Here is a 127,951-nt window from a genome sequence, read left to right as displayed (position 1 = left end):
GGCTCGCATGGGGGGGGCACCACCCGGACCCCCTCGCGCTGGTGGAAGAGCAGCTGCACTCGAAGCATCTGAGGCACAGCGGTGCCCTGCAGGGCGGCCCTCGGCCAGCTGGGCAGATACCCGGCCGCCCCTCTGTCCGACCGGCCGCCCCCAGGTGCGGGCTAGACGATTCCCAGGTCCCCCGCCTGGGGCTGGACCCACGGCGGCGACCGGACCCCCCCCTCGGCCAGCAGCGGCCCTGAACCCCAGGAGAACGGCCTGCACCCGGCTTCCGGCTCACGCTCTGTGTTCTGGGCACGGGGACGGGGCCATGACCTCCTCCCCGCGCTCCGGCTTCACCTGGAAAGAGGGCTGAGACAGCAGGTGGCATAATGTCCTCAGGAGGTCGGGGACCAGCCCGGCAGGGCCCCAGGCCCAGCACGGGGGGCGCTCAGGGCGGGACACGCGTGGGCTGAGAGAGGCCAAAAGGCTGCATGACACTCGTGACTTGTGGCTTCCCGGCCTGTCATTACTTGTTGACTGTTGGTAAAATTTGTGTTGACTTGCTGGTTCTTACTTGTTGATTCTAGGCTTGCACAACCACGGGTATTCACGCAGCTCAACCCTCACTCCCTGCTGTGTCCTGGCTGATTCAGGCAGAGCCCGGAATGTTCTGCGGGCACGCTCAGCGCCTCGCTGCGGCTGTCGCGGGATAATGGACAGGGAGGGGGCCCTGCTCCCACCTGCTCTGGGAAGACGAGCGAAGGAGTCTCCAGGCAGGCAGCGCGTGCAGACAGACAGCGGCTCCAGCCAGACTGGACGTTCGGAAAACAGAAGCACCGTGATGGGGGCCCTCTCCACACAGGCGCCGCCCCAGGCTTTGGGCACAGGTGGTGATGGGCCTCCCAGGGGGTGGTCCTCCTCCCCTGGGGTGAGTGCCTGCAAGGCGTCGCCTGAGCCGCCTCGGTGAGCGGCGAGATGCGGAGGCACCCGCTCGGGACGGGACGGCAGCCCCCACACAGGCTCCCCGTGTCTGCCTGCGGCGTGTGGCCGGCTCACGCATGCACGGGGCCTTCTTTGTGGCACTGGTTCTGGAGTTAGGAACTGTCGCCGGGGCAGCCCCTGAGAGGGGCCTGGGCCCAGACACATGGCCCCAGAGAGACACCGAGGACCCGGGCAGCTGGGGATGCGAGGCTGGTGTCCACAGCAGGAGGAGGGTTCTGCAGAAAACCTCAGATTCTCCTCCGGGCCTTGCAGGGACACGGGGCGGCCCGGGTGGCCCTGATGCCCCCGAGGAAGGGAGGTGTCTGGGGCCAAGAGGCCAGCCCACAGTGTTTACGGGGTCTTGGCGCTGCCGGCACTGAAACTCGTCGAAGCCTTGCCCCCTGAACCCACCTGCCCGGCTGCCCGGCAGGTGGTGCGGCAGGAATATGCCAGCACAGAGGGCTCCGCCTCGTGGGGGGACGAGGGGACCTGAGACCCGAGACCTGAGCTGCAGGGGGATGAGGACGGGTTGTGTCTGGCCGTCCGCTGGGACCCCTGTCCTCGCTGCGGGCAGGGAAGCCGGCCCCGTACAACACGGAACAGGAGGAGGCCCTGCAGTGCCCGCCCTCTGAGCCAGAGCCGGGGTCCTGCTCTCCGCCCAGGCTGGGACCTTGCGGGGTGCAGCCTCCTCACTGCCGGGCCCGGCTCAGGGGGTCAGCCGAGGACTGGGCTGACGCTTCCCGGGCGGGGGCTGGGGGGAGGCGGACGTGGCCCAGTCCCCACGAATGGGTGCGTGTGGGTGTGGGCGTTTGGGAAGGACATGTTCACAGGCTAAAAGTGTTCGGTCCCCGAAATACAGCGGCTGGGGCGCCAGACGTCTGGAGTGGGGGGCTGGGCCCGCAGGCTTTCGTGTCGAGCTCATGCGTCCAAAATATCGCGCCTCCTGAGGAGTCGCGGCTCGGCCAGAAGGCGCACGGGTTGTGCGTCCGGCTCCTTGTATTGGTCGTGGGAGCAGCTGGCCCCTGGGCGCGGCCCCGAGCACCGCCAAGTCCGCACCTGGGACTGCGTGCCGGTGGGCGGCGCGCCGTGGCCACAGAGGTGCGGATCTGGGGGCGGAGCACCCCACGTGCCCCGGAGCAGCGGGCGAGTCCAAGGGCTGACTCGGGGTGTGGAGCGTGACCTCGGCCAGCCCTGTCCCCAAGGCTGCTGTTGGCTCTCCAGACGCAAACACCCGCTGGGCCCCGCTGTGGGGCCACGCGCACCAGGCACGCGGCCTGGCCAGCCAGGAGCTCCTTGCACTCCACGGCCCACAGGCGGCGTCCCCACGCTCGGCCAGCAGACGTGGACACTCCGGGGGCACTGGAGCCTGGGGGGTGTGGAGATGCACACAGGATGGGCAGTGCAGCCAGGGGGACGGGAGGCTTGGGAGAGGCACAGTGCCCGCCTCGGGATCCCCACCGTGAATGCCCTGCTGCCCTCGCTCTGGCGCCCTGACAGCCTGGCACAGCCAGCCCCAGGGAGACTGTTGTCCCCCGGCCCCACGGGCCTCTCTGCACAGGCTCCGCAGCACTGCCCCGCCCTTCCCGCACTCAGCCGCCCCCCCGCCCGCCAGCCTGGTACCCGGGCTTTGGTGCTGCCCTGAAGCACCTGTTTGGGGCAGGGGGTGGAGCCATGGCCACGGGGCCCCTCTTCTCAGGGACCCTGCGGCTCCAGATCTCTGCCACCGTCCACCTGGTACCTCCCGGCGCCAGAAGCCGCGGCTGGCAGGAAGGAGCCGCCAGCCGGGGCCTGCGGTGCGTGCTCCTGGGACCCCTGGGCGCCCCTCCCTGTCCTGCCCGGGTCTGCCCCTGGCCACCCCTGCGGCCCCAGGCCCCGGGCAGGCACGGCAGGGGCTGGCCCTGGGCAGTCTAGTCTCTGGGGCTTCTGCCACCTCAGAACCTCCCGAGGAGCCGCCCTCGGCCCACCCTCAGGACGTGCTTCCGTGGGATGCCCCCCGAGACAGGTCTCACCCCGAGCCCCGCTCTCCATGCTGGGTCCGGCCTCCCGGGAGGGGCCGGGGAGGGAGAGTGCCTGAAGCAGCCCGAGCCGCCTGCCCCTGCGCAGCCTCCACTGCTGGGGCCGCCGCTGCTCCCTCCTGAACCAGGCCACGGGGGTCCCGGGGACACGCCCAGCACAGCGGCCTGCTGGAGGGGCACAGAGTGGAGGGGCAGCTGGAGTGTCACTGGTGGTCCTCCTCCTCCTCCTGGTCCCCGATCGGCCAGCAGCACAGCTGACACCCCTCGGGGGGTGGGCGGTGGACTGAGACCCGGGGGGGCAAAGCTTTGCTCTCCGACAGCTCCCGGCCAAGCTGGAGGGCACAGGGACCCCCTTCCCTGTGCCTGCCCCCAGGGTCCCCCAACATGGCTGCTTGGGAACTGTGCACCCCAGCTGCCGGGAGGCCCGGGGCACAGGGACGGCCCTGAGGTCACTGGGCTGGTCTCCCCACTCCCCTACGTGCACATGGGCCCTCGACACCCCCAGTCACTTCTGGTGGTCTCTGGAACACAGGGTCTCCGTGGGTTCACCCCGGCCGGGTGGTCCCAAGGGCCCGTGCTCACGGCGCAGGCCTTACTCCGCCTCCCCGGGGCCACACCGGACTGCGCGCCAGCCCCGGGGAGGGGTGGGCACAGCGTGTCCTGTGCCGACACCTTGCTCGGCCGAGGGCCGCCCCCGACCGGACACAGGCACGGGAGAGGAAGCTCGGCGACACCGATCGCCACCGAGATGCAGACGGAAACGTCATGAGGCGTCCCCTCACACCCGCCAGGATGGACGGACGTCAAGAAACCAACCCAGCGCTGGCCGGGACGGGGAGAGAGGGGGCCCTCGTGCACGGTGGGTGCGCGTGCAGACTGGTGCGGCCACTGTGGGAGGCAGTGTGAAGTTTCCTCAAAAATCACAGAGGGGTCTGCCCTTTGACCCAGCGATCCCACGTCTGGGCTCTTAGCCAGAGAAACTCAAAGCTCTAATTTGAAAAGATGTATATTTACCCCACGTTCACTCAAGCATTCTTGACGATGTCCACGATGTGGAAGCGCCCACGCGCCCACCGGTGGACTAGCCGGTTGAGGGGCCACGGTCCCTGTGTGCAATGGCCTGTCCCTCGGCCACAAAGAGGGACGAAATCTCGCCGTTCCTGGCGGGGTGGGTGGGCCGAGAGGGCGTGGGCTGTCGTGCTCCCTGAAGCAAGTCCGAGGAAGACAAACACCACAGGGCCTGACTTAAACGCGGAATTTATTTTTATTTTATTTTTTAAAAAATTTTTGAAGATTTTATTTATTTTTAGAGAGAGAGCGGGGTGGGGGGAGAGAGAAACATCAATGTGCGGTTGCTGGGGGCCATGGCCTGCAACCCAGGCATGTGCCCTGACTGGGAATCGAACCTGCGATGCTTTGGTTCGCAGCCCGCACTCCATCCACTGAGCTACTCCAGCCAGGGCGGAATTTATTTGTAAACGACAAAAGAAACAAACAAACAAACAGATGCAGATGCAAACAATAAGCCAAGGATCGTCAGCCCTGGCCAGGCGGCTGTCAGTTGGCGCGTGGTGGGTTCAGTCCCTGTGGTGGGTTCAGTCCCCAGTCGGGGCGCACGTGGGAAGCACCTGATTGGGTTGATTGATCTCTCTCTCTGTCAAGTCCATGAACGTGTCCTCAGGTCAGGGTTAACCCCAGGGGTTTCCGGAGGGGAGCAGGGCTGGGGGCCTGAGTGGAACGGACTGAGGAGGACGCGCCGGCAGCTGCAGAACAGCCACGCGGTCACGTGGAGCACGGCACAGGGGACAGGGGCGCTGCACCGTGCTGGAGCAGCCACGGCTGGTGTCGCCTGGACACGGGAAACAGCGCAGGGGCCGGTTTGTGAACCAAGCACGGCTGGACGCCAGGAAACACACACACACACACACACACACACACACACACACACACACAGCCACGCCTCTGCGTTGCCAGGACGAGCCAGCCTCGGACCGGCCTCGGAAGCCCCCCAGCCTGGGGCCCGCACGCCCACTGCCGCGCCACCACCCGCTCCCCCGCCCCCGCGCCCCGGGGCGCCGCCCAGTCACCCCCCACACTCCTGACGGCGAGGGGCTGCGAGGGCACGCGCTCTCCACCTTTGCGTGTGGGGAAAAGCTCCGTGTTTTGCCGTCCTTCGGAAGCTCTGCCGGAGAGAGTGCTCGTTGGGCGGCTTCCGACCTCAGCCCCCCCCACGGCGCCCCGCCCCCGCTGTCCCAGGGAAGCTGCTCGGGGGGCTGGGGGGCCGGGGGGGGGGGGCCCTCGGTGCGGGCCTCGCTCCGTGGGGCTCCGCTCTCCCGTTTGCCTTCCCTGGGACGTGGGTTTCACGCTGCTCCAGGAGCACTGACGTTCTCGGATCTGGGACCAAAATTCCCCCAAATGCGCGGTAGTTTCTGCCACTGGGTCTTCACTTGTGCTTCGGGTCCCTTCCTCCATTTCGTCCCCTGCCCGAGGCCGGCCGGCGGACCACGTGCGACTAGCGCCAGAGGCGGCCGGGACACCCCTGTGCACAGGTGTCCCTCCGCCCCGTCTGCAGGAAGGGGGCCTGGCCCGTGCTCCCCCCGGCCCTTGACCGGGGCCCACGCCCCACCTCCTCCCCTCCCCACGGCCTCGGGCACGGCCTGGCCTCCTCAGCGGGCCCCTCCTCCCTCTCCCCCTGCTGCACGCCCGCCCCCCCCTCCCGCTGCCCTCCCCCTCCGCCCACCTCCTGGCAGGACAGCCCTGGGCTGCGGCCCCCACACGTGCTCCCTCTTGTCTACGCCCGAGTCACGTCCCTCAATGACACGGGGGCGACAGCATGTCCCCCCCTCCTCGCAGGCCCTCTGGCAGCCCTGGGCACGCCCTGGGGTGCTCCGCGAGGTCAGTGGGAGCACCCGTCCCACCACCAGCAGGCCGACACACCACGCGACCACATGCAGAGAGGGACCCGGGCGCCACGTGGAAGGGCCGTCTGGGGTAACTCGGGACCGGACGGCCAGGGTTCCCGGGGGGGGGGGGGTCGCCCAACCAAGCCCCCGTCCCAGCTGAAGCAGGGGAAGATGCAGAGACGGGCTAGAGGTCGAAGAGGCGCGGGGAGGACAGCCGCGTCCACTCTCAGCTGACCGGGGGAGGCACAGCGGTGGCGGGCCAGCCCCTCTCTGCACAGCCGCGGTCGGAGGCCGGAGCCGGGCCCCGAGCCGAGAGGAGGCCGCAGCGCCGCCGGCCGGCCGGCACGCCACCCCGCAATCGTCGTCGGCTCGGCTCCCCTTCCCGGCCAGACCGCCAGGGACCACCGAGAGGGGTGGGGCCCGGGCGCTGAAGGCGTCCGGGGCCAGACAGGAGGCTCCCGACCGGGCGACCCCCGTCGGGGCAGTTCCGGGGAACCTACGCCCCCCCGCCCCCCCACCCTAGGGCCCGGCCGAGGCCAGAAAGCACCCACTCCGTGCTGGGCGGGGCCGTGCTCGGACAGAGAGAGGGGGTGCAGGAAACTGTTTTGTTTCGTATTTTATTACATCAATGGCTTGAAAATTTTTATTTAACTTCAGCAAATATTGGAAATAGAAAAATGAATTCTGCAGAATTTCACAAATAAATTTTCCAATCTCCACTAACAAATGTCATTACCCAGTGGCTAAGCAATTATAATGCTATGAACATTCACCATAATGAATGTACTGAGATAGAAAACAGGCAAAAAGAGACATTAAAATATTACTTACACAGCATTATTACAACATCTTCTCTTTAAAATCCCAGTGTGGATTTTACCACTCCAAAAGATATACAGCATTTCCATTATATTTGCAAACTTAACCTTATACATCTTTTAAAATCTTGAAAAAGTTTTAAGCAATCTAAAAAGCACTTAGCAAAGTTGATAAGTCTACATAATGGAACTCTCCGCTCCGGGACAGACCGCGGTTTCCAAGGTGACTGTAAACACTCGTTGCCAGGCGACATGCGCAGGCCGGGCCGCGTCCTCCGGACTGTCCCGCGGCCACGGCTGCGCTCCGCTCCGCGAGGGTTAGCGGCGGAGGCCCGGCCGCAGAGGGCGCCTGCGCGGAGCACGGCGCGAGGCCGCCCACGTGAGCGAACGTCCTGGAGTCAGTGGAGGCAAAGTCTCACCTGACGGTGAGAGCTCGAACCCTGGGTGGGCAGGTTTGGAAACGGGCTAGCAAGAGACAGCGAGGGTCCCGACTGGGTGGGCTCCGCCTTTCCTGTGCTCACGTAAGCAGGGGTCCAGTTAGTGTAATGCACTGTTCGGCTTGTTTTTGGTGTGCAGTTATACCAATGGTACATCTGATATTCAGACAAAAACAGGGACAGCTGAAATTTAAAGTGACAATGAGCACACTTACGATGGTGTGTGGCATTTGAGGAAACTTTATATACACAGAAAACAACTGCTTAATTAGTCCACCATAGTTAAGTTGCAGAACAACTAGTTTTTCATATTCATTTTTCGATAGGAGGTTTGCGACCATCAAAGGGTCTTACAGGTTAAAAACTGTCAAGAACCATTTCACGGAACTGGTGTCTTGGTCACGCACCCACGGAGACGGCGCCGTGGGGGTGCCGCACTGACCTCTGGCCCCCCACGCCGCTCATCTGTCGGCGCAGCGCGGGCAGGGCCGCTCTCTGGGTAGAAGAGCTACGTCGTGGGGTTGATCGCTGTTTCAAACCAGCCAACACAATATTCAAGTAACAAGGTATCTCGATGGATAAGTGAAAAAAATTTACCTAACACTTTACACATCTACATAAAATTAAATAAGACAAACTTTTAATGCATATGCAATACAATTTATATCTTTTAGGATTTCTAAACTAAAACTATCATTTGTTTCAATGGTACTATATTTTCCACAATAACTTATACTCAGGAGAAATTTTCCACAAAAATATATATATAATTATGACATTCACATTGATAATTCTTAAGAAGACAAAGCTTAAGTGAGCGTTGCATCCGAGGCAGTTGTCACCGTGGACCCTGACACATCCAAGCACGACCTGCTGACGCACCCAAGTCTTGATATGTTTAAAAGGGTCTTCGCACAAATAAGACCAGATCGCTTCACTTTTAAAGCAAAGTGATTTCTTGCATTTCCAACATCATTGCAAAGACAGCGTAATGGAACGGTGGAAAACACAGTGCTACCGTGTGCGTGAGACCACAGCGAAGGCGGGCGGGCAAGGACGGCCGTCTCTCCTCCTCCTGGCGCAGGGAAACGACGCGCCCCTCTCCCCCGAAGAGCGCCCGGGCAGCTGCCGCGCCGGCGAGAAGACCAGCCCAGGGCGTCTCCGGGACCCAAGGGCGTGTGGTGCCAGGAAGCAAGGGCGGGTGGTGCAGAGCAGACAGGCCTGGCGCTGCGGCGTGCCCACCACGCGGCAGGAGGACCAGGACAAGCTCCCCAGCGCTGCCAGAAGGGATCGGCGGTTCTTAAGGAAAACAGCCTGGGCGGGAGGAGAGGAACAGACCGACCGGCGGAGGGAGAACCCCTGCAGGAGACAGCCTCCTGCTTCTGCGAAGAGGAAGGCGGCCACGAGGAGGAGGAAGGAACGACTCAAGTTTCTTCTGTTCACGCCTAGGGTCCCCTAGCAGCGATGTGCAAAACGCAGGCCCGCTCCTGCCCGTGTGCTCCGCCGCCTGCGACCACGCCACGGGCTCACGCCGCCAGGAACGCCGAGGCTCGGCGCGCCCTAGTGTTCTTCTGCCCCCGCCCACGCGGGACCGTGAGCCGTGACTGCCCTCTGCCCGCCTCCCCCTCTTGCCTGGCCCCCAGACACCCGGAGCAGGGACGAGACGCCGCCAGCGGGGAAGTCCCCTCTTCCTCCCTTCTTCTGAATGACCTTTGTCTCCATTCCCAACAAACACATCCAATTCCCAAAAACCGGTGATTTCAGCCAACCCTCTTTCTAAAGAGAAAGTCAGCTGACTTAAAAAAAAAAAAAAAAAAAAGCAAGGTGCTTGAGAGTCAAAACACATCGAATTTTAGTTGCATATTTTAAGTTCTTAAGAATTCTGTTTATGCCGCCTTAAAGCATCTGCATCTTTTTTCTTTTTGGTATTGAAAGCAGGAGAAACATTTAAATGATGCAAAAACGAAACAAAAAGCTCCTTTAGCCTGTTTGGTGCAGGCCGAGCCAACTGTGGGCAGGGAATGGGCGACGTCAGGTCCCGGTGGCCGGTCCGACCCTGCCAGCCCTCGGCAGGCCCACGGTCTGCCGAGAGGAGAGAAGTGACTCTGGAAGTCTCCGGGTGTGGATGAGACGCTTCCCTTGTCCCCCGTCCGGCCAGAAGGCAGCACACGCCACTCTGAGGACTGTCCCTCCCCGTCTTGCCCCTCCAGAACCCGCAGAGTGCACTGCTCGGGCCTGTACTGTGCCGTGGAGAGAGAGGGCGGTGCTGCGGTCCCCCCGGGACGCGCAGGACCGAGGGGTGTGTGGAGTGACCTGTGGAAGGCCAGGCGGGACGGGGACAACGTGCACTCTGGAAAGCCCCGCCAGCTGGCCTGCTGCCCCGTGTCCAGCGAGCCTGACACCTAGCGTCTGCACGGTCGGGGTCTGCGGCGAGCCCCCCACCCCGGCCCCGGCGGCGGCGTCTTTGGCAAGCAGTGGACGGCAGAGAAGAAATGAGACACTGGAACAGAAACAGGACGGAGAACGTGGCTGCCAGAGGGAGAAGGCACCAATTCCAAATGTACAAGCACCAGGTACAGTGGTACGGACCAGATCTCTTGGAGTCGGGTGGTGGAGGTGGGGACCGGGACTCGGGGGTGGGGGGCAGGCGCCCACCCGGGGGCTGCAGCGCCGAGAGCCGAAGGCAGGAAGCGCCGAGGTCCACGTCCCGCTGGCTGCGTGTCCAGAGCGCGCTGCTGCGCACCAGCGCCTACCGACTGGGGGGGGCGAGGGGGGCTCGGCTAACCGGGTTTACGGACCACAGTCTCACCCTCCTGTCAGGGAGAGGAGGGTTGGATCAGGGTGTTTGGCACAATGAAGGTTATAATGCAGTCTGCCAGTATACTGTGATTTCCAAAAAAGCATGATCTCGCTTAGGTGGATGCCTCAGGAAAGAACAAGAGAAACTTCTAGAAGGCCAGCAGGGTCGCAGTCACTCTGGGAATGACGTTATGCACAAAGTAGGAGCCGCAGGCCATGCAGGAGCAGCGTCGTGCCTTCTGGGTGGGCCGCCTGCTCTGGGGCTGCTGACGGGAAGAGCTGCCACCGGTGGGCTCTGGCGTTCCACCCGGGGGGGCGGCCCCCAGGCTCAGGCGCGTGCGGGCCAGTGACCCCTGCCCCGGCACGCACGCAGACGGGGAGATGCACGGAGCTCTCCGGGGAGTGGCGCCGACACAGAGGAACGAGCGAAGATTTAAGGCAGATGCAGCACAGGACCGGAAGTGTATGCCTTTTTTGGTTATAGCTGCTTGTCCACAGAGATGGGATGCAGATGGCTAGGTGATGTCTGGTAATACCTGATACCCTGGGTGACACAGTCATCCATACCAAGTGCTGGAGCCACCGGAGCTTCTCAGGAGGCAGATGCGTATCTGACGTCAAGGACGGAAGCAGCCTGAAGAAGGGAGAAGACACAAGAATCAAAGGGCAGGAAACACCACAGGCCTGGTGTTCTGCAGGTGGGAGGGGGCGGGCCTGCCCCGGCAGGCCAACACGCGGCACAGCACACGGACGGGTTCTGCAGGCAGCGGGGGGAGGGGGCTGTGCTGAGACAGCGCGTGGCCTCTGCACCAGACGTGCTGGGCTCCGACCCCGGCTCTGCCGCTGCCCAGCTGTGCAGACTCGCGTAAGTCACTCTCTCTGAACTCCCCTCCCCTCTTCTGCAGAATGTGCACAACAGTGGTGTCTACTGCACAGGAGTAGATAAAGCCCCTGAAAGGGCAGCTGGCACATCCTTGGCAAACAGTCGTGCTCAGGGACACCAGCGCCGGCTGGAGGGGCTGCCATGCAACTGCCCGAGCCGACAAGCAGCGCCGGTGCGGCCGGGACACAGGGGCCCTGAGACCCCTGAGACGGCGGGATCTTCTGTAAAAGCTTCCCAGGCATGTCTTAATTTTCCACCTTCGTTTTCAAACCCAGATCCCAGACCCAAACCTAAAGGTCAGGCACGTCTCAGCTCAAACCCCTGGGCTCCGGGCTCCCTCAGGTGAACCCGGCTCGCAGAAACCGCTGCACAGCGCAGACCAGGACCCTCCTCGGCGGCGCACGGAACCGACCCCCACCTGTGACTAGTGCCCCCTCCGGCCGGTCAGCTTCTGCCTGAGCCCCCCAGCCCAGCCCCACCCCCGGCCCTGCAGGAAAGAGCAGGTCTACGTCCTTCGCCTGCAGGGAAGACGAGACGCCTGGGGACTCCCCACTCTCGCCTCTGCGATCAGCCTGTGGTGAACCGGCGCCGACTGGAGTCTTCGCAGAGCCTCTTGGGGTGTTACGTGAGGACTCCCCACAACGGGACCTCTGGCGCCCTGGGGCCCCCTCCCCATCCGTGCGGCACCAACACAGACTCTGAGGGCAAGGGGCAGGCCGGGCCCTGCACACAGCCTGCTCGGCCGCCGGACCCCCTGAAAGGAACATGAGTGTGGAACCTCGAGGACCCCACGCCCTGCGCAGGGATGGGGCCAAGAGCCGGCCGGCACTCCAGCAGCTGCGGTCGGGCACAGAGAGGCAGCCGGCCGCGCAGTCAAGCTCCTTCTGCACTTGGGGAACGGAAAACCGGGGGGTGGCGCGGGTGGGCTTGTGCTGTAAGCAGCAGGGAGAGAGATGGACTAGAAAGGGAGATCCGGGCGTGCGTGTGGACGGCGTTTTCTAAAATGCGTTCATTAGAGAGAGAGGGAGGGAGAGAGAAGGAGAGAGAGAGAGGGAGAGGGAGGGAGAGAGAAAGAGGGGGGGGAGGAGAGGGGGGGGAGAGAGGGGGGGAGCGAGTGGGGGAGAGAGAGGGGGGGAGAGAGAGAGAGGGAGAGAGGGAGAGAGAGGGAGAGGGAGAGGGAGAGGGAGAGGGAGAGGGGGGCATCAGCCTCTCAGCCCCGCTGAGCTCCGCGCCCGCGGTCGGCCCTCGTGCATGCCGCAGCCCCCGGGTGTCGCCGGGGCGGCGCTCCTTGCAGCCGAGCCACCCAGCCAGGGCCGCGCGCGCTTTAAGTGGCGAGAAAGGAGAACGGCTTCTCAGGAAGCATGAAGACTGGACACAGACGGCGCCCCTCTTCCTGGAGAGTGGACACGCGGAAGGCCGGCCTCCAAGGAGAAGCGCAGCCCCGCTGCTGGGGGTGCCGACACCAGCGGTGGCGGAGAGAGTCCTGTGGGCGCGGTGGCGGGGAACCGGCACGGGGCACGGGCCGAGCTGACCGGCACTAAGGACGGACCTTCTGGGCTGACCAGAAAGAGAGAGAAAGGAGCGGACGGATCCGAGCTGTCTGTGCGCGAACCAGAAACAAGAGGCGAAGGAAAGTCGGAGCACCAGGACGGACGCCCTGAACTGCCAGCCCGGTGGCGGCGGCGGCGGCGGCGCAGAGGGGAGGGAGCGGCGCCCTGTCCTCCCTGCTCCCAGGGCCGACGGCAGAGAGCGCTCTTTCCTGCAGGCTTCTGCTGCCCTGCCCACGGGCACCCCCCCTTCTACTGCTTCCTAAACAGCGTCCGGGACTTGGGGACGTCCGTTCGCCGCGACCGGGGCCCGAGACCAGGACTCGCGCATTCTGCCGCTGTGCCCGCGTGCCCCAGGGCTGCAGGCGGGCCCACCCACGCTGGCGATGCCACAGATGTTGCACACCTGCCACAAAGATTCTGTTCCGGCAGAAGGCTCCAGAACGTCTGATTCTAACACAGTCGGTACGTCCCAGCACTCTCTGGCCAGTGGGCGCCCCCACGCTCAGGCCGGCCGGGGTCTCCGAGGGGCGCCCGGAGCGGAGAACCAGGCACCTCAGTCACTCCCACGTGGCCGCTGGAAGGCTCAGGTGGGAAAGTGACTTCCCTCGTAAAGCTAAGTGGAGCTGTAAGTTCCCGTGTCAGTGAACAGCGCAAACACAGGGTGACAGCAATGAACTCTTCCCCGGGCCCAGCCCCCCCACTCCTCTGTACGAGCGAGGGGCGGCTGTGCAGCCGGGTGGGCCAGGCGACACGTGGGCAACGGCCCTGTCACAGGAGGCAGCGTGGTGACAGATGGAGCCCTGCAGCCTCAGCAGGCCTCCTGCCTGATCTCCACTGACTGGGCTCATGGAATCGGGGCCACCGTCCTGGGAGCTCCAGCCAACCACGTCACCAGGACTGTCCCCATCAACCTCCAAGTTCTGAACAGCACCGACGGCTGGAAGACGCAGACAGCAGAGCCAGGCCAGGAGCCCCGGCTGGCCGGCCGTGCAGACTCACCAGGAAGTTTGTCGGCCTCACCGTGAGATGACCACACACCCGACAGGACTAGCTCTGTCAACGCTCCCCAGGCGCCTCCCACGCACTGCCCCGCAGCAGAGCTGTGACCGCAGGTAAAGAAGTGCATGCATTCTGCGGCTGCAGGAACCCGGGTGAAACTGGGACTGTGTCCAGGGATTCAAAGGGGAGCCCCCCACATACATGACACACAATTAAATGAGCTCAACACACGGATCTGCAGGCAGAAGTCGAGTTCCCGACGGAGCAAAAGCGCAGAAACCGGCCCGCCGCCGCACCAGCTCACCCCCGAGGACGCCCCGGGGACGGGGGCGCCCGCCTGGCGGGGGGTGGGGAGAGCCGCACGCCCGACTCACCTCGTCGTCCTCGTCGGAGACCTTGATGGGGTGCTCCGGGCTCTTGACGGGCTTCTGGCCGCCGGGCCCGTTGCTCTCCTCCTTCCCGTGCTCCGCCTCCCACTCCTGTAAAACCTCGTCTATGTTGAAGCGACGTCGGTAATTTACAAAAAAGTTCTTCACTTGTACCACCGACTTGTTCCCGATCACATCTGAGATGGCCTGAAAATCACGGCCGTACTTCCTGATGGCTGCGGACACAGGAGAGCGTTCGTTCACTCGAGAGAAAGCCAAAGAGAAGACACGCAACCGAGCCTGACTCGCGTCCAGGGAAGGCGGGGTGCAGGCCCGCAAGAGCGGCGCGCCCTCAGTGCGCTGGACCAGAGGGGAAGGGGAGCCCGGGTACACCCTGTAGACGGCGACCGGAGTCCGGGGGACCCCGTCACCTGGAGATCGGCACCTTGTCCTCAGACGTCACGTGGAAACTGAAATCATCCAGCACTCATTCCACGGCTGTGGGCATTCTGCACCTGTCTTTTCAGGGTCCCCAGGACTAGAACACCCCCAAATCCAACACTCGGTCTGCTGTCGGGGTTGTGTACTTCCTGACGATTCAACACCCAACCCAACGCACGGCTGCTAAAGTGAATCACTCACACCTTTAAACCGGCACGCTAATTTTTACAACTCGTGAGGCCCAGGAAGGGAAAGAGCCAAGCCCACGGGTAACGCCGGAGGGCGGCTGAGTGCCGTCCGCCGTGAGAACTCAGTCCTCCCAGAATCTTCGTCGGCCGGGGGCGCCGTGCTGCGCGCGGGGGGGGACCCCCGCCTCTTGACGGCTCGGGGGGAGGACCTCACCGTACCTTGTACTGCAAGGAGCTGCTCCTCTGTGGTCCAGCGCGCGTTACTCTTCTGGGTGACCTGTGTGTCCAAATGAGCCACGTTAACACACCATACGTCCTTATTAGAGCTAACCAATCTTCCTCTCGTATCAGAGTTTTAACATCAACTAGCTTTATAAAACTCCGCTCACACTTTTCTCTCTAATAGGTGTGCCCTGGGTATTACGTGGATATTGCACTCAAACACAGAACACCGGGCTATGACTCTGAGACGATGCTAACGTGGTCATACCTCTGGAAGTCGGTGCGGCTCTATTCCACCATCGAGTTTTTCTTTGAGAGCACTGTTTGTCTGCTTAATATTCTGAATCTAAAAGAGAAAAGATTTTTATTTTACAAATGAAACAATAGCCCTGGCTGGTGTGGCTCAGTGGACTGAGTGACGGCCTGTGAACCAAAGGGTCACTGGTTCAATTCCCGGTCAGGGCACATGCCTGGGTTGTGGGCCAGGTCCCCAGTAGGGGGCGTGCGAGAGACAACCACCCATTGATGTTTCTCTCCCTCTCTTTCTCGCTCCCTTCCTGTCTAAAAATGAAATAAATAAAATCTTAAAAAACAAAGACGTCAAAAAGAAAATGAAACACTGCGAGGTGCGGCGTGGTGGGCCAGTCCGCAGGGTCGTGGGCGGCACCCCCTCCTGTGAGCGCCAGCGTGGGGCCGCCCCTCCCTGAGCTCCTCGGCGTGCTCTGTGCTGCGCGCCCGCAGGGGGAGCGGCGAGAAAGCGATCTGACTCCAGGGAAGCACCTGAGGCAAGGGTCAGTGACCCTGGAGAGAAACTGGTCGTGCCTGCTGGCTCCCAAAGCACCCACGTACTATGACAGGAAAAGTGGACCGAGTCACGGACACTAAGAAGCCTGTGCTGACCAGCAGCTCTGAAGAGAGAGGACGGTCCAGGGGACAGAAAGCGAGGGCTGGAACTTCCACCGGATGGGCGTGCAGACCGTCCGAAACGTCTTCAGTGTCAAAAACGGCTGCTGGCTCTCCTGTGATCAGACAGTCAATTTTCCCGAACCCGTGTGAACTGATCTAGGAGGACCTGACAGCGGGGAGTACTGACCGGTATCGGGAAGAGCTGGAGGCAGAAAGGAGGCCTCGGCAGAAAAGGGTGCGGCTGGAAAATACCTCTGCCTGCAGCCTGTCCCGGTCGCCTCCAGGCCGCTGCCGACGGCAGCCTGCTCGCAGAGGAGCTCAGGAAAAGCCCCCGCAGCCCCCAGAGCACGAAACCTCGCGGCGAAGCCCGGGGTAAAGGCATCTTTCTGGTCCACCAAGTCTCACAAACCACAGAGTGGTCCTGGGACAGCCAAATGTCTCTGTGTGTGACCCAGTCCACTAAGGACGCCTGCACGATCTCCCTCTGTCATCAGTACCCGTTGCTCATTGCCAGAAGGACGTTCAGCCCGAGCTTGTGAGTCCTGGTGTCGCCGTACCACCTGCCGCGCCGACAGGTGTAAGCTTGGATTTTGCCGCCTCCGCACAGCAGAGCACAGCCCCGGCTCCCGCGAGCCGGACGTCAGGCGTGCTCCCTCATGCACACTGCCCTTCGGCAGCACGGGGGCCTGCGACCACGTCCGCGGGGGGAGGGGCCTGTGAGCAGCAACCTGCGGCGGTGCCTGCAGAGTACCCAGGGCGAGGAGGTGACAGCAAGCTGCCGGAGAGAGTTCCAACGGACCACGGCGGGGTCGCCAAGGCCGTGGCGCCGGGGAGGAACAGAGACAGGAGCTGGAGTGTGGCAGCTCTGTCGTCACCGCAGATGACAGGCTGAAGCCCTGGCTGACTGCAGTTAACGAGCCCCCACCGCCCCCTCCACACCACCAACCTCCACACCCTCGAGTGTGACCCGACTGACCACACTCGCCACAGCACGTCGCCAGTGGAGGGATTCCGGGCTCTAAATGGGACACGCCACCCACAGAAAGTTCCTGGAGACGGTGAAATCCCCTGCGACCAAGAGCTGGTGCGGGGTGACGGTGCTGACCGAGAGCTGGCAAGTCCTCCGGCCAGCCGACGGGGCCCAGAGGAGGCTGGCTGAGAGAGTCAGGGAGAACCGTCCTCACCCCCTGGAAGTGACCCCCAGTGAGAGCAAGAGTCTGGCCTGGGCCCACCGCCCACCTGACTCGGGCCTCACTGAGACCTATTTTGAAATTTCCTTTTTCCAGGGCTTTTTTCCTTTCCTAAGCCCTGGAAATAAATACAGGCTCTTCTTTGGACGATTAAAGCAATGAAAAACCTTTATAAAGGTATGAGAAGAAAACAAGTAAATAAACTAAGGGAAATAAAAACACCAAGAGCAAAGATGCTCCAATCTACAGGGTACCGAGAACTGGAGGTCTCCACTGTCTCCTTTACGAGCATCTAACTGGACTCTTCTGTTGACCTGCTTAGAACCACCAGCAAGAGACAGCCCAGAAGGAGGGGGTGGTGGCAAAGAGGTTCGGTGTGCACAGCCCCCCCCCCCAATATCATGACAGCGACCCCCACACAGAACACAGGCCCCGCCCACAGAGCCCAGCGGAGCCGAGAGGCGGAGCAGGCGGGAGAGGCCCAGCTGCCCAGCAGGACCGCAAGGCGCGGTGCCCAAGGCCCGCACTGCCGTCGGGCTCCACACCGACCACACAGCGTAGATGCCCAGGGGCCTTCATGGGAGGAGAAGCAGGCGGCGTGTCTGTTCTCCACAAGCCTAATCCCGATCAGCTGCCGTGTCTTCATTTTCTCACAGATTGTCTTTCCCACACACCTGCTGTGACTCACTGCGCCTCACCGTTCAGCCCCCTGCCTGGCCCACAGACAGACGCGAGCACGCCACTGCTGCTCCCGAACCCTGCACGGCCCCTGGACAAGCGGGGCCGGGGTGGGGGGGCTCCTTCCCTGGCCCTCAGGAGCAGGGCGTCTCTGTGCCAAGCACTGGGGGCACTCGACCCTTAGCACTTTTCGTTTTTGAATGAACACGTGCATTGTCTCCCTAAAATCAATTTTAAAGGCACAAAATTAAACAAATGACTGTAAGGCAAAACATCCACACATTCTGAGCTGAAGGTCAGCTCTAACCTCACCAATCTCCCCTCTGTTTCTGACGCATTTTCCCCAGTAGAAACACCCAGTGCTCACTCATGCAAGAATGAGGGTAGTTGCCAGCTTAATACCAATTGGAAAGAAAGCCAGAGTGGCAACAAGCCAGAAAAGAAACGGGACACACGAAAATAATCGGCATTTAAAGGATTACAAAAAAGGCCGTCGAGGTGGCCGGGTGCCTCCCGTGGCCCTCCTGGTCGCACACGACCACCTCTCTCCGGCTGGGCGGTGTGTCCGGTGAGTCTTCCCTGACGTCAGACCGCCCCACTCCGCACTCAGAAAGACCCAAGGCCTCGGGCTGCCCTGGCCGGTCACCTGACGCTCCCAGCCCCTCACAGGTCCACGCGGCCGTGCTGCGAAGCCCTGGCGTGCAGAAAGTCTGGGAGTTTCTGGCGGAGCAGAAAGGGCGGGGAGGGGGCGCAGTCTGGCCTGCACCTCCTGGTCTCACGGCCCTGAATGCAGAATGAGGGCCACGAAGCGGCTCCCGCAGCTTCCGGAGTGGCAGGTGCACGAGCGAGGTGGGAGGCCGATCAGGGGAGGGTGCCGAGGGGAACCAGGGCATCAGGCCCAGGAGCACCGCCGGACAGGTACGCCAACGCCGTCCCACCGGCGGTGGGGCTCCTGGCTACGGGATAAAGACAAGCCCCGTCTGTCTGAGCTGTTACGACCCGGGTTTTCTGTCACTCCCAGGCGAACAGCCCCTCCACAACCAAACGTCACTGTGTCGCTGACTGTTACTTCAGGTCCAGACCGCAGCCGGCAGGAGCCCTGAAAGGCCGTGGGACGCGGACGACTGGCCCCCCTGGCCCAGGCGGCGGGCTCGAAGGCTCCTCTCCTCCACAGCGCGGACTTCAAGAAGCCATCTCCAAGTGAAAATCGCCTGCTCCTGGTCCGGGCTCTGGAAACCAGAGAGTCTCTCCGTAGCTATCTTACGGCACAGCCAGGAACGGCTCTGGAGGAGAAGGGTCTCTTTCTCTCTCCCGGCCCTCAAGCAGCCAGCCTCAGGGGTACACGCGGCAGAGGGCGCCGAGTCCCCTGGCAGAGGGAGAGGAGAAGGCTCCGCTCCCAGGGCTCACAGCCCTGATGGGAGCGAGCCCTCCCGGCGCAGACACAGCTCCGGCGGTGTGCTCCCGCAGCGGCCCCCACCGGTCCTGGGAGGCCAGCGGGCCAGGATTAATCCCCTCGTTTGAAAGCAGCCCCGGGAAGATTAAGCGATTCTCCCAAGATTAGAGGGCAGCTGTGCCAGCAAGCCAGGACCAGCAGCCAATGCTCGGGCTCTGCGAGGCCGCCTGGTCCCGGTCTGTGCTGTCTCCCTGCACCGGCCGGCCCGTGACCCACTCTTTCCATCGCTGAAATGACAGTTGGCCTTGTGGTTCACCTTCCAAGGGAAGCACCAAGATCCACAAGTCAAAGCAGCAAAAACTAGAAGTAAACCATCAGTCCACAGTCTGCCTTGAATTCCGGAGGGAGGGAGAGGATCCTGACACATGGAGGGACAACACTAGGGTACTCAGAATTTTCATTCTCAATGTACTATGCAAAATTAAAGAGCAAAACAAGCCATTTTTCATACTAGCCATAAACAAGCAGAAACGAATTACTTTAAAAAACAACATCCTTTACAAGGACATCAAAAAGCACCGAATACCCAGGGCTAACTCTAACGAAGGATATGCAAGACCTGTGCTTAGGAAACAAGACAGAGACAGCAAATAGCTCTGCAAGTGTGGGGGGGTGGGGGGGGTGGATCATTTCATGGGTCAGAAGACGTTAATTCTTTATTTTGAGCTATAAATTCAATACAATCCCAATCAACATTCTAGCAGAACTGTTTTTCTGGAAATTGAGGAAGTGATTCTAAATTTTACCCGGAACGACAGAGGGCCACGAAGAGCCAGACAACCGAGAAGCACTCACTGCACGAGACAGGTGTGTGGTGTTCCTACAGTGGACGTGCACACTGGGGAAGAGCTTGTCCATGCTCGGACAGACGGACCTCGGGAAATGACTGGGAACCCCGAACCTGACCATACGCGTGGACAACGGATTAAAAACAAAGGCCCCACACGTCACTAGATATCCACATAAAAAAACAATCAAACAGATAATGACCCCACATGTAACAACAGACACAGAAACACACTTCCAGGTAGACTGAAGATCAAGGTGTAAAAGGCAAAACAACATTGGGATCACGCGGCAGAGTATCTCATGACCTGAAGGAACGTCCTTAATGGAATTCAAGGGGCACTAACCACAGCCCTGGCTGGCGTGGCTCCGTGGACTGAGCGCCGGCCTGGGAACCAAGGGGTCAGTGATTCGATTCCCAGTCAGGGCCCGTGCTTGGGCCGCGGGCCAGGTTCCCAGCAAGGGGTACCCACATTGATGTTTCTCTCCCTGTCTTTCTCCCTCCCTTCCCCCTCTCTAAAAATGAATAAATAAAATCCTAAAAAAAATTTTTTTGAAGAAAAAAAAAGCACTAACCACAAGAGATAAGAATGAGAAACTGGAGTTCCTTAAAACTAAGATTTTCTATTCACCAAAGACACCATTAGCAGAGTGAAAAGACAAGCCTCCAACGGGAAGGGGGCACTCTGTGTCCCCCTTCTTCGGGGGACCTTCACAATGCCTGGGCGCCCTTCTGTTACCACGGCTGGAGGGGGCAGGGCGCTAGCAGCACCCGGCAGGTAAAGCCCAGAAATGCTGGTAAGGCTCTCACAATGCACAGGACCACTCCCCACAAAGAAGTATGAGAACCTGGCACAGTGCAACTGAACTTGGCTGGCCCGACGACGCTTTGGACACCTGGGTGGCACTGCTCTCTAAGGCGGGACACAGGCACACTCCCAATCCAGCAACTCCACTCTCGGCACAGACCCAACAAGGGCGCACGGACAGTGCACCGCGGGTCATGTGAACGTGCTCGTGTCAGTATGATTGGTGATGGCCACAAGTGGGGAGGAACCCAAATGTGCACTTGGTAGGACATGCACACAGCAGTGAGAAGGAACAAGAACTGTGGCTCTATACTGCACGGATGGATCTCACGTGCTGAGTGGAATGTGGACACGAGAGAGACCGCCCCGTGTCACTGTTATGTGACATCCCAGAACGGGCAACAGCAGCCCGCGGCTGTACAAGCCGGAGCAGCGGCCGCCACCCGGAGAGGGCAGGGGCGGTGCGTCTGCGGAGGCGGAGGCGCTGCGCTCCGAGAGCCGCCGACTGGAGGGCCGGCGCTGCCTTCCTGATGCACGAGAGGGGTCAGCGGTGCGTGTCCGCAGTGTGAAAAGCGGTGAGCGTGCACACGCACCATTTACATGCACACACTCATAACATCAACTCCCGACTGAACTGAAGGAAAATCCACGGCCAGGAATAAGACCTTCTGTCGGTTTCCTCGGAAACCAAACGCCCTCTGGAGATCAGTGGACAGACGGCAGAAACACCTCTGGAGGACTTTAGCCGGGACGGGCTGCGGGTACCTGTCGCTTGATGGACACCAACTCCATGTCCAGCTGTCTCAGCACCGTGGTGGCAGCAGTGGCGTTGGCAGACACGGCCTCCACATCTTCTTGAGAAAGAAACATCCCTTTTGGAGGTTTCCTTTTTGCTCTGTTTTTAGCTTGAGTACTATGCTTTTCTTTCTTGATCTGAGGAACTGTCTCAGTAGGGGGCACCTGCATGATACATGTATTTTGATAAATGAGATGTTAAAAGAATTAAAATGGCAAGTGAACAGTAATAAGCATGATTTCCCTAACATGGCCCCACACAATCTAAGACACACACCAGGCTACATCATAAGGACCATCACAAATCCTAACAGGTGTGTCACGGACAGAAACATCGGCTACTGAGTTTTGGCTAAGCACTCGGCAGTGGGCCGCCGCACTCCCTTCTGGCACAGACACACCCGACTGTCCCCCCCTCTCCACCTGGGACAGAGCCTGTCTCAGCTCCCAGCAGTAGCACAGGAAGGAACAACTCTGCACTCTTCTGCTGGGCTGGACATGTACGTGAATAAGGAGCTATTTCATCCTAACAGTCTCTAGTGATACAGACGGACATATGAACACAGAAGGAAGGAAAAAAAAAAGAAACAATTCAGTACATGTATAAAGATTCATTTAAATTCTTCACATATTTATCGGAGTTTTAAAAAAATGTAAATTCAGTATGACACTATATATGCTGTCATTTTAAATGCATGACTACTGCTAATTTTTTAAAGGTGCTTTTTCTAAATCTAAAGCCTCCAGAAATGAATGCAGTGAAATCTTGGCGAGGAAAGATTAACATTTTACTGGTACCCATTTTAGGAACAAGTTTAGGAAATTGTTCGTAATCTCATCTCGTTAAGAGCATTAACAAGAGTACCAGCAAATGCCGATAAAGCTGAAAGTGCGCTCAGGCTCTCTGCCTCCTGCTTCGACAGACCCGCAGACCGAGCTAAAAAGCCCGAAACCCTGAGGGCGGCAGCAAGCCCCGCCCCAGCGCTGGTGCGGGGACGGACCAGTGCCTCGGGCAGGCGGCGGGCGGGGAACGAGGCACTGTGCCAGCTGCCGGGTTCAGTCCGGACCACCTGCCGGCGATGGGCCAGGTTTAGGGACTATGGCTCAGGGTGTAAAAAAATGATAGTTTAACCATTTTTCTTCTGCAATCGGAAATTGGTGGGGGAAAGTGGTGGTGGGAAAATGGAGACAACTATACTTGAACAACAATTAAAAAAAAAACAAGAAGGCAGTTGAAAGAGTAGGGGAAAAAACAAAAGAAATTAAGCTATACAAATAAGTACAGAAACTAATATAAAATAAATCCTTTTCTTTCATCTGAAATATTCCACTGAAGAAGCTAATAGGCAAAAACAAAACAAAACAAAAAAACAATAAAAAACTACTAAAAAACCCCCCATAAATCGCAGAAAAAAAAAGAACCTAGAAGACAATACATCAAAACAAAGCTTACTAAAAATGACAAGTATAATTTAGTTTCCAAAACAATCTTAATTCAGCCAACCCTTAAAACAATCTTGGTATCTGGACTTTCTTACAAATCAGTGGCAAAAGTGCCACGAAGAAAGAACAACTAGGTTCTTATTGGTGATACATTCTGTACCTTCCAAATGTATCTAGAACGCTCTGACCCAACATTCAACTTCGAGAAATTAACTCTGGTGGAAAAAAGGAAATGCACAGATACTTAGTTACGAGATCAGCCTTCCAGCATTGTTCATGAAAGCAAAAGGCAGGGGCAGAAGACTGTAAAGACCCACAGAAGGTGAGTTCACTCAATTACAAAAGACTTGCGTGACGGAGTAACATACAGCTGTGTATGCAAGTGTATTTGTCATCAAATATGTTCGAGGTAAATTTGAAAGGTTATAAAATTTTGTATGTATATTAAGACTCCATTTCATACTGTTCTAAAAATAAGTATGTATTCAGAATCACGGACACAGACGTGTATTTTTCACAGAGGATGTGTCCTGGAAGGAGTCACCACGAAGTTCAGTGACTGTGTGTGTAAAAGGTTTCATTTTCCCCTTTTGGGTTAGCTGCACTTTGTCTATAAAAAGCGTGTAGTATTGATGTAATTTAAAGTTCATGTATGCCTACACCATTTGGTGTTCCCATGCTTAAAGTAGCTGTTCTCATGCTCTGGAACCTTTTGAGACAGAGCGCCCCGGGGATTTTACTAAAACTGCAGACTCCGCGCTTACACAACCTCTGGCACGGCCACACAGAGAAGTCGTCTCCGCAACGGAGTCGACACTCCAGCCCGGCTGAGGAGCCGCGGGTGCAGAGGCGCTCCGGAACCCTGTCCCCTGGCTCCCGCGGGGCAGCCCAGGCCTGCGGCGGGCGGTGCTGAGCTGTGCGGTTTCTGACCTGAGCCCTGGAACCCTGGGTCTCCTCGGAGGGCACTCGGGGTCTCACCTCCGCTTGACTCGATGTTGTGAACGGACACAATAATGCAAGACCGCAACTGCCTTTTCAAGAGGCTAAGATCATCCTAACACCCCACTGTTCCCTGTGGGCAGTTCACAGAGTCACCCACAACTGTGAGGATTCACAGGTGCCCTGCACCTGGACACTAAAAACCCCCAACGCCCCTGGACGACCTGCGTGGCTGTCTCTGAGTGAGCAGAGGACCTGCGCTGCGGCCCTGCCAGCCCCCTGGGGTCGCCTGCCGAGCCCGTGCGTGGGGAGCCCTGGGCCAGCGACAGCCTGGAAGGGGCCACACGGCCGAGGGGGGAGCCTCGCTCTGGCCTGGGCGCACCACCGCGGCTTCGTCACCACCTGAGCAGGCCGCTCGGGAAGGACGGCGGCGAGGACTCCGCCCCGGACAAACCGTCCCTTTTCAGTGAGGTTTTTTCCCTTAAGACTTCCTAGGACCTCAGCAGCATGAAACAGATCCAGTCAGAAACAAAGGGGACACCACCTGAAACAAACAACAATGCATAGGGAAGCAACAGTAGACAGGATGAAGCCGAGAATCAGACCAACGATTTGGAACATAAAGAAGCCGAAAAAAACAAACAAACAAACAAACAAAAAAAACAGTCAGAACAAGAAGAAAAAATAATCCCCCAAAAATGAGGACAGTGTCATGGCCGGTGTGGTTCAGGGGGACACCCTTGGATTCCCAGTCCGGGCATGTGCCTGGGCGCGGGCCAGGCTCCCAGCAGGGGGCGCCTGAGAGGCAGCCACAGGTTGATGTTCCTCTTCCTTTTCCCTCCCTTCCCCCCTCTCTAAAAAGAAGTAAATAAAATCTTAAAAAACAAAACAAAACAACGCAAACACACGAGAAGTTGTGTAAGCAGTCTCTGGGACAACTTCAAGATGTCCAACATTTGCCTCATAGGGGTGCCAGAAGGAGAGGAGAAAGCAAGAAATTGGAAATCTACTTGAAAAAATAGTGAAAGAAAAAACTTCCCTAATTTTTGGTGAAGGGAATAGACATGTAAATCCAGGAAGCACAGAGTCCCAAATAAAATGGACCCAAAGAGGCCCACATGAAGACTATCATAATTAAAATGCCAAAGGTTAAAGATAAAGAGAATCCTACAAGCAACAAGAGAAAAGAAGTTAGTTATCTGCAGGGGAATTTCCATAAGACTGTCAGCTGATTTCCCAAAAGAAACTTTGCAGGCTAGAAGGGACTGGCAAGCAATATTCGAAGTCATGAAAAGCAGGGACCTACAGCCAAGATTGCTCTACCCAGCACAGCTGCCATGCAGAACTGAAGGGCAGATAAGGAGCTTCTCAGACAAGGTGAAACTAAAGGAGCTCATCATCACCAAGCCACTATTATGTGAAATGTCCGCGGGACTTAAAAGAAGATCAAAACTATGAACGATAAAATGGAAAAATACGTATCTATTGATGGCTGAATCTAAAAAACAAACTAAGCAAACCAGAAGAACAGAGACGGAATCATGGACACAGGCAGCCTTCTGATGGGTGCCAGATGGGAGGGGGTGGAGGGGGGTGGGGGAAGAGACGGAGGGGGGCGGCGGTAAGCAGTACAAACAGGTGGTCAGAGGACAGCCAGGGGGACGTGAAGCGCAGCACAAGAAAAGGAGCAGCCGGAGAACTCACACATATGACCCGTGGACATGAACAGTGTGTGTGTGTGTGTGTGTCGGGGGGGGGGGCTACCTGAGGGAGTGGGGCTACTGGGGGAGGTGGGCAAAGGGGGAAAATGAGGACAACTCTAACAGCATAAGCAATAAAATATAATTTAAAAACAAAGACTTCCTTTACTCAGGTTTCTTGGCAAACACAATTCTAAGTCCTATAAAGCCAAGTTGTTATTGTTTAAGATGTCATACTAGGGTGCCTTACACGATTAGCACTTAACACATTAAGTGGAGCGGGAAGAGGGGAGGGTTGCTGGAGAACGAGCAGCGACCCCGTGTGCCCACGGGGAGACCGGTACCTCCTTCCTGCTCTCTTTGCTCTGGTCGGCCTCGAGGTCCACGGGGTTGCTTCCGTTCGCTTCTTCTAGTTCGTCCTCGCTGGAAGAGAAGTTACCCAATGTTTCTTTGTATTAACTTTATCTAATATATAAATATAAGCAGTAAATTGATTTAACAACAGGTTTAATGCAAAATTATTATGTTTTCAGACTGCTGAGATAAAACCATTTTTACAATTCAAATAAAATACCAATTCCGTAGTTCTTTGCGTGTAAATGACTAAGCTCAACGATTAAAACAGGCGTCTACCCCCCAGACTAGGCCCAGAGACGCACCTGAGACACTGTCCGAGAGTCAAGTCCCTGCACCGGAACCAGCTCCCTGCGAGCCAGATGCCCACCTGCCCCTCGGGACCACCCAAGTCTGGGCAGGGCAACAGCTCTGTGGGGGCAGGGACCACGGGCATTTTAAACTGGGTCTATCTCAAAAAGGACACTCACACTGACATGGTGTTTTCGCTCATATCCTTCTGGGCAGTATTTGGAATTAAAGCCAAAGACACCAGCTCTGCGGCAGGCGAGAGCGGCACGACAAGTGAGCACACGGGCCCTGCGGTCCGCCCAGCCGGCCGCAGCGGAGGCCAGCCGAGCGGCAGTGCCAGCGCTCCGTCCCGGCGTCCACGTCCCTCCCGGGCTGAGGAGCCCACCCCAGTGACCGTGCCCACTGCTCCCCGCTTCTCCCCGCCCCCCCCGCCCCCTCGAGGTGGTCCAAGTTCTGGCCGAGGAATGAGTGTGCAAGAGAAGAAACAGCCCTGCATGACGACCCCCGGCAGGGCCCTCCTGTCCTCACGGAGGGGGCAGCGACCGCCTGGGCTGCCGGGTCCCACGCGGCACAACAGACCCCACCCCCCTTCTGAATGAGCTTCTGGTTTCAGCGGAGCAGACTGCATCTGTTTGCAGGGACAAACGTCCCCCACCCCCAGTGAACAAGACCTGACGCACAGCGGAAACGCAGCATCTTAATCCAAAGTTGCTGCGACGCGAAAAACCAATCCGCTCAGCAGGTTCGCCACGTCTCTTCGGGCGCCGAGAGCACCGACCCGCCGGCACGTGTGCCGGAGACCAGACACCACGCAGCCGCGTCCGGGTGCTGCGCTCTCGTCCTACTCGGGCCCAGAGGCCTGCGCTCTGCAAGCGCGGTCCTCAGCCCTCAGTCCGCCCCGCGTTACTCTCTTCTACTTGAAATCATAAAAGTCTTCTGAGATGGGGCCAAATCGTCACCAATTTATAAAAACACCGTATTGCAGAGAGTGTGGAAAATGTGATTTTTGACAGCCACCCACACTGCACCGACCTAACACGAAGGGCTCACGTGGCGCGCCGGCCTCTTACCCACAGGTGCCCCCCACTGCGGAGCCGAGGGCCGGGCGGGGAGGGGCGCGGAGCGGAGCCTGGCCCCCGAGTGTGCGCCCAGCCTGTCCGCTGGGGCCCGAGCCTCCTTCTGGGGGTAAGCCCACAGCCGTCCCCAGGGCGTGGTGCTCAGCCCAGAGGGCTGCAGACACGGCGACAAGGATGCGTCCTTGCGCTCCGCCAGCCTGACGCCCAGCACGTCCCACGGCCCCAGGACGTGTTTCTCACGCACGTGCACGCGTGCGAGCACACACTCGCACACACTCTCTCTCTCTCTCACACACACACGCACGCGCGCGCGGTCAGCCGGCCAGAAAGGGAAGAAGGAAACCGGAACTACGGCGGCACCCTGAACACCAAACATGAAAACATGTCGAATGAACCCAGACAGGCACCCCAAGTAAATTTCAACCTAGGAAACAAGATCCCTTTTGTTTACAGACGACACCCTTGAAGGGCACGAGAGAACCTCTGGGAAAGTCCGTGCCCTCAAAACGGAAGCTCACAGACCGCAGGGAGAGCGGCGAGAAAAAGTGCGTGGGACCCGGCCCCGCGGCAGCCGCACAGCTCACTGACAGCAGGTGAAGGACGCTCGTGTGAGTCTGGCTCGAATGTCCTCCCGCCACTGCTTCTCCCTGCTGGGTGTGCACCAGCTCACAGAATTCTAGCAACTGAGCGTGTCCCCGAGCGGGGACCGCGCCCCTGGGCACCACTGACCTCTCCTCCCGCTCGCGCTTCTGCTTGCGAGCGTGGCGGTCCATCACGCTGGTCTTAGTCCTCGTCTTCTTCCAAGAGTAGTAGAATTTCACCAGACTTGCTATGGACTTGTCAGGGAGCTGAGCAAAAACATGAGCGGCTTTAGACTTAAAGCTGGCCTTCCAGAGTCAGGTGAGCTTAGATACGCTTAACTAGGGTCACTCTCGCATACTCAGGCGTGTCCGAAGTCGCCCTCCCCAGCAAGGAAAACAACTTATGAAGGGATGCTCATCCATTCTCGCCTTCGAATGGCTAAGGGTGAGTGCAGGTGAAGCTCAGCCCACGAGAGAGGGTGAAGCCAGGTGAAGAGGGGTCAGGGTTTGCACACAGCTCAAGCTTCCAACAGAACTTTGGGATTATCTTTAAAACTTCCGTATTTTTTACACTGTTACTTATGCAGCTGCTACACCGAAGACTCCATGTTCAAGGGCAGGAAAGGGCTGCAAAGTGGTTAGTTTACGCCTTTCTTGACACCACATTCACTAGTTTCCAAAAGTGAACGGGCAACACAAAGGCAACATAACAATTCCATTTTAGCACTAATGCAACTGTCAATAAGCGTTTGGGTAGGGCCCATCAAACAGCGCTCCAGAGTGTGAGAAAGAAACACACCTTTTCTGGGCAGGCAGGGCCCCATCTCATCAGATATCCACCCACGATCCTTTCCCCAGGCTAATCTTCTGGAGGGTCCCCTCCAGAGAGACAGGGTGGGGGTGGGGTCCCCGCCACCGAGCAAGGAAGTGCTAGGAAGTGCTTTACTGCTGTGACTTGCAGCTTCTCAGCCCCAGCGGCAAGCCGTGAGCCCGTTTTTCTAAAGGGAGTAGTCCTAAAAACGGGGGTGCTCGTGCTTGTGGGGCCAGCCCTGTCCCTTGGGGGTACGGCAGAGGAATGGGGTTGGGGGCGGGAATCAGCGGCCTCGTCTACTTACCATTTGTTGGATTCTATGGAAAGTCTTCCCATGAAAACTAAAGGCTTGCTCAAACAACACTTTATCCTCCACAGTCCACTCATCTGGGAAGGGGGTAAAGTTGGGCAAATCAGCCAATGACTTTTCAATATTATGTTTATGCCAAAAGAGCATCCCAAGAGCCTAGAAAAACAGTATCGGTGAAATTTTAGACCAAAGACGTGAATGAAACATGACAATGGAAATGACGGCCAGAGAGGGAAGTCATTTCGTTTCTGGCAAAAGGACAGTGTGAGTGTCTGTCTGCACACGCGGCTGTGCTGCTCAGTGGCGGTCCCAGCCAGGCTGCCTTGGGGCACTAACACGGTCACCCACAGCCCCAGGAGAGCAGGGCCTCTGTTCACACTTCTCAGGTGCCGACGCGCGGAGGCCCCGGGACAGTGAGTGGCTCGCCAGCGTGACGGTGCCAGGAAGTGGCTCTAGAACTGCACTCGGGCAGGGTCACCCCCTAATGCCTCTGCGCACGAGGGGAGGGGCCACGTGACAAAACCACGCAACGGCTTTGTTACTGCTTTGCTCCGATAACACAAATATTAAAAGTTTTTTTCCAGCTCAAAAAGAAAAACCATACAAATGCGCAAGGAACCAATTAGAAATGAGAGAGGTAACTCAGGATACTTTCCTGAGAAAATTCCTACGTTACAACTCGAAACTGAAAGTGATCCTACTTTTGAAAATCAAACTTCTTAAAAATTCATACAAGTATATTTAGCAATCAATCACCCAATAATAATTACACTTTCTAAACTGATAATTTTTCTGGGCAAGTCGATGAAGTTCATGAGCAGGGTTGGAAAAGGAGAAGCATATATTTTTTGCTTTGAAAGATTCTGGACTACTGAATATCTTATTGTAACTTTTTAAAACAGTTCTACCAGTGTAGAATAGCTACAAATAAGGCCAAGGCTGCAAGAAAGAGTCCAATTCTATATAATTTCAATTACTTGTGCCCTCAGTAATTGAAACTACCAGAATAAATGAAAAAACATTAGTAACTTATAGGTTGTAAAATCTAGATCAATGCCACGGAAAACAGGAATCCAACTCACTATGGTTACTTTTAAAAAGTATTTAGAATGAGGCTTACATAAGACAATCGCCACACTTGGGGGGAAAAATCTTGTGCATTTCCCCCGAACAGGCTCTAAACGATTGTTAAAAGAAAGCCTTAGTCAATTTTTACAACCTGAAAGTGACTCAAAACAATGTTAAAACACTACAGGTCTGAGTGTGACAGCAGGAGTCAGGAGAAACCATCTCACACCCACAAAAATGACAGGCCACACACTCCACGGGGGTGGGGGGAGGGGGGTGCTCCGCCCCAGGACCCGCACCTTGCCCGCCGAGGCCGCAGCCGCACGGAGGGTCCTCCCGCAGCCCCCTGGGGCAGTGAAGAGGGACCAGAGCCCAGTTGGATGCTGCTAGCAACCCCCAAAACTGCTGACGGGGAAACACTGCTACTCCACACACAGAATTAAAAAATGTCAGCAGGTTACCTCTAAAAACCCATTTTTAACAACAGGAAAGCAGTCATTACCTGTTCCATGTTGTACCCGTGCTTCTCCTTCGCGATGGCGATGTACTCGTCCACTGAAAAACAAGACAGGGGCCGTGAGCACACCCAGGGCGGCGCCGTCCCTGAGCACTGGTGCGCCGGCCGAGCACCCACGGCACAGGCGGCGCGGAAGAGCGCTGATACAGCCCCGCTCGGAACCCTACACATTAGTCCCACAGGGAACCGGCAGACAGCATACTCAACGATTATCAGCACTTATCACTAGATGGCAAGATGATAATTCTTTCTTTAAAAAATGTGGTTCTACTTGGTTTCTATGATAAATATTTCTGTGATATACTGAAAAGTACTTAGAAATAAAGAGAAATACTAAAATTGGGTTCATTTCTAGTCTTAGCCAAGGCTGAAAATCAAGGAACCTATTGCTTTATTTTTAAAAAAATCTAAGATAGCCCTGGCTGGTGTGGCTCAGTGGATTGAGTGCCAGCCTGTGAACCAGGAGACGGCTGGTTCAATCCCCTGCTGGGGCACATGCCTGGGTTGCAGGCCGAGTCCCCAGTGGAGGGCGCATGAAAGGCATCCACACATTGATGTTTCTCTCCCTCTCTTTCTCCCACCCTTCCCCTCTAAAAATAAATGAATAAAATCTTAAAAAAAAAAAATAACACAACCTAAGATAAATGATGTGAACCAATGTGTGGTATTTGCTCTCAAGCACTAAGGAAACAGCAGGGAATCTGTTGGGTTCTCAGAAGCAGCCACCGCCAGAGAAGAACCTAGAAAAATTAGAGACTACCAGTGGATGGCACTTCTTTATACTCACGTATGACTTCTCCATATAAATGACAAAGACAGCATGAGCTCAAAAACAGCCAGTAGCACAGAACTGTGTGCGACGAGAGTGCAGGCCCACAGCCCCGCCCCCCGCCCCCAGCCCCTGCCCACGAGGACATGGGCTCCCAGCGCTCTGCCGCCCAGCCTCAGACGGCCAGCGAGGGCAGTGGCCGCAGAGGCTCAGCGTGCCCCCCCATGAGCCCACCTCCGTCGTTCCTAGCTGTGGTGTAACGAATGACCAAGTCAGGAAAGGGAAATCAGTTCTGAAAAGTAATTCAGACCCTTCTATTAGCATGTATTGCAATGCTACGGAAAATTTTTCCATTGATGGAGGGAAAACTCAACTCAGTCACTGTCGCAACACGGAGGCATTCATTTTCCACTCTCTTCTCCAACATTCAAGTGCAGACTAACTGCTTACGTTGTTCAAAACACAGAAAAATTCCAGTGCGCCTGAGAGTCAGTGAAGGACATACCGCATGGCTTTAAAACGAAAGGGTTTTAAGGATGAGGAAGAAAATTACTCCCGAGTGTGTCCTTTGCTTCTCACTTCACAGGAGGGTGGGGGATGCCAAACACACGTGTCCCGAGGTGCTAAGAAAGGGCTCCTGTGAGCGAGGCTGCACATCTGGCCGGAGCTCTGGGGAGGGGCTGGGCACGGCGTTCACAAGGACAGGACCTGGATGCCAGCGGCAGCCTGGACGCGGGGGTGGACGCGGGGGTGGACACGGGTCAGATGGTGCGAACGAGGTAGCGGGCGGCGGCGAGTGCTCCGTGCAGAGTACGGAAGGGCAGGGGAGCAACGGCGGACAAAGAACGGAGGGTCGGCCGCAGAGGCTCTGCTTCGGGGGTCTCTCTTTGAACACCGGCGCGGTGGGCATTCGCCAACGACCGCAGCTCCCACCGTGCAGTCTCCATGCTGCGAGCGCGCCGTGCCCAGACGCGAGCACCCGCCTGAGCCGCGGGACGGACGGTGTGCGGGGTGTGCGGTCGCAGCGGGTCGCGTGCTGTCCAGCACGCGGCCACCCCGGCTGCCTGCGTGCTGCCCGCCACGCGCGGGCGGCACCTCTGCTGGGCCCACTCCGCCGCCGCAGGAACCCCACTCGCTCGTGAAGCCTGTCCCTGCCGCTGCCCACCATGACGAGCTAAAAAATCCAGCCGGAAATTCGGGGAAACAGAAGTATTCTTTGAATGTGCTCTATTTTCATCTACTTTTTTTTTGTTTGTTTGTTTGTTTTTACATAAAAATGAGCTGGCGGTAGGAGCAGTAGAACAGACTAAAACCCTGGGTCCTGACTGCTGCCGCTGGGGTCGGAAGCAGCGTCCGCCAGGTGCAGGCAGCAAGCAGCCCCCGCGGGGTGGCGCGTCAGAGCACACACCTGCTAGGTTCTCCTGAAGACCGCCCTGGGGGCTCCAGCCTGAAGTGCAGGAAGAAAGAACTCTACCACACTACTTAGCTCAGGTCCCTTGGAACGCCCACCAGGTCCTTGGTGGGGTGAGGGGGTAAGTTAATACACAGGGGGCCTGGCAACTTGAGAGAGAATCAGCATCTGATACCACCAGCAAAAACACAACTTTTCACTGCCCCCAGTGTGCAGCAAACATCAGACAAACACTTGCTGACTGAATGCTGAGGTGCTGTGTCATGCACAATGTCAGTATTTTAGGTCTTTTTCCAGCAAGTTCAAAGGCAGCAGAGATTAGGTCTGCGGTGAGACAGACCCAGGTCAAATCCTGCCTGTCTCCTGATGGACACGTTCATGGGCAGTGGTGCCTGGCACTTACTAAATAAGCACTTGCATTTAAGACCGTGTTTCCTTTAGCAGATCCTTAACCTTCCCAGGAAGCAGTTCCCACCAGGAGCCAGTGTCGAAGCGACACCCCAGCAGGAACCCCCTCCGCCTCCTCCTCCCACAGTGTTTAGGACCAGAGCAGACTCAGAGGGACTCAGGGGACACAGCTGAGGGCACCAACAACGCTCCAGACCAGCCTCCGGACAAGCCTCGTCTCGCCCCGCCTTCCTACCCTGTCTGGGCCTGAGCTCTTCCTCCCTTTGATAACCAGGGGACGGGGCTGTGCACCACCGCCTCTGGAGTCCCTGTGCCTGTCCCCCAGCTCCCTTCTCCTGTACAGAGCATGCCCGCAGCTGCTGGTGAGAAACGAGAAACACCAAAGTGTGAATTTTTCAAAACCTCCCATGTGGTTTCCTTAAGCAAAACTAAGCTTTCAACCTAAGAAAACATAGTCCACTCTCAACTGCCCTAATAAAACCAAAGGGTGCTTAGCGTGGTGGATAAAAGACAAAATGGAAAGGAACACGAGGAAGACCAGCTACCAGAAACAAACTGGTCTGAGACAAAGAAAACAAGAATCTTTGGGGGCTTGACTAGCACCTTCCTGTCTCCGGCAACAACAATCTTGATCGCGACTCTGAAAGATGGAAGGTTAACCAGAGTCCACCCCGGCCAGGGGCACGGAGACGCTGCGGGCAGAGAGCCACGGAGGAAGGTGCGGTCGGGGCGGTGAGCGAAGTCCATCTGGCCTGAGGAACCGCCGGGCCATCTCCACGGGCCTGGCCCTCCGCGCCCAGCCGCGCCCCCCAGGGCTCAGGGACAGCACCAGGGAGTCGTCCGGGGGCAGGGAGCAGACCTGCCTTGTGCAGCCTAGCGGACACCCTAGGTGTCCGTCAGAGGCAGAAGAGTCAGAGTGAAGTGCAGTCCGCTTTAAAAGCAGTCTGTCACTGCATAGTGCACTTTTCTTTTTTTTTTTTAAGATTTTATTTTTAGAGAGAGGAAGGAAGGGAGAAAGAGAGGGAGAGAAACATCAGTGTGTGGTTGCCTCCTGCGTGCCCCCTACAGGGGACCTGGCCCGCTACCCAGGCGTGTGCCCTGACTGGGAATCGAACCAGCGACCCTTTGGTTCACAGGCCGGCGCTCAATCCATTGAGCCACACCAGCTAGGGCAATGCACTATTTTTTAAAACTTGAAAATTCCTGAGGAAATCACCAAGGAAAACTCTTCCAAACTTAAATTATGATGGGCAAAGATATACATGACTCTGATTCTTTAAAAATACAGTAACTATACAAATCACTTACTTTTTTGACAAGAACTTACTATGGAAAGCACAGGTGAGTGAGTTATGTTTTCAGAGTAACATCAAATACAGGTAGAGTGTGTACAAGATTCATCAAGAAAATTTACAAAATAGCCCTGGCTGGTGTGGCTCGGTGGACTGAACACCAGCATGAGAACCAAAGGGTTGCTGGTTCGATTCCCAGTCAGGGCACATGCCTGGGTTGCAAGCCAGGTCCCCAGTTGGTGGGCATGTGAGAGGCAACCACACATTGATGCTTCTCTCCCTCTTTCTCCCTCCCTTCCCCTCTCTTTAAGGATAAATAAATAAAATCTTTTTTTAAAAAAGAAAAGAAAATTTACAATATAGTCAACAATATCGTAACTCGGTATGATGCCAGGTGGCTACTGGAAATACCAGGGAGATCACTTTGTAAAGCATATGACTGTCGAACCACTAGGCTGTACTCCAGAAACTAATATAAAATAATACCAAATGTAAACTGTAACTGAAAAATGAAATTAAAAAAGGAAAATTCACAAAATTCCTTAAAGCACAATCAAGCATTTAATGAGCTCCCCTTACTATATGAAACAGAATGCTGTTTCAGCTAGCAGGCCAAAATACAAAAGAAAGATGAATTGATTCCCTCCAGTAACTTGAAACAATACAGAGATAACAGAAGAGAATATGTAAGTCCATAAAATAACAATACAGATGTAGGAGAGTAAGAGAATACAAAATAATCAGCAAATGATGATGATGATGAATCAAGAAAAGCTCCCTAAAGATTCAACAGCTATGCTGATTAAGTAACAGCAGCAGCAAACATTTGGGAGTTCTTGTGCCAGCCCACGTTCTAAGCCCTTCACAAGGGTCATCTTTTTAAGCCTTTCCAGTAACTCTACCATACTCTTACTCACAAATGCAGCGACAGGCCCCGAGAAGGTGGCCTGGCCAGGGCCACACGGCGGGAGAGCAGCAGGAGCAGAGCCCACAGACACCTAGACCGCCGGCCGCCAGGGCCTGGGGCCCCAGGGCCCATTCACTCACCACTGCCTCTCTCCTGAGCAGAGGAAGGGGGGGGGGGGGCGCGGCGCCTCTGTAAGAACAGCGTCCGCGGCACGGAGACCCGAGCAGAGCGAATCAAGGGAGCCAGGGAGCCTGAACGGAGCGGAGGCAACGCAGCCCGCGGTGGAGGCGGAAAGCAACAGGCTGCCAGCTGCCTCGCGCCAGGCTTCGCTTGTTTCTGTGCTCGCGTTTTCATCCAACGGACTGCACGCCCTTGCGTCGTCCGTAAGAGTCTCAAACTCAACTGCAGACAAGGAAGAATGCGGGTGAACACTGCCACAGTGACCTTGACCCGCCTGTCCCTTCCCTGCGACACCGCAGAGCCGAATACCGCGTGATCCCGCAAACTCCGCTCAGAGTAGGAGGCTGATGCCCTAAGACGGGCCGAGGACAAAGCTCTAGCTTTAAGGCAGCTTTTTGGTATTTTTATTATCATAACATTCGCCATAGCATCAGTTACTGCAAAGACACACGGCACCAATTTCCCTCATAACTCAAACTGCGTGTGCCCAATTTTCTTCAATATCATAGCATCTCCTTATTAAAATAAGAAAATGTTATCGCTGTAACTCTATCAAAAGGCGGTTAAATCGCTCAGGTAAAACAATTATGCCACCTGGTGGGCACAACTATTACTACAGCTACCGTTTCAACGACCCCCTTGAATATCTTCAGGGGAAAGGGGGCATGAGGAACACCATAAGCCACAGAGACCCTGCCAGAGTGTAACATAGTGAACCAGCCCTTCCTAGTCAGTAATATAAAGCCCTTTCTTTCTGAAAACGCGGTTTTGTTCATGTTCCGCTTTACAGAAAAAGCTCTCCCCACCCCCGGCACCCAGTAGACGCCACACAATCCAGCCTGGTCCTGCGGACGGCTGGACCGAGTGGAAGGAAGAAGCACGAGGACCCCGCCAAGCCTCACTCGCTCGGTGCAGGTCTGGCACCGCGCCTGCCCTCTGCGCCTCTCTGTCGCCCTCCGCCCAGCACCAACCCGCACGACTTCGCCTGCCCTCTGCGCCTCTCTGTCGCCCTCCGCCCAGCACCAACCCGCACGACTCCGGGTGAGCGCCGCCCTGCCTCTGTGCAGGTTTCCCACTCAGTGTGAGAGCGGCCCATTACGATCTTAAAAGTGTCTTCCATGGCTAACCGTGTAATTTTTTAAATCCTCGCCCAAGGACACGCTTACTGATTTTATTTTTTTAAAGATTTTATTTCTTAAAAAAATCTTGTTTGTGTTTACTTATTTTTTTTTAAGTTTTCATTTATTTATTTTTTAGAGAGGGGAAGGGAGGGAGGAGGAGAGGGAAGAAACATCAATGTGTGGTTGCCCCCTGGGGGACCCACTGGGGACCTGGCCCGCAGCCCAGGCGTGTGCCCTGACCGGAAACCGAACTGCGACTCTGGTTCACAGGCCAGCACTCAGTCCACTGGGCTGTGGCTTACTGATTTTAGAGAGAGGGGAAGGGAGGGAGAGTGAGGGAGAGAGAAACATCCATCAGTTGCCTCTTGCATGCACCCCATGGGGGACTGACCCTGCGACCTAGATATGTGCCCTAAGCAGGTACTGAACCCCGCATTTCACGGGACAGCACTCCAACCAGCGGAGCAACACCGCGCAGAGCTGTAGGAGTAGTTTTTAAAGCTTTTGTTTTTCATCCTCATGCAAGGGTATTTTTTTTTTCATTGCTTTGAGAGGGAGAAACATCGGTTGGTTGCCTCCCATATACACCCTGGCCAGGGATCAAACCTGCAGCCTTTCGGTTTATGGGACGATGTTCCAACCAACAGAGCCACACTGGCCAGGCTTTAAAGCTTTTTAATGTTAACTCTAAATATTTTTGTGTGCTGCATTTAAAAATTTTTCTAGTGAGTCCTGGCCTGGTAGCTCAGTTGGTTAAAGCATCATCTTGCACCAAGGTTGAAGGTTCAGTTCTCAGTCAGGGCACATACAAGAATCCACCAATGAGTGCATAAATACACAGAACAACAAATCTATGTTTTTTTTTCCCTCTTCCCCTCCCTTCCTCTGAAATCAATAAACAAACAAACAAAAATCTCCAATTAAAAAAAGGATCGGAGCATTCCAACCTTTTTCTAGAACATCTATATTTGCGTATCCTCCAGAAAGGTAGATGCAGGACCTCCTGTGTTTTAAAAAGTGTCACTAAAATGACATCTACTTGTGACTAATGAAAACAGGTAACTACCCTCTTGTCAACAGTGCCCAGAGCCCACTTTCAGGAGTCAAGTTGCAAGTGACACACGATCCCTCAGATCTCTCACAGCAGGTCAACCCCCTCGATACCTCAGTCCCCCAGCAGGCAGCTGCGCACTCAAAATAACTCCATTTGCTCTCATATATGTTTTATTTTGTACCATATGAGCTAAGAAGGAAGTCATGCTCAAAACATAGTCTGCATCTCTCTTGACGAAAGGCAACCTTTCCCTGACACCAGGAGAGAGAGAGAGAGAGAGAGAGAGAGAAGCTCAGCGCTGCCCACTCAGCCCAGCCCTCACGGCCGACTACTGCGGAAGGGGCCCTGGACCCCGCATCAGCCCCGTTTCCACCATGAGCCAGCAGGCTAAAGACATCTCCTCACCTGCAGAACAAGAGGAAGATCGGATACCCTGCTCCCACCCTTCCCATCGTGGCAGAGGAACTAAAACATACATATGGAAAGTACTATCAAAACTAATTCCTTCAGCCCTGGCTGGTGTGGCTCAGCGGATTGAGTGCTGGCCTGTAAAGCAGGTCGCCAGTTCAGTGCCCAGCCAGGACATATGCCTGGGTTGTGGGCCAGGTCCCCAGTAGGGGGCGCACAAGAGGCAACCAATTGGTGTTTCTCTCCCTTCCTCTCTCTCTAAAAATAAATAAATAAAATCTAAAAAGGAATGTAATTCCTTCATAACCATTTGTGAGATTCAGCTAGAGGAAAAGGGTGCAGTTTAGGACAATAGTACTAGCTGAGGGCTCAGAGAGGCAGAGCTTGGTGGATTTCCGGAGAATAAACACACTTACATCAAGGAAAGTATCAACTGCACTCTAGATGGTTTTGGTTTGTTGTTATAATGGTTCCAAGGGATTGTGATGGGCCAGTTTTGAAGATCAATGAATGAGAGCAGAATATTAATGTGTACAGAGCGTAGGTTTGATAACTTTTCCCTTTTTAAAGTGATAAAAATCATGTCAACAAGCACATTTTAAAAGGTTTTTGTATTGAAAAGATTATGATAACATCAAAACCATACAAACAAGAAGAAATGTACTTTGAGATTTGTGAGCTGTGAATTTCAATCACACAAAAAACCTTCAGTGACTAAAGAGGGTCTTTTTAAAACTACCGATTTCTTTTTTTTTCTTTTTCCTTTTAAATCCCAGAAGAAAACATAGGCAGTAAAATCTCAGGCATCTCTAGTGGCAGTATTTTTGCCAGTATATCTCCTAGGGCAAGGGAAACAAAAGAAAAAATAAACAAATGGGACTACGTCAAATTAATAAGCTTTTGCACAGTAGAAGAAACCATCAACAAAATGAAAAGGGGACCCGCTATACGGGAGAGCATTTATGCCAATGGCACACCTGACAAGGGGTTCATTTCTGAAGTATATAAAGAACTTCTACAACTGAACACCAGGAATATAAGCTATCCCATTTTAAAAAAAGATGTTACTTATTTATTTTTAGAGAGAGGGGGAGGGAGAAAGCAATCCAATTTTTTTAAGCTTTTACTTATTATTTTCAGACAGGGAGAGAAACATCAGTGTGCGAGAGATACCTGCAACCCAGGCCTGCGCCCTGCCCTGCCAGGGACAGAACCAGCGGCCGCTGGGCTCTCAGGCCCATACTCAGTCCACTGAGTCACACGGCCAGGGTGGCAATCCAGTTTGAAAACGGGCAAGGGACTTGGACAGATGCTTCTCCAGAGAGGACACACAGATGGCCCACAGACACATGAAAAAATGCTCAATGTTGCTAATCATCAGGGAGCTGCAAATTAAAACCACAGTGAGGTATCATGTCGCACCAGCCAGAATGGCTACCATCAATACATCAGCAAACAGGTGATGCTGTTTAATAAACCAGCAAACGACAAGTGATGGCGAGACGTGGAGAAAAGGGAACCCCAGTGCACCGCTGGCGGGCGTGCAGGCTGGTGCAGCCGCTGCGGAAAACAGTACGGAGGTTCCTCAAAGGATTAAAATGGAACTGTCTTTTGACCCAGTGACCCCACTTCTGGGACTATATCCTAAGAATCTTAAAACACTAATTTGACGAGATTAGGTGCACTCAGGGTAGGATGGCCTTGTTAATTCAAAGGAATGTATGTGCCCCTATGTTGGCTGCAGCATTATTTACAATAGCAAGATCTGGAAACAGCCCAAGTGCCCATCGGCAGAAGAGCGGACAAAAAAAGCTGTGGTTCATATACATGATGGAATACTACATGGCCATAAAAAAGGAATTCTTACCCTTTGCCACAGCATGGCTGGACCTGGAGATTATTATGCTAAGCAAAATAAGCCAGCCAGAGAGACACGTACCATTTAATCTCACTCACACGTGGAATCTAACACACAAAACAAACTGATGAACAAAACAGAACCAGGCACGGACACCTGGAACAGAATGCCACCTGTCAGGAGGGAGGGAGTGGGGGGACCAGAGGAAAGAAGGCGAAGGGATTGGCTAAGGAACATACATGCACGGCCCACAGACACGGACAGCAGAGTGGTGAAGGCCGGGGAGAGGGATGGGGCTGGCTGGCGGCGGGCCAAGGGGGCGGGAATGGGGACATCTGTAACAGTGTCAACGATAAGAATTAAGTTAAACAAACAACCGACCTCAAGGCCGCCTCCTGCTGAGGGGCCCGGTGCAGGGAGAAGGGAGTGGCCGAGAAGCTGTGAAAGCCTGCGCGCCCCGGTGGCTCCTCAGAGCTGGTACCCACACCCCGCCTCACGGGGGCCTGTGTCCTCCCACCCCCCTTCCAGCCCACACCCACAAAGGCCCTGCCCTCGGTGCAGTCCATCCGCACAGAGGGGCACAGGAAACAGACGTCCTCGATGACACTCAGATGGCCAAGGGCTCGGTGACAGGAGGGGCACAGGGCTGCGACAAGGTTCTGCGTGCCACACACCTGACGCAAGTCCCTCCCCTCTGTGGGCCCGGGCTGTTTTGCTCAACTGGTGGGTGGTGCGGTGAGGGCGCAGGGTGGGGGCATGTCTGTTGGGGGGGGGGCACGTCTCCCCACTGTAAACCCTACCATTCACGGTGTTTCAGTCTCGCAGGGCGCGAGGGGTCTTCATCATCCAGTGAAGAGACCCGGGCTTTTAGAACAGGCCGCAGAAGAGCGATGCTTTATGCTTGTTTCATTTTCCCCACTGGTTCATAAGTCTTCCAGCCCTACTGTGCGCCCAGTGCGGCTTACATAGCCGTGACTACCAGCGACAGTTTCTGCCTTCACAGAACTCAAAGTCTGGCTGCTTAATTACAAAAATAACTAATTTCAATTGTCCTGAGTGTCAGAGAAAAAGAACTATGAGTGCATTTAACTGGGAAACCTGATCTGCAGAATCAAGGAAAGAACATTATAAATTCCTGCTTACTCACATGTTATTTATTGTAGGAAAAAAATGAAAAAGTATAAACTGCCAAGAATAGGAGCGTGGGGAAATAAACTAAGCTACGTGATGAGGGGACGCAGAGAAACGATGTGAGAGAGGAACACCCACCGGCTGCCTCCAGTGGGCATCCGGCTGCGGGTCGGACCCTCACCCTTTGGTGCGCGAGCCGACGCTCCAACCCTGGTCAGGTGCTGTGGCACCCGGCCGGATGCCAACCCGTGGAGCGGAGGGAAGGAGGTGTGGGAGCGGCAGTGGCCTCTGAAGAAGGCCTCCCTGTGGGCGACAGAGACACAGCGAGCAGGGGCGGCTGTGGGCAGGGGCCCTGTGGGCAGCCGGGTACAGAGCAGCCAGCCGGCACCGAACGGGCTCCAGGGAGCATGTCTGGGTGAGTCCAGGAGGGCAGAAGCCAGGCCAGACAATCCAGGGCCCCGTGGTCAACACTCATGTCCTTGGCTGTAACCTGGACTGGACTGGACAGCCACCGGGATGTTCTGAATAGAGGCTCCTGACGGTTACTGCGCACCCGTGAAAGCTCCGCACACAACAGAACCCTGGGAGTGTGTGCCGCAGAGAAACGCACTGACAGGGACAACTGCTGGGTGCGCTGCAGGTCACAGGGGGCTCTCACTCCAAAAAAGCTGAACTTACTTTAAAATCTCTAATTTGACTTCAGTTTTGGACACAATTTTGAATTCTATGTGCCTAGCATGTTACATGTGTTGTTTTTTTCTTTACAGGTGGTAGTCAGCCAGGGCTCTAACCTCTGAGCTATAGGGCTCCGCTCAGTCAACTTTCTAACACACCTTCCAGCTTGGCTGTCACTGGCACAGTTAATGCATTCACTCCTTGTCTATTTTAAAAAGTGACCAGTGCTTCTCACCAGTGTACCAGTTTCTCCTCCTTTTTAAAAAATAAAAGCAAAGTGCAATCAAATACCTAAATAATTGCAAAAGCACCGATTACATATAACCTATAAAGCACACAAAAATATGTAAATAAACGAGGAGACCCCCGGATCCCCTGAGGCTCAGCAGCCGGCAGCCGCGGTGCTGACGTGCACGCCCAGTGCAGCAGCAGCCGGGCCGAGGACACTGGCCTCCGCAGGGAAGGACAGCGGCCGTGGGCAGGGCTCACCCCGCGGCCTCCCCTCCAGCTCCGATTCACCTCGTCCAAACCTTTCCTTAGAAATAATCAAATGATAAAAAATCACCCTCAGATTACTCCATTTCCTAACCTAGTCTCTCTTCAAAAATTCTCTTCCGAGAGTTCCCCTAGGCCAGTTTTATATTAGATTTGACCACACTTGCTTTGGTAAACTCTCTTGTTTTCCTTAAAACAGTAAAATGAACCAGACTAAGAGCTGGCCTAACTCTACATACATTTCAAAGAAGGTAAGATTATCTATCTGGTGAAAAAAAAGACCACCACCTTTGAGACTGCTTGTTTTGGTGGCTTTCACCTGTTCCCCCCCCCAAGTCCAGACCGGGGGCGGGTCTCCACGGAGAGAAGACGGACCGACGCCCTCGGGGGGGCAGGGCAAAGTGGGCGTGCGGGGCGCAGACCATGCAGAATCGGATGGGAGCCCCCAAGGGAGGGTCGTCGGGCATGGGGCAGGTGGACACCCGCAGGTGGGAGGGAGAGGCGCTCATGTGCAGGGGGCACCTGCCCACATCCCAGCAGGGGCGGGGCGGGGCGGGGAGCGAGCCAGCCCCCAGAGGCGCAGCACCCAGCAGGCGCCGGTGCACATGTGTGGGTGGAGTTGAGGACGGGCCGGCTGAGGAGCCTGGACTGCAGGCTCCCTGCGCTGAAGGCGTGCTAAGGCAGGCCGGCAGGACGCCGCCTAGCCCCGCATCCTGTGACCTCTACCGCCAGTTCAGACACTCCTGATTCTGCTGCCTTGACTTCCTACACCGCCCTCAGCCTCCTGGAGGACAGGGCCTCAGACCCGACTTACTCAGGTAAGCTGCCAGTCCCAGTCTGCCCCTGCTCCAAACCATCAGGTGGTCAAGAGCTTGGTAATGCAAAATATTCCGCTTCTAGCTAAAAATCCCCCCCACAAACCCTCATCCCCCGAAGAAGTCTGCCTGCCTTTCCAGGTTCATTGCTTCCCAACTCCCCAAGGACAACGCCGGTCACGGCAGGCACCTCCTCCCCACACCTGCAGGCCTGTTCGAAGGCAATGCCAGCCTCTCTTCGTCTAGGATGCACTCACGCCCCTTGTCCAGCCAGCGAACTCCTTCACTCCTCAGTACTTCACTCAGCCGCGGCCTGTCTCCCACGCTGCAGGCAGCACTGCCTGCTGGGCCGGAAGGGGCGCAGGAGACAGCAGATGCACAGGAGAACATAGGGGACGCCTGAGGCTAGAGCGATGTAAGTAGGAAGCGCCTGCCCGCTTCCCCAAGTGAACACTGTCCAGCTGCTCTCGCCGTCCAGCCTCCAGAACGCACCACGTGATCCAACCTGCACTCACTTCGCTGCCCCCTCAATCTCATGGCGCTGTTTCAAGTAATTTTCCACCATCATTCACTACACTACTTACACCCTATTATGCTCATCTGTGCTGTTTGGATTACTTACATTTTCTCTACAGGAAATGTCTCTACAAGGCACACTTTCTAGGCACACCCAGAGGCTGCATCTCAGACACACAGCGCACAGCTGGCACAGTATCAGTGTTCAGCTGCAGTTTACTTGACGAAGCAGGACACGCTGGCAGAGGCACGTGATGACGCAGTCTGCAGACCAGAAACCAGGCCGGCACTTGGCTGCTAACAGCTGCCGGACCTCACACGCGGCTGGATCGAGCTCGGCTTTTCACGTCTGCACAGCAAGAGGTGGGCTGGCGGAAATACATGTAAATGATTTATTTACATGTTCACACCCCCCCCCGCCCCTCCACTTAGAATGTAAGTTTCCTGAATCCTTCATCCCTGGTACACTAAAGGCACACAAAGCTGCTCATAAAAATATAAATCAAACCAACTCTCACTAAATAAACTCAAATTCACTGTAACCCTAATCAAGATACACTTGGAGAAAACTTGACGCCGTGGGTCTAGGATTCACCTGGGAGAATAAACACAGGAGCTAGGAACGCTGAGAAAAATGAAATGGTGCTAAATCAGCAATTACCCGATACATCAATGAAACACAATCCAGAGTCTGGATACAGACCAAAGTACACAGGAGTTTGGTACGAGTGGAGGGCACGAGGATTCAACACGCCCGGTAAAACAGTGACGGAGACGGGAGGGGCAGAGGACAGAGACACACAGGTGCGTATGCCCGTAATGCTGAGGGGGAGGGGCTCTCACACCCCAGAAACCACAAATAAAATTAATAAATTTAACTAAGTGTAATTTTTAAAAAACAAATAAAATAGCCCTAACAGGTGAAGCTCAGCTGGTTGGGCGCCAGCCTGAAAGGCAGAAGGTCGCCAATTCAATTCTCAGTCAGGGCACACGCCTAGGCTGTGGGCCCGGTCTCTGGTAGGGGCACATACAAGAGGCAACTCATCGATGTTTCTCTTCTCTCCCTCTCTTCCCCCTCTCAAATGTATACGTACATACATACTTTAAAGATTTTATTTTTTTATTTTTAGAGAGAGGGGAAGGGAAGGATAAAGAGAGGGAGAGAAACATCAATGTGTGGTTGCCTCTCACATGCCCCCCACCCCCCACCAGGGACCTGGCCCGCAACCCAGGCGTGTGCCCTGACTGGGAATCAAACCAGCAACCCCTTGGTTTGCAGACTGGCACTCAGTCTACTAAGCCACACCAGCCAGGGCTAAATAAATAAATAAATGTTTTAAATAAAACAAAAATAAAGTTAGGTTGACTATTTATAGAATTTAATAAAAAGTCAAAATCCAAAGATGCTCAGCCTCCATAATAATTAATGAAAATCCTTTCCACCCTGGCTGGTGTGGCTCAGTGGACTGAGTGCCAGCCTGCAAACCAGAGGGTCGCTGGTTTGATTCCCAGTCAGGGCACACGCCTGGGTTGCGGGCCAGGTCCCTGGTGGGGGGTGGGGGGCACGTGAGAGGCAACCACACATTACTGTTTCTCTCCCTCTCTTTCTCTCTTCTTTCCCCTCTCTCTAAAAATAAATAGAATCTTTTTAAAAAAAGAAACTCCTTTCCTTTCAGTCATGTTTAAAAAAATTAGCATGCCGACACAATGACATACTACCTCATATCCTTTAGGATGGCCACTATCAAAAAACAAAACAAAACGAAACAGAAAATAAATACTGACAAGGATACGGAGACACTGGCAGCTTGTGCGCTGTCAGCAGGAACGCAACGAGAAGCAGCCGCTGTGGGCACTGGCATGGCGGCCACTCAGAAAGACACAGAAGCAGAATTACCAAACACGGCAGTCTCACTGGCAGGTGTGCACCCAGAAGAACTGAGAGCCGGGGCTTGAACAGGCGTCTGCGTGCCCGCGTTCACAGCAGCGCTACTCACGGTAGCCAGAAGGTGGCAGCGACTGAAGCGTCCACGGACAAAGGACCAAGCGTGGGCTGTTCCTTTGACAGAATATTATGTGCCCATAAAAATGAAGGTGAGTGTGACATATTACAATGTGAATAAACCCTGAGGGAATTATGCTAAGTGAAATAAGCCAAACAAAACCAAAAATTGTAGGACGAGGGAGGGGTCGAGCTGTTATGGGTGCAGAGTTGGTTTTACAGGATGAGCAGAGTTCTGAAAGTTGGGTACATAACAACGTGACTGTACTTAATAACAGTGAACAGTGCATTTACGGTTAAGATGGTAAATTCTATGTTGTATTTTATAATTAAAAATAATTTCAAAATATTTTAACAGAAAAGATTAATATACCCAGTGTTAAGGAGATTTTGGAAAGTAGCCACACTCATATAACTCTTTAGATGAAACATGAAAAAAATCTATAAAATTGAAGTGTGTACCGTGTGGCCCATAAAGCCCACTTTAGTGATGTGCTCGGCAGCACTGTTTAGAAGTGCCTGAACTGTGACACACCCTCACTACGTGACTATTTAAAAAAGGTATGTTCGACCTGGCTGGTGTGGCTGAGTGGATTGAGCGCCAGCCTGTGAATCAAAAGATCGGTGGTTCGATCCCCAGTCAGGGCACAGGCCTGGGTTGCAGGCTGAGTCCCCAGTTGTGTGTGCAAGAGAGGCAACCACACATTGATGTTTCTCTCCCTTCCCCTTTCTCTTAAAATAAAACAGAACTAGATAGATAGATAGATAGATAGATAGATAGATAGATAGATAGAAAAAGAAAATAAGCTACACACTTATTAGAGGGGCCAAAGTCCAAGACACTGAAGACAAACGTCAGTGAAGACGCAGAGCAACAGAAACCCTTACCCACTGCTGGAAGGAATGCAAAACGCTAAGTCACTTCAGAAGACGGCTTTGCCATTTCTTACAGAACTCAATGTACTCCTACAACACAGTCTAGCAGTCGGCTCCTAGGTATTTAACCAAAGGAGTTGAACACATGTCTGCGGAACTTAGCCCCATGTAAAAACCTGCACACAGATGTTTACGGCAACTTCTGTTCGTATCTGCCAAAACTCAGAAGCAAACCAGGTGTCCTGCAGTTTCTCTCACACATCAACGTTCCTCTCCCTCTCTTCCCCTCTCTAGAAATAAAGTCTTTTTAAAAAATTTTAAAAACGTATAAAATGTACTTACAACACACAGTGAGTCTAATGCCGACTCTAACAACTGGGTGACCGTGCCGTGTCAGTGTCAACGCGCTGCTGGCACCTGCGAGCCACTCTGGGGAGGGACATCTGCATGGGGGCGGCCGTGTGAGTGTTGGGACAGGGGGTGTATGGAAAAATCTCCGTTCTTTCTGCTCCATTTGACTGTGAACCTGAAACTGCTCTAAAAATTAAATCTATTTTTTAAAAGAATAGAAAAAATAAGCCTTGTCTGGCGTGGCTCAGTGGATTGAGCACGGGCTGCGAACCAAAGTGTCGCAGGTTCGATTCCCAGTCAGGGTACATGCCTGGATTGCAGGCCATGACCCCCAGCAACCGCACATTGATGTCTCTCTCTCTCTCTCCCTCCCTCCCTCCCTCCCTTGCCTCTCTAAAAATAAATAAAGAAAATCTTAAAAAAAAAAGAAAAAAGAAGAAATAATGTATGTGTCCTTTGTCCTAGGAACTAGGGATTTATCATAAATAAGTGGTTCACTATAGCTTTTTAAAAAAGAGTTTGAAAGAAAATGCTGAAAGATTTTAAGCATCTACCAATAGAAAGTTTTGTTTTGTTTTTTAAAAGAAAAAACAAGACTAAATTATAATACACCCATACTCGTTAAAAACTAAGTAACTGTCTAAGTGTATGAGGTCTGCCTGGCAGAAGTGCAGCCGCTGTTACTGTAACAAGAACGGTTTTCGTGACATCGATGTAACCTGGCAGCCAAGGAGAGTGGACTGGAATGCGCGTGTGTGAACAATGACATCTTCAGTGTACTAATCAGTGTGGGTCATAGATGACGTTGAATGACCATGTATACTGTGTGGCCGTCACATTCAAAATAACTGAGCTAGCAGAGCGACAAATCTGCATCCAATTTTATGTTAAGCTTGAACATTCCTTCATGGAAACCATTCCAATGATTCAGAAGGCCGCAGCTATGGGCAAGTGATGACTGGCAGCTTCATCAAGATGATACACCTGTTCATGCATCATGTCTCGTGCAGAGTTTTTTGGTGAAACATCAGATCACCCCGGTGACTCAGCCCCCATACAGCTCAGATGTGGTGCCCTGTGACTCCTGGCTTTTCCTAAAACTAAAATCACCTTTGAAAGGGAAGAGATTGCAGACCATCAATGACATTTAGGAAAATACAACAGGGCAGCTGATGGCAATTGGGAGAACTGCGTGAGGTCCCAAGGTGCCTCCTTTGAAGGGGACTGAGTGTCATTGTCCTATGCACAATGTTTCTTCTATCTTCTTCAATAAAATCTTTAAAAATAAAAATAGTACGTATAAAAACACTAGAAAAAGCATATCTATTGTAAATAGTGACTATAAGAGGGCTTTAATCATCTGTTACACATTCTGTACTGTTTGAAGTTACTGCAACAGCATTTACTTTTGTAACCATAAAATAACTTTAACCCTGAGAGGCAGAACTCTACACAGCTTCTTGAGAAGAAACACACACCCACAGGAAAGGCTAGGGACCTAGAAATGTCCTCACACATCGGAGGTATTACTCCGAAATCTACACACGCGCCCAGTCTACTTCTGTGTCGAGTCAGAACCAAAGCAGCACGTTCACATTCTTTCAGAACAAAGAAGGTGAACCGAACAGGCTTCTTTCTGGCCTGAACACCAGGGACTCGACCGACGTCGGACGACAAATCACACACCCTGGTCCGCACGCGCACTGTGCTCGCCGTTCGCGGCCTGTGGTCGGCCCACCTGTCGGGGCCCCACGCGCTGGCCCCGCCGAGGGCAAGCACACTCCCCTGACCAGGCAAGCAAGCTCCCATCAGCCCACGATTCCGTCCCTAAGGATATTTCCTAAGCAAATACTAAAACCACAATGAAACTACAACAAACAAACAAAATAGAGGACAAACCTCTGTGGTTCAGTTTGCCACTACAGCCTTCTTTTACGAAAGCAACAAATTAGGAGCAGTCTAAATTTTCAATAGAAGAATGGTTAAATACACTGATATGCCCATGTGACAGACTATCACACAGTTATTATAACATACATGAGGTTCTATCAACATGGGAAATGCTTAGGTCAATGTTCAGGAAGACAATACATAAACATATAAAAAGCAGGTCCTCAAATGACATCGTTTTGTTACAGTGTTGATGCGGGTGGCAGGGGCAGAAACTGGTTCCCAGTTGGGACCACTGTCCATGGACTGTGTCCAGTGTCCCCATGTCTGGGTGGCCTTTCGGTGCTCTGGTTTCCTCCCTCATCCCAGAGCCGTGCACGGGAGGTGAATGTAGTGTCACACGGTCCAGTGCAAGTGTGCGAGTGTGTGCGAGGGGCCCTGCGATGGGAGGGCTTCCTGTCCAGGGCGATCCCGCCCCGCACCCTGAGCAGTGGGAGAGGCTCCAGCCGCCTGTGACCCTGAACTGGAATCAGTGGGTCAGAAAATCATCTTGTTTTTATTCATCTTTCTTAGATGCCTGTATACCTCACATTTACTTCAATGTTTAATATTAGAAATGTTTTTGAGTCTTCATTTAAAAGTTAAAACTACAAACAGGCTGTAGGAACTCACCTCTTTTTTTTTTTTTTTGAGATTTTATTTATTTATTTTTAGAGAGGGAAGGGAGGGAGAAAGAGTGAGAGAGAGAAACATCAATGTACGGTTGCTGGGGGCTGTGGCCTGCAACCCAGGCATGTGCCCTGACTAGGAATTGAACCTGCGATGCTTTGGTTCACAGTCTGCGCTCAATCCACTGAGCTATGCCAGCCAGGGTAGGAACTCACCTCTTATTCACGTCAACTAGCCTAGGGTAACACTAGTTTCGTTATATTATGTTTTTTCCCTTAAAGCTGCAGTCTCCAGGAACCTATTGCCGATGTTAAGCGAGGGCTGACTGTACACACACACATACAGAAATGCCACCATCTTACTCACATAAATATGCACAAAGCAGGGGAAAACATCCCAAAATACTTAACAGTTACCTTTGTACAATGGAATAATGAGTGCACTGCTTCTTTGTGCTTTTCTGTGTCTTCTGAACTTTTGACAATATATATATAATACTTTTAGATTGATTTTTAAAGCTTTAACCATTACAGGCAGGACTTATATTAAAACTGCAAAATTACTTCAGGCAATAACATTATTTAAAAATCTATTAACTTGTCATATTCTGCTCTTTTCTTCTAGGGCTACAAAAAATAAGACAATACTAAAATTAAATTCTGACTCCAAAGATGCCAACAGGTAATACAATTGCAGGAGGCACTAATACAGTCTTGATCTGTAATAACAATCGCGGCTGAAATGTAGCGAAAATGGACACTTAATGAATTCCACCCTCTTGAGAGAGGCGTTTAGAACTCCAGCCAAGGGGAAGAGTCAGCAAACCCGGACCGGCTCCACCACTCGCTGTCTGTTAGTTCCACAGCCCTCTCTGAATAGCGGACGCCATCTATAAAGCGGGGACAAAAACCTCCTCTTGGGGTATTGTGAAGACTAAATGACACAGGAGCGCAGAAAGCACTTTGGCAAAAAGTCTCCACAAATGCTCACTATTCTCAGTATTCCCATTCTGGCCGCCGTAATTTAAAATGGGCATTGTAACCAACTGCAATGTGTCCTGCAGGGCAACGGAGATGAAGAGGGACCCCAAGCAAGCCGTCTAACGCACCCGAGGCAGGTTTAACTGGAGATGGGGACGGCAGAGGAGGGGGGGGACAACACCTCAGAGACGCAGGCGGGGCAGACCGACTCAGCAGAGTCGGGCAAGCAGCCTCCCAGGCAGGCGGACGTCCGGCTCTCCGTTAGGAAGAACAGGTTCGAACGTGGAAGGGGCTGCCTTTGTAACTCACTGCGGGTGCCCACAGCAGGAGAGGGGATACTTTGAGTGCCCCCCACAGCATAGTAAAGGCATCGGAAATTCCAGCACCCTTCCACTATTCTGTTCTCCGTTATAAACTCATCAAGCAACAATTAAGGCAAAATTAAGGCATTCTTAAAATCAGATCATACTGAGATTATTGTTGCTAAATTTAGCATTACTAAGATTAGCTGAATTTCCCATGTTCCGTGGAGGGTATTGTACCAAAACAGGATCCTTCTTGGCCAAAATTAAACATGTTTCTTTACCATATGAGCTCTTTGCATCTTAACATGCTCACGTGGACATTGAGCACACAAGAGGAGGGTGCACGGTCTCACACTCACTGGAGCGACCTGCTAACGCCCACTTCAACACGGCACAACACGATGCGGGGTCCTGGTCAAAGCCTTCCGGCCTCCACCCACAACCTAACAGTTTTCTGCTGGACATTTGCCACTGGTGGCTTTTTACTGCCACGAGCACTGATCGCTGACTTTGGGGTGGCGGCGGGGTGGTGAGGATCAAAGACCCTTTAGAAGATCCAATGTCCTTTCTCCAGAAAAATGCACATACACCAAAAAACTTTGCATGTGAGTTTCCAAGTTCACAAACCACCATTAATTCTATCCACAGAACCCTGCTAAAAAAGTTCTCAAAAGGGGATTTGATTTTACTTCTCTTTTAAGTTAGGAAGAAAATAAAAACTGAAAATGGCAAAGACTCTAGTAATATATTAGATACAAAATTATTTCAGCAGAGGAGGCACAAAGCTGAAAAAGCTAACTCTACAAACACGACTAGTACGGATAGCTTTAGAACCCCTCCCCCTCCAATCCAAGTTAGCTCAGAATATTCATCCTAGTAAGATTTTAAATACATGAAACAAATAGCCAATTCTGAAGTTTTACTTTTGGTGAGGCTAAAATCTTGTATTATAATGCACATTTGACCTTGGTAGTCTTTCGAATTAGAAATCTGTGTCTTTATAAATCTATAAATCCCTAGCTGCATTATAATCTTCCTTCCATTCTATGCCTTTCCTCCTGGTTACTTCAGTATCTGCCTGCATAGCATTTTGAAAAAAGTAGATTGTATAACCACAGATCAAAAATCTTTCAAACATCATGACAGGCCACAGTAAAGAAATACACACTTTCACATTCTTCTAATTATTTGTTTGAAAAATGTAAGAGAAATGTAATATATGTAGGGACTTTTAGCTACGAAGCTTCTTTAAAATTTTACATTAGGTATTAAAGTAAAAAATAAACGTGCTCTAAAACTTACGTTTTGCTTCTGATAGATTCTGATTAGGTGACCAGACCAGCATGCCAAGATTGTCCCGTTCTTGACTGCGTCTTGCTAATTTGGCTTGGGAGAAAAAAAAAGAAAATTCTCGTTATAACTCAGCAGACACATGAAGCAGTGAGCAGTAACACCGCACTGGTCTTTTAGCCCGAGAACACGATGCCATCACCCACCCTTGACCGAATCTGCCCCAGTGCTGCCCACTCACCCCCAGCAGGTGACGGTGGCAGTGGAAGAGGCTCTGAGGTCTCGTGAAACATCTCTACTTCTAAGCCTTTTCCCACCTGACTGTGCCTCACTTCATAAACAGGCGCGCCTGCGGTGGGCGTGATCACCACTCTCACACCACCACACTGGCAGGCCACTCGGCTCTAGGCAGGCAGTCAGGACCGCGCTCAGAACGGCCAGAGGCCCACGGTTCACGCACCGTGGATCACCACGCTCTGCGCTCAGACACGGGGGTGCCCTCCAAAAGGGGGGCCGCCTGTGGCAAGATGCTCAAAGACTCTTTCAAAATGTGAACCCTTCAGGCGTGCTCCGAATACCCTCACCCTCCCCGGCCAGGGCGACTCTTCATGACTTGACAGCAGGCGTCCAAAGGTTTTCAACAACTTTATTAAAGAACAACCATTAAAAACATTTAACTTTAAAGGAAACTTCCGAAGTGCATTCAATTTCTTAAAAATCTTTGATACAAAAGAGTAAGCCAACAGGTTTACAAGTGCCATAAAAAAGAAGGAAATGTTGCCATTTGTGAACACATGGGTAGACCTAGAGGATGTCATGTTAAATGACAGAGAAAGACAAATACCATATGACTTCACTCATACGTAGAATCTTAAAAAACAAATGAAACAGAAACAAACTCAGACACAGAGGCCATTCTGATGACTGCGACACAGACGGCGCGGGGGGCTGGGTGAGCAGGGGAGGGGTAAGAAGCACGAACTGCTAGTTGTAAGGAGTCACAGGGATGTGGAGCACCGCGCAGGGGATACAGTCCGTAATACTGTCATAACTGTGGCACCGGGAGGGCATCAGACTTACCGAGGTGATTACTTTGTAAGCTACATAAATGTCTAACAACATCGCTGTACACCTGAAGCTAATATAAGAAGTATGTACACTGTAATAAAAAAATTAAAAATTATTTTTTTAATTTTATTTTTATTTTTAGAGAGGGAAGGGAGGGAGAAAGAGAGAGAGAGAGAGAGAGAGAGAGAGAAACATCAATGTGTGGTTGCTGGGGGCCGTGGCCTGCAACCCAGGCATGTGCCCTGACTGGGAATCGAACCTGCAACACTTCGGTTCGCAGCCCGTGCTCAATCCACTGAGCTACGCCAACCAGGAAAAATTATTAAAAAATTTACATTTGGATCGCAAATTAAAACCACATGAGCTATCACAACATACCTATTACAAAAGCATAAAATAAAAGACTGACAACACCAAGGTCTGGCAGTAACGTGGAGGAACTGGAATTCTCATGCACTGCTGGTGGGGATGTAAAACAGTACTATCACTTTAGGGAGAAACTCTGGCAATTTCCTAACAAGTGGTGTGCTACATCCATTCAATGAAATAAAACTCAGCAATGAAAAGGAATGAACTATTTAAGCATACAACACGAATGAATCTCAACGCAATTATCCTGAGGGAAAGAGTTGCAAATGTGAAAGGGAGAGGCTAGAAAGAATTATTTGGTGCTGGGGAGAAATGGATGGTAACAGTATGAAGAAACAGTTCTCAGCAGAAATGGAAATACAGACGTGTGTACCTGTGCCTGCACGCACACACATGCACCTTTACTTCCCAGCTCTGCCCGCGGAGAGCGCTTGGATGCGGTGACCACTCAGCAGTGCCTGCACACATCCAGCTCCCAGGTCTTGGCTTCTGCCTGCCACGCGCCAGTGAAAGCACCGACGTGTCCCTGGAGAAACGGCCGACTGCAGGGCTTGGAGAGGAGACGTGTAAGAGGACCCTGGAGTATCTTGTTATGCCAGGAGGTAAGAAAGTGTTCAAAGAAAAACAGGATCTTTCTCCTATGGACCAGATCTGGGACAATTTGTGCGACAAAATAAATGACAGTAATAACCTAACAATCTGAGTCTGTACTGATATAGACAGACAAAAAGACAGATTGAGGAGGAAATCGAATGGGGCCCGAATAGTCAGGTCAAAAGTGGAAGCCTCACACCACTCTACTTTAAGAATTTCTACACATAAAGGTACAGCATTCAAAACGGTGTGGCACGGTGAAAGGACAGACACGCAGATCGATGGAACATAACAGTGCGGACACAGACCCACATATTCATGGTCAACCGATTCGTAGGTAACAGAGGTGCAAAGTTAATTCAATGGAGGAAAAGCAACTCTTCTCAGCAACGGGTGTTTTAACAATTGCATCGCCATATGCATAAAGGAAGTGGTCCTCGATCTATACCTCACACCTTATAAAATTAAAATAGAATCTCAGATTAAAAGTAAAACCCACAAGTGTAAAATTTTTAGAAAAAACATGAAAAAAATCTTCGTGAACTTGAGTTTAGGAAAAGATTTTTCACACAGGACATGGACAAGAAACAGTATAACAGTATAATCTATAAAAGTTAAAAAAATTGTAAATTCAGCTTAATCAAAACTCTAAAGCTCTTGCTCTGCAAAAGACACTGTTAAGAGAAAATAAAAACTGAGAAAATATTTCTAAGTCACACATCTGACAAAGAACTTGTTTCCAGAGTATACAGAGAACTTCAAAAACTCAGTAATGACAATGAGAAAACAGTGGGCTGAGACCCGAACAACCACTTCACTGAAGAAGACCCGGAGAAGGCATAGAGGCGCATGAAAAGACCCTCGCCACCACCGGCCGGCAGGGGAAAGCGAATGAAAGCCGTGATGAGCAACAACACACGGCACCCGGGAGCACATTTATAGCAGGAGAAACGGCGGCGAGCCCAAGCACTGACAAACGCCAGGACAACCGAAACGCCCCTCCCCCGGAGCGCTGGAGCAACGCAAAACGGTGACGGCCCTCGGGAAAGGCCTCGAAGTTCTACGCAGGCCTACGGAACACACGGCTGACCCAACACCCCACTCTTCAGGAGCAACCGATGGAATTAACGCACGCTTACAGCGAAGCCTGCACGATTTATTATTACAGCAGCTTTATTCACAACCACCACAATCTGGGGGAAAAACACGCCGCCCTGGATGAGCAGCGCAGGTGGTCAGAGCGTCGTCCAGACGCGCTGAGGCTGTGGGCTCAATCAGGGAGCTACAACCGTCAACCAATGAATGCCTCGATGGAAAACAAATCCATGTTTCCTTCCCTCTCTCTTTCTCCCTCCCTCCCCCTCTCGCAAATCAATTTTTAAAATCTATAAAAAAGGAAAAAAATAAATGTCCTACAAAGAGTAAAGATGAACTGTGGTGCATCTATATACTGGAATAAACACTACGCAGCAATAAAAATAAACTACCGATACACGAAACAACATAGCCTCATCTCAAAAACATAATGAAAAAATCCAGTCCAGAAAAGGTTCCATGTTGTGTGAATCCATTTATGTGACATTCTGGAACAACAGACACTCCAGGGCTACGGAACAGATCAATGTTCGGAGGGTAAAAGCAGGAGGAAGCGTCAGAATAGCATGAGGTGAGTTTCTGAGGAGATGGGACTGCTCCGTATCCCAGCTGTGCTGTGTCACCCAAAAAGCCAGTCCGTTCTGCTGTATGTAAACTGAAGAATATAGATACAATGAAAACAAAGCAATGCCATTCATTTCTGGATAGATACTGATTATTTACTGAAGGTCGTAATGCTGAGGATGCTCTCTTTGTTTAAAAATCAATTACCGCCCTGGCTGGCATAGCTCAGTGGATTGAGCATGGGCTGCGAACCAAAGCATCGCAGGTTTGATTCCCAGTCAGGGCACATGCCTGGGTTGCAGGCCACGGCCCCCAGCAACCGCACATTGATGTTTCTCTCTCTTTCTCCCTCCCTACCCTCTCTAAAAATAAATAAATAAACACTAAAAAAAAATCAATTACCAAGTGTTAAAAACCTTAACAAAATACGCACTGCTGGTGGGATTGCAAACTGCTACAGCCACTACGGAAAACAGTAGGAGAGACCTCAAAAAATTAAAAATGAAGGGAGCATTTGAGATCTTGCTCCTTGGCGTATGTCATCAGATTGACTCAAATAAACTTTTATAAAAATTCAATAGCAAAAACCCTGGCTGGTGTGGCTCAGTGGACTGAGCGCTGGCCTGTGAACCAAAGGGTCGCTGGTTCAATTCCCACCAGGGCACATACCTGGGTTGTGGGCCAGGTCCCCAGTGCGGGGGTGTGAAAGGCAACCACATGCTGATGTTTCTAACCCTGTCTTTCTCCCTCCTTCCCCTTCTCTCTAAAAATAAATAAAATCTTTTTTAAAATTTCAAGAGAATAAAGAAAAATAGAGCTACCATATGACACAGCAATCCTACGTCTGGGTATTTATCCAAAGAAATCCAATACTCTAATCTGAAAAAATACATGCATCTTTATGTCCACTGAAGCATTATTTACAACAGCCAAGATTATAGAAACAACCTAAGTATCCATCAACAGATGAATAGATAAAAAAGAGAGACATCCATATACACCATGGAATCTAACTCAGTCATAAAAAAGAGTAAAATCTTACCATTGTAATATGGATGGACCTAGAGGTATTATGCTAAGTGAAATAAGGCAGTCAGAGAAAAACAAATAACATATGGTTTCACTTAAACATGGAATCTAAAGAAAAGAAATGAACAAACAAAACAGAAACAGACTCACAGACAGAGAGAACAAACTGATGGTCGCCAGATGGGAAGGGGGTTGGGGAGATGGGTGAAGAAAGCGAAGGGATTAAGAAGTACAAATTGGCGGTTACAAAACAGTCACAGGGATGTAAGGTACACCATAAAGAATATAGTCATTAATATAATAAAAGTGGTTCCAGGTGGGTACTAGACTTTTTGGGGAGATCACTCAGGAGTTTACATAAATGTCTAACCACAATGCAGTGCACCAGAAAACAATGTCAACTGCAAAACTGGAGGAAAAAAAAAAAACCTTAAAAAATAAACCCAGACCTAGCTGGAAGTGAGTGGGATGACAAGGCAGTGGAAACGACCAACCCTCATCAGGAGAGAGACGAAGCGCCTTCACACCACCAGTGGGAACGCGCTTTCACGAGGACTCCGAGGGAAGCTGGTCGTGCGTAACACGGCCGAGTATGGGTACCCAGACCTCCGTTCCTGAAGAGAACACGCACACAACAGCCACATTTTTCAAACTCGGGTCAGACCTATTAAAATTAATTTATGGGTCCTAACCAGCAGTTTAAGAAAAAAAAAAACAATCCAGGATGTTGTTTAATTAAGTACATGTTTAAACTACTGGTGGAGATTTTTTAACGTTCAAAAGTCCCTGCCTGTAAAGACTCTATGTAAGATGCACAAGGGGAAGGATGGGAAGCCGTTTCGTGAGTCCACTTGGGTGAGTTACAGACAGTACTCTGTCATTTAATCAAACACTAACCCAGGTGTTGCTGTGCAGGTATTCAGTAGCTGTGGTTAACAACTATAATCAGCTAAATTGAAGTAAAGTATCCCCATGACATGGGTGGACCTCATCAAATCAACTGGAGGCCTCAAGAGCAAAACGCACCATTGCCCAGGAGAAACCGTGCCCGTAGACCAAAGCCTCGATTCCCCCTTGCAGAACTGCCTACAGGCTTCAGACCTGGGGGCACTCACAACATGCAAGCCAATTCCTTCTAAATATCTAGATAAACACACGCACCCCCCTATGAGTTCTGTACTCCGAGAACTACTGCCTGAGGTGGACTGCTACCACGACGCTGTTTATAGTACTGAAATCCAGGAAAACTTTAAAAGTCCATGAACAGAAACTGGCTAAACCACAGCATGTGCATTCAAAGGAATTAGATACAGAAAATTAGATTACCAGATCTATAGATAGCAACAATTTTTATTACAAAAAGGAAGTTAAAGGAAATGTATGATACCATACTATAAATATTAAAAATGTAAAAAGGAAGCTACATGTTATTGGGGTTATACATTTAAAGTATAAAACATGCACAATAAAGAATAAAGAGCCCTAGCTGGTGTGGCTCAGTTGGTTGGAGAGTCGTCCTACAAACCAAATGGTGGCAGGTTCAATCCCTGGTCAGGGCTCATGTGAGAAGACAACCAACCGATGTTTCTCTCTCACATCAATGTTTTCCTCTCTCTGTCCGTCTCAAGGAAGTAAGAAAAAAAAGTCCTCAGGTGAGGATTAAAAAAAATTTTTTTTAAAGAACAAAAGCTGCCCTGGCCGGTGTGGCTCAGTGGATTGAGCGCTGGCCTGTGAGCCAAAGGGTCATTGGTTCGATTCCCAGTCAGGGCACATGCCTGGTTTCGGTCCAGGTCCCCAGTAGGGGGCGTGCAAGAGGCAACCACACACTGCTGTTTCTCTCCCTCTTTCTCCTCCCTTCCTCTCTCTAAAAATTAATGAAATCTTTAAAAAAGAAGAAGCAGCAGCAGCAGCAGCAGCAGAAAAGCCACCCTAAGAGGGGCTATCTTACTTTGACTGTCATCTATAATGCTTCATTACCTTCCGCAAATCTGGGTAGTAAATAGGAAAATACTATTTTCTGTAGTTTCTATGTCATATAATTTCAAAACGTTTTTAATATATTTTATTGATTATGCGATTATAGTTGTCCCATTTTCCCCCTTCATTCCCCTCCACCCTGTACACCCTCTCCCGCCCACATTCCCCCCCTTTAGTTCATGTCCATGTGTCATAAGTTCTTTAGCTTCTACATTTCCCGTACTATTCTTACCTTCCCCTGTCTATTTTCTACCCACCGTCTATGCTACTTATTCTCTGTACCTTTTCCCCCTCTCTCCTCCTCTCACTCCCCTGTTGCTAACCCTCCATGTGATCTCCATTTCTGTGGGTCTGTTCCTATTCTAGCTGATTGCTTAGTTTGTTTTTGTTTTTCTTTTAGGTGTGGTTGTTAATAATTGTTAGTTTGCTGTCTTTTCACTATTTGTATTTTTTACCTTCTTTTTCTTAGGTAAGTCCCTTTAACATTTCATATAATAAGGGCTTGGTGATGATGAACTCCTTGAACTTGACCTTATCTTAGAAGCACTTTATCTGCCCTTCCATTCTAAATGAAAGCTTTGCTGGATAGAGCAATCTTGGATGTAGGTCCTGGCCTTTCATGACTTGGAATACTTCTTTCCAGCCCCTTCTTGCCTGCAAGGTCTCTTTTGAGAAATCAGCTGACAGTCTGATGGGAACTCCTTTGTAGGTTACTGTCCCCTTATCTCTTGCTGCTTCTAGGATTCCCTCCTTCATTTTAATCTTGGGTAATGTAATTATGATGTGCCTTGGTGTGTGTGTCCTTGGATCCAACTTCTTTGGGACTCTCTGAGCTTCCTGGACTTCCTGGAAGTCTATTTCCTTTGCCAGATTGGGGAAGTTCTCCTTTATTATTTGTTCAAATAACTTTTCCACTTGTTACTCTTCCTGTGCTCCTTCTTGCTCCCCTATGATTCAGATGTTGGAACATTTAAAGATGTCCTGGAGGATCCTAAGCCTCTCCTCATTTATTTTGAATTCTTATTTCTTCATTCTTTTCTCACTGGATGTTTCTTTCTTTCTTCTGGTCCACTCCATTGATTTGAGTCCAGCTTTCTTCCCATCACTATTGGTTCCCTGTACATTTTCCTTTATTTCACTTAGCATAGCCTTCATTTTTTCATCTAATTTGTGACCATACGCCATTTCTGAGCATCTTGATCACCAGTGCTTTGAACTGTGCATCTGATAGGTTGGCTATCTCTTTGCCGCTTAGTTGTATTTTTTCTGGCATTTTGATCTGTTCTTCTGTTTGAGCCAGTTTTTTTGGTCTTGACGAGCCTGTTGCGTAGTGAGGGGCAGAGCATTAGGTGTTCACCAGGGCGGGCAACCCAGTCTCTGGGTTGTGATGCTGTATGTGGGGGAGGGGTCCGAGAGGGATCAATGGCACTTGCTCCACTCTCTGCCGGACTTCAGTCACTTCCCCGGCTTCCCACAAGCAAACTGGGCTCTTCTGGTGCTCATTCCCCAGTGGGTGAGCTTGTGCATGTTCTAGGACCCTGTGGGTCTCTCCAACAAACTCTCCTGTGAGGCTGGGGGTCTCTTCCAGCTCCTCAACCCCCACAGGTGTTTTCAATCAGTGTTTTGAGGCTTTATTTCCCCGCACTGGAGGCCTGGGTTGTGCGGTCCATCCCGCTCCCCAGTTTTGCCTGGTTTACCTGCGTGCTAACGTGTGACCACCCAGTCAGCCAGCCACCTTGCACACCTCGCTGGGTCTGCCCACTGCCACCCAGCGGCCGGGGGCTGCCTGCTGCCATCCTGCGTGTCCAGGTCCGTCAGCTGCTGCCTGTGCACCCGGGATCCGCAAGCCACCACTTTTTTTTGCTGTGACCCCTCTCCTCCTACCGGTCTGGATGAATGTGTCTAATTTACCTCCTTGGTTGTCTGACTTCCGTACAGTTCAATTTTCTGTCAGTTCTGGTTGGGTTTTTCTTTGTTTCTATATTTTTGTGGTCCATATTTTGGTTGCGTGAGGAGACACAGTGTATCTACCTATACCTCTATCTTGGCCGAGTTCTCAAAACATTTTTTTAAATTAAAAAGAATACCCTCACTGTGTGATGTGATGTTACCTAATACAGTATGTGTTTTAATTTAAAAGTCTTGTCTCACAGTAAGCAAAATACTCTTCAAGTGTATTTTCTGTTCTGCCCTGAAACCATCAATTAGTTTGTTTTTAGTATTTTCTTTATTTATTTTCAGATAGAGAGGAAAGGAGGGAGAAAGAGTAGGAAAAAAAAAAGTGTGTAGTTGCCACTTGTGCGCCTCCTACTGGGGACCTGGCGCACAACCCAGGCATGTGCCATTGAACCAGCAACCATTTGGTTCACAGACCTGCACGGAATCCCCTGAGCCACACCAGCCAGGGCTGACTTAGTTATTTCTTATTCTGAATATTATATTTGTCAACTGTTTGAAACCAAAGCAACATGTTTACACTTACATTTTACATTTCCACTGACAGTATATGAGGGTTCTAATTTCTCCACATCTTCTCTGACACTTGTTATTATTTGACTTTTTTATTCTAGCCAGTGGGTGTAAAGTGGTGTCTTGCTTTGGTTTTGATTTGCATTTATCTGATGACTGATGAGGCTGAGCATATTTGATGTGCTTACCGGCCATCTGCGTACATTCTTTGGAGAAATGTCTATTTCAAATCTCTTGCTTACTTGTGAATCAGAGTATCTCACCAGAATGATGAGAATGTAAAATGGTGTCTCCACTTTGGAAAACAGCCTAGCACTTATTCCAGAGGTTAAATGCAGTTACCAAATAACCCAGCAATCCCATTCCTAGACGTGCAGAACCAAGAAAAAGCGTATGTCCACATAAAAGCCTGTACACAAATGTTTAGAGCAGCATTACGTTAACAGCCAAAAAGTGGAAATGAGCCAAGTGTCCATCGACTGATGAGTGAATATACAGCATATACAGTATAGCCGTCTGATGGAGCATTATACTGCCATAAAAAGAAATTTAGTGCTAATCCAAGCTCAGTACAGGTAAGAGCTGATAACGTTCTGCTCCATGAAAGCAGCCAGTCTCACACACACACACACACACACACACACACACACACACATTGTATGATTCCATTTATACGAAATGTCCAGAACGGGCGACTCTACAGACACAGACAGCACAGGTCAGCGGCTGCCTGAAGGTGTGGGGTGTTGTGGAGAAGTGGGGAGTGACAGCTAACAGGTATGGGGTTTCCTTTCTTTTTCAATTCTCACCTGAGGATACGGTGACTGACTTGAGAGAGAAAAAACACTGATGTGAGCAGCACTGATCAGCTGTCCCCCTGCCCCCGCCCCAGAGCAGGGACCAAACCACAGCCCAAGGCGCACGCCCTGGCCGGCCGCGCTCTGGCGAGCGGGATGACGCGTCAACCTGAGAGCCCCCGGCCGGGGCGGGCGCAGCGTTTCCTCCTGGAACGACAACGACAGTCTGGACCCGACTGTGCCGGCGGTGGCACGACTGGATGAACACACTAAAACCACTGAACTGTGCGCTTTAAACGCCTGAATTAAGTGAGGGTGGAGAGAGTAACTTGACAGCGGAGAAACCTGACAAATGCCACCTCAGCCAGGTGGTGACAGTCCCCATCAAAAGCGACTGTGCTGCATTGATAGTTTCTGCCCTCGATGTGGTGAGAGGGGCGAGTCACCTTCGCAGGGTCCCTCCCAAAACCCTCGGTCCCAACTTAAGGACACGGTACAAAACCCGACTCGTACCCCTCAGAACTGCGGAAGCCATCGAAAACAAGGTAACTCCTAAGAAGCCGTCACAGCCAAGAGCTGCCGACTGAGACACAGCAACCAAATGCGATACGTATCTTGGCATTAGATGGGATCCTCGAACAGGAAAAGCACATTAGGTGAAAACCAAGGAAGTCTGAACGAAGGATGGCGTCAGTAACAATGACGCCATCAATACTGGTTCATTAACGGTGGCAAACGTACCAGCCTGATGTAAAACAATAATAGTAGGGAAACGGTGTGGGGTGCATGGGAATTCTCTGTATTATCTTTGTAACTTCTGTAAGTCTAAAACTATTCTTAAAAAGTCTACTTTGAAAAAAAAGACCCTTGTATAGCTTCCACATTGTCTTGAAGGTAAAACTCATGGCATTCCAAGGCCCTATGCAATTGTCAAACCTCACTTAACACTTAGACCTGTGCATTTTATGTCAATTACATCCTTTTTAAAAAAGATTTTATGTATTTATTTTTAGAGAGAGGGGAAGCAAAAGAAGAAAGAGAATGAGAGAAACATCAATGTGTGGTTGCCTCTCATGCGCCCCCATACTGGGGACCCAGCCCGCAACCCAGGCATGTGCCCTGGCTGGGAATCGAACCAGTGACCCTTTGGCTCGCAGGCCGATGCTCAATCCACTGAGCCACACCAGCCAGGGCTCAATTATTTCTTCTTAAAAGACCTTTAGAGTAAAGGTTGGTATAAATTTTAAGAGCCTGAGAAAAAAATATCACCTACAAGGAACAAATTTAGAAGACACATGGACAAAAACTAGGGGGAGGGTGGTAATGGGAGGGAAGAGGGGAGGGTTGGGTGGGTGGGCTGGACTGGGAGTAAAAGGGAGAAAACTGTACTTGAACAATGATTAAAATAAAATTTTTTTAAAAAGGAAAAAAAAATCACCTACAAATAAATGACAAACTGACAGTAAAATTCCCAATAGCAACAGAAATCAAAGATCAAAGATAGTATAATACTATTTTTTCTTTTTTTAATCCTCACTCCAGGATATGTTCATTGCTGAGGGGGGGGGGGAGGGAGAGAGGGAGAGGTGGGGGGTGGGGGAGTGGGAGAGACATCCATCGGTAGCATCCCATATGCATCCCAAACCCACAACCTAGTTGTGTGCCCTGACCAGGGATCAAACCTGCAACCTTTTGGTACATGGGACACACCAACTAACTGAGCCACGTGGCCAGGGCGAGTGGAACACTATGTTTAAAGGGCTGAGAGGAAATCTTAGGATGTATCCTGCAAAACTCTCAGAAATACAGCATTTTGTCTAACCTTACGCCCGTTCTCAGGGTCCAGGTATTCCCCCGCTTGGTAATCCGATTGCTGTGCTGTGCCTTGTTCCTTTCCCACACCCCCCCCCCCCAACACTTCCTTCTCACCGCAAGGCCCACCCTCTCTCTTCCTACCGCCGCCTCCCACTCGTCTTTCCAGACAGCCCGAGAACTACCGTCTTCGGAGAGCCTGCTCCGCCTCTCTCAGACGGCGTCAGCAGCCCGCCCCCCAGACTCCCGAGCACCGCGGACACCCTCCACCGCAGCTCAGGCTCGTCGTCGGCGGTGCGCGTGGACGCACCCGCCGCTGTGGGCGGAGCGACGCCTTTGTAAGAGAGATGCAAGCATGATTGGTGGTACTGCGCCCCCCTTACTCACAGGGGGCACACGCAAGACCCCCAGTGGATGCCTGAAACTGCAGACAGTACTGGACCCTCTATATACTGTTTTTTTTTTTTTCCTATACATACATACCTATGACAAAGTTTAATTTATAAATTAGGGACAGTAACAAATTAATAACAACAACAGTAAACTAAACCGTAACAATATACTATAATAAAGTTATGGGGCCCTGGCTGGTGTAGCTCGGTGGACTGAGTGTCAGCCTATGAACCGAAGGGTCACTGGTTGGATTCCCGGTCAGGGCACATGCCCGAGTTGTGGGCCAGGTCCCCAACTGGGGCACATGCGAGAGGCAACCAATGGATGTTTCTCTCCCTCTCGTTCCCCTCTCTCTGAAAATAAATAAAATCTTAAGGAAAAAAAGGTCAGGTGAATGTGTAGTCTGTGTGTGTCTCCCCGATAACCAATCAGGTCACTAAGATGGCGACTGCGTGACTCACAGGCGGGGAGCACAGGCGACATGGACACACTGCACAGAGGGAGGAGTCACGGCCTGCGCAGGACAGAGCAGGGCTGGGCGAGACGTACTCAGAATGGTATGCGATTTAAAACTCATGAATTTCTGTAAAGAAAAATGTACAGGGAACCGACAGTGAAGGGAAGGAAACTGGGACTCAAATCAACAATTTGGACCAGAAGGAAGAAAGAAACATTCAACCAGAAAAGAATGAAGAAACAAGAATTCAAAAAAAAAAAAATTAGGAGAGACTTAGGAACCTCTGGGACATCTTTAAATGTTCCAACATCCGAATCATAGGGGTGCCAGAAGGAGAACAGGAAGAGCAACAAGTGGGAAAGTTATTTGAAAAGATGATGAAGGAGAACTTCCCCAATCTGGAGAAGGAAATAGACTCCAGGAAGTCCAAGAAGCTCAGAGAGTCCCAAAGAAGTTGGACCCAAGGAAGCACACACCAAGGCACATCCTCATTACATTACCCAAGCTTAAAGATAAGGAGAGAATCTTAAAAGAAGCAAGAGGAAAGGAGACAGTTACCTACAAAGGGTCACAAAGGAGTTCCCATCAGACCATCAGCTGATTTCTCAAGAGACCTTGCAGGCAAGAAGGGGCTAGAAAGAAGTATTCCAAATCATGAAAGGCAAGAACCTACATCTAAGATGACCCTATCCAGAAAAGCTATCATTTAGAAGGGCAGATAGATAAAGTGCTTCCCAGATAAGGTCAAGTTCAAGGAGTTCATCACCACCAAGCCCTTATTATATGAAATGTTAAAGGGACTTATCTAAGAAACAGAAGATCCAAAATACAAACAGTAAAATGGCAACAAACTCACAACTATCAGTTCAGTTTTTATGTTCAGTTGTTACTGAACATAAAAAACAAAAACAAGCCCTGACTGGTGTAGCTCAGTGGACTGAGTGCTGACCTGTGAACTGAAAAGTTACTCATTTAATTCCCAGTCAGGACACATGCCTGGGTTGCTGGCGAGGTCCCCATTTGGGGGCATATGAGAGGCAATCAATTGATGCTATCTCTCGCACACTGATGTTTCTCTCCTCTTTCTCTCTCCCTTCCCCTGCCTTTAAAAATAAATAAACGAATGAATAAAATCTAAAAAAAAAAAAGTAAAACAAAAACAAAAATTAAGCAAACAACCAGAACAGGAACAGAATTACAGAAATGGAGATCACATGGAGAGTTACAGAGGGGAGGAGGAGTGGGAAGAATGGGGGAGAAGGTACAGGGAATAAGAAGCATAAATGGTAGGCACAAAATAGACAGGAGGAGGTTAAGAATAGTATAGGAAATGCAGAAGCCTAAGAACTTATATGTGCGACCCACGGACATGAACTTGGGGGGGCGGGTAATGTTGGAGGGATGATGCAGGGCTGAGGGGGGTAAAGAGGGGGAAATGGGACAACTGTAATAGCATAATCAATAAATATACTTAAAATAAATAAAACCTGTGAATTTCTGGAATTTTTCATTTAATATTTTTGGACCGCAGTTGACCGTGGATAACTGAAGCTGTGGAGAGCAGCCCCGTGGATGGGGGGGTCTACAGTAATTACTATTAGTGGCCCCGGGATCAGTAACATCTAGCTGTAACACACAAAACCACCCTATGAGATAAGAACTGGTCTACTGTGTTTGAAAAGAGGGTTTAAGTGGCTTGTACCAGAGCAGAACATTGTCCAGGATCTGAGCTCACACATGAGACTGAACCCAGGCTGCTCTGAATCCATTCCTAGCCACTCTGTCACTGAGTGACGATGAACTCAGCTTCATCAAACCCTGCTGGAAAATGGGGAGGATAATGCCTACCGTTTGTGCACAGGTTTCTGTGATTAGAAAAGGTACATGTGAAGTACTGGGCACACACCTAATGAGTACAGCTATTATTCTCTTCCGTCTCTTGTGAGACTGAGGTTCCCGAGACCTCTGTATCTTTACTGTCTGGCACATTACAGTTGCTTCATAAAAGCTGACTAAATTAATATGCACAAACTAACAAGTTAGGCGCCCAATTAATGGAAAGTTCTAGAAGGGGAGCAGCACACTGTTCTATTCCCTCTCTTTCATCGCAGCTATCTAGACTGACACGTGTGAGACCCGGACGGGCTGGCCCGCAGCTCCTACGGCGCGGACCCTGCCACGCAGCCCCGCCCCCTTCCTGCGCCACTCTGCAGAACAGCACCCCGCCCGCCCTCTCCAGGCGCACGCAGTCCCTGGCGGGGGAGGGGGGGAGGGCACTTCAAATGCACTGTGGCTCACAAGATTCTAGGCTGACAACACTGGGCAAGTCATCTCCCTCCGAACTGGCTGCATCGCTGTCCAGCAGTCTAAGCCCAGCCAGTGCCCGACCTATGTCCCGTTCCCAGTTCCCCAAGAAGCAAGCCAGACTCTAATCCAATGCTACAAAGTAAACTCTGTCTGTGCTGGGAGCTGGAGTTGTGTGCCCAGTTTCTTTCTAACTGGAAACATCTCAGATTCAGTCTTCTCCAGACGAAACAAACACTTTTTCCTTCCATGTTATTAATTTAACCAACGCATCATTTAACACCAACGTAACATCACCACAGCGAGCCCTTAAACTACAAAGGAGGGACGAAACACTTCAGAGACCAACCAGTTTCACAGTGGGATGTTCTGTGCTCTAGACCTCCCTCTTTTCCCTAGCACTGTTCTCCCGGGAATGTCACAGAGGCACACTCATCAGACGGACCGGACCGTACAGGCAGGCCTCAGAGGTGCCGTGGGCCCGGCTCCAGACCGCTGCTACAAAACTGACGCCACGAGAAAGTGAGTCATGTGAATTTTTGTTTCCCAGTGCACATAAAAGTTATGTTCACTCTATACTGTAGTCTATTAAGTATGCAATAGCACTTTATCTAAAGCAATGTACATACCTTTATTAAACTATACATTATTGCTAAGCATCCATCTGAGCCTTCAGCAAATTGTAATTTTCTGCTGGTGGAGGGCCTTACCTTCACTGTGTAAAAGAGCAGTGTCTGCGAAGTGCAATGAAGTGAAGCTCCGTGCTACCAGGTTCTCCTGCACTGGCGTCTGTCTCACCACCAGGTGCTCCAAGAGGAAAAACCCCTCCAGCCACAGTCTAATGGTGATGCACCACCACCATAAGAAATACAGGGACAGCCCTGACCGGTGCGGCTCGGCTGGGTGGGCGTCCTCCCGAGAAGCACAAGGTCATGGTCTGATTCCTGGTGAGGGCACGTGCCTGGGTTGCATGTTCAGGCCGCTGGCGGGGTGCACTCCAGAGGCAACCGATCAATGTTTCTCTCTCTCATCAATGTTTCTCTCCCTCTCTTTCTCCCTGTCTTTCCCTCTCTCTAAAAATAAGTGAATAAAATCTTTTTTAAAAAATTAAAGGAATACAGAGGACCTGGTTCATCCTAGAATATAATATTCCCAATACCATCACCACTTCTCCACGGCCCAGTGAAACCTTCAATTACTGAACAGTTAGCTGAGAACCTATCTTTAAAATTATTGCATGTTATAAGAGCTTCCTGATAAAAGTTGAGTTAGGAAAAAGAGAATATGGAATTCTTTCCAAAAGTTTGGCAGGGCAGGTTGTTAAAAAGGGCAACAGAAAAAGTAGCCACCAAAAAGGCTGACAGTGGTGTACTGTAAGTTAGTTTAGGCTTTCTCTGAAGGGCAGTTTGGCAATGTTTACCAAAGCCTCTAGCGATTTACCCTGAAACAAAATAATCAGAGGGCTTTGCAAAGACTCACCCACAAAGCTGCTCATCAAGTGCTGCTAAAACGGCATGAAGTTGAGAACAACTCAAATGTCCAGCGAGGGACTTAAAAAGGCTGGCACCACGCTGCAGTGGAACCCACGCACACACGAGAAGAAGCCGTGCAAGTCCACTCCCTGACGTGGGAGTGGGGTCTGTGTTACGTGCGGCGGAGGCAGCTCCGACCCCGCAAGTGAGCAGGGTCTGCAACAGCCCTGCCCAGCTAGCTCCTGCAGACTCGCACCCACGGCTCCGACGATGGAGTCGACCCAGAACGTATCTGCTCCTCCGCATACGTCAGGTAAAACCGAGCAGACTGCAAACACAGCCTGCGCATTACAGAATCATCCACTGTAGCGACTCAGTAAAACTGTTTCCATCAATGTCACTGCAGAGACGGAACTAAAAGCCTGGTACCGCTGGTTTCTCACCGCCACTGCCCCCCTCAGATGCGCCCCTCCTCTCCGTGCTCCTCTACCAGGAGCACCTGCTGCCCAGTGCCTTTCCCAGAGCTTAACACTTAGTAACTAACTACATGTTTTGGAAATGCTCTCTTCCCTCTGCACTCTCACAGAGTGAGGGGATACTGAGAGTATAAAGCCACTGGCACAGTTTAATGAAAGAAAAAGGAATGAATATTCATTTTTTAAGTGGAATAAAAAGCACAATGGGTCAGATTTTTAATGTTTATTCTTTTTTTTTTTTACATTTTCTTTATTGATTTTAGAGAGAGAGAGGAAGGAAGGAAGAAGGAGAGAGAGAGAAACATCAGTGTGTTTTCCACTTATTGATGCACTCATCGGTTGATCCTTGAATGTGCCCTGACCAGGGATCACACCCGCAACCTTGGCGTGTGGGGTCGATGCTCTAACCAACTGAGCTACCCAGTCAGGGCCTACGGTTCAGATTTCTTAAACCTACATGATTGTTACTGACTTTTCTGTAACTAATCCAAATTTGTGAGGATTTTATTATTAGACCTCTACCTCCACAATCTCTCTCTCTACAAGGTGCTTTAGCCCACTGGAAAATCCCGGACACCCCTGGTCCCACAAAGAGCCTGAAAAGCCCTCTAGAAGCACGACCCACGCGGAGTGTGCAGCACTCCTTCCCGGCTGTGCGCCACGCCACCAGCCCAGTCAGACCCCCTCGCCCCGCAGAAGCACCTGGCGCCCCGAAGGCCAAATGGCTGTACTGAAAATAACCTAAGTTCCAGAAAGCGTAGAACCAAGTAAAAGTAAGAGTTTCAATTGTCATTTAAGACAGAAATCGGGGAATTCCTCTCTTTTTGATATACAGTGAAATGCAATCAGTTTGATAACAGACTTTTGGGGCATCATTTCGCTCCCGTAAGCAATGATCTTTCATTGGACCCGCAGTCTGAAGCTACAGCCGTTACTACCCTAATTCAAACAGCCTTCACTGAGAGTCACCGCGGCCTCCTGCTTCAACAGTGCTTGAACAGAGCCGGGTGCTCAGCCCCCACCCCAGCCAGCTGCCCAGATCCACCCTTCTGCCACCTCCTCACGGTGCCCGCGGACAGCCCCAAGGTCCCCGCCACTGCTCCAGCACCACCACCTCAGCCACCGTCAACCGCCAGATCAACCTGGAGCTCTACGCTTCCTACGTCTACCTGGCCATGTCTTACTGCTTTGACCGCGACGATGTGGCTCTGAAGAACCTTGCCAAGTGTGTTCTCACCCATCCCATGAAGAGAGGGGGCATGCTGAGAAACTGCTGAAGCTGCAGAAGCAACGAGGTGGCTGCATCTCCTCCAGGATATCTCGAAACCAGAAGGTGATGACTGGAAGAATGTGTTGAATTCAATGAAATGCGTATTACACTTGGGGAAAAAATGTGAACCAGTCACTACTGGACTTGCACAGACTGGCCACTGAAAAAGATGACCGTCATCTGTGTGACTTCAGTGAGACGCACTGCCTGGACGAGCAGGTGAAACGCATCAAAGAACAGGGTGAACCGTGTGACCGGCTTGCGCAGGTGGGGAGCCCCTGGGTCTGGCACGGCAGGGCATCTCTGCCGAGCACACTCTGGGAGACAGCGACGGAGCTCAGCCTCCGGCTGCCTCCCCACCGCCACGGGAGTGACTTCCCTGGCCACCGAAGCAGTGCGTGCAAGTTGGAGTTACCTTCACGTTTTCCGTACCTTGTACCGATCCACTTGTGTCCTTCATTTGTACCAGCCCTTCAAGTAAAGTAATCTGGCACCCCCCCCCCCCGAAACAAACAAACAAAACCAGCAGTGTCTATACAAAAACAAACCTCAGTATAGCCCAAAAGAGTTTGGCAATATCACAATACACAGTTTTACTGGTTGTTTTCTTTTAAAAACAAATCTGAACCAATTAATACAAGCCACCCCACACCAAGGAAACATTTACCTTTAATGTGGCACTGGAGGCTGAGAGTCGTTGCCCACCCGCCCGCTCCCTAGCGCACCCCCCATCCCATCCCACTTTACCAACGGCAGGGGCCAGACGCTGTCAGCTTCTCAGTGCCAGTCCCAGGAAGGACATGTCTCTCTTTTCTTGTCTTAGAACAGGTTGAAAAGTTTTATTATACAAGATTTAAAAAGAAACTTATTTTTGCCCCAAAAGTAACCTATATAACAGTATCTGTTCAAATTTTCATATCTTTAAGGAAATCACAAGTATCACATTGTACATCAAATAGAACTATTTCACTAAAAATCAGCAAAATGTGAACTAACATTCACCAGACACACACACCATACTAACTTTCACAGCCTCAGAGAACTCACGGGAATGAACTGGTGAAACAGGCTCAGAACTCTAAAATTAAGTTAGCATTCTGGGCCCGCCAGTCACAAAGTTTAAGACACTGGAAAAGTTCCTTAGAAGGAAGTTTGTTTTCTCATCTGCAAAAAGGTGGTTAAAAAGAATCTCCTCCTCACAGGGAAAGGATTAAATGAGATCATATGTGTGAGGTCCTTAGCTAAATGCCTGGCACCATGAACACTCTACTCACCAAACAGCTCATTCCTCTTATTAGAAATGCCCGTGTTTGGAGTAACACAAGCAAAAAACAAAACAAACAAAAACAAAAAAATAACTAAATGTAACTTCACACTTCTTGGCTATGACTCTCTTCTCCAACATTCCCACACATGATCGATCTAGGCCTTGTTCAGGCTTCAGCAACATCTTATCAAACTTTCTGCGTCTTCTCCTAGCCTCCAAATGCACATCTATTGCATCAACAGCGGCAAGAAATATCTCCCCTGTTACGTGATACTATCTCGCATTACCTTGTAAGAATTTCTCAGCCCTGGCTGGCGTAGCTCAGTAGATTGAGTGTGGGCTGCGAACCAAAGTGTCACAGGTTCAATTCCCAGTCAGGGTACATGCCTGGGTTGCAGGCCATGACCCCCAGCAACCGCACATTGATGTTTCTCTCTCTCTCTCTCTCTCCCCCGCCATTCCCTCTCTAAAAATAAATAAAATCTTAAAAAAAAGGAATTTCTCCAAAATTCATGCAAGCTCAGAAAATGACTCAGAATATCAGAGCTACAAAGAACTTCACAGATGGCATTTGCTTAAGTTACTCTGGACGCACAAAGTGTCTTGCCCCAAATGGTAAGTGCTGAGGCTAACCCTAATGCAGGCTCCTGTCCCAAGTCCTTCCTCTTAATCACACTTGATTACATTCAGCTCAAACCTTTCTTGTTTAAGAAACAAGCACAATTCCGCCCTGGCTGGTGGGGCTCAGTGGGCTGGGCATCCAGTTGGGGGTGTGTGACAGGCAACCACACACTGATGTTTTTCTCTTTCTCACTCCCTTCCCCTTTCTCTAAAAATGAATAAATAAAATCTTAAAGGAAGAAAGAAGCATAATTCCTTGTCCTGGTTATCTGTAGCACATCACAGGAATTTCCTGGTTAAGCAGGGTGATTTGTTGTTGTTCTTAATACAGTGTTACCTGTCACCAGAATAGTCAATTTAAAAACAGAAGGCTTGGGCCTTGGCTGGTGCGGCTCAGTCAATTAAGCACCAGCCTGCAAACGAAAGTCATCAGTTCGATTCCTAGTCAGGGCACATGCCTGGATTGCGGGCCAGGTCCCCGGAAGGGAGTGCATGACAGGAAACCACACATTGATGTTTCTCTCCCTTTCTTTCTCCCTCCCTTCCCGTCTCTCTAAAAATAAATAAACAAAATCGTTAAAAAAAAAAAAAAGAAGGCTTAGGGGTCCCAATGATTCTAGTACCTAGCTATTTATAAATGCTGATGAGATGAAGATACATTTCTTTTGATAGCAAAGGTCTCATAACTTTCTACCAACAAAACAAATCTATGCAAAGAGCTGAGTTCAGTAATTCATCCAAATGTTTATGGAGACTCTATGCAAAGAGCTTCTTGTTAAAATCAAATAAAAAGCCCAATAAGCTAATAAAAAATGAACAGTAAAGAAGGTACTTCCCAGACACAGTAGCTTCCCCCCAGAGTTTAAAATAATTTACGAAGATACTCTCCTCCTGGAGGCGGAGCTTAATCTTTCCCTTCCAGCTGCTCCCCACCCCACCACTTAAATGTGGGCTGAACCTTAGTAACTTGATTCCAAAGAGTACAGCATAAAAGGGGGTGGGGGAGACTTTACAGTAAGGAAACCTGGTGAACATTACCTTGGCCAGGTAATCAAGGTTAACGTCAGCAGTGCTAATCACGGTTGTAGTGTGCACAACCCCTCACTGCAATATGATAAGCTGTGAAGGGTTCTTCACCTCCATAGATTTTCCCCACACCCATAATCCTACAAGCCAAAGGTCAGATAAATTGAGGAATATTCTACAGAATACCCAACTAGAATTTCTCAAAACTCTGAAGATCGTGAATGACGAGACTGGGAAACTGGCATAAACCAGAGAAGACAAGACGAGGAGGCAGGGCAATTAAAGGCAATGTGGTACCCGGACTGGGTTCCGGAACAATAAAGCACATTAACGGGAACACTAGTGGCGTGTGTGAAGCCTGCAGCTCGGGTAGCAGCAGCGCACGGACGGCGGCTCTCGGCTCTGGCACTGGGGGGGACAGGACGCAGCGGGAAGCATGGAGCACCCGGGAAAGCCGGTGCGGGCCCGGCGGCCTGTGGCGCACTGGGGAGGAGCGCTGAGAGCCGCTGTGTCTGAGGAGCAACACTCTAAAAAATTCCAGAAGCAGAGCCATAACCCTAAGAAAAACATCACGACTCAGACTGTGGCTCATTTTTGAGTTTTTAAAAAAAATTTTACTGATTTATTTTCAGAGAAAGGGAAAGGAAGGGAGAAAGAGAGGGAGAGAAACATTGGCTGCCTCTCGCACGCCCCTAATACCCCAGCCCGGGGGAGACCTGGCCCCCAACCCAGGCCTGTGCCCTGACTGGGAATCGACCACGGTGACCTTGAGGTTTGCAAGACAACACCCAGCCGACTGAGCCACACCAGTCAGAGCAGCGGCTCACTTAAAAAAAAAAAAAAAAAAAAGATCAGGAGCATCTAAGATCTTGCTCCCTGGCATGTCGTCAGTGGCTCAAATAAACTCTTAAAAATAAATAAATGAAAGATCACTCATCAGAAAGAAGGAAAGCCCCACAGTATTTCAAGAAAGCAATGCAATGGGGAACTGCCTAGTTCAAATCTTATCCTTAATTATCGGATCTTACGAGCAAACATGTAATGTTTAAAATCCCACTAAATAAATAAACCAAAATTTCTAGTATCAAAAAGGATGGACAAGGCTGTTTTATACTCCAGACAGTTCTCCAGGGTGATGACAGAGTTTAATTATACACCAATTACGAAGTTCTTTCATCTTCAAAAGTCATTAACTAATAAACCCTCACAGCATCTCTGCATTATAGCAATCTTCTTCTGAAGTGAAGACGACCTTACCAGAAAGGTTAACATAGATCAGCTCTAAGTGGAAGTAAATCAGTCTTAGATGAGGGCAAAACACTTGACTTTTAAGGTGCCTAAGGAGAAGCCCACACGCCTGTACGCCTTAAGCAACAGCGTGTGCAGCCGCCTCCGAGGACTGAGCAGGAGTCTGGTCCAGGAGGGAAGCCCTGAACCGGGACCCTGGGCACATGAGCACCCCCACTGTGACGACACACCTTCAGAACTCTCCCCGCAAGTGTCCACCCTTGGTCTTTACACGGTCAGCCTAGTGAGATTATGTAAAGGGGAAAAAACAAGACTAGCCGTGCAGAATGGTTTTTTTTTAAATTCCTGATCAAAGTGAATTCAAAAAATGAAAATAACTTACTTCTACTCAAATGAATGGAGTCACTAAGAAACATTACAACTCACACAAGCTTATGTGTAGAATACATTTCATTACCTGGTTCACATTTTTTTTTCATCTTTTTTTAGTTTATACACACTACTAATGGGTATTAGGAGAGAAGGGACAAGATAAAAGGAAATATTTATTGGTCAACTATTATGTGCCAGGCACTTGCACAAACTTTAGCTTGTAATCACACTTTCATGGAAGCAGAAAGACCATAAAAACATTTTAAAATGACACGATAAAGTGCAAAGCAAATTGCGGCGCATCACCAGAAAGGCGCTGAGAACAAGGAACGCCAATGAGCATCAAAGAAGAGGCCTGTCTGAATGGGCGCCGTCCAGCGGCCTGACGCTCTGGAGTCCAGCAGGTGAGATGTTCCTTTGTCGGGTGAGATTTAGCCAGTGTCGAAACACACATAGAAAAAAAAAAAACAGTAAAAATGTTGTCTCCAGTGAGGGGTAACACAGGACATGTCTCCTTTTCATGGTGCATCTTTTACCTGGGTGCTTCACCCCTGTATTACTCATCCAAACACTCAATACAACTGTACTTAAAGAAAAAAGCCAAGCATGGGGAAAGAGCTGGGGCAGAGATCACCGGTTCTCAATCACACAGCTCCATCCCGATGGCCGTCCACCAGGGAACACTGGGGTCTAGGCGAACACCCTGGCCTCCGCGGGGGACGCTGCCAGAGCCCCACGGCCCCTCACAAAGCAGGATTCCATGGCTCACTCAAATGAAAACCGCAGCTTGTCTTTACCCACCCTTCAGCTTACCCAAGTGCCCAGCACAAAACGGAGCCCACATTCACACAAGGGTTATAAACCTGTGTAATGTGAGCCTCGGAAGAATTAAGGAATAACATCATAGAATGTAAACAGCTTTCTTTCCATGCTCCCCTGAAACCTGCAGTCACACACCCTTCCTATTTTATTTGTAGCTGTGCACTCTAAGTTCATTCATTACTTATTAATAGTGATACTGTCAACTGGGAGACAGGAAATGTTCAGTGAGGTGGTTTCATTACAGGTGCCCCAGCTTTTCCAAAGTTCCCTTCACACCACTGTGACAGACCAGTTTTCACTGACAGGTCAAGAGGTGAAAAGCAAAAAATCGCGTGCCGGCTTGTTTTGCAGCGTGCTGTCACGGAGGCAGCGCCCGCCGGCATGCAGTAACGCACCTGCTTCTTCCCCTTACTCCATGTCAGCTCTCGGAAGGAAGGCTTCGGAGGAGCACTCTACTTTCAAACAGCGAGGGAAACCTGCGCCCGTCAAAAAAATCTCAGCGGGACCGGGTCTTGGTGGTAAAAACAGTACGCTAGAAAGCAATGCAGTTTGGAGAATTTTCACCCAAATCAGGGTCTCAATGAAAGGACCCAATACTTAAACACGGATGTGGGTGGAAACTGCTCAGAGGAACAAGCAGATGGGCAAGCTTAATGTGAAAAGAACAGAAATATCACATAAAACACTAGGTTTGAGGACACAAGAATCAGGCGAAGGTCTGAGAAATCTGGTCACTGCGAAAACAAGACAGAGCAGGGGAGGGGCTGCCTGTAATTCCCTTCGCAGCACCCCTCCCCCCGTCCCGGCACGCGGACGCCGAGCGCAGCAAACACAGTGCGGGGCCACGGCCCCAGAAGGGAACCCCGCTCTCCCAGGTTGAGGGAGAGGTACCCACTATCCACCTGTTTTCTGCCCTATAAAAATGGAGGGGGCAATTCCCTTCCTCACAGAGATGAAATAAAGCAGCATTTAAAACAAGCAGCAAAGGAGGGCTCCGGCTGGGTGCTTCCATGCACCAAAAAGGTCACGGGTTCGATTCCCGGTCAGGGTGCATATGGGAAGCAACCCATCGATGATTCTCTCTCACGCTGGTGTTTCTTTCTCTGTCACATCAATGTCTGTCTGTCTGTCTCTCTCTCTAAAAGTTCAGTGAATGTATCCTCGGGTGATGATTTATAAAAAACACAAACCCAAAACAAGTAGCAAAGGTCCTGTGCCACAGCAGGAGCTTAAACGTCAGTCCAGGCACCAGGACTGGATTCAGTCACAAGGACGTTTTTAAGGGACTCGGTTACAATGCTCCCATCTAACGCAGACCTTGCAATTCCTACCTATTCCACCAGCTCTGCATGAAGATCCTCCAATCCAAGTTTCCTTTTACTTAAAAGCCTACGGATAATAAGCTCAGGCAACCCTCAGTCACAAGAAATCAGATACGTGCAGCTATCTAAGTAGGGAACCCATTCATTTTGCAAGTACTCATATCAACCATTTCTGCTCCAGTCTCTTAAACTGTTTTTTATTTCTATATCCCTCATTATTGGCGACACTCAAAACTTTCTGTCAAATTATTCTAACCAATCATAGTCAACAATTCACTGTGCAACAATTACAGTTCCATCAGCTGCTAGTAAATCAGCAGTTAACTTTAAAAACGAGAACATTCCTGCCCTGACTGGTGTGGCCCAATGGGCTGAGTGCCATCCCTCAAAGTGAAAGGCTGTTGGTTCAATTCCTGGTCAAGGCACATGCCTGGGTTGCAGACCAGGTCCCCAGTTGGGGGCGTGCGAGGGGCAACCAATCAATGTTTGTCTCGAACATTAATGGTTCTCTCCCTCTCTTTCTTCCTCCCTTCCTCCATCTCTGAAAATAAATAAAATCTTTCAAAAAATGAGAACACTCCCATTAAGATATCTCGATACTATTATCAGTTCAAGTCGCATTGCCTAAGACAGCAATAATTAGTGAGAAGATAATTAAACTATTCAGTACAAGAGCAAACCATCCAACATTTAACAACTAAAATTATAAATTCCAAAATTTACAGTCTCATATTGTTAAAATACCTCAGGAAATCAGTTCCTAACTCAGCTATAAAGAACATCCCTAATACCAATCAGCAGAAACAAAGCCCAATAACCCCAGGGTTTATTACTTCATACATAACAAATGCAAACTGAACAATCTCTTCCAAAATTACACAAATTTCAGAAAGTACCTGGGACTGTTTCCCCACCAGGAAAATGAGGGAACTGGACTTGATCTCTAGAGTTCATTTAACGAAACAGTGTAATCCCATCCGCTTTTAAGTCTGACCCCACTTTCCCACCCCCAAGGACACCCTGTGGGGTTTTGCCGAGTGGGTGTGGCGAGGCCTGTAACACTCACTTCCCCCAGGAACTTCATCCCACACCGACAGCACAACAGGCTGCTGGTGACCCTCTGAGCGCTCTCTCCCCGCTTTCCTCTCTGCTTTCATGTGCGACCAGGACAGAAAACCAGCCCACTTCCTCAGAGATCACCAACTCCTAGCGCCAATGTCTTCGTCAGTCAGGCTTTTTACTGTGAACGCGGCACGGCCCAGCTGGTGTAAGCAACTAAGTGGCCCACACAACCTCTAGCCTGATCAGAGAATCAGGCTCTAGTGGCCATGCAGCCAACACGATGCCAAAACTACCCTGTAGCAGAGCTGAGAAAGGCCCTACAGCTGCCGCCGCTGCCCGGAGGGCCAGCTGCCACACTGACACACTTCACATCACTTGCTTCCCAGTCTCAGCCTCACCCTGGTTGGTGAAGCAAAAGTCACATGTCTAGCCCTGGCTGGTGTGGCTCAGTGGATTGAGTGTCAGCCAGCAAACCAAAGGGTCGCCTGTTCAATTCCCAGACAGGACAAATGCCTGAATTGAGGGCCAGGTCTCCAGTAGGGGGCGCATGAGAGGCAACCACACATCCATGTTTCTTTCCCTCTTTCTCCCTCCCTTTCCCTCTGCTTAAAAATAAATAAAATCTTTAAAAAAATAAGTCACATGTCTATGGCTAGCTACAATAAGGGTGGGAAAGCATATCAGCTTTAGGACTAATAAGATGGGAAATGCCCTCCAGAGATTTCAACAGGTGCCAGTGGCCAAACAGCACAACCGATAAATAGCCACAAGTGACACCACAGCGGCTGCTTACCGCCTAAGGCCCTTGTCTATTTGTCTCGGCTGATGCCCTGGACTGTTCCCTCAAGTTCAGTGTCACAGCTCTCACGCTCCTTCCTCTGCACAGTGGTATCCCTTTTAACTCTATTAGCTATTTCAAGTATTTCTAAACAACATGCTAATACTGCTATTGAACTTTTCCCCCCCAGTTTCAATACTATCTACTCACTACCTTATATAGAAGGGGAGGATCTGGCTTTCTTAGGCAAACAACCTCTCCCTTCCTCCAATTATGCCACAATATGCCTAGCATAGCTTGATTAAGTCAACGTATTTGTTGTTTATGGCTGTAAAAACACTGTCCATAGCTGACTCATGGTGCATGCTATCATTACAGGCCCATGCTTGTGTGCTCTGTTTGATCTGGGACTAGTAAGTGTCCATTTCTCCTTGCTTGGTTCTCTGAGTACCTAATACTAATCTACCCCCCAAAACCCCACTGAAAGTACAAGCCCAACTGGCTATCTGTCAGTTATTTACTTCTGGAAAGCATCATCCCTTTGGAACCCCGCCTGCACTCGCCAAGCTGGGCTGGCTGGTTGGTGCTCACACAGCTATTATCCCCAAATTCCTCTTTACCGCCACTCCAGGAATCGTCTTCACCTTGGCCCCTTGTTGAATCCTCCATTCGCTGGACCTGGATCCCGTGTCTGAGCTAAGCGATTAAGCAAATAGGTAAATATATTGAGGACCATGAGAACCAGGACTCTATCAAAGAGAAAAGTTACAAAAAAGAAAAGGCAACCCAGAATGAACCCTATGGTGCGGGAGCACTTCATGAGCTCATGGCTGCTACCACATACAAAGGTACAGGTGCAGAAACAGCAGCAGGTGTGCAGATGTGCACACCTGGTACTGTTTCCTCGTTCTGTCAGGCCTAGAAGCAGCGATGCCCTGGCAGCGTGAGCACTTCGAGCGCCTAGGTCTCAGTGTCCCCAACAGTACCCTCCCCTGAGAGGACCAAGTGCTCCTTCAGGGGAGAGCTGACTCCAGCAGGGGGCAGGGAAAACACAAGGTGAACTTGCAATGTTTTGACACACCAGCAAACAAAGAAGCACTCCAAGAATGATGGAGATCTGTCAAAAGGACACGGGGGCCAGCTTAAAGGAGCTCTCACTGGTCAAATCTGGAATAGCCTGAGCATGAAATAAACAATGATAGTCATGAACTGGAACTCTGAGTAAGATGGAAAACCATGAGTCCACACTGATAAAGACAAAGGGGTAAATAAATGGCAGAGAATTTAGAAGCCACAAACTACTTCCTCACAAAATATTTATTATATATTAGTAAGTACCAAAGAAACACTTCTTAAATAATTTTACAGGAGAGAATCGTGGCAGGCAATGAGTAAACAAAAACAGTGTTATGTGTGCAACTTATTCTCAAACAGCCCCACTAAAAGCCTTGCATGTCTGAAAAATGTCTTTGTCTTCACACCTCACATGCACGGTTTGCCCGACTCCTGGAACCCGAGGGCACCACTCCCCTGTCACGGACATTCCAGCGGGACACAGATTCTCAACCCACTGTTGTGACTTGGTTTGTTCCCGCTGGAAGATCTCGGGATCCCCTCTATTTTCGGGGTTCTGAAATCCTGTAATATACTGATTTATTTTTTCTTTTAGTCATTGTGCTAGGCACTGGGTGGATCTGTCCCCTCTGAAGATGTATGACCTTCAGTTCTGGGAATACTTTTTTTTTAAGATTTTATTTACCGCATTTTTCTGACTATAAGACGCACTCTCCCGACCCCCCGCATTTGGGAGGAAAATGAAACAGTGACCCCGCTCCACTGCCGCTGCCCCCCACCTCGAGCCAGGTAGGCTACATTCGGACTATAAGTCACACCTCCCTTTTCCTCCCAAATTTGGGGGTAGTGCGTCTTATAGTCCCAAAAATACGGTATTTGTTATTAGCAAGAGGGAAAAGAAGGGAGAAAGACAGGGAGAGAAGCATCAATGTGTGGTTTCTTCTCGCACACCCCCAACTGGGGACCTGGCCCAAGACCTAAGCATGGGCCCTGACTGGGAATCGAACCGGCAACCCTTTGGTTCCCAGGCTGGCACTCAATCCACGGAGCCCCACCAACCAGGGCCAGTTCTGGGAAATTTTTAAATGTCCATTTGATCACTGTTCCCTTGTCAATTTTCCTCCTTCGCTCTCTCAAGGTCACCTAATGATTCGGATGTTGAGTCTCCTGCACTGATCCACCACCTCTACTGTGATCCTTTCTGTTTTGTTTTTATATTATATTGTGCCGTAATTGCTTTAGTTATCTCGCCCCTCTTCCACACACACGTCCACGAAACCACCGGAAAAACGCACGCGCGACAGCACCGAAGGCCCTCAATACGCGCTCCGGGGAATGAGGACATCCTCCCACACAACCACAACGCCGCCGCCGCATGCACTTCATTAGCGCCAGTTCATCACCACTTAACATGCAGTCCGCAGTCCCACTTGCACCTCCCTCTCCCACTGCAAACACTGCTTTCCAGTCAAGGGTCCAATCAAGGCTCAGGCATTGTCCCTTCGCCTTTCCGTCGTCTTGCTGCCTACTGCTTCCTGGAAGCCTTCCTACTTCCTGCTGAAATTTTCCCTGCTGCCCTATTTTTAACCCTTCTTTCTTGTTCTCTAAATGGTTCCCTATTTTATGCCACCCTATTTTCTTTAAGCCCTTTGTTTTTGAAGTTTAACTTTCCTTCTGCAACTTGCTTGCATTTCCTGTTTCTTCATCTGGTTTCTTTTATCTGTTTGTGTCAGACTGCCAGAGGCTTTCCTCGTGTTTGTGATGATCCTTGACTGCTCGGTCATAGTTAAGAAGGAATTACTAACTAAAAAGTAGGCTTTAATTTCGTGTGCACAGATGGGCTTATTCAGAAAAGTAGCAGTGCTTGCGTGCAGGGTGGCCAGACAGGGACCTGCTTCACGAGACCGTAGTTTCCACAGCCGACCATGCTATCTCCCAGGTCCCGTGTGACCAACTGCAACCCTTGCCTTCAGGAGGAGAGGCCTACGCCCCTCCCCCTTGCACAGGAGCAGATTTGTGACTACAGCAGAAAGGAGGTGATACAACTTCTGAGACCAAGTCGTACAGAGATGAAACAGGTTCTGCCTGACTCTCTGGGACACAGGCCTCTGGGCAGGGAGCCTCCCTGGAAGCTCCCTGGGAGCCCGGGGAGCAGCACAGAACGTGCACACGCAGGGACACGCAGAGAGGAGCCCAGCGGGATGCACTGCCTCCTCGCCGGCCCTGTGCCCACTCCTTTCCCGGCTCCACCAACTGACCGCAGCCACAGAAGGGGCCCGGGTCAGAATCTCGTAACCAAGCTCTCCCCCAAATTCCTGACCCATGGAAACCATGAATTACATTAAGTCATTTAATTTGGGGGGTCGTTTTTAGGAAGCAAGAATGAGTGGGACAGAATTTGGCACCTGGAAGGGAGATGCTGCTACAACAAAAGCCTAGAACGTGCGGACAGCCTTTGGACCAGGGGGCAGGTGGACAGTGGAGGCCTGGAGGAGGCTGTGGAAGCCGGAAGGACCTCCACAAGGAGACGCAGCGGAGACTCGGTGGGAGCGAGAAAACCACCACCGCGTGCAGGAGAACGGGCCGCGTGCTGGAGAACGGGCCGCGCTGCAGCGGTGGGAGGGCGGCTGCGGTGCAGTGGGACGCGAGAAGTGCGCCCAGCGAGCTCCCTCCTCTAAGGCGAGCTCCAGGCAGAACAGCGAGGGTTCCGCCCAGCACCTTCACACCGCCCCGGACAGCGAGGGAAAGGCGAGAGATGAGCTGAGGAACACAACATGTTAAAAAATAAAGAGGTCATGTCTTGCTGGGTTCAGAAAAAAAGTATTTCTCATCCCCAGCCTCCCCTGAGGGCACAATGATTCTCAAAATAAGAAATGGCTACGGGGAGAAAGATCAAGTTCAGAAAGATCCAAGGAGTCTCACACTGGCACTCACATGGCCCGGGGCCTGGTAAAGAGCTTGAGGGCCGCCGCCGCTGCCTCTGAAGACCCCTGCACTGGGCAAGGAGCTCCTGAGGCTGTTACCCGGGTGGCCCGGAGCGGACTCGCAAGGAGTCCAAGGACGTATCACAAAGAGATGTTAAGTAAGGCTTTTGTTTAATGGACGGGATTATAAATCGGCACACAGAGGATCTACAAATTTTTAAAGGAATCGTACCAGTCTGGACTGAAAGATAAACAGTACAAAATGAAAACCTTTGTTCCTCCCAAAACATTATGAGTGTGAAATAGGCTGAGAACACTAAGCTATATAAAGCAGGCATTTCTTGGAGAAAATATGTATCATAGATCTGATATGGGATTAATATCCATAATATACTGGGAACTCAAAAACTCCACAACAAAAAACCACACAACCCGATTCAAAAATGGGCAAAGGCCTTCAAAAGACATTTCCCCGCAAAGAAGACACAAGCATTCCTAGTTTGACTGTACTTGGCTGTAGCACTGCGCTTCAAATGCTGCATTTTTTTAAAACGAATTGAAGGCAAGACCCTTCCCACTAGCAAAAAGGGAACAGCCCGTTTTAAAGCAATACCCACTGCACTGCAGCGGTCCGGGGTCGAACCTGTGACCTCCTGAGGCATGCCTGTCCACAGACGGTGGGGAAGCTCTCTCACAAAGCAGCTCGGCTCCACTAATCATAGGGAAATGCAAACCCAAGCTGCAATGAGACAACTACCTCCCATCTATTAGGGCGGATACTATACTGTTTAAAAATTAAAAAAAAGTAACAAGCACTGTGGAAGACATGAAGAAACTTGAGCCCTTGTGCGCGGCTGGTGGGAATGCAAAATGGTGCAGCCACTGTGGAAAACAGTGTGGCAGTTCCTAAAAAGACCCTTAAGATTACCATGTGATCCAGCAATTCCACTTCTGGGTACGCACCCAGAAGAACTGAAAGCAGGGTCTCGAAGAAATACTTGTACACGTGTGTTCAGAGCATTATCCCCAAGAGTTCCAGCACAAAAGCAGCGAAGTGCCCACCCACAGAGGAACGTGCAAGCGAGCGCGGTGAGTGCCCACACTGTGGGGTGTCGCTCAGCCTTTGGAAGGAAGGGAACTCTGGCACAGGCTACCATCACATGGGTGACCTGGAGGGCGTGACACGAGCACAGTAAGTCGGACACAGAGACACAAGTGCTACATGATTCCACTTAAACGAGGTGTTCGGGCCCTGGCTAGGTGGCTCAGTGCTTGGGGTGCCCACCTGCTTCACCCAGGTTGCGGGTTCAATTCCCAGTCAGGTCACATACAGAAGGCAACCAATGAACGTATCAGTGAGTGGAACAACAGATCGATGTTTCTCTCTCCCTCCCCCAAAGTCAGTAAATATTTTTAAACTTTAATAAAAATAAATAAGGTATTTAGAATAGTCAAAATCACGAAGACAGAAAGCGGAGCCCTGGCCGCCGTGTCTCAGCGGACTGAGCACCGGCCTGCGGACTGAGGGGCTGCCGTGCCAGCTCCGCTCCCAGTCGGGCACAGGCCTGGGCTGCGGGCCGGGTCCCCGCTTGGGGGTGTGCAAGAGGGCAACCAACCAGTACGTCGATGTTCCTCTCCTTGTCTTTCTCTCTCCCTTCCCCTCTCTCTAAAAACAAGAAAGTAAAATATTTTTAGAAAAGAAGAAGAGCTCTGGCTGGTGTGGCTCAGTGGACTGAGCACCAGCCTGTGAGCCAAAGGGTCGCAGGTTCGACTCCCAGTTGGAACACAGGCCTGGGTTGCAGGCCAGGTCCCCAGTGGGGGACGTTTGAGAGGCAACCACACATGGATGTTTCTTTCCTTCCTTCTCCTTCCCTTCTCCTCTCTCTGAAAAATAAATAAATAAATTTAAAAAAGAAAAGAAAAGAAAAAAGAAAACGGAAACAGAGTGGAGTTACTGGAGGCTGCGGAGGGGAGAGTGGGCAGTTGTGTCTAATGAGCACCGAGTTTCAGTTCTATGTCATGGAAAGGGTTCTAGAGGTAAAGTTTTGGTAATGCTTGCACAATATTATGAATATGTTTAATACCATAGAACTATACACTTAAGAAGGGTTAAGATGGAAAATTTTGTGCTATGTGTATTTTAACACCATTTAAAAAACCTAAACCCAGCCACTACTTATGGAAAAGGATAACTCAGAAGGCAAAACAAAACTCTCAGAGAGCAGCCCTGGCCGGTGTGGCTCAGGGGATTGAGCGCTGGCCTGCGAACCAGAGGGTCGCTGGTTTGATTCCCAGTCAGGGCACGTGCCTGGGTTGCGGGCCAGGTTCCCAGCAGGGGAAGTGCAAGAGGCAACCACACATTGGTGTTTCTCTCTCTCTCTTTTTCTCTCCCTCCCCCTCTCTAAAAAGGAATAATTTTTTTAATTAAAAAAACAAACAAACAATTTCTCAGAGAGTAAAGCCAAACGCGAGAACAAGTCCTAATCAATGAACTGCATCACCGTGTGGTGCCTGGCTGGATTTCAGAAACGCTGCGGACCAGTGGCCGCTGGGCCCGCCCCCCCTTTCCTGAACGTGTGGGTCTCAGCAGCCAGGCTCAGTCCGGCCCGCCAGCTTTCCCGGGAGGGGTGTCAGCCCACTGTCTCTTGAGTTCATGCATTCAGACCGAGAACCACACCCGAGGAGCCGCATCCGGTCACAGCGGGGCCTGGTTTAGGTCAGATCCTGCACATGGACACTGGTCCTAACGGGAGGAGAGTGGGAGCAGTGGGGGAGTATGAGCATAATCTGCTCTGGCAGGAACGCGTTACAACCAAAGGGTAAACTGTGGCCAGTCGTGTCTCCCCAAGATGGCCACAACACCATCGTCCACGTTCTCCTTACAACCTGACTTTGATTCAACTTCTACCAAGAGGAGGAACCTATGCTGCCTCCCCCTGAGGCGGAAAAGACTTGTGACTGCGGCAGAAACGACGCTGTGTGACTGCTGAGGTTAGGTCATGAAGGGAGATACCACTTCAACACTGGGCTCTCTTGGTGTCTGCCCGCGCTGGGAGGCCACACGAGTAAGGACGTTTGGCCGGCTGGGGCTGGCTCTGCATCCCTACTGCTTTGGCTCCAGCCACCATGTGACTACAACCTAGAGAATCCCCACCCCCCCACCAAAAAAAAAGAAGGAAAGAAAAATAATAAAGTGAAATATAATAAAATAAAAAAGAGAAACCCAAGCCAGCCGGAACTGCCCAGCTAAACCCTTCCTAAATCCTGACCACCAGAAACTGTGAGGGACAATATAATATTGGTGCTATTTTAAGGCAACAGTAATGCAACAATAATTGGAATACGGAGAGACAAATGTCAGAAGCTATATAGACTTTCACACCTGGGCCAGTTTTCTCCCAAAGAAACCTTCTCCTCGGCTGCCTAGAAGGTGCAGGCCAGGCTGCAAGAACTCTGAGATGTTCTGAGGTTCTCACCACCCGACGCGCAAGCTCCCCCTTAGTGCACGTGCTCCCCACACTCTCGTGTGCAGCACCTTCCACCCTCCCCTGGAACCTAGTGTCCTTTTGGTTCCAACTCTGCAAAGGAAAAGCCTTGTTCTCTGATACAACGAGAGGGGCAGTCGCTGGGCTGCTGGAAGTAGAGCCAGAGTCTCAAGATCTAAGGACGTGTGACAGACTCTTGGTCAGCACCGCCCACCCCACGCGCGCCCAAGCCTGTGGGGCTCCGGGCACGTCCAGCCCCCGGTCTTCTCTGAGGCCCTGCGGCCGCAACCTGCCGGCTCGCTTCCACTGCTACCGCTGCGTCCGTGGTTTCGGCCTTCTCGGCCCCTCCACGGTAACTACTTTACCTTAACCTATTTTTTTTTTTCAGTTTCCAAAACATGAGTGACATCGTCAGGCTGCTCCACTGTTTATAGTACCCCACTACTACTCAGGGCAGCAAAACCCAGTCTTTTTACCTCACTTGCTATATGGCTTGTTTACAGCCTCTCAAATCTAATCTCTTTTCCATTTCTAATGCTTAGTTCAGCCTTCCTGGGCAAGTTCAGAATACTATCCTTCTTTTTCTTTAATCCTCACCCAAGGATGTGTTCATTAATTTAAGAGAGAGGAAGGGAGAAAGATAAGAAAGAGAGAGAAACTTCGAGGGTGCCTACTGCACACGCCCCAACTGACCAGGGATGAACCCCGCAAACTGTTGCTGCCCAGGACAACACGCAACCGATCGATTTTTCTCTCATATATGGATATTTCTTCTCTCTCTCTCTCCCACCACCCACCTCTTGAAAATCAGTAAGCATATCCAAGGGTGAGGATTTAAAAAAATTAATTAATAATAACAACAAAATAAAAAGTGTGGTACCCTCTGGGAAACTGTGTGACTTGGAGGACAGAGGTAAGAGACCAATTACATTTCACTCTGTTACCTTTTAGAAATTTAGTTGTTTTACATCAATGACACATTACTTATTAAACATTTTTAATTTAAACAGTTAAAATTTTGCCCTGATCCTTGTGGCTCATTTGGCTGGGCATCATCCTGCAAAGCAAAAGGTTGCTGGTCTGATTCCTGGTCAGGGAACATGCCTGGGCTATGGGTTTGGTCCCTGGTAGGGGAACATACAAGAGTCAATCAATGACTGTTTCTCTCCCTCTCTTTCTCCCTCCCTTCCCCTCTCTCTAAAAATGAATCTTTTAAAAAATAATAAAATAAAAAGTTAAAATGTCAAACAAAATAAGAGACAGGTATCTCAATCTCCACAAGGCTGCCTTGGTTAAGGAGGTGCTCAGCCGCAAAGAGCTACCTACAACAGCCGCTATCACTCTGGAAGTTGGTATGTACCCCAGGATGAACTAGGTGTTCACGGCTAGTCCACACGCATTTGAATACTGACCTTTTAAGCCTAAGAGGCCAAGATTACAGCATACAATTAGTTATCTCCACTAACTCTCTTCTATTTTAAACATTCTCTTAATTAAAAACATGACCAGTTATTTCCACTACAAAGGGTATATACAATTTCAGTTATAATTCCAAACTATTCTGTTTAGTTGCCTTCCCCCACAAAAGGTAAAACAGCCAAACACTTTTTAATGAGAAAATTTTATTACATTCCATGCTAGATCTGCCTAGCAACAAGTTATAAAGTCATGTCATCCTACTTATGTTCCCATGGATACAGTCACGAACAGTACAGTGGCAGCTGTATAAATCAAGAAAAAAATCCAAAGAAAACCACATTTAAAACCTGGGTAGAGCCCTGGCTGGTGTGGCTCAGTGGACTGAGCGCCAACCTGAGAACTGAAAGGTCTCCGGTTCAATTCCCAGTCAGGGCACGTGCCTGGGTTGTAGGCCAGCTCCCCAGCTGGAGGCATGTGAGAAGCAATTGACTGATTTATCTCTCGCACGTCCATGTTTCTCTCCCTCTCTCTCTCCCTCCCTTCCCCTCACACTAACAAATGTTAATAGAACTTGAATAGAAAACAATGCTATAAAGGTAGTAACCCTTCCCATTAAAGCCATCTCTCCCTGTAAGTCTCAAATAGCTTTCCATCGGAACCTACCCTCTGAGGGGCTCAGCTGGTTAGAGCGCAGTCCTGAAATGCCAAGGTTGCAGGTTTGGTCCCCAGTCAGGGCACATACAAGAAGCAAAGAAGCATGCACTGAACGCATCACTAAGGGGAACAACAAACTGATGTTTCTCTCCCTCCTTTCCTCTTTCTCTAAAATAAATAAAAAAGGAATGTGTTAAAAAAAATTAAGAATCTCCCCTTTACACCTATCTCCACTCAGAATTCCTAAAAATTATTAATAAAGCTTCAGCAACAACTTCTGCATTAGAGTTGATAGCGCCCTTGGGCTATTTGCATGTGTGCTGTTCTCAAAACTGACACACAGTTCTTTCTGATGTAGCAAATTTGTCAAATTGGCTTGAACACAAGGTAGAAACCCATTCTACATTTTAAATCTGTAGAATCTGAGTAAAGTTAAATGTTTTTACTAGTGTTCTAAACCAACATTTTTAAACACTGACATCTGAAGTAACAAGTACATAATCCAAGTTGCAGAATAAACAATTATTTTAAATGTGGATATTTATTTCCAATGTTTAAACACTGCAAGAACTACTTTTTAAATAAACTAAATTTTGATCTACTGCTGCTAGAGAAAATAAAGGGACACTCTCTCACTGCAGTTAAGGGCATTCCTCCTTTGGTCAATCAACTTTTTCCTACTTTGTAAAACTTCTAACAGCACAAATAAAAGGGCAAAAACTCAAGATTAACAATCCCAGAAGTCATAAATAAAATGATAAATCTGGCCCTGGCTGGTATGGCTCAGTGGACTGAGTGCCAGCCTGCGAACTAAAGGATTGCTGGTTCAATTCCTGGTCAGGACACATGCCTGGGTTGCTGGCCAGGTCTCCAGCGGGGGTGCACAAGAGGGAACTGATCAAGGAGTCTCACACACTGATGTTTCCCTCCCTCTTTTTCTCCCTCCCTTCCCCCCTCTCCAACAGTTAAAAAAAAAAAAAGAGGAGGACACTTTCAAAATCCACAGGGAATGAAAAACAGCCTTTGCAAAAGGCAATTGGGTAGTTTTTATCTAAATTTTGATCCAGTTGCTCCACTGCTAGGAATCTACTCTACAAAAGTGAGCAGAGATTCTATGCAGAAAGATACATGCAGAATTAGTTGTAATACTATCAAAACCAAGAAAATGTCCATCAACAGGGTAAAATTATGGTTAAATCCATACATACACCATACATAATCATTATGAAGAAATATAACTGCCTTTAGCTCATTTTTGTGTATGTATAATATACTCTAATAAGTACATATTACTTCAGTATTTTATATCCAGAGATGTTAAAAATATATATGGATGAAAAATTTTAAGCTTGCATGTGGAAAACTAGGAGAACTGAGACAGTGAAGGAGGACTTAGAAATTAGAAACAATAGAAGCACATGCAAAAGAAACCAGAGATTTGACTAAAAAAATTGTAACTAAACATTAAAAGGGAAGCAATCTTGAAAATACATATTTGCAACAGATGACCACGTGTTAATACCTCAAACTGATAAAACCGTAAACACTCTATTCAATGGGAAAAGGATATAAAGACAATTCATCAGAGTATACAAAAATGTCCTACCTTTCTGTAAACTGGAAAAATACTCATCAAACAAGGCAATCTTTTGCTTATTAAATTTATCTATTTGTCAAGTGCAAGCAAGAGTATATAGCGAAACAGTTTGTAGTAATATACTGCTGGTATAACCTGTAGCATGCCTTCTGGAAAGTAATCTGGCAATATGTCTAAAGATCTTCAAAATGTTCACATATAAGACCCAGTAATTTCACTTTTGGGAACCTACAGATAACAATCCGAAATATAGAAAAGTGTTATAAATACATGGAGATTCATTTCAAATTACTTACAAAAAAATTTTTTTAAACCCGCATTGCCAATGATAAGGAGTTGGTATGTCTGTAATCTATTCCATGGACAATTAGCCAATTAAGAGTTTTGAAACCCTGACTGGTGTGGCTCAGCCGGCTGGGCGTGGTCCTGCAAACCAAAAGGTCGCCAGTCAGGGCACAGTCTGGGGTGCAGGTCAGGAACCCCCCGGTGGGGGGAGGGGGTGCGAGAGGCATCTCTCGCAGGATCATCCATGGTATATCCATCTATGTTTCTCTCCCTTTCTTTCTCCCTCACTTCCCCTCACTAAAAGGAAATAAACAGGACCATAAAAAAAAGTTTTATCACTAATTTGATCCCCAGTCAGGACACAGGCCTGGGTTGCAGGCCAGGTCCCCAGTGGGGGCCGTGGGAGTGGCAACCACACATTGATGTTTCTCACCCTCTCTTTTACCCTCTCTTCCCCCTCTCTAAAAATAAATAAATTAATAAATTAATAAATAAAGTCTTTTTTTTAAGTGTTTAAAGACCATGTATGTACAAAAAGATTCACCTCATAACAACACTAACAGTCAACTTGTCAGACACTGTTCTCTAAGTACCTTATGTGTATTAATTCCCTTAGTAATATTGTTGGGAAAATACTAATGGTATAAAGCAGTGGTTCTTGAGATTGGTTTTTCTTTTGAATAAGACACCACTGAGAGTGTCATAAAAGCAATGGAGCCTGACATTTTCTACAAAAATCCACATACAACATTTTGCGCACAACTTCCCAGGGCTCATAAGTCACAGGTGAAAAAACCCGACATTCAGTGCATTAAGAAACAGGCATATAAAAATATGAAGATAACGCAGCCAGATGAAAGTTTTTCCAGGGAGGTTGGATCTGCATATCTAGTGGAAGATAAAAAATGCATGGTGACCCTGGCTGGTGTGGCTCGATGGACTGAGCACCAGCCTGTGAACCAAAAGGTCAAAAGGCCTCTGGTTCCATGGGCTGGGGGCCAGGTCCCCAGTTGGGGGCATTAGAGAGGCGGCTGATCAGTGTTTCTCTCCCCCTCTTTCTACCTTCCTTCCCCCTCTCTAAAAATAAATAAATAAAATATTTTAAAAAGAAAAAAGGAATGCATGGTATAGTTTCATGGTGTGCTTGGGAAGAAGTATGTAATCTGTAAAAATTATGAAAGTGGGAGGGTGGAGGGTACCAGGAGAATCCTAAGGTCAACAAGCCGAGATCGAATCCAAGCTCTGACCATCACTGGCTATGTCACATACAACTCGGGGCAAGTCAGTCTTAGTTCCCTGGTATGCAAAACGCCAACGTGTCCCTCGTGTGTAAAATACCAATGTTCTGCCTGGCGAGGTGGCTCGGCTGGCTGGAGCATCATCCATGAACCGAAAGGTTGTGGGTTTGATTCCCAGCTGGGCACATGCAGAGGCAAACAACTGATGTTTCTCTCTCAGACTGATATTTCTCTCTCTCCCTCCCCCTTCCTCTCTCTCTCTTTAAAAAAAATAATAATAAAAATATATCCTGGGTTGAAGAAATAAAATGTCAATGTTCTTCACAAGATTGCTATGATGAGTAGGTACAAAAGGTGACCTATATATGGTAAGTCTCTCCCTATGTGATTATTTAATAACCTCGAAACTTAACATTACCTGTGCCAAAGTCATCTTGAAAGTAGACAAGCTCACTAACGTCTTCCCTGAATCTAAATATACGAGTCTCTTCAACAAATGCAGAGAGCAGTCCAACAACCATCCCGACTTACACGCCCACCTCCTCCCCCCGCCCCCGTCCCTAGAAGGAGATAAATCACATAGATGACGGCAGCCCTCCTTGCTAACAACTAGTGTTGGAGCTGCTGCATCATCGAAGCCACAACAGAATACACCGGTTGAAATGCCCTAACTCCGTGGAATACTTACCTGGCATTCGCCCCTGAAACCGGTGTTACGGGAACCCTCTGCTCCTGGGCAACAGAAAGCACAGAGCTTCGTCAGACTGCAGTCACGTCCGCCACTTGTTCAGCCCAAGACAGATCTCGCAACTACTCAGATCTTCAGAACTCGGAGTGGAGAGGTCTGTTTTGCTTTTACTACGGCCAGAGTGAATAAGGAGGCCATTACCCTGCGTGTGCCCCTCACCAACCGGGCAAGACCGAGGACTGCAGCGAGCAGGCGCTCCGCAGCGGCTATACGTCCCCGACCCACTTGGCGAACTTCCGGAAAGACCAGTGGACCTTCACCCCACACGCCTGAAGCACCATCACGTGCGGGTGCACAGACACACAGGTGTGAGACATTCTGGCGGCACCTCACATCAAAGTGGGATCTTAAAGGTCAGGCCTCAAATCTACTTTCCATTATATAGAAAAGCAGGATGTTTAATTTTAGAATTTCCTTTTACAGTCAACTTTTCAAGCTTCAATATTCTACTGACAACAGATTCCACTTTGGATTACAAACTAACTTCCCTTCAAAGTGCAGAGTAAAAAGAACTTTACCCCATAAAGTTTTCTGGCACCGCCGGGCCACAGATCCCATCTGAACTGGGCAAGCCCCGCTGCGGCTCTCCAGCCGGCTTCTGGGGGCCCGTGACAGCCTCCTGTAGGACTGGGGGTGCCCTCCGGAGCTGGGGGAGGCCTCTGAGGCCATCTGCCTAACTCCAGAATGGAGCTGTATCCTAGGGGATTAGGTTCCAAGTTATAGCATCAGGTGAGGACGGCACGGAGTCCAAACCTACCCAGAGAAATAACACCAGGACCCTCTCCACTGGAGACCAGCGAGCGAAGTCACCTCCGACAGCTCAAAGCCAGTCTTCCCCACTGTTCATGTGACCCCTCCCCTTGTCACTGAGCACGCCAGCTTGTGGGGAACCTGTGTTCAGACGTCACATTCAATTTCAAACGCGAGAACCGTATTTAACCACAGTCATTTCCACACTAGCAGAATCACAAGGAAGGATTCGAGGAAATACCTATCTCTTGCTTCCTCCAGGGCTCAAGTGTGAGTATGACGACCGTATGTCCAGGTTAGTCCTGGAGGGTTCCAGTTTACACCTTTCAACCCAGCACAACTTTTAAAAGCCCCTGTTCCCTCTCAAAAGTAGTCTGGGCCAGTCTCCTACCAATGAACTTACCCCCACGCCCTGTACAGTCGACTCCCACAACAAATCCAGGCCCGGCTGTGACCCGTGTTAACCAAGGAAACGTGTCCGGGGTGGTCATGTGCCAGCTCTGGGCCTGTACTCTAAAAGGACTGGCAATTTCTGCCCCTCCTCTTGGAACGCTAGCTTTGGGGGGCCCCAAGATACTGTGTAAGAAACTGCGCTGCCCCTGGAGTCTGCTCCCACTGAAAACAGAACAGGCCCTGAGACTACATGGAGGAGAAAATGGGCCCAGCTGTCCCAGCACTTCAGTGTAGCCCCCGGGTGACACCGACCCCAGCCCTCCAGACAGGAGCCACATGACGCTCCGACGAGCCCGGAGAACGGCTACCCAACTGGACAAGAAATGGGAAATAGCAGCTGTTATTTAACGCATGAAATCTGAGAGGTTTGTTACACTTCCCTGGGTGAGTCAAGGGAACTCCGGCTGTTCTTCACCGAAGACTCCAAAGTTGGTTGAACTGACAGATAACTTGAGTAATGGCCATCACCACTACTGTGGGGGGCCAGGAATGGGCCTCAGACCCAGGCACTCACGGGAGTTCTGACCCCAGGAAGGTCTGCGAAGGTTCAAGCTGAACGAGGCTTGTGGTTTAGTTAGTTTTGCACTGATCTTAGACAGGATGCCTAACTTTGAGCAGTTGCTTTGTACTGAGTTTATGCTAAGCAGACACTTTAAAATATTTACTACTACTACAGGGTTAAGCAGCCTGACCAAGAGTCCTACATTCCTGCAGGACATAAAACAAGATGGCATCTCTGTATCTAGGAGGTGGCATATAATGTAAAAATAGTAAAGAACGCAGAACCCAGACCAAGGTACCCCACGCTGGGTTCTGCCGCTCACCGACTGAGACCTCGGGCAAGCTGTCTGAGCCCCCAGATCTCAGCTCACCGTCCCTCCAAAGGGCATGACGCCACCTGTGCTGCAGGACTGTTGTGAGGATTAAATAGTACCTTTATAAAGTTCTCTGGCGCGGAGCTGGTTCTTACACACACGCACACACAGAGCTAGAGGGAAAGGGGGTGAGAAGGCTGGCATGGTGCCTTCAGAATTACATCAGTCCAACCATACTTAGACTGTGGAACAGGAATATATATATAAAAGACATGTAAAAGGCATCTGTGAGCCACTAAAGGTATTCATTGCTAAGAAATGCAGGCTAGAAACCTCTATTTTTTAAACTTCATGGAAAGAGTTTCTGTCCCTTTTTTAAACAATCAGAAAGTTGTTACTGAGAGACAAACTGTCACCAGGCACTAGTCTAGAAGCTGGAATATAAAAAACAAGATTAAAAAGTCCTCACCTCGTAGCTTACCTTCTAGTTGCAGGAGCCAGACAGTAAACAAGATAAATAAGGAGGTATGCTGGATAATGATAAGAGTGAATGAGAAAAAAATAAAGCAAGGAAGGGAAACAGGAAACGCCAGAGACGCAGCTGAAATGTTTGGCCTGGCCAGAAACCCCCACTGGGAACGTGACAGTGCAGCGCAGAGGGAAAGGAGGAAGGCCGTGAGCCGCCGGGTAAGGGGAGGAGCAGAGGAGCCGCGGAAAGGCACTGCGGGCAGAAAACGACGCGCAGAGACCCCAAGACAGAGAAAAGCACAGCTCACCGTGGTCAGGAAGCAGCAAGCAGGCCCCGGGACTGGGCAGAGGAAAAGGGAAAGGAGTTGGGACTGAGGCCAGGGTGGCAGTGACCAGGTCTTATAGGGGCTAACCTGGTGCACTGTTCTAGGTGTCATGGGGAGAAAGGGTTTTGTGGTGCTTAGTTTTATATGTCAACCTGACCAGGCCACAGAGTGCCCAGATGTTGGCCAAATATTATTGACTGTGTCTGTGAGGATGTTTTCGGGTGAGATTAACATTTGAACTGGTAGACGGAGTAAAGTGGGTTGGCCTCCATAATGTGGGTGGCCCTCGTCCCATCGGCTGAAGAGAAGAAAAGCTTGCGCTGAACACTGGATCTCTTTATTCCCAGGCCTTCGCACTGGGACTTGAACTGACACCACCACGTCTCCTACACCTCCAGCTTCCTAACTGCAGCTCTTGGAACTCCCCAGCCTCCAGTTACACAGGCCGATTCTCCCTGCAATATGTGTATGTGCATATGTATGTATGTGCATGTGTCATGTACATATCCTATTGGTTCCGTTTCCCTGGAGAACCCTAACTAATCAGGTTTAAAAGAGGAGTAATCTACTGGGTCTCTTGGGGTAAACAGTTCAAATAAGAGGACTGCAAGCTGACCATTGGATTTAGCAATATGGAGATCTCCAGTGCTGTTATAAAAACGTATGGAGCCCTGGCTAGTGTGGCTCAGGGATTGAGTGCCAGCCTGCGAATCAAAGGGTTGCCAGTTTGATTACCAGTCAGGGCACATGCCTCAGTTGCAGTCCTGGTCCCCAGTAGGGGGTGAGTGAGAGGCAACCATACCTTCTTTCTCTACATGTTGTTTCTCTCCCTCTCTTCCCCCCTCTAAAAATAAATAAAATCTAAATAAAATCTAAAACAGAAAGATATAGAACACAATATAGGCAATTACTCAGATAAATTTTTTTAAAGATTGTATTTATTTATTAACAGGGAAAAGGAGGAAGAGAGGGAGAGAAACATCTATGTGTGGTTGCCTCTCATGCGCCCCCTACTGGGGACCTGGCCTGCAACCCAGGCATGTGCCCTGACTGGGAATCGAACCTGCCACCCTTTGGTTTGCAGTCTGAAACTCAGTCCACTGAGCCACACCAGCTGGGGCCAAAGAAATTTTTTTAAAACAAGGGAGAAGTAACATCCTATTTACATGCTGTTGAGACTACAAGAGAAGAAAAATTCAACGACACAAATAAAGGATGAATGAGTGACAGAGTCTTTGAGTAGAGAGAAGGCAACAGGGTTTCTAATGCACATGCAGAGACATTAGCCTGGGCTTGGAGCGCAAACAGGTACAGAAGCTAAGGCAGATGACTGGGCACAGATGTGAAAAGGTAGCACATATGGCCACAGGAGCCTGTGGAAGTTTTCTTCCAATTGCTTCCATTTTTTCCCAGTGCAATAAAGGAAGGATGTAGAAAGAATGGAAGGTTTAAGTGAGGTGAGTGCCGTCTAGGTGAGTAAACTGCAGCAGTAAGTGCAACAGAATATAACAGAACGGGCCTGCCTAATTTTGGTGATTGTGGCTTTAAAGTGAGACTAGTCGGTACGGTTTCTCCAGCCACATTCAGCTGTATAAATACAGGCAAAGAATAAGCAAAAGAGGCTGCATTAAGCAGGCTGTCACAGATGCAGCTCACGCACCTCCCCAGACCCACTAAGACTAGCCCACTGCTCTACTGCCCAGCCGAACATCCCGACAAGGGCCAGCCGAGGCTCGTGAGCTGCACACCATCATAAAGGCGCAGCCTACGACACGTGTCTCCTCGCCTGATACCACCAGCTGTCTCTGCGTCCCCTGGGGGTACGGGCTGGGCTTCAGTGGCTGACACCGTGCCCACGGTGGCAGCGCCACAGCAGCTCAGATGCCCGGAGTCAGCTGCCTCTCCAGCAGCTGCCTGGAGAGGCAGTGGCAAACCCAACAGCACAGAGGAGTGAAGACCCTCTGGGGCGACTCTGACCGTGACAAGGCAGGAGACGGGAAGGAGCCCGCACATAAATGTTTCAGCTGTCCTCTCCACATACCTGCCCCTCCCTCGGGAGTGTGCCAAAAGTCTTACACACCACCAGTAGGAATGCAAAGTATGGGAAAGTTTTCAGTTTCTTAAAAATTAAGCATACTACTACTATATGATTTCACTCCTGAATATTTACCCAAGAGAAAATATACGATCATAAGAATATGCAGGGTAGCTTTATCTGTCATAGCCAGGCAATGGAAATTAACATAAATATCGTCCTGGCTTGTGTGGTTCAGTGGGTTGAACTGAAGGGTCACTGGTTCGATTCCCCGGTCAGGGCACATGCCTGGGATGCAGGCCAGGTACCCTGTTAGGGGTGTGCAAGAGGCAACGAATCAATGTTTCTCTCACACATTGATGTTTTTCTCCCTCTCTTCCCCTCTCTAAAAATAAATAAAATCTTTTAAAAAAAGAAAAAATAATCCAAATATCCATCAAAAGGTAAATGAATAAAAAACTTCTGGTGTATCCATATAATGTAATACCACTCAGCAAAAAAAAGGAATAATTAACTGATACATGCAACCACATGAATGAGTCTCAAAATAATTATGCAAAATGAAACAAGCCAGAAAAATAGTACATAAGTTAAGACTCCATTTATATAAAACTCTAGACAATGCAAATTAATCTACAGTGAGAGGAAGGAGATCAGTGGTTGCTTGGAAGGGGGCGGGTAGGGGGAATTACAAAAGGGCACAAGGAAACTTTTGGAGGTGATGGATATATTCAGTATCTTGTGATAATAATTTCACAGGTGTAGCCCTATATCAAAACTAATCAAACTATAAACTTTAAATATGAAAGTTTACTGAATGTCAATTATACCTCAATAAAACTTTTTTTTTAATGCAACACATGGATCATGTTTGAATCCTGATCTTGACAAACCAACTGTTTAAAAGTAGCTGGCTGGATCACTTTGGCTAAGATCAAGTGTATTATCTGTTCTTATCAGTTTAAAAGCAGTTGACTGGAGGTTTAATTATACTAGGAAATCAGTATTAATTTAATTGTGATATTTGTGGATAGATTTTTTTGTTAATGTTATTTTTTTATATTCAAAGACTTCTTTTAGAGCAATTTAGCTTCACAGCAAAACTGAGGAAGGCAGAGGGATCTCTCATGTATGCCCTGCCCCAAGACAAGAATGGCCTCCCAGACCACCGACACCCTCACTACGGGGGACATTTGTAGCAAATGACGAACCTACACTGGGACGTCATAACCACAAAGGGCACAGTACACCACGGAATCCACTTCTGGTGCTATCCATTCTATGGACTTGGACGAACATCTGATGATATCAGCATGGTATCACACAGAATAGTTTCCCGGCCCTAAAATTCTCTGTGCTCCGCCTACTCATCCCTCCCCCTACTCTGACTCCTGGCAACCACTGATCTTTCCACTGTCTACACAGACTTGCCTTTTCCAGAATGTCACTAGTTGGACTCATACAGTATGTAGCTAGACTGTATTCTAGAGGTAACACACTTACGGATGGATAGGTACATAGGTCAAGCTAGGCCTCACTGAGAAGGTAACATTTGAGCAAAGACTTGAAAGAAGTGAAGGAGATAAAATCAGAGAATACTGTAAGACCAGACTGAGCAGGTCTTACAAGGCCATTTATAAGGCCACTGTGAGGTCTTTTGCTTTTAGACCAGTGGAATTCGGCCACTAGGGAGGTTGTGAGCAGCAGAGAAACGCACTGACTATATCTTAATACACAGAAGCAGGACTTACCAAAAGCTGCTGCAGTGATCTGAGTTACAGATGATCATTGTTTATAGGATAGTAGCAGTGGAGGCAATGAAGCAACTGCATTTTCCAAACTACTATAGACGGTCTGTAGACAAGGATACAAAAATTATACAGGCGGTTCCCACCCTCAACAAGTATGGGGGAAGATATAAAAACTAGTAATTACTTAAAAATAGAGAAGTGCTACCCTGGCCGGGCAGGTCTGCTGGCTGGAACATCACCCTGTGCCTATGCACCAACACGCTGCAGGTTCAATCCCCAGTCGGGGCACGTGTGGGGTGGGTAGGCACCAATCTACGTTTCTCTCTCAGGTCTCTCCCTCTCTCTCTCCACCTCCTCTCTCTCAAAAATCAATAAACATGTATTTGGGAGAGGATTTAAAAAGCAGAGAAGTGCTATAATAGAGATGAGCAACACTGTACAGCAGGAACACAGATGAGGGGAACCCAGCTGGGAGGAGAAGTGAGAGGAGAGTCCGTGATAATTCTAAACAAATGTTGCCTGAATTATTACGTGCAGGCACCTCAATCTCAAAGCTCCTGTATCCCCTGTTTCAGTGAATGGCACCACCAACTACGAGTCCCTGAACCAGAGACCCAGGTGCACTGTGGCCTCTCTGTGCCCCACAACCAATCCGTCATTTAAGTCTGTCCATCGAACAGCTGAAGAGCTTTCCAATCCGTCCTCACTTGCCTCCTGAACCAGGACTCCCAGGGCGACCCCTCATGGGGCCCAAGTCCGGAGGGCTGCTCACGGTGCCGGGAGCTGCGACGGGCGCACAGCAGTGCTCGGCGAGGTTCCCGAGGGAGTGGTCTTCCCAACTGTCCCGAACCCATTCTTACAAGCCCTCCCCAGCCCAACAAGCAACAACCTTTCCATGCTGCAACTGCATTCACAGCCCTCATTTCATGAAAATGTTACACTACTGCTTTTATAACACAAACATTAAGGAAGGTGTGTTATTTTTATGTATATCAGAGACATGAGTCTTTATGATTATTAAAAGTCACTTAACATTTAAAATGAATTCCAAATGGAGAATAACTGCCAATAAGTACAAGACTTCTTTTCAAGTAATAAAAATGAAATTAGTGGTGATGGCTGCACCATTCTGAATAATCCTAAAAGCCACCAAATTGTACACTTTAGAAGAGTAAATTTTATGGTATGTGAATTATATATTTAAAAAGCTATTTAAAAATAAAATAAACCCCTCAGCTGGTACACAAGGCCCTTGTGATCCGGTACGTGCAAACCTCTGGTCTAACTTCCATCACTTTTCCTAATTCTTCCTCAGGCTCCAATAATATCAAACCACTCGTGATTCCTCGAGACAGGCAAGTCCTCAGTGTGCACAGGATCTAAACTTGCGGCTCCCTCAGCCGCAAGTACTTTTCCTTCATCTCCCCCTTCTGAAGGAGACCTTCATCAAGGTCTCCTACGGAAAGCAAGCTGTGTCTTTTACACACAGTCCCCACCTCCTCACCTCCTCCTACCGGACCGCCAGGCTTTCAGAGCACAGGTGTACCTCTGTCACGTGGCACTCACCACACCAGACTAGGCATTTCATACCATGGAAAACAGTAAGTGTCTGAAAATAATTAAGTCTAATATGTATACAAGTTTATTTTCCACAATGTTCCAATGCCACTCAAAAGCAAATTTACTAAACTTCTGCCCCCCAAATTATTAAATCTGGTTGTTGGACATACAGGATTCATGAATACCCTATTTTTTCCTATATGTTCACACTTTCCACAAGCAAATTTACTACTGCAGGAAAACTATGCAGCCACATAATATCCTGTAACAGAAAAAGCAGTCGTGTTCTCGGGCCACCAGAAGTAGAAGCCATCCACCACTTCCCCACATAATGGGTCCAGACACTCACGTGAAAGTGGAAAGTGGGAAAGCAAGGCCGCTGACATGCCTCAAGGGGAATTATGTTCCTGAAAAGCTCCAGACTGAAAAACACTTAATTAAATCTCATCTGACTTTTCCAGAGTATAATTCCAATCTCATACATGTTCTTAAATAGCTTCTTTTCCCTTCACAATTAAACAGTCAACCAACTAATGTATCTGACAGGGGTGAAGAAGTTGCATGCTTTTAGAATGGTTAATTATCATTAGCTTTGTCTCAACTGCATTAAAGTTTACAGAATCTACACTTCAAACCACTGATACCAACACTTTCACTTTCCTATTGCTACTTGCTCTTAGTAAGGCAGAAAGTTTCATTTTAAAACTTTTTACAGCAATAAAACTCTTACTTAAAAAACTACCCAGAAACTTAATATGCAAAAACTACGCAAAAGCTCAGCCATTCCAGTTTATACCCTGCCTTGGCAGGGTGAGGGGCCTGCGTCCCCACCACCCAACCTCTCAGCTCTGCTACTGCTGGGCAAAGTGGCAACGCCACGGAAACTGACCTGTGGCCAAGCAAGCAGAACACCAGGAAAGGCTCAAAACCAGAGTTCACGAGCTGATATAGAAAACCCCACCTAATTAAGTTCAGAGTATCAATATATGGCATGTGAAGAGTCCCAGATGTCCAAAAATCAAAAAGGCGTCCAGCTGAAAGTGACTAGAAAACAACAGAAACTTCTGTAAGAAGTGCTTCCAAAGGAACACACACACTCAGACACCCACCCACACTCACTTGACTGCCTCCCAGCGAGATGGAGGTCCAAGGCAGTCCAAGAATGAGATATTTCTAAATCAGACTGCCCGGAAGTAATCATTTTTAATAATTCACCTTTTAAGGAATAGCTAATTTTTTAAAACTATTCTCCTTTAGAAAATTCTGGGATAGAATTAGCAGATTTCAATGAGTAGGGCAGATCATAGATCAGACTGAGTACTTTATCACAAATATTGAAATAATTAGTGGCTATATAAAAATAAAATTAGATATTCTAGTTTCAAAAAGCATCATTATTCTTTTTACAGAATGTTTCCATGAACATAAAAATCCAGTTTTCATTTTAATTTGTATTTACTTACTCTTAGAGAGGGGAAGGGAGGGAGAAAAGGAGAGAAACATCGACCAACTGCCTCTCCTATACACGCCGACTGGGGACCAAGCCTGACCCAGGGCATGTGTCCTGACCAGGAATCGAACCGGAGACCATTCGCTTTGCTGAACGACACCCAACCAACTAGGCCATACTGGTCAGGGCTAAAACTCACATTTTAAAGTTTAAAAGTTGTAATAACTTCAAGAACAAATCAAACAGAACAGGGGTAAAAGAAAACATAAGAAGGAAAAGGGTCATCAAGGAACATGTATAAAGGACCCACGGACAAAGCCAAAGGCAGGTGGGATGGAGGGTGGGAGGTGGGGGTGGGTGGGGTGAGGGAGAGTGGTGGTGGGAAATGGAGACAACTGCATTCGAACATTAAATACACACATACATAAATAAAAACACATAAGTACATATCAATGTTTTCTAAGGAAATATAACCAATTCCTCTATTTTTCCTTTTTTAAAATCTAGGCTGACTTTTGCTCCCATCCAGGGTGGCGTGACATGAAGCACTTACCCTACAGTGTCTCAAGCAACGAAAAACTGCACAAATATAAAAAGCAACAGTTGAAAAGACACTGGACACCAAGTAACAAAGTACAGAGATCCTGGGAAATGGGAAACAAATGGAGTAAACCCTGTACGTACCCGGTTTACTGCCTGGAGAGAGTTTCCAACCGGCAGCTTAGGGAGCAGGCGCCCGAGGGAGTCGGCAGCCCCCTGGGCTGAGGAGGTTAAGCTGGGCACGAGGAAGCCACGGCGGCTCGAGTTTGCAGGGCGGACTACCAGGAAGAAGCAGCCACGCAGAATGAGGACTCCAGAGGCCTGCAGGGGGTCGCCCCCCGCCCTTGAGTATTCATCAGCACAGCGCCAACCAGCACAAGCCCGTGAAGGAAACACTTGGGGTTTCCGGATAAAGGACCATCACAAAGAACGAAAGGGAACAGCCCACGGGGTTCACACGGCGCCCAGGAGAGTGCCTGCCGCCAACAGCCAGAGTGAAAAACCTCAGAATTCATGGAATATTGAGTAAAAGTGCACAGTCATGGCAAATAATTAGCCCTAGACTAACTGCTGCTCTGATCCCCCCTAACGAAGCTTAAAAGCACACCCCCTAACCTGCAACCCAGGCGTGTGCCCTGACCAGGAACCAAACTGGTGACCTTTCGGTTTGCAGGAGCCACATGGGTCAGGGCTGAAACGAACTATTTCTCAAGAACTCAACCACCTAGAACAAAGCTCAAGAATATATTTGTAGGAATACAAAAATATCCGGCATCCATCAAAATAAAATTCATAAATGTCTGGCATCTAAACAAAAATCTCCAGACAAGCAAAGAAACAGGAAAAGGCAACCCATAATGAGAAAAATCAATCAACTAAAAACAACCCAGAACTGACTCAGGTGACAGAATTAGTGGGCAAGGGTATCAAAACAATTGTAACAGTATTTCAGTGCATTCAAGAAGTTAGAAGAAAGACTGAGTATCTAAGCAGAGTCACGAAATACATTTAAAAAAGACTCAAATCAAACTTCTAGATAGGAAACCTATAATGTCTGAGATTTTAAAATATACTGGATGGGGTTAATGGCAGATTAGATATTGCACAAGGAAAGATTCGTAAACTTAAAGCTACAGCAATAAAAAGCATACAAAATGAAACAAAAAAAAAAAAGAACAAACATCAGTTAAGCAATGAGACTTCCAATAGCCTAATATCGGGCAGGGCAAAAGTAGGTTTACAGCTGTTCATATGAAAAATAATACAGTAATAAATAATAATACGAGAATAAACTGCCCTAGTAGGTGTATGGCTCAGTGGACTGAGTGCTGGCCTGCAAACCAAAGGGTCACCGGTTCGATTCCCAGTCAGGGCACATGCCTGGGTTGTGGGCCAGGTCCCCAGAGAGGGGCCCATGAGAAACAACCACAGTGACGTTTCTCTCCCTCTCTTTCTCCCTCCCTCCCCCTCTGTCTAAAATGAATAAGGTCTTTTTAAAAAAGAGTAAACTCACGCACTCACAACTGTACATCTACTTTTGCCCCATACTGTGTGTATGTGTAATTGTACATTTTAAATACATACAGCTTATTTTATGTCAATTATACCTCAATAAGCTATTTCTAAAAACCTAATCCTCCAAGACACACTGTTGTTCCGTCCCACATCTGTCTTCAGCATGGCCCCACGTCTCTGTCATCTTTCTGGTTTAAGCAGGTACTAAATAACCACCTCAAAAAATGATGCTTTCCTAAGCTTTCCATTTTCCAAGAAGCATTCTACTTGCTTTCTCCAGAAGACTTATTTTGAACACCTTAGTAACAATATTTTAACGAATACTTCATTAGAGGAACTCAGTACACAGCTATCATATTTATCAGCTGTACCAATACCACAGTTCACCATGCACCTTGATTTAAAAGCAAAACTTCTGAACTAATTACAAAAATTAAAAACAAGGAAGCTCTCAGTTCATGGGAACCACTGCATCAGTGCTAACAGAACTTCCTGGGAGAATGATAATGTTCTGTTTCATGCTCTCCAATACAGCAGCCAGTGGGACTGCTGGGCACTTGAAATGTGGCTGGTGTGACAGAACTGCATATTCCATTTAATTTTAATAAATTTAAACAGTTACATATAACTAGTGGCTACACTATTGGACAGCAGAGCTAAAGACAAAAAGGAAATCAAGATTAAAATTTTTAAGAATGATTTGAATTTTTAAAGTAATTTTTCTTTTTCTACATTTCTTAAGGTTTTATTTATTTATTTTTAGAGAGAGGGGGAGGGAGGGAGAAAGAGAGGGAGGCAAACATCGATGCGTTTTGATGTGTGGCTGCCTTGGTGTGGCGTCCCCTACTGGGGGCCTGGCCTGCAACCCAGACGGGTGCCCTGACTGGGAACCAAACCAGCGACCCCTCAGTTCTAAGGCTGACATCAGTCCACTGAGCCACACCAGCCAGAGCTCAAAGCAATTTTGAAAACATTTATTGCTTATATATTATGTAATATTAACTTTTACCCTAATAAACACCATAGAATCATAAATAATGAGAAACTATGGTTTAAACCTTGGCTGAAAGGCCCATTTTGTCTAAAACTTCTTCCTGGTTTCCTCAAGACGCCCCCAGCACAGGCAGACGAAGGTGACGGCACCGGGCCACACCCGACAGTGCCCTCTGTGCACTGCCGCCGTCGGTAGTGTGGGAAGAGTGGGAAGAGTGGGGAACGGGAACGAACTGCTTGATGGTTCTGAGATTTTTCTTCCAGGGAGATAAAACCACTTTAGAACTAGACCGGGTGGTGTCTGTTACAACAGCGTGGATATCCAAAATCCCACTGAACTGTTTGCTTTAAAATGGTTATTACGTTACATAAATTTTACCCTGATTTTAAAAACATTTTAAGAATAAACCTAAGCAAGCCTTGATTGGTGTGGCCCAGTGGGTTGAGCGCCAACCCGTGAACCAAAAGGTCGCTGGTTCGATTCCCAGTCAGGGCACACGCGTGGGCTGGGGGCCAGGTCCCCAACAGGGGGCGCATGAGAGGCAGCCACACACTGATGTTTCTCTCCCTCTATTTCTCCCTCCCTTCCCCTCTCCCTAAAAATGAAGAACAAAGAAGAACGAAGAAGAAAGAAAATGAAAGAAGAAAGAAAATGATGATACCAAAGCAAGCCCTGGCTGGTAAGGCTCCATTAGTTGGAGCGTCATCCCATACACGGAAAGGCTGCAGGTTGTGGGTTCAATCCCCAGCCAGGGTGAGTATGAAGGACTCATCAATGTTTCCCTCTTACATCAATGTCTGTCTGTCTGTCCCTCACCTCTCTCTGAAAGGAAAGGAAGTCCTGACTGGTATGGGTCACTGGGCTGGGTACCCTCCTCCAAAGCAAAAGGTTACACATTCGATTACAAGTCAGAGCACTGCCTGGGTTGCCACCAAGTCCCTGGTTGGGGGAGGGGTGGGTGCGAGAGGCAAACCTCTCTTTCTCCTTCCCTTCCCCTCTCTCTAAAGATAAATAAATAAAATCTTTCAAAATAAATAAATACAAGCAATGAAAAAATGTCCCCAGGTGAAGTTGTTTGTTTTTTTTTTAAGAAGAAAGTCCTGGCTGGTGTGGTTGAGTGGACTGAGTACAGGCCTGCAAACCAAAGGGTGACTGGTTCGATTCCCAGTCAGGGCACATGCCTGGGTTGGAGCCAGGTCCCCAGTGCAGGGAGGAGAGGCGAGAGCAAGAGGCAACCACACATTGATATTTCTCTCCCTTTCTTTATCCTTCCCTTCCCCTCTCTCTAAAAATAAATAAATAAAATATTTTTTAAATGTCTAGTCAAGGAAAGTCAACCACACCAAGCATATGTTCTTATTAAACTCAGAACCACGCTCAGCTATGACAAGTTAGCAGCAGATGAACCTAAACTAGCAGCTCAAATGACAATGGACAAGACACCACTGGCTCCCACAAGGCTTTACGGTGCTGAGGAGTGGGAGTGTCCTCATTTGGAAAAGATCAAAGCATACAAATAATCTGTGCACATTATCTATATGCACAATTAACTCCTTTTAGAAAAGGACTGACGAACACAACACACACTGTTTATCACACATGTAAGTACGTGCTGAAGTACAACAAGGTGCCGGGGCACTCTGATGGCCTGGAGAGGGTGCCATTCAGGTCCCACCTCAGAGGGAGAGCGCAGAGCAGTGTGATTAGCCAAAGACCAGCAGCCAGCAGGCCGGCACCTTACAGATTCTCGGCAGCACGAATTCCAGGGCCAGGCCAACGACTGAACACAGCAGGGCCATTCCTGCCCAGTGGGCGCTTCCAACAGTCTCTGCTCTGGCAGAAATTTCCTCCAGCTGCACCGCAGTCCCGACCCCAGATCCAGCACCGGTCTCCCTTTTCTGTTTCCCTTCACAGGTATCACACCCACACCCAGTCTGAAGTCTCTGGCCACCTCGCCTTCTTCCCTCCCTCTTTATCCCGCACAGACATTTACACCTATGAATCCCTTGCACATACAGATCTACCTCAACACCTGCTTCTCAGAGGATGCAAACAAACTATCACAGGAATAAATAAACCGACTTCCGAGTAGTGGAGGAGGGAGTGGAGGAACCAGCCTCAGCTGCACCTGAAGCACATACGGCTGAATGTTAAGTGTGTAATCACAGTGGTGGGTGCATGAGAGTGCTGTATGTGTTTCCTGTTCTATTTGAACATTTTTTTTAACGAATCTATTTTTACAACTCTATCCTACTTTATGTTAATTTGCAAGGACATTCAAACATGCACAATAGCCTGGCTGGCACAGCTCAGTGGATTGAGCGTGGGCTGCGAACCAAAGTGTCGCAGGTTCGATTCCCAGTCAGGGCACATGCCTGGGTTGCAGGCCACAGCCCCCAACAACCGCACACTGATGTTTCTCTCCCTCTCTCTCTCTCTCCCTCTCTCTCCCTCTTCGCTCTCTAAAAATAAATAAAATCTTTAAAAAAACATGCACAATAACTAGCTAGTCACTTCAGTTTTTGAAAGTTTAACTTTTATCTAGGTTACTGCACCCAGTAACAAGGTTCCGAAACTTCTAAAACAATGAAAGTTTTTTTGCTACAGGACTGAAGTGAAGAGATACTAGCTTTGGCTGCTCACAGAATAGGGCATCATGATTTTCAGTGTCTGAGAGAAAACTGATGGGAAAAGTCTGCAGTACTTGACAGGTATTTGCATACACAAAATAAAATTACTTGTCTACCTTAAAAAAATTTTTTTAATAAAACAATAAAAGTTTGGAGTCTGGCCTCACAGAGCCCTAAATCTCCCTTAAGATACTTTCGATAACTAGTCACTGACAGACGGACACATGAGTCACTTTATCTCCCTAGGTCTCACTATCCTCAGCTGGAACACAGGAAGGGTGGACTATAGGGACATTACAATTTTTTCTCATTACTTTAAGGGAGGGGAAAATCCAGAAATTTCAAAGAATTAGGTCTAGGGTACAATTTTACTAAGATCCACATCTTAAAGAATTTAACTACTTTGGAAAAAAATAGGAGCTTGGGGATTATTAACACTTCACTTAAATACTTTAATATTATTTTAAAATGTGCATTTCTCTCAAACATTTTAGCAAAACACTTTTGCCACCTTACATCAACTTGAAAATATTATATATTTAAAAATCAACAGAAACCATAAAACTCAACCAGGGGCTGAATATATGTATTATTAAAACTTCCAATACATGAAACAGAAAAAATTGTTATACTCCCTATCCTTTCTAGGATCATAATATTTTCCACAATTGCTATTTAATGCTGCAGGAATTATTAACTCAGTCCAAACCATGAAATCAGCATTCCATCCCCAGTTCCTCCCTTTCTGACATCTCCTGTGCTGCTGCAGAGTCAGTCTCACCAGAGCGCGATTTCAAGTTCTCTGTTTCGAACATAAATACTTATTACATACTCCTTAGCAAAGATCACCATTATCCCTTAGAGTAAGGGGACAAAATAGAAGCCTTATTTCTTACTTTTAAATTATGCATGGAAGAACCTCTGAGAAAGGCTAAGAAAGTGTAGGCTAGCTAACCTGTAAGTCAATTACGACAATTTCTGTAGCATGGGAAAAATACAAAAAGTTTGATAAACTGGAGAAGAATACAGTAGCCTGGATAGAACTTTGATGTTTCATCTCCAAAGACCTCCTTAAACTGAACTGCCCCACAGAACTTTGTAACGCCAAGGAAAATGAATAAGAGTAAGCCTAAATTTCTTCAGCACAAATGACCTTTAACAATGCCTTTGAAACAACTCTGCTACGGTCAGCCTCAGCCCACTAACCTTGTAATCCCAACATCACCCGTGGAAGGGGACCGTTGTGACACGGCATGCCTCAAAAGTACTAACTCTCAAAGACACGTTTAGAGCAAAAAAACTCCCTAGCTCAGACCCTGCTTAGTGTGCCTGGCCCACGGATGGAGTCAAGTTTTCTTTTGTACATCCGGAACCTTGATCCAAACAGGTTCACCTCTTCCCTTTGGAAACTCTGTGTTCCTTTCTACTACATAAATGTTTCTGAACTAGTTCTCTCTTCCGGGAATTTACCAGAATTGCAGCAGGTACCTGTAACTTAAAAGCAGTCACCTTCAAATATCTCGGTGTACGATCTGCACCCACACCAGCGGCTTCGCTATAATCCCGTCTCGCCTAGGAGTCAAGCGGGCAGTGCGGGGACCACTCCTTGGCAAGCGCAGCCGCGGGCACGACTAGGGCAGCAGGAAAGGTCTGCGGAGCACTCGCGGCATGCCGCGTACTGAGCTAGGCAATTTAGGGCTATCAGCTGTGTCAGTCCCTTCTCCTGAGGAAGTCCCACGATCTGTTTCACAGAAAAAGCAAAAATGAAGGCGCTTGCCCGGGGTCAACGAACAGTCAGCAAGAGGCCCTGGCAGGATTCGACCTCAGGTCTCCCGGTTCTCACAGCCCAGCTCAGGGAGGCCAGTCCACGCCGCCTCTGAAATCAGGTAGGGCGACTACAACCAGCACCACACACAGCAAGGCATGACAGGACCCTGATTCAGACTGAGGAACCGGAGGCTCCTGGAGGCAGAATGACCAGCCCTCCCGTCCGTCCCCTTCTCAGTCACGGAGGAGGGCGCGCAGCCTCTGACAACCCGCCCTGGTGAAGGTGATCCAACACTCCTGACCCCGACCCCTCACTTAACAGCAACAGCGCCATGGTTGTGTTTGAATCACAAACCGTTCACCAAAACTTGAATTTTAGGATATCTATAAAACTGATTTTTACAATGAAATGAAAGCACAGAAAACAATGTGTTCAAAGGGTTACACAGAACCACCAGTAAAAAAAAAAAAAAAAAAATGAAAAGTAGATCAAGATGCCCTGTTCAGTAAAATTATCCCACATTAAAATGTAACACACTTTTGTCCTGGCTGGCGTAGCTCAGTGGATTGAGCGCAGGCTGCGAACCAAAGCATCGCAGGTTCGATTCCCAGTCAGGGCACGTGCCTGGGTTGCAGGCCACGGCCCCCAGCAACCACACATTGATGTCTCTCTCTCTTTCTTTCTCTCTCCCTCCCTTCCCTCTCTAAAAATAAATAAATAAATAGATTCATTTAAAAAAATAAACTGAGAGAATAAATAAATACACACACACACACACTTTGGGGGAAAAAAAAAAGTAACACACTTTTAATACCAGTCAACTCTGAAGTGCTATTTGAGCCAATGACAACCACAATTTTCAAATCTGATTAAACCTATTGGAATCAATGTTTCAAACATGGATTGTATGTTTAAAGGCCCCTTACCACAAAAATATTTACCACTAACACTTCCTCTCTGTAAGAGTCTTCATTTTACTATCAGTGAACTGTGATACTGAAAACCAACTCAGGACAGGACAGAACGTGACAGTAACACACGCTTCAGAAAACAAAGAACCGGAGTCAACTCCCAAACCCGGTCCCTGTGCTCCTCCAGCTAGAAGACAACAAAGAAAAAGACTTCTAAACAAACGATGAAACAAATATATGGGCTCAACAGCTTCTTCCTTTGCATGCCTATTGGGAACATTCCCATTTTTGTGCAGAAAACACTACTCATTCCAAAACAAGTCGTCCTTTGCAACTGCAGAAAATAACCAACCAGAGGAGGACAGGATGAGCGTGCCTCCCTATCTCTGTTCTGTGACTACTAAATTCTAGGGGAGACCAATGACAACTCAGCACATGCTGCGGCACTGGGACTGGAAAGGGGGCGGACACCACGCGAGAACGGAGCCCAGGTTACAGGTGCAGAGCTGCACGCAGGTCTGTGTGTTTCAGTCTAACTGACAGGACCTCTTCTGTCGCTGTAAACATAGATGGTGTCTTCATTACCAAGTCACATCGCAGTCCACTGATGGGCTGTGAGCGACCACAGACAGAAGGGAACCTTCCTTGGGCTGCTGGGGCATATCCGGCCGCCCAGGTTTCAACCTAAATTTGCTTTTAAAGCTAAACAGGGCCAAGTTGGGATACTGTGGATAAATAAAATCTGACTTAAAAATTACCATCAACTGCTCCCCTCACACATCTTTACCACAGGGGCCAAAACGCTTTCTGATGAGTTCCACACTCACCTACCTATTCAAAGTCTGGTAGAGGGAAAGGGAGGGAGGTGCATTCAAAACTCAGGCAGGGAGAAAGAAAAATAAAAAACAAAAAACTCAGGCAGGGAGAAAGAAAAAGCAGTAACAAGCACAACTTAATCCATAGTATTCCTAACTTGTACTCAGGGAAAGAATCTGTTTTAAGACTAAAGACTTTCTAAAAACTGTGTTTTGTTCCATGAAAAGAACACGGTGACCATTTCTATTCCAAAAATGGAAGTTGTCTCTTCCCTTAGATTTTAAGGTATATGAGAACACACTCAAGAAAAATCATTAGGAGACAAGTCCCACAACTCCCAGCAATGCCTAGGAATGTGTTCCACTGATGAGACTGGCAAAACAGGGTCTGAAATTATTTCATAGCAGTTAGATGCCCTTCTAGGTTCAAACAAACACAACACAGGAAGTTTGGAAATGTTAATACCAAGACCCAATCGACTGGCAGTAAAAGTATGCAGCAGAACATTTACAATGTTTTACTTTTTCAATGGCAGGTCTCTGGCAAATTTACACTTGCACCAATCCCATAACAAATAAATGCAAGGACAGCTCAAAATATGATCCTATTACATTTGCTGTTTCAAAGAAGAGGACAACTCTAGGCCCTGGCTGGGTAGTTCAGTTGGTTACAGGGTCATCCCCATGCACCAAGGTTGTGGGTTTGATCCCTGGTCAGGGCACATATAAGAATCAACCAATGAGATATAAAGAAGTGGTACAAAAAGTCAACAAATTTATGTTTCTCTTTTTCTCTCTCTCTTTCTCTGTCTAAAATCAATAAATAATTAAATTTTTAAAAAGAAGACAACTCGAAAGTTTGGTTCCTCACTAACAATGCAGCACTAGACATCAATACTTAGAAGATGGTTATGTCGGAAATTAATTCCTATGGCTGCCATCAAATACCCTCTTTCCCTTAGTCACATCCAACACATTTAAAGAAAGCTTGCAAAACTAACACATGTAACCAAAAGATACCCAAAGCTGACCAACTCACTAAAACTAAACATTTGTGCAAGCTGATTTTTAACACTGCGGGGCGGGGGCTGTGTAACTTGGTGACAAGCTCTGCTTTAGGTTCTGTATATTAAAACAAAGATGGACTTGACCTACAAAATGAAGATGGGGTCAACTGTAACCAAAAAGCAGCACGCTTCCCCTGGTGGCCAACCGAGGAATGGAGGAGGCACGCACGGAGGAGCAGCGCCGGGTCTCCCGGCCCCATCCTGTCACTCGGGGAAATGAGAAGTGACTGCCAAAAAAGGAAGATGCCAGGCGAGGGGAAACTATCAGAACCACCACCGGGAGTTTCAGCGGAATACCACCCTGGGTGTCGGACTCCCTACATGTAAGAGACCGGAGTCCGTGCACCCAACCCGAGGGGGCACACACGGGGGAGGTCATTTTCCTCCGGGGAGCCCAGGAGCTCCCCGGGGGATCCCCGAGTGTTTTCACCCCAAAGAACACCGGGAGTTCAGTCCCTTAGTAACAGCTGGGGAGCAATCGCCTCGCCCGACGACCAGACCCATGCAGTTTTGTGCAGTCTTGCTCCCAAAGAGAAGCATCTGTGCATCGGTTTCTCAAAGAAACTAGCAGGGTAACCTACAGAGAGAACCTCCGGCTCGAAAGCTCTCCGGCCGGGAGGCCTGTTAACTCCAGTTCCGCACGATTCGCTTTTGAATTTCACTTCTGAAAAAATAAAATAAAACCCCGTCCTTTGAAACATTCTCCGTGCCGACAACCTTTAAAGACAGCCTCACACGGAGGCAGGCTGGAGTCTCCTGCATTAGAACCCGACGAATTCCTTTGTCTGATTGGGTTTTTCTGGTACCGCTGTAAATCCGCTTCCCCGCAGAGCAGCAGCGAGGGGGGCGAAGGCTCCGGCCTGGGGTGCAGGGAGCGCCCGGGGCGGAGGTCCCCGGGGAGGCTCGAGCTCCGGCAGGTTCCATTCTTCCACAGCCCCTTCCTTCCACAGCCAGGGGGAGGGGGCTGCACACGCATCCGCAGCCCGGTCCGAGGGCTGCGGCAGGCGGCTCCCCCAGGGCAGGGTCTGGGAGGTCGGGGCACCTCTCGCCCTCGGGCAGCGGCGGGAGTGGGGGCGCTCGGAGCCCCGGGGCCCGAGGAGAGGCCCCGGGCAGCACTCGCTCGTGGCGCGCGGGGTCCGAGGCCGCCCCGGGTGCGGGCTCGCGGGATGCTAACTCTCCGGCGCGGCCACCCTCCCCGCGGCCGGGGCGCAGCTCGTCCGGACCCCGCACTGCCGGGGCCGCCTCGGGTCCCGGGGGCGCGGGGGGCGGCCGGCACCCCACGCCGGCTGTGCTTCCCTCCCGGTCGCGCCTGCTGTTCCCCCCGCGGACGGCAGGGCGAACACACAAAAAGAAAGTTGTCCAAGGGCTCCCGCCCCTTCGGGCCCCAGCCGGGCGGCCGGCCGGGCACTACTCACCGGGGTCGAAGTCGGGCACCGCCGCCTGGTACTGGGGTCCCACCCGCATGCCGCCGCCACCTGCGGGGAAGCAGAGCACGGCGGTCAGCGAGCGCGGGCCGACCGCGGGCGCGGCGCGGGCGGCGCGGGGCGGCTGCCACCTACCGTGCTCCTCGTCGCTGGACGAGCCCGAGCTGCCTTCCTCCCAGGAGTTGCTGCTGCTGTTGCCATTGGGCGCCGCCGCCGCCAAACTTTTATTCTGCCCATTGCTGGGGGCGGCGGCGGCGGCGGCCGAGGCGGCGGAGGCGGCGGCGGAGGAGGCGGCGGCCGAGGCGGCTGAGGCGGCCGAGGCGGAGGCGGAGGCGGCCGAGGCGGCGGCGGCGGCCGACGCGGCGGCCGAGGCGGCCGCGCTGGCCGCGTTGTTCCTTCCTCTGCGCTTCCCTGACACCTCGGGGCCCTTCTCCACCATGGCCGGCATCGGCGGGGGCCGGGGCCGTGCAAAAGTGACGGGGACCCCCGGCTCCTGAGGAGGGGGCGCCGGGACAGGGGGAGGGGTTTGCGGGTTGGCGCGGGGGCCTGGCGCGCGCGGCGGGCGCGAGCTGGAGCTGGGGGCGGCCCTGGCGGGCGGAGCGCGGGGCCGCGTTAAGCCCCCAGCGCCGAGCCGAGCGCAACTTTCGCTCTCATCGCCGGCCGCACTTCACTGGCACCAACTACTCCGGGAACAGCGGGCGGGAGGGAGGGGAGGGGCCTGGGAAGCCGCGCGCAGCCGAACGTGCAGTGGCCCCGCCCCCGCGTGGCCCCATTGGCTCTTGTGGGATTTTGACGGCGAGCGGCAGCCCGGTTGGCTCGATGCGCCTGTCTATCCGAGGGACGGGGCGGGAGAGAGGAGAGGGGGCTCGGGCTTCCGTTGGTCAGGTTCGGTTGACGCGTATCGCCCGCTGTACAGGGTTTGAGCTTTGCAATCTCTTTACGCCCCATGATCCATCTCTCTAGGCAATAGCGAGGAGTTAGCTGCCCTCCCCGCCCCCTCCCTCTGCCAAGGCTCCCACACCCTCACCTGTGCGCAACCTCCGCAGCTTCGCCCCCTCCCCATTCCTCGAAGGGCCCCACCGAGGGTCCCATCGGCTTCAAAAAGTAAAATAGGCTCGACACGAGAACAGAAATCGAATGGAAGGTCGGGACTACTTTCCCCCTCGCGCGGAGGATTACATGCCACAGTTTGAATGGTTCTATACAAAGAGGAGAAACTAATTGAAAGAAACTAATTGCGCCCCCACTTTCCCCAAGGGATTTGGGGGTGTAGCGGGGCCGGGAGAACCCTGGTACAGAGGATAGGGTTCCCAGGTGACAGTCTCCCCTGAAGGAAATGGAAGCAGTGTGGGAGCTGGCGGCATGGTGAAGCTTTCTGCTAATTGGGTGGGGGGAGGTTGGAAGTCACTGTAATTGCCTGAGTTGCGGGGCGCGTCGTGTCTCCCGAGGTCGGACCGGAGGGTCCCTGTCATCCTGATGGCCGTTTAGAGATCGGCGAAGGGGCCGAATTGTCCCGGGGGGAAGGGAACACGTGCAGAAATGGGGAGAAGGACTTAGAGAAATGGGCTGGGGGCCCGGATGGGTAAAGAGGAAGAAGCTATTTTCATCCCAGGCCTTGGTAGGGGAGGAGGGTCAACTTCCTCCAAGGCAGGAGCCAGTTTTCCGGATCTGCTGCCTGTCGTGTCTCCCCCACTCCACCCCGGGCATGGCGAGAGGGAGAGCACGACTCATCCTGAAACACCCCTGGTCTGGAGACTGCCCACCGGCCTGCCTAAGGGTGACTTTATAGCTAGATGGGGGGGGGGGGCGGCGGGCGGGGGAGTGTGTGACCTCTCTGGAGGTCCGTATCTGCCCCGCCCCCACCCCAAACCATACGCTGTTCGTCCATAATTAGCAGGCGAGAGAAGGTCTATAAATGATCTTTTTTAATGCAGTGATGGCTATTTTTCTTTTAAGTTACTTCAAACCTGAGCTTATTATGGGGACAGTTTACACCAGCTCAGGTTATAAATAGCTACAGGGAGAAATCTGGAGTTTTATGGTTTTAAAGCCCGAATAAATAAGCAGGGTGATCGCTTCCACATTTTCTGCAGCATCGAACCATTATTATTAACTTCAGTAAAGTGACCACGTTCATTTCTGCTTAAATGGCCTTTGAAAAAAGGGGCTAGGCGCCCTCCCTTCCCATGCAGGAGACCTGCCCCCACCAATAAAGTTAGAGTCCACACTGCTGGACTCCCCTTAAAGGTAGAGACCTCTCTTTGGAGAGACCAAGGCGCTGTACCAGGGGTACAGGTGTGTGCCCCTGGCATACTCCCTGCCAGCCAGCCTGGGTAGGATGTAGACAGCAAAGCTAAGGGTTAGGTACCACAGGTGGCATTCCCCCTGGGGCTGGGCCACCTGGCTCAGGGCTGTGACATATCCGGAGGTGAGAAATGAGGTTAAGAGCAGGATGAGCTGCTCGCTAGGTGTCTATGAAGTTCTACCACTAGGCACTGGAAAGATTAGCCTGTAAGAACACAAAGGTAACATTGAGTCATGTATTAGGGCAGCAGGCATGGCACAGCGCGCAGTCATCAGAGCCACCCACCTCCTCCAAAGCTGGGGCTGCTTCCTGTCTGGATCAGACTTGTGGGTGCACCACCAGGCGTTCCAACTATTCACGTTTCTCAGCAAATATTAACACCTAACATGTATCAGGCCCTGCACTAGTTTGTCGGACCCCAGGGCCACATGCATTGGCCTTGAACCTCTCAGCTTCCTCATCAGTAAAACAGGTGATAGTATGTACCTCCTGGTCCGGGCAATGTTTAGAGTTCATCGTCCCACCTCCTCTTGCCGTCCACCACAGGAAGCCGTCCAACCTGAAGGAGAGCCCCACTTCCTGCTCCTGCTATGGCTCGGGGTGGGGGCTTCCACACACCCCACTTCTGAGTGGGAATTTGTGATCTCAGACTTCAAACTGGCACTCTATAGAGTCAGCAGCTCTACCCTGCTTTTTGGTGACACTCTCTGGGACTAAAATGTCACACCTCTCCCCTCCCTACACCTCCCACAGCCCTTTCTGCCCTCACTCCCAGCCCCGGGCCTCACCTCCCTTTTCAGTGTGAAATACTGAAGCCATCAGATAGGATCCCTGTACCTTCCAGTCCGCAGGCACCCTTCTGCTGCGGCTGGCAGCCCCTTATGCTCTCCCGTGCCATCAGCCCCTGTCCCCATGGTCGGCATTTTCAAGAAGGGGGGAGGGGAAATTCTCCCATGTTCCTAAATGCCCTTCTGCCCCCTCCCCATTTCTCTACTGCCCCGACAGAAGACAGCAAAGATGGGTCTATATCTGTCTTCTCCACCCCCTACCTTCCCAGCCTCTCCTCGCCCCGCCCCAGCAGGGCTGTGTCCCCATTCTCCGCTCTTGCAGCGGGGAAGTTGTCACTCACAACCTCCCCGCTGCCCGATCCCAGCGGTCATTTCTTGGTTTCACCTGAGTCCACCACTCGCAGAAACTCCCTCACTTCTCGGACCTCGTTCTCCTACCTCACAAAGCACTGCCCCTTAGCCCCCTCCTTCCAACCTGTGATTGTTGGGGCTCCTCCTGGACCCACTGCTCTGTGCCTGGCGCATGTAAAGTATTCATGGAGAAGTGAACGACAGGGAATCCAGGCTGCTGTGGATGCACAGAGCAGAAGCCATTCCCAGTGCGGGGTGGCTTCCTGGAATAAGGGAAGTCTAACCAAGACATAAAATCTGCCCCCACGATGGGGATTTGGGGTTGCCAGTCCAGCATCTCCCCAGAGGTAGCCCCTCCTCAACAACCTATTCCAGGCGGTTAGCTTGAGGCTTCCCATCGCAACCCAACCAGCACATGCCCCAGGCCTGGCCAATCAGAGCACCCGGCCCACTGGCTGCAGCGATTGGCTCAGGTGTGGGCACATGACCTAGCCAGACCAATCAGGGCCCTTTCAGGAACTTTTTCTGGAGCTTTCAAGGAAGGGCTTCTCAGGACCTAAGGACTAGAGAAACCTGGAGCCTCCTGGGCAGGGCCAGGTGCTGGGCACCGGAGGAGGTGCCTGCGCTCTGGCTCCGGCAGGCTGTGTGAGCACCTGAGCGCCGGGCCTCGCCGGCCCACCCCAGTCTGGGCCCTGCTCCAGGGAGCCCAGCCTCGCCTGCCAGTCTGTGGAGAGAGGCGGGTTGAGTCCTGATAGGATCTTTGTACTCTCCCTCCCCAATGCACCCACCCCATAAACCAGGCCTCGATTCCTGGCCTTTTAAATTGAGCCATTTGAGTTTCTGTTACAACTCCGAGAATACAGAAAGATGCAAATTATTAGACATTGACCTGGTGCATTATTAGGCATTGACCTGGTTCTGGCTGGCTCACCCAGCCTTGGATAAAGGAAACTGAGGCTGCTAGAGAAGTCATCTGCCTAAGCCGGGCAGCTGGCGCGCGGAAGAGGCAGCAGGTTTCAGCCACAGGAGGCCAGGAGGTCTGCTCCCGGGAGACCTCGGAGGCTGGGAGGGCACGGAGGGAGATGAGCGCCAATGCCCTGACTGGACGTGCAGTGTTTACTGTGCTACTGCTGCTATGCTTTAGTTTTAATGTTACTCTAGTTAGATGGCTTCTTAGAAAATTCTAGGCAAAGAATGGCTTCCCCCATGGCTGGAGCCAGGCAGAGGGGACCAGGCTGGGCTGCGGGTGCCGGGAGGACAACCCTGAAGCCAGTCTTGGAAGGTTCAAGCCGCCAAAACACAGGTCAGAAACAGAGGCCTGGGGCAGGGATTTTGGCCACCGCAGGAGTTCTTAGCCTGAAGTCGGGGTTAGAATTCCAAGGGACCTCGAACCTGGGAACCTGGTGAACCTTTACATACAGCTTTATGTAAACGAATCTCTAACTGAAATGCAGCATTTTCTTTCATTGTGAGTGCAGGCGGTAGTAGCAAGAGCTGCCACTACCTACGTCCCACAGAGAAGTCATGAGACCGTCTCATCACATCACAGTTAGAGGGACCTCGGGACGGCGAACACCCTTGTCTCCAAAATCACGGGAGGTGCTAGGCCCGCTGCCAGATCCTGTTATTCGAAGTGTTAATAACTCAAGAAACAGTTCGAAATGGATCATAACCCAACTGTAAGCGCTAAAACCCATAACACTCCTAGGAGAGGCCTGACTGGTGGGGTTTGGTGGGTTCGGCGCGTCCGGCAAACGGAAAGGCTGCCGGTTGGATCCCCGGTCACCGCTCGCGCCTGTGTTGGGGGCCGGGTCCCTGGTTAACTCTTAGGAGCGAACACAGGAATAAGTCTTCCTGACCTTGAGTTAGGCAAAGGCTTCTCAAAGACAATTCTAAAAGCACAAAGAACAACAACATCAACAAAAATAAGTAAACTGGACGTCATCAAAATTAAAAATTTTTGTGTTGCTAAGGATCCATCAAAAAAAGTAAAAACGGGAGGGCAGGGAGGGTAAATTCCTTAGGGAAGGCAGCAGAATAATAAAAGTATATTGAGCCCTGGCTGACGTAGCTCAGTATACACCAGTGCACTGAGCACGGGCCTGCGAACCAAAGAGCTGCTGGGTCGATTCCCCATCAGGGCAAAGGCCTGGGTTGCAGGCCAGGCCCCCAGGGGGGCGTGTTCAAGAGGCAGCTGCACGTGGATATTTTTCTCCCTCTCTTTTTCCTTCCTTTCCCCTAAAAATAAAATTTATCTAAAAATAAATAAAATCTTTAAAAAAGTATGTTGAGCATTTTTTTTAAAAAAAAGCATAAACAGTCCACACAATGGAAAACAATGGCAAATCATCACTGGTAAGGCAGTTTATCTAGAATATATAAGGAACTCTCACTATTCAGTAATAAAAAGACGAATAACCTAGTTTTAAAATGGGTGAAGTATCTGAATAGGCATTTGTCCAAAAAAGGACATGCAAACGGCCGATGAGCCCGTGAGAAGATACTCAACATTAGCCTTCAGGGACATGGAATCACAACGACGGTGAGACGCCACTTCCCGCCCACCGGGATGGCGAGAATGAACAGCGGAGATGGAACCACGTGTTGGCGAGGATGTGGAGAACCCGGAACCCCCACGTGCTGGCGTGCTGTGCTGGCGGCAGGGCGTGGAATAGTGCAGCTGCTGGGACAAATAGGCCGGCAGGTCCCCGTAGGACCCACCAATCCCACCCTTAGATTCGTAACTGAAATAGCTGAAAACACGTGTCTGCACAAACACTGGTACACGTATGTTCATAGCAGTGTCAGTCACAATAACCAAAAAGCAGAAAAAACAATTTATGTCCATCAACTGATGAATAAAAGAGCAAAATGCAGTCTACGAAAGACAAATGTAAAAAATGAAAATGGACAATTTAAAAAGAGAGAGAGATTAAAAGAAAAAAAGAAAAAGAAAGAAAATTTAATTTAAAATGTGGCCTACAGCTCTGGCTGGGTAGCTCAGCTGGTGAGAGCGTCTCCCCGATAGGCCAAGGCCGTGGGTCCGATCTCCAGCCGGGGCGCACAGGAGAAGCAGGCAGTGCATGCACGAGTAGGTGGAACAACAAATGGAGGACTCTTCCCCCGCCCCACCCTTACTCCCTCTCCCTCTAAAATCAACAAATAACTCTTTTAATAAAAATGAAATGCAACATTATTCAGCCATAAAAAGGAATGACATCCTGACCCATGCTACAACATGGATGAATCTCAAAAAAATTACATGAAATGGAAGAAGCCAGTCACAGAAAGCCACATAGTATATGATTCCATTTACGTGAAGTGTCCAGAGCAGGCAAATGTACAGAGACAGGAAGTAGATCGGTGGTGGCCAGGGGCCCCACGGGGAGGGGACCAGGCAGTGACTGGCAATGGGCGTGGTTTTCTTTTGGAAGTGATGCCATCAATCGTCTGTGGTTGATTGTAGGGTTGACCGCTCAACACTGCGGCTGCGCCGAAAACCACTGAACCGCTCAGTGGAAGCGGGTGCACCGCACGGACGGCCGAGAGAGGAGGCCCAGCCGGAGTCTGTCATCAGGGTAGGGCTTGGGAGGGAAGCACCGGCCCGGCCCTTTCTTTCCATTTTACCCAGACACCTTCAGGAATGTGCTACTCTTTATCTGAGAAACCTCCCTGGTGGGCATGGGAGCTGGCCACAGGCCCGGGGTCACTGTGGGGCTGCCCAGAGTGCCCCCGTCAGGGGCCACAGGCACATGGGATGGCTAATGGCAACTGAGACAGAGCCCAGCCCTGAGAGGTGGCTGGAGGAAGTCTCCAGGGTGAAGACCAGCGGTCCTCCAGTCCCAGGTCTGTCTCAAGATTCCCTAGTTTGGGGACCTTCTCCCCTCCTGTGGGAGTGGCTCAGGGCATGCCACTCCTCCCACCAGCACACATGGTCTGAGTTGTGCCCACCCGTCCTTCATGTCTCAGCCCACAGGCCCCCTCCTGCAGGAAGCCCCTCTGACTTCCCTGACCACCTCAGGCCCCTGCCCCAGCCCCGGGCCCTGGGACACTCCTTGCTTGGCACCAGCCGCAGCTGTAAGGACCCCCTGCTGCAGAGTGAACTCCAGGAGGCCCCGTCTTCGCTCACGTTGTGTGGGACCCCCCAGCCCAGCATGGGCCTCGCTCACAGCAGGGGTTCTTTAAATCCCCACGGCCGACCTTGTCACGGGGTCACACTGGGCCCTTCAAGCAGCTCCTGAGTCCGAGCACACGCGTCTCACCGGGGAATAAACGTGGGGCCCGGCTCTGGCTTTGCAAGCAGCACGGCTGGCAGATGCGGAAGCTTTCAGGCTACAGTCTGGCTGCACCCCAACATCTAGCCCCTTGAAAAGGAGTGTACCTCTTCTGGTCTGGAAGTGGCCTTCCAGTGTGTGGCGTCCTGTCTGCGACCCACTCACCCTGTAATCCACAAGGTTCACAAGAGGGACCACTCCACCCCTCCCCACATTGGACCTGGGTCCAAAAGAGCACCCACCGATCTCCCCCCTGAGGTGGGCAGTGAGACTGGTGGTCTGGCGGTGGGTCTGTGGGTATGAGAGGCCTGTCAACGTTCAGTCCTGGGGACAGGCCACCCAGAGGGACCAGACTCAGGAGAGCCAGGAGGGCCTCCCCAGGGCGCAGCAGCACAGCCCAGCAGCCACCTGGGTATTCCCTGGCCCCACCCCCCAGCCTCACCCCCTCCCCACAGAGACCTCAGAAAAGTGGGCTGGGTCTGGTCCTTCCAGCCTTAGAACATGCCCCCTCCACCCCAGGGGCTTCCTGCTGAGCAGAAAATTCAAAGTCCCCTCCTTGTGCTCCAGCACCGCCCCCCCACCCCCGCCCCCACACCGCCCCAGGCCCGTCTCCCCTCTTGGTCTCCACTCTCAGCCCTCTTCCTCCCCTCCTGGGGACTTTGCATAGGCTGTTCCTCAGGCCCAACACCTGTCCCCATCTTATAGGCTGCCTCCTCCTCATTCCAGAGCCTTCCCCACCAACCCCTGCGGGGGACCCCACAGGCCCCTGCCCACCCCGCCCACCCGGCTCCCAGCCTTATCTCCAGGACCGCTGTGGCACCGTTGGTGCTGGAGGGGCTCCCTCACTAGACTCCGCCCTGGCACTGGGGCCTGTCTGCCCCTCTGTCCTGGGAACCCCGCCCTCCAGGCCCCGCCCCAGGCCCGTGCCTGGCTCAGAGGACAACCCAAACACATGGCAGTCTCAGTGAATTCCTCGCAGTGACCAAGGGGGAGGGGGCCACCTGCAGGGGAAGGTGGCTCTGGTGAAGGCCGCCATGGCCCAAGGCCCTCCACTGTCCCACTGGCCTTCCTCCCTCACAGCCCTAGCACCTGCCTGGCTGGCATCTGCCCCCCACCCCCACCCCCACCCCCTGCTGTACTAGCACACAGGGGGCCTCAGGAAGAGTTTGGGGCTCTGAATGGGTGGGCCAGAGAGAGGCATCCTTTTAGGTCGGGGGACAACACAAGTAACACCGGGCCCTTTACCAAACGCCGGACACTCCAGCCAGTGCAGGAATCGGCAGCCCAGGGCCAGCGGCCCCGCCCCTTGGGTGTGGCTGCCGCACACTCAGGCCTCCCGGTCCGCTCCCTCTTCCAGGAGGGGCTGCAGCCTGCCCCAAAAGGCAGATACAGAGACCACAGAAACTCTTGGAAGGAATGGAAAGACGGCAGGGTTGGGGGAAATTCATCGACTGCAGTCCCGCCTGGAGCACCACCAGACAAAAACACAGGGACAAAGACACCAGAAGGACAGAAGGACAGACAATGGCAACACAGTCTTGGAAGCCGCAATCAGATCGCTGACGGGGCCGACCATGTAGGGCTGGTTCTCAGTCTGGCCGCGGGGGCAGCTGACTCGCAGACCCCCAAACACTCACCCTCCCTGCCCCTCGGCCCAGTGACAAGTGGACTCGCTACTTCTGGGGGGCATTTAAGTCCCTTCAAGACAACCCCACGAAATGGGATGGGGGACTCGGCCACTCGGGGTCACAGAGTTGTGCCAAAGCGGGGCGCCCGAACCCCAGAAAGCAGTGAACCATGCACAGACACAGGCTACCTGTGGAGGACCTGTGAAGCGTCCTGCTAAAGCAGCCAGCCCCAAAGGTCACGTGGTGTCTGGTGCCAGTGGTACGAAGTGCGCGGGACAGGCCTCGGCCTCGGGGCTGGGTTGGCCGGAGCCTCGTCCCCCACCCCAGAAAGTTGCAGATTTGACCCCTGGTCGGGGCACGAAGGAGAGGCAGCGCATCAACGTTTCTCTCTCACAGACACGTTTGTCTCCCTCTCTTTCTCTCTCCCCTCCTCTCCCTCTGAAATCAATAACCATATCCTCGGGTGGAGATTTTTTTTAAATGTGCAGAACAGGCAAATCCATTGAGACAGAAGGTTGATGCGTGGTGGTCAGGCGCTGGGGGGCGGAGGGAAGAGGAGTGGCTACTTCACAGGGGCAGGGCTTCCGGTCTGGGTGGCGGGAAGTTCCGGGGCTAGGTCGTCCGGACAGTGAGTGGCCCGACCCCGTGAATGTACTAACTGCCCCTGAACGGTGCATTTCAAATGGTTAAAATGACAAATGTTGTGTTACGTGTATTTTAACACATGCACACACACACACACACACACACAGAACTGAGGGACCGAAGTTGGAGCCCAGCCTTCAGATTCCACAGCAGGGTCCACCTACAGGACCCGGGGGGCCGGCAGACAGGGGCCACGCTGCTCCGGGAGCCCCTGGGTCTGGACATGCCCGCGTACCCCGTGCTCTGTCCCTGGGCCTTCCCGCCCCAGGCCTTGTCCAGATGACAAGCCCCGGATCCTGGGACCGTGAGGGAAGGTCCTGGAGGAGGAAACGGCCTCTCGCAGAGGGGCCTGAGCGCAGGCCACAACGTCACAGTGACAGGGCGGTAACCATGCGGAGCCGCAGCAGGTGCGGGCCCCAAGGCAACCACAGCCCTGGGCTGCCCTGCGCCTCGGCCAGAGTGGCCGTTCTGGTTGTCTTGCCCGGCCCCTCCGCTGGCTCACCCCTTGGTGCTCTCAGGGAGGATTGTGGCTCTAAAGACACTTCATTCCCCTGACTCCCACGTCTGTGTCCCCAGCTGAGACGCATCCCTCCACTCCAGCCACCTGCTCTGGTCTGCCCGGGGCTTCCCAGTGGAAACTGAAGGTCACGACACTGAGCCCTCCCCCCACCCTACCTGGGGACGTGTCACCTCTTCACCCATGTGCTTGCTCATGTCAAAACCTGGGAGGCACCTTGCCTCCCCTCCTCCCCAGACGCCACACCCAGCATGCGCTCTGCCCCCAGACATATCTGGACACCAGTCCCCTCTGGTCCCTCCACTGTCCCGACCCTGGTGTGGCCCCAGCAACTCTCCTGCATCACCACCACCGGCCACTCTGCTCCTGCCACAGACCTGGGACCCACTGGCCCCAGAGGAACGCCGGGAAGACGGAAACCAGGCCACGTCTAACCCTGCTCCGGACCCTCCACGGCCCCCACCTCCAGGCCTCCAGGCTGGTCCTGGAACGAACCAAACCCAGACCTCAGGGCCCGGGCACCTGCTGTTCTCCGCGACAGAAAGGCTCTTCCCCAGCAACCCCGTGGGCTCACCACTCGCCTCCTTCAGATCCCGGCTCAGCTCCGACCTTCCTGTCCAGGTCCAGCCACGCCCCACCCAACACACGCGCATGCGCGCATTTCAGCTTCTCCCTCGCACGTGCCCCCGCCAGCAGCCCTGCTGGTCTGTGCTGACCGGCTCCCCTTAGGATGGCAGCCCCTTGAGGGCAGGCCCGCCTGTCCGTTTTGTTCGCTGTCGGGTCTCCAAAGCTCACCGCCGCGCGCGGCACGCAGCAGGCTCGGCCAACCAGCTGGGATGGGAGCGGACCGTTTGGTTCGGGCAGGACTGGGAGGCCTGGGAGGGGCAGGGGCCCCGCTGCGTGCGGCTGGCAGCGCCGGGGCTGTCTCCAGGCCTCTCCCCGGGCTCCAGATCCTCCCAGCCCGCAGTGCCTGTTGTTTTGTTAGTATCCACCCGTACGGGAGACAGAGTGTTCTCACAGCGTCTTCTTGCTGAGGAGGCAAATATTCAAAAATACTTTGACAATGACATTCTGCGGCTCCCCAAGGCTGCGTGAGATGCCAAAAACGAAGTGACTAATTAGCGGCACGACTCCCCACACGTCCTGGCACCTGTGCCTCCTGGGGAGGGGGCACGTCAGTGGGCACCCGCCACGGCCACCGCTGGGAGTGTCCTGGTGAGAACCCCACCCCCACCCCCGGGGAAAGGGGTGGTGCCACAGGACTGGCTCTGCCTCAGGCCGCCTGAGAGTCCCCAAGCCTGTCCCCGGACCTCTCTGGCCTCAGTTTCCCCATTTGTAAAACGAGGGGCTTTAGGCCCAGGCTCAGGGCCCAGCATTATGTGGCACGGGAAGCATCGCCCCGGTTCCTAGAGGGTGGGACGCAGCGAGCGCCGGTGCCGCTGTGGGTTCACGTGGTGGAACAATCACCGGGCCTCGGAGACTTCCATCCAGCCCCACACGCCTAGGTGCCCAGGCTGTGCTAGGCGCTCGGACACGGCGACAGGGTTTCACGTCAAGGTCGGCCCTCTGCGGGGCCTGTGCCCCTCGCGGCCCCAGCCACCGCTCAGGTGGTCCGCGCAGCGTCAGTGCCCACGAGGACAGTCGGGCGGGGCCAGCCACCATCCCTTTGAGACCGGCTTTACGGGTCGCTCGGAGTAACCCCAGGGGGCCCCAGGGCAGGGGTTCATGGTCTCATTAGTAAAGTTATCTTTATTCATTTTTTATTTAACAGTGTTTTAATTTTTCAATTACAGTTGAAGTTCAGTGTTCTCTTACTTTGAGTTTCGCTGCTCCCATTTGCTAGACGTGGACACGGGGGCCCCCGGAAGAGAAGAGACAGACATACGCGTTCCCGGCGCCGCAGGGAGGGAGACAGCGGAACCGGACCTGGAACCGGGGCTTCCAGCTGCTGGGCCGGCTGTGGGGCGAAGGCGGCCGCAGGCGCTGTGTTGACGCCCATGCCCGTGTGCCCGTGAAATGTCATTTCGCACACTGAAACTTGAATTTCATACAATTTCCCTGTGCCCAAGATATTTTTCTTTTGATTTTTTTTTCAAGTTAAACAAATGTAAAACCATACTTAGCTCGCGGGCTGCACGAGACAGGTGGTGGGCTAGGTCTGGCCGCGGGCAGCCGTCTGCCCGCGCGTCCTGGAGGATAAAGCCCACCCGACACCTGCGCCTGCCCTTCAAGCCCCTGCCTGTTCCCAGGCCTCGTCTTCAGCCACATCCCCCCTCGGAGCCTGTGCGCAGGCCGCGGGGCTGTTTTTCCAGGAACAAATCACCTCCTCCCAGTCCTGAGGGCCTTTGCACAGGCCGTTCCTCCTGCCGGAGCGCCCTTCCAGCTCTTCTTGGCTCAGAAGACCTGAGGCATCCCTGGCTGGACCTGGGAAGAGTCAGGAGCTTCCACCGCAGCTGGCTCCGTCACTCCAAAGGTGCGCTTCAGCCTTATATTTTGATTTTTAATCGATGGACCTGTTTCCCCAGCTGGGCCATGAACTTCTGGAAAGCAGTTCAGAAAGTTTGCCCTCCCCACCCCGCCACTTTAGGTAGTGGCCACCAGCCCAGGCGGGTTCCCAAAGGGGGGTTCCAGGAACAGGCACCCTGTGAGGTGGTCCGGGACAGAAAGTCCGGGCCACTCCGCCCGCTGCATCAGGCCCCCTCCCAGGAGGGATGGTGCCTGGCGGTGCAGGAAAGGCAGCGGGGAGTCCTGCGGGACGGAATCGCATTTAACTCCAGTGAATCACCCGAGGTGCCCCACACGTACTTGAATCCTCTCTTCAATGCACATGGGAGGACTGCCTGTCTCCTTGGAGGCGGGCACGGCTGGGTGACTCACTTTGCTACTGAAATGCGAGTGGAAGTGACACATGCTACCTCCGGGTGGAAGCTTATAGAGCAAGTGGGTGACTTAACACGCCCTCCTCCTCTCCCTCTGCCGTGGTGACCGGCGGAGCCCCATCATCCTGGGTCCCGGAGCGAGGACCCTGGGAGCAGAGACCCTGCTGGCCCGAGAGGGGCATGGACCAGGAGTAGGGCGAGGACCCTGGCTGCGCTGCGCCATTGAACGAATGGGAGGTGGGTGTATTGGGCAACTCCACCTGCCACTGAACTTGGTGCGGAACCTAAAACTGTTCTGAAAAACAAAGTCTATTTTTTTTAATAGGCAGAGGACTTGAATGGCTATTTCTCCAAAGATATGCAAACAGCTGGTGTACATATATGAAAAGATGCTCACCGTCCATCGTGACCAGGAAACGCAAGTCCAAACCCCAGGGAGACGCCAGGGCAGTAAGACGGCCATCACCGAAAAGACAGACGATCACCAGTGTTGACAAGAGAGCGGGGACGCTGGACCCCTTGCACGCCGCTGGGGGCGCGAACACTGCTGCGGCCGCTTGGTAAACAGCCTGGCATGGCAGCTCCTCCGGAAGCTAAACGTGCAGCGGCCGCGTGGCCCAGAAACCCCGCGTCTCAGAACACGCCCGGGGTCCTTCACGATGGCCGAAAAGTAGGCACGCCCCGTGTCCCTCCCCCGCAGAACGGTGAGCGAGGCGTGGTCCGGCCACACGGCGCAGCGCCATTCCGCCACTAAAAGAAAGGAAGGACAACGTGGATGAACCTTTCAGACACTGGGCTCAGCGAGAGGAATTACTCACGAACAGCCACGTGCTGTCATTCCATTCATAGGAGGTATCCAGAGCAGACAAATCTATAGAGGCAGAAAGGTCGGTGGTTGCCCGGGGCTGAGGGGAGTGGGAAAACAGGATTTCTAATGGGTGCAAGGTTTCTTTTGGGATGATGAGAATGTTTACACTCCAGATGGTGACACAACTCTGCGACCAGACTGGCGGCCACTGAGTTGCACTTTTTTAAATTACTTCCTTTGAGAGAGGGAAAGGGAGAGACAGACAGTCAGACATCCATCTGCTGTTCCACTCGCTGATGCGGTCACTGTTGGGTTCCTCTGTGCGCCCTGACGGGGGATCCAACCTGCCGCCAGCGCTCTGACCCACGGACGTAGGCGCACATTGCAAATGGGTCGATTTAATGATACGTGAAGTATCATTACCCAATAAAGCTGTTAAGCAAAAATATCTGTAGGTTAGCCCTGGCTGGCGTAACTCAGTGGATTGAGCACGGGCTGCGAACCAAAGTGTCGCAGGTTTGATTTCCAGTCAGGGCACATGCCTAGGTTGCAGGCCATGGCCCCCAGCAACTGCACATTGATGTTTTCTCTCTCTCCCTCTTTCTCCCTCCCTTCCCTCTCTAAAAATAAATAAATAAAATCTTTAAAAAAATCTGTAGGTTGTTTGGCACTGTCACATACCCTGGCCCAGCCTGTACGA

The 127,951-nt window shown here is 50.9% G+C and overlaps 1 protein-coding gene and 1 non-coding gene across 2 annotated transcripts; both read right to left on the bottom strand.

Annotated features, from left to right (window-relative positions):
* Positions 1-6,482: 6,482 nt before the first annotated feature.
* Positions 6,483-113,731, bottom strand: RCOR1 (REST corepressor 1). Its single transcript, XM_045822946.1, has 12 exons — positions 113,192-113,731; positions 113,048-113,107; positions 51,709-51,792; positions 30,279-30,331; positions 28,703-28,864; positions 27,736-27,854; positions 25,630-25,708; positions 21,174-21,368; positions 14,855-14,932; positions 14,584-14,641; positions 13,742-13,971; positions 6,483-10,569 (listed from the first exon to the last, which is right to left on the bottom strand). The coding sequence occupies exons 1-12, from the start codon at positions 113,502-113,504 to the stop codon at positions 10,528-10,530; spliced, it is 1,473 nt and encodes a 490-aa protein (XP_045678902.1). The 5' UTR covers positions 113,505-113,731; the 3' UTR covers positions 6,483-10,527.
* Positions 28,158-28,291, bottom strand: LOC123809034. The gene has a single exon (XR_006783910.1). It is a non-coding gene; the product is annotated as a small nucleolar RNA SNORA13 (small nucleolar RNA).
* Positions 113,732-127,951: the final 14,220 nt, after the last annotated feature.

This window comes from Phyllostomus hastatus, unplaced genomic scaffold, assembly GCF_019186645.2.
Source record: "Phyllostomus hastatus isolate PE091 unplaced genomic scaffold, TTU_PhHast_1.1 phas_scaffold_501, whole genome shotgun sequence".
Lineage (NCBI taxonomy): Eukaryota > Metazoa > Chordata > Mammalia > Chiroptera > Phyllostomidae > Phyllostomus > Phyllostomus hastatus.
The sequence above is the reverse complement of the archived record's forward strand: the minus strand, read 5'-3'. Positions and strand labels throughout refer to the sequence as shown.

Bases quoted from the DNA above. Each gene is read 5' to 3' on its own strand.
- RCOR1 (XM_045822946.1), bottom strand. From the start codon at position 113,504: ATGCCGGCCATGGTGGAGAAGGGCCCCGAGGTGTCAGGGAAGCGCAGA. The intron at 25,709-27,735 runs GTCAGTGGTGCC...CTTCTCTTCCAG, and splicing joins AAGCGCGAGCGGGAGGAGAG to CGAGGACGAACTAGAAGAAG. The intron at 21,369-25,629 runs GTACCGGTCTCC...TGTATCATGCAG, and splicing joins GCAAAGAGAGCAGGAAGGAG to GTGCCCCCTACTGAGACAGT.